Source organism: Lepeophtheirus salmonis, chromosome 7 (genome assembly GCF_016086655.4).
Source record: "Lepeophtheirus salmonis chromosome 7, UVic_Lsal_1.4, whole genome shotgun sequence".
In the NCBI taxonomy this organism is placed as follows: Eukaryota; Metazoa; Arthropoda; class Copepoda; order Siphonostomatoida; family Caligidae; genus Lepeophtheirus; species Lepeophtheirus salmonis.
The window spans coordinates 25,239,764-25,371,388 of NC_052137.2; the positions used below are offsets into that span (position 1 = coordinate 25,239,764).

At 30.5% G+C, this 131,625-nt stretch overlaps 1 protein-coding gene across 1 annotated transcript; it reads left to right on the plus strand.

Moving 5' to 3' along the window:
* The first annotated feature begins 8,667 nt into the window (after positions 1 to 8,667).
* Positions 8,668 to 121,685, plus strand: LOC121122100 (uncharacterized). The gene is made up of 6 exons (XM_040717110.2): positions 8,668 to 8,860; positions 51,434 to 51,479; positions 107,913 to 108,167; positions 111,927 to 112,070; positions 116,687 to 116,823; positions 120,186 to 121,685. Exons 5-6 carry the CDS (start codon positions 116,731 to 116,733, stop codon positions 121,479 to 121,481), a joined length of 1,389 nt encoding a protein of 462 aa, XP_040573044.1. The 5' UTR covers positions 8,668 to 8,860; positions 51,434 to 51,479; positions 107,913 to 108,167; positions 111,927 to 112,070; positions 116,687 to 116,730; the 3' UTR covers positions 121,482 to 121,685.
* The last annotated feature ends 9,940 nt before the right edge of the window (positions 121,686 to 131,625 follow it).

Sequence of the window (131,625 nt, forward strand, 5' to 3'; positions counted from 1 at the left end):
AGAAGTGTACAATTATTCATTTTTTTTTTTTAATTCTCGTCCAGATAGGATATATTTTGAGAAATCTAGACTAATCTTTTAAAATGTGTAAATGTCACTAATACAACACGTCTGAATATTAAGTATGCAAGCATTCACAAATAGATATTGTTTTTAATTATAAAAATATATACTTTTTTTTTTTTAAACAAAAAAATCTTAAAAAGAAAACGAAAAAAAAAGGAGGCGAGAAAAAAACAACCGCAACAACCTCACCTAAATGACCTATAAAAACATTATTGTATTATAATTTCTCCATTGAACCTAGAAATCTTATGGTGAAATCCATATACAAATAGTATATTTCTTTCTCTATGAATCACCGGGGCGCGAACGTACGTTTATTCTTCAATTTTAAAAACGTCATCTTGCTATAGAAAAATATCTAGCAGACGTAGAGTTCTCTTAAATTACTTTATTGTTAATAGTGGACCCCCAAAAAAAAAATGAGTTATGTTTTCTGTAACAAAGCAACTATCATTGCTGTGAAAGTGATCTCTTTATTCATAATAAATTTTGTTACAGAAAGGATGAATCATATTTGGGAAGGTAGTAAGTAGAAAAATTCTGATAAAAAAATTGTACTACAGATCTTTCAAAAAATTAAAATTGATTTGTACATTTTAACTTTTTTAATATATGAACAATAAGATTAGCATTAACTTATTAAACACTCCATTAGTAGAAATCCGTCGCTAGGAATCTGTTCACCAACTTCAATGAAAAATGATTGAGAAATCGTCATACAACCTGAACAATATTCACTAACAAATCAAAATAAAATGAAGCTGATAAACTCTGTTCTTTCTTTGAGAATCATATTGAATCCTTCTTTCATTTGTTCAACAAATGTAGCAGAATGGAGTTCTGTGAGAAAAATTGTGGCAACAAAAATGGAAGAGGGATAAGGCATAGAAATGAAGAAAAAATAATGAATTGTAGCTATGTACCCCCCCAACAAGGATAAACCTAATAGCAGACTCCATAGTAACGGATATCTTATGCAAAATATATTTTCATTGAACAACAGTTTTGAGAACGTCTGGCCTCCATTATTTTACAAATAGAAAATTTAAAATATTACGATAATTTTAAGATGTATCATATATTGTATATTTTTTTAGGATTCCGTATTATTTTTTAGATATTGATAATATGCAAGTTAGAATTATCTTCACTTCGAGCAATACCCTAGCTCCTTATTTTTTCTTTCATTATCACTCTTCCTGCTACTCTAACTGTAATTGGTGCTGGTCAGTGCCTTTGAAAAGTAGAGCCTAGTCATCATGAGCGCCATTTAAAAAGAAAAAATATGAACCAATAACGTAAAATCAACCTCATTATTGATTGAAATTCCGGAAAAAGTTTCAAAATATTGATTTATTTCGTGGTCCTTGGTATATTTGTTATGACAATTAATGTAATTGCTTATTTTGATGCTACATCCCTTGTTTGTGAATCCCATAGTTACGATATCTCTTATATTTGTATGCAGTTACCTAATACACATTGGTAAGCAGGTGTGTGGTATTCATGTATATATATAATTCATCTCCAATAAGCTCCTGTATATAATTATTCCTTTCCTATGTTTCTATTTATTGTAATAATATATTATTCCTTCTTCAAGGCTTGTCCTATCATAGTAATTATAGAAGTATGGACAAACACAAAAAAATTAATATAACGAAATCAAACATTATATAACTATGTACTTATATATTTTTTAAACTAGCAGTATTACCCGGCATTGCCCGGAGGTATTAGACGTCGTCTAACATTCAAACTTTGGCTAAAAAATATAACTACCCAAGAAATTTTTGATACAAGTTGTAACCAGTATAAGCAAATTGTACAGTTTGCAATTTCGGTCATTTATATTACCAACTATTATCAGATGATATCGTTTTATTTTGATCTGATGAAATTACTTATTAAATAAAAATATTAGTGATAGTTCTAAACATTATCGAAATTATGAGGCATTGTCAAATATACAAGATTTGCCTAAAAATATACAAGATAACTATCCTAAAAATCCTCAGAGTTACTCATTTAGATCTAGAATGATTATGTTTTGTTTAAAAATTCCTACAGACAAAATTTGCTTTTTTGATACAGATAACTGTGGGCATTTGAACTTTATTAAGTTGTACAAAAAACTGATTAAATAGTATTTTTTTTAATTAAAAAAGTCAAAAATAACATAATCAATATTTTGATTATTTATGGTATCGTTTAAGTGAAGGAGGGGGAGGCGTTAATTAAAATTCCATTTTAGTCCTAATTTTCAGATGCAAGAGCATATTTTAAGGACTAAAGAAAAAAAATAGTTAATTAAATATAACCTTTTCTACGATAGCAACATCCACAAATGTTTGATACCATAAAGTAGTACTTAAAATGAAATAATTTTATCTTGGTTTGAATATAATATATCTTTGAGATATCCTAGATATATCCAAGGTAGCCTTTTAGTTAATTAAAACAAAATGTTAAGAGTATTTACTCTTCCCAAACTAAGCAATGGATACAATCGATAAATAACATATGTCTTTGATCTGGAAGATTTGATGTAATCCGAAGATTGATTATATATACCAAAAAGAAGTTCAGACATTTTTTAAATGATTTCTTTAACAAAATAAATACAATACAATTTCAATGGTCCTTGAGGGTGATTGTTATATGTAGTTGAAACTATAATGAAACAGTAAGTTTTGTTTGATCTTTTTCCTGGAAGTTGAATATTAACCAAATGGATCCAAAAACTCATTCTGAATCATGGCCAATGTATTATATTTTATGAAATTGTTAAAATTGAGCAATTTAATTCTTATTATATATATAACCCTTCTTTCATCAGAAAAGTTTGGAAGCCAATTTTTTTTTAAAAATTACCAAGATATGGTAGTCTTTAGAAAAAGTGTAATACAAAAGAATTTGCTAATTTTCATCAATTAGCACCGACTTTAAGGTCATCTCATTTTTTGGTTACAACAGGTACAATTTATTTATACATTTTAAGAACTTTTATACAATCACAAATTGTACAGGACATATACATATATGTGGTCCGTCCACATAAAAGAAAGTTAGAATAATTTTTATCAAAATTGAGTTTGGATTACATTAATATTCTTTAACAAATTTTTGACAATTTATGTGATTAAATTATTATTATTGTTTCCCTTCGGGGTTTCTGCAAATTGATCTGAAATTAGCTACAATGCAACGTTTCATTAAAACTAACCATCTTTTTAATTTTCAAGAAGTTCGAATAGAAGCAAAAACCCTTAAATAATTATCCAGACGTTGAAATTTTAGAAAAAATATCTTATCACCTTGAAAAATTTCATCTGCATGAATGAAATGATTTGATACGTAATTCGGGATTTGGAAAACTAAATCTGGTCCTAGCTTTACACTTGAATAAAAAAATATTACTTAAGCCGAAGCTGATGCCTCATACATCTCAAAATAGAAATTAATTTTCTGGAATACGGTGTTTTTGATAGGGCTGAATATATGAAAACTTTTCAGAGATGAAGAGTTAATCAATAAAATGGCAAATCAGGAAAGGAATCCTTGGTTGTTTTTTTTAATTTTTTTATAGATGTTTGGATGCCTTACTGCGGAATTACATAGCAATTAACTACAAAGACTTAGTACATATAAAGATGGAGGACTACAAAGCAATGTAATATTAAATGAGTCTCAAACTTCATTTTCTTTATAGCATTTTTTCAAGCTTTCCTGATAATCTTGATGATGTAAAGGATGAAAAGGAAGAATGTAGTATCTTATTGTTTAAGTATTCATTGGTTATAATCTTAGAATTTAATTATATAAAAAATAACATACATAAACATTTGAGTAAATGGAGAAACAAATTTTAAGTTTAAAAGTATTTATATTTGCTTAAATCGATCTCAATTAATTAAAAACGGAAATATGTCTATGTTCTCTAAGAATTACGTCAAAGGAAGAGATTCGAGATACTCTATTTGCCAAAAAGAGATGCTATAATTATGATATCCAAATATTCTATGACAGAATCAAAATTATCCGAAGAAGAGACCAAAACCAAGCGGGCTTCATACGATATTAGAGTCAACTCCTTCCTCGTGTAGGAATCTATCCATCCATAAATGAAAAGGAATATATTCAAGGACTGAAACTATTAGGGATTGAACTTACATTCACATACAGATAATATGAGCAAACATAATTTTCTTACTAGGTAAACTGAAAATCTCCTTTTTTGAACGGAGACATTACTAGAAAACCTCTGCGATTCATTATGTACTCTTCAATGTAAGGAATGTCTTACTCAAGCTTTTTTAAACGAATTGTTCTTCTAATTCCTCTTCATAAAATGTTTGGGGATTGTCAATTTTTTAAGGTTTTAAGTATATAAAATTTAATTGAATTAAGGTAATAATTATACATGTGAAATAATTAAAGTAAAAACATAGTTTGATTATATTATCAAACCTTAAGGTATATTATTTGACAGTTATATAGTTAAATTATAGTTCAGCCTGCTTCTGAAATGCAATTGCATTTAGGAAAGGATAAGAAGCAAACATTCCCCACAAAATTTGGAATGTTTATAATTCAGTCCTAGAAAAAATTTCAAACACAAATAACAACAAGGAAGGATGACATACAGGGTTCAAGGAACAAATGGCATACTTTGATCCAAATATGTGGAAATTTTTAGAATGTATTAAAAGGGAACAAACATTGACTGAATAAAAATCCAACAATACATTGTTGGGCATGAACTTAATAAAAAAAGAAAAACTTACATAGTTTGTTTACAAAGGCTTGTTATAAATTATAATAATGATTATACTATAGATTATTTAAGAGGAATTCCTTATTCTTTATAATCGAAGTTATTCAATGACTAGTAAAAAAAAATGATCCCTTTTATCCATTTTTTGTTATAAAGTAATGAATTTATTTTTTTATTATTGAATCATAAAAATTATTTGTAATTTTTATGATGTATCTATAAAATTGATTAAATATGTAACTGATGTTATCCGTTTTACATCTGTATTATTTATTGCTTAAAAGCTAAAATATATTTAAAAAGTTCATGCCTAATCTTTTTTTTTCACTATGACAAAATCACAATGAAGTATAATCCTTAGCTAATTAATTCAATGCTATAGATAATTAAGTCTTTGAATTGATTTTAAAACTAACTTTGGCCATTTTTACTTTAGATTACTTTAAGTTAATATTTTCAAAGATGAATATCAAGGTTATTGCCTGTAAAATTGACAAAAACAATACAAAATATCACTCCAACAAAATAAGTTTATCATAATAATTGTTTTTATTAGCTCATTTTATATTATAGATGCTAAAAAAATGTTAAGCAAAATTTTCATTCTACCTGCCGCTGCTACATCGTTATATTAATAATAATTAAACTTTAGATTCCTCTTTATTGTACTTTTCATTGCATATTTTGTTATATGTATACATAATTGACGTAAGTATGTTTTAAAATATAATAATACATAGTCTAGTTAATAGTAAATTGAATGTTGTTAATCATTCCGTGCCTAAAAAGATCTGTGTAACAATAATTTATAAATCTTTGCAAAACATGAAACTCTACTTTCAATCGCCTGAATTATTTGAATGCAGCAAAAATAATTAAACTTGCAGCCAATATAATTAATCCAAAAGAAATTCAAAAAGGTATTGTTTAAAATATAAAGTAGATATCTAGATGATTTGAAACAATTATCACTTTAAATTACAAATATATCTATATTCAATTTAGGAAAAAAAAAAAATTAAGGTGTGTTGCAAATTTGGTGCGATAGGTGGTTAAATGTTAAATAAAGTTATCGTTAAACTTAAGAAATTTAAGTTTTGATTTCAATTAGGAATTATATTACTGTACTTTTTAATATTTGTATAACAAGAAGAATAAAGTATTACATCATAGAGGATTTTTTTTTAATAAGGTATATTCCAAATATTGTATTGTTGGAAGGAATTTTCCGCTGGATGTACTTTTCTTGGGATGAACGTTTCCCTCGGTGAACTTGTTTCGGGATGAACTTACTTTCCTCGTGATGACCTTGCTTTGAAATGAATTTGTCTAGGGATGAACTTGCCTTGGGGTGAAACTTTTTGTGGTGAAAAGTGATTTTTATATAACCGGTGAATTTTATATAACCATAATTATTCTTAATACTCTAATAGAAAATTCTACAGAAAGGAAACTAAAACTTATAAAACAGTTTTGTTCCTCAAAATAACAGGAATGACCTGTTGTTACCAAGGAGTAGTTACCATGGTACATACATCAATTGAATATATCTTCCTCTGAAATCGTTTTATCAATCTGTGATGTCTTTCAACAAAAAGAATACTGACTATACTTAGTTGTACTTTAGTCAAATACTTTTTTTTCACTAATATCGAAAGAGTACTACATAAATGTAAATCGTTTCCTTATTTGACACAATTCAACTCGTTCATGATGATCCATTCAAAGCCAAAAAAGAATCATTTCTAAAATCTTATCTTTGAAAGTAGATAAATGTGATATGAAAATTAAATACATTCTGCGTACGTTTACTCACAATATAACTTTCTCTAGAGGTTCTTCAACACCAGCAAGGAATAAAATTTATATTGTCTGATATCTCACAGCAATTATCCAGAAACTTGCACATCTCTCAAAATATATTACTATGATATAACCTTAAATCCAGTAAAATAATGAAAACAAATACTCAACTGCCGTTAGTTATCATAATACCTTCAACTAGAAATGAACTTCATTCATAAATTAAAGAAACTAATGTGGAAGTGATATACCTTCTAGTCTTTTAGCAGTGATCAGAGGTTCTTTTTAGCCGACAAATATGTTTACACTAAGTGTAGTAATATTTAAAATTTAGTTGAGAGTACTATAACAGTTTTTAGTAGGTAACAATCATTGAGTATTTACTTTGTATGTTATCCAATATCCTGTGAAATACTATCAAAACTTGCAAGCCTGGTCATTGTTTTTCTATTTATATTCCTAAAATAGTTAATACACTTTTAAACGTTGTGATTAAGAATTTGGCGTTTCACACTGTAGCTAAAATATTTTCCGTTATCAGAACAACAAAAAAACATTCCTACACTTCATTCGACCTAGCAGATGATTGTACTTCCAATATTATATTTGTATCATTATATATGTAAGGAATTAAAACTCATATAAATTCAGTTATAATTTGTCTAGGTATAAAATAAAATTTAAAGATTGTAATAAATTATTACGATTCGGACAAATTTATCAATCAATGATCATAAATCAGACTAGTCATTTCTCATTTTTGTAGTATCAAAAAAAGAGAGAGCCACCCTCCTAGTGTGAGTGGATATTTTTCTTTCCTTTCCAGTAGTTCTAGTATTCCTTGGTGTATACCACAAACACTTTTTGGATAGTATTGAATTTGGCTGGTTCAGTCGTGAATTATTTTGCCTCGTGTATGGAGGTCTCAAAAGAAGAAACTTACCATATATTACATTTTTAATATCTGAATGGGAAAAACGTGTCGAAAGTGACGAAAAAGAAATGTGATGTATACGGAGCCGATACTTTTTCAGTTTGTGTTACACAACAGTGTTTCAAACAATGTTTTCCCCACCTAATTATGCCATCTACTGTGAAAAGCTCAACAGTTGGAAGCCGACAATCGAAGAAAAGCGGCCAGTATTATTGAATAGGAGATATCAAGACAATGTCAGACCGCACATATCTTTGATGACGTGCCAGAAGCTCTAGGTACTCAGATGGGAAGTCATTATGCATCTACACTATACACTATAGTCCAGACCTAGCACCGATTTGGGAATATTTAAGTTGGATTGCCATTGGCAATAAGTTATCAAATCGAACGGGGCATACCTGGCTTAAATCGGATGAATTCAACACTTGTAATAAAACCTTAAAATAAAGATAGTAGATTATTTTTTCTCTAACCTATTAAATATTGCTTTATTTTTTAAAAGGCTGATATCAGGACCATTATAAGTGTCTTAAATCAAATAAAGTTTTTAACCTATAGTTAATACTCCATTGTGTCATAATTCATTTCACAAAGCTGAATAATAAACCTATTATTGACTCAAATACTTTTTTTTTTAATATTTACTAATTGTTAAAATTCATGAATGTTAAAATGTTGGATATTATTTGAAAGGTTCATATGGGGGCAAATATATGTGTAATTAAATCTAATAAAGATTATCAACCACTGCAAAATTCTTGTTTATCTTAAATCATATCACAAATCTGAATAGTTAGCCTATAATTGACTTTTTACGTCTACGAAATATTGGGCTGTAAGTATACAATAAGATAAAATTAAATTGGGATTTTCTTGTTGTCTTGATTTTTGCTCAAGATTATTTTTATACTGACACGCCAAATATTACGTATGTTCTATCTTCGAAGCGTTCTCCCCCATTTTTTTTTACAAGAGGAAAAAAAAACGGATATGAGGAGAGCACTTCTCTGTTCTTCACCATGCATGACTTTTTTTTTACTCTTATATATTTTTTTTCTTCAAGGTATTAAATAACTAACAACTCAGTGTTTTAATAGCTTTGTTATAATGAATATCCTGTCTTAATGAATATTTAAATACCAAATCCATCTTATAAAATTCCCTATATAAAGAATCATCATATGAGCAAAAAATATAATTCCATCGACATATAGATATAATTTGAAAAAGCTGAAGAAATATCAATTTTATTAGAATACATAAAGCTGAAATACAAGGTAAGATCATTAACAATTCTATGGACTTTATTTTCTAGCATATTTTTGTACGAATATGTATTTATTTGAATATTTATACTTATAATTGGGGGTATGAAATTTCATTGAACATTTGTTATGTATTTCATAAATTCACGTGAAAGCCATCATTTAAAAAAAATCAAAGAACTAGCATGACTTGGAAATAACAAATGATTCACGGGAATATCATTAACACATGCCCATAAAAAATTATCATCATAAGTGAATTAATTAATCTTTTCCAACGCCTACTTAAATATATATTATCACAACAGAACAATCAATAACATTTAATCTTGTATATAAGCACATATTGAACAAGGTGATGTATTGAAATGCTCCCTTTTTCCATTTTTTTAGAAAAAGTTAATGCAATTAAGGTATTTATAAAAATGTGGGGAAAAATTAATAAGTGAAGAGTAATCATAAAAAGTAAATTTTATAAAAACAAATGTGGAGAATACCCTTTTTGCTGTTTAATGGAAACTACCAATAATTTCATGCGGCATTGTTCTCTTGTAATTATTATAAATAGAGAGGTTCTTTCTGTTTTAGATAACCCCTTTTGGTTACAAGCTCCAGAGTGATGACTTTATAACCTTTTGTAGCCGGACAGATCCTGAAAAAGTTAATAATGCCCTTACAAAAGCTCAGCATATTTTATACGTCTTAAGGTCATGAAGAAAGAAAAATACTTAATGTGATATTGGAAATATGATGCTTCATTTTACTTGATTTATCTATGATTAGACACATTTTGTATGAACTGTATTTAAGATAACTAAATACATCACTTATGTTTTGAATATTATATTTTGTTATGAACAAATTTACTAACCTGTACTTTGCATTCGTTTATATAGTTACTTCACTTCAAAATATGACTTTGAATTGAAATTATGCTCTATAAACGTGGTTTTAATAGAAGGTTTTAAAATACAAAACTATGACGATAAAATGCATTTATGTTCATTTTTGTGTTCTATGCAATAACTAAAATAATAAGTATGGGTTTGAGCAAGCGAGTGAAAATGCTGTCCCACAGTTATATTTGCCAAGAGCGTTCTTTATTGTATCAAATTCAAAATATAACAATATGCACCTTTATCATAATTGTAAAACTTCAGCAATTAAATAATATCCTTTTCAATTCGTATAGTCATTTTTTTTTTCTATATTTCATCCAATGTATAACTACAATGTAAAATTTAACAAACAAATAAAAAAAAACAATTATATAAGTAGCATTGACATAAATTGAGGTGATAACACTTCCTCGATTAGGATGACTAAAAAATACAATTGGTTCCCTATCACCAATTCGTATTTTTATCGTAATTATAAATAGTTTTAAATTAAGAAAACACAAGGGAAAATTTTCAATGCGTCATCTTATATAAAGCTGTTCATGAATTGTTTTAATTATATAAAATTTTTATTGTGATATGGAATCCATTTTCATTTAGCCAAACAATTTAATCTAATTTAAAGTAACCTTTTTCGGGAAATAATTCAATATTCGCAATTAAATGCATTTAATGTTATTTCATTGTTTGAATCATTACAATAAAGTAATTTGTAAGTAATAGTTCATGCATGCATACATTTAAAGACTGTAATTGTCGGAAAAAAAACAACACTTTATTAATGTCTAATGTATTTGTTTGTTTCTGGAAGTGAATTGTAATTTAAGATTTAATATATATTTTTTGTTTTACAATTATTTTTTGTAAATACCAAATTTTGACAGATACAGAGTGAAACGATAAAATTGTCACCGAAAAGAAAACACCACTTCAATTTTATTTTTAGACTTTTATTCAAAAAAAAAAAAATAATAATTCAAGTAACTTAACTACGTACATTGTATTGTAACATTGTACCAGGGAATCTCCACAATCTTCAGCACCCCAAGGTACACTTTTGTGTTGACGCTTAAACCAATTTCGAAGAGGTGAGATTGTATGATGTGATCTTTGCTTGAAACCACAACAAAGACTATAAAAATCGGGGGAGTTTTTTTTTTCCATAATCTTGAGCTGTGCCCTCCAGTGTTAACCGTCCAGATGTACATTTAGAGGATGCTGGTAATGTTCCTATTATCATAAATCGGATCAGTAGAATGCATGAATTGTAAAGCTACGCATCTCTAATCTCGCTCGTTGAACATTCCATCTCTTTCAGACATGATAGAAGGTGCCCATTGCTCTTGGGAGTCTTACACAACTAGAAGATAGTCTGCTAAAAACATGGAAATTGGTTTTCCTAAAGCAGAAATGAAATTTCCACCTCATTTCACAAAAAGATTTTTATAAGAAGAGAAATAAACTTTTTTGAAGCATTTATAATAACTTTTTGGAAGATACTGAATTTGAACGAATAACCTTTTTTAACTAAACTTCAGCCCCCCCCCCCTCCCTGCAGACACATTTGGTATATTAATTTATTAATATTATGATTAATGTTGTTTGATTTATATATATTTACATACAATACATTTATCCTACTATAACTTTGATAATGAATGTAGCAGGCTACTTTTTGTATTGGTTAATTGCGTGTGAGTTTTTTACCAAAACCAAAAACAAATGACACTTCTTAGAGTTGTAAAAAGTAACAACCAAAAATAAATATTGGAAAAATCCTCATCCCTGACTGTAAATATTCATCTTTGTTTTTTTAACATTCGTATACTTTCAGAAGTAGTTTAAATGCATGCGATTTAAAAATATTAGACTGACCTGAACATATAATTAATTGAGGCAAGTTCTCTTATGACAACATAAATCCCTGATGATGGATCGTTCTGTTTCGAAGTAGGCTATCAGTCATCTATATACTTAAACATATTGGAACTCATGAAAACCAATACATCTATATACCAGCTGCGTAGTATGTATATTATCAATAGTCAAAAAATATTTGCCCTTAATAATATAAACAATTTGACAAAAATAATAGTGAAAAAAAAAAACACTCAGTAATATTGGGTTATTTTATATAATATGATTACACATGAATTAAATATCTGCAAATTATCCCTAGTTATCATATGTATGCCTTTAACAATAAAAAGAATAGCAATATAAGCCTTTAAAATTGTATGTGTTTGTGGTATATGAATACTTTCAATAAGTATAACTAACAAATATTTATATGTTTTCAAGCAACTAACCATTAATAATTTTTTTAAATATTAATTTTGTAAAGGGGCCATACATTTATGACGTCCAGTTGACTAGTAAACGTAGTTTTGTAACTTTACTAAGACAAAAAATTATTATTGGGTATTCCCAAGCGCTTAAGGACCCAAATAGAGCATCATTTTTAGGAATTTTACAACCTTTCTCAGATCCTATTAAACTTTTTATAAAAGAGGTAGGAAGATATACTTTACTATCTACTTAATTTACCCTATTACTATATCAGTAGTGGCTTGACTAGTTTGAAATTTATAGCTCTTGAGAATAAGGTTTTAGTTGTTGAAGAGTTTTTGAAATGAATTATTAGTGGGTATTTTAATTAGTATTTACCCTCTATTTTTAATAAGTATAAGGACAAATTGCATTTATTCTTACATTTGAGTGGTGTTAGGAGTTGCTCAAGTAATTTCTTCCAAAGTGGTATTCACAATTTTAGTGCTAATACTTAGAGCATTAAAGAAAAGATTCAGCATAGTAGGAAGAAGAAACATTCAAAGATTTTTGAGTGCAAGGAAAAAAGGGGTATTGGATATTATTTTAGCCCACTACATTAAGAACTGATCTCTGTTTCACTGACAAACAAAACCTTTTCAATATGAAGTATGTATATCAATGGTCTTCAAGATAACAAATATATTTTATTTACAATTGCATACTACCTACATCAATAGTGCATACTTTTTTAAGTGCATCATGACATCTATAAAAACCGAGGAATGAATTATTCAAAAGATATATTTTACGTTATAAGCTATTGTTCTCTTACTCCTCTCCTCTCAGCCAGATTCCATTTCGAAAAAGTATCAAAATGTGTAAATGCACACTATATAAAATTTAACAAAGTTAATAATAAAGCTTATACCCTTTTTTTAAGGATGAATAATTTTACAAAAAAGCTCAGAAGGAGTGGAACGAAGTAAAAATGACTCTCGAGAAGTACCAGAAAAATACTCAATCATTTGAGGGCAAAGTTGCATTAAGAAAATCAATTCAATTAAATTGATGGCTTATTAATTATAAAATACTACAACCAATTTAAGTAAAGGTAATATCAAACATTTACAAGGAGGGGCTAAAAAATTGGGATGTCCAATCTGAGGGAGTGTATCAAGTTTTGGACTAACACAGACACAGAGAGGTGAAAAATGCTACTTTTTTGGGACTTCATAAATGAATGAACCCCTAAGTTACTGTTGTTAATTATAAAATTCTATGTCTTCACTTTCGGGACACTAAAAATTTATCATAGTGATCATAAATGAAGAACTTATTAGACTTCTGAAGAAAGTTTCAATTTTTCGTTATTTTTCTTGCAATAACAAAGTATATTCTCCGATTCAGAAAGAGATACTCAAATATTTAAAATATTTTTTAAATCTGAAATCATGTCCCACAATCTATATTCGATGTTTTTTTCTTTTATTTCTATCAGTCAAGCCGAAAAATACCACTAAATCATATTAATGTTATAAAATATATTGTTACTTAAACACTCTGTCGGCCACAAAATAAAAAAAAGGTTATAAAGATCTTTTGTATAATTATCGAAAATAAGAACATTCAAAATACACCATCTCCTTACAAGGGCAAAAATAAAAAATGGAAATTTTGTCGACTAGTAATATTTATAAATTTTAGAAAAAATAAAAATTTATAGCCAATTAATTATTTATTTAAGTGGTCATTTTCTTATAAAATATTAAATACTTGGCATCTTTTTTTTAAATTTACGATTATTTCATTTATAAAAGTATATTTCTTACTTTTCATCAATATAAGAAGCTAAAGTACTCTCTGGTCTATAATGTTATAATACATTCCCCCCTCAAGCTGTTACTTTACATGGGTATACGGATACATATCTATATATTTATTCCATAAAATATACTAAAAAATACGAGAAAAATAATGTCAAATATAATTAAATTAATAGAAGAATTGAGTTATATATTCATAAAAATTATATAAATACTTACTCCCAATATGTTATATAATATTAATTATGTACATTTATAATGATCTATTATCGCAAATTGAAGATTCCTGGCATCAATAAATACGTATCAGTAAACAATTATAAGAAGGAGCATGTTTTAACAAATTTTGATGGGGAAAAACAACAGCATCTATTGTCTCAAACACGCTTATAATAATAATTAGTATTTATTAACTGTGGTCGTGAATCTCTGTAATGGTTGATTGGTCTTTTTTTCTTTTGTTTTTGCATTTTCAAAAACAATGGCTGTAGAATACACAAATTTTATTTATACTAATAAATCAAAGTGTGCCAAAGACTAATTTTTGAGAGTGCACATAATATTTTGGAGCTGCGTGAGCACTCGATCTAGGAAATAACAATGTAGCAACGAGTGTGTGTATGTAAAGCTCAACAAAACATATTATTAAAAAAATCATTGTTTATTTTCCGTTGGATAGTAAAGAGTTGATATCAAAGAGGTTTTATATTTCTTAATGCAAGACAGAGTGTTAAAATAATTCTTAAAGAATAAATCCTTGAGTATCTGTTTTTGCAACTTTTAATAATTTTGTAAAATACTATATGAATTATTTAATATATTTTCTTAAAAATGATTATAATTTGAAAACACATTGATAATGTCAGATTTATTGGCTTATGTAGGGCTCATTTTTGAGTAAAAACTTAATATCTTGGAACTGAACAACTACTAAAGCGAAGAAATAACAACGTAGTAATAAGTGTGTGTAGCTAATCCTTATGGTGTCATATTAAGAAGAAAAGAAGATGGAAGTACATATATTTGAAATTAATAAAGCAAAGGGTGTCTGTTTGTCTACACCTGTTATCTCCGAATAACGTTCGCTACTTCTGTTAAAACAAAAATATATGCTAGACCTATAATCTTTCTGTATCATCGGCGATGGAATGTATTTGCAAGTGAAGGGACAAAATATAGGGGAGGCTGTGACTAATATTTTTCCTTGGGGAGAACGGATTTGTTGACAATTTTGACAAAATATTTTTGTTATTTTTTTTGACATAATCTTCTTTGATTTAAATTTTTTTGAAAAAACTTGAACAAACAATCTTTTATTTAAAAGAAAAATTTGAAAAGAAATAATATTTTTAAAATTCCGACATTTTAATGGCAATACGATTTTTTTTTTCAGATAACAATAAAGTTCCGGAAAGGTAGTAGGGGGAATGTCCTATGGTCCCAGCGCCACTTATCTATATTCATATGTAAATATGGAATCTTGAATCTGAAGACCTGTATTTGTTTTCATTAAAAATTCCAAGCTATCCCTTATATCCAAGTATAAACATAAGATATTATGAGTAGTCATTCATTTCCCGATTTAATGTCTTACCTCAAAAATGACACGTCATCAAGATTCATGCATTTATCTAACCTATTTTGAGTTTATATACGCTATAACTCATATGATGAATCTTTTAACAAATGCATATATATATATATGCTTAAAAAAAACTATCATCATTCCTTCTTATTTCTCGAAGATGAACAATCTATATTAATAAAGGAAAGTATGGCTGTTTGTATGTGTGAAAATATTATTATTATTTGTATATAATGCTTACTGATGTGTATCATAAATATATTTTGATCTAATGTAATTGTATGCAGTCGTATTAATGAAATATTGCAGGCGTGTGGATGTAACATCGGAAATGCGGTACAGATTATATTTGTTTTTGTTATTCCTCTCTGATGTATATGCCCTTTCAGTATTTACTAAGATATGTTGTAGTATGTTCAAAAATTGATGCTCGTTTTTCAAAAAAAAACATGAAATAACCTAAAAAAGTGATTTTTTTTTGGCTATAAACTTTGTTTACTTCCCAATATGAGGACATTTAAGCGTAATACATTTTTTATGTGTTTTCGCATCCCTTCATACAGATTATTCAATGAATCTGAAGAATTTTTTTCCCAAACTTATCTCAGTCTTTTTTTAATTCATCCTCTGAAGTTGCTGGCGCATTTTCATTGAGCTCCCTCTCAACCAAGGCTCACAAATTTTCAATGGGAGACAAATCAGGACTGTTGGCAGGCTATGTGCTTTTGCCACAGAAAGAACCCAAGTGGTCTGAATACCCCTTTTGTGCCTTTTTGGAGTGGTGAGCAGGGGCACCATCCTGGTGGAAAGTGTCTCTTGGTGTGTATTACAGCATTTTCCTCTTCAAAGGAGGTCCAGTTTCTTCAGTACAAAACAAAGGTGACATCAAAGATTTGGGCTTAAAATAGCTCAAATGGACTTCCGCTCACGACAGAATTGAAGCCGAGCATTCCTTTGGTTTTCTGAAAGTTTGGGGTGCAGACGAGGTTTGTATGGCAAAGTATTCAAAGACTGCCTCAAGTAGTTGTGGATAGATGACTTGGATATTGGATAGCCCATTAAGTCAATCTTGCTGCAGTTTTCCTTGTGGATTGCCTCTTTTGGTTAAAGATTTTGAAATCACCAGTTTGGGAACTTTGGGAATTATAACATGATTTAAAAAAAGTTCAATTTTACAGTAGAGTGAATCATTAATAAATAATATATATTTTAAGAGTCTTTGTTTTATTATTACTAAAGAACTTAGTAGTATCTTATTCTAATAAAAATAACATTTACGCTAAATATATGTGCATAGAAAATGCGCCAAGTTCACAAATCATTTGTAAATAATTTTCTAATTATATAAATACATTTTTGGCATTTTTTGCTCCTTCCTTCCCCATTTTTGCACATTTGGTTCACATTTTCTTACATATTTTCTTTAAAAGTACGTACATTATTTGAGTAGAAAAAATATGATCTTAACGCGAGTCAAATTATTTTCAGTTGGTAATCTGAAGAGTGTTTTTATATTTTTCAAAGATTTCATAATTATTATTTAATTTCTTAGGAAAATGTATGTAGCATAAAGAAATAACAATTGTATGTGTTCATTGATCACAGAAAAAAAAAAGTGTTTACTTTACTTTTACTTGTTATTTACTTTCCGACCTATACCAATAATGAGAGCAATTTGTGTTTCTTTCTCTTGTCTCATAGCTATTCGCAGCTAATTTACTCTATAGTTATCTCAGCTAAGCTGCTTTCCTATCAAACATTCCTTAAATTGTCCGGATAGCTCCATTAATTTTCAGTTAGAGTTTTTATTTATACTTAGCGGTAGGTCATGAGTACATATATATACATATAATAGAGTTTGTGTGTGTGTGTCCTTTATGGGTGCCCCCACCCTCGGACCTAGCATGATGAAACTGTGTATGGGTACCTCTTTTGAACCTGTTCATGCTAAGATGGGGTGGATATTTAGTGGGGAGATGGTCATATAAGGGGACTAATTTTATACCCCAAAGACAAAAAATGTTTTTTGGAGATAGAAGAAGAGAAAAGGTGTTTAATTATAAATCAAAAAATTGACTTGCATCTCAGAAAACTACTATTCGAATAAAGAAGTTTTCTAAATATATTGAAAATCAAAAAAAATTATGGGCTGAAAAAGAAAATTGCTGTTAAGCTTTTTTCAAGTATAAAAAAATGGAATATTGGATTCGTAGATAAAATAAAGTTTGATGAAATTTGTCTACAGATTAATTTGCATTTAAATTCTCATGTTTGACTAATAAATCTGTGATTTTCGGAATAATTTTTCAATTTTCATTTCTTTTATCCTTTTTTTCATCAAACACTAATTTTCAATTTTAAGAAGAAAAACAACGAAATGATGTATTATGCACAAAAAAATTATTAACTTGAAAATACAATTTAGTATTTTCAAATTCTGGAACAATTTATTTCCTAACTTTTGCAATATTTACAAAAATTCACCAATTATTGAAGTTTTTTTTTCCACAACATTAAATCAGCATTATTTTTTGCTAGTTTTAAGTGATAAAAAATATGTTCTACAATGCTAATAAATTCTATTTACCACTCTTTTTTTTTTGCAAAATTAGTCCAAAACATTTTTGGTAATTTTCTTTGCAAGTTTTGGGTTTGAAAATTTTTTGACAAACAAAAAAAAGATCAACTTCTCATCTTGACAATTTTTAAGCATATATTAGGGCGTACCGAATTTACAAAATTTGGGAATTCGGTATCGCCGGTTATTTTTTTTTTACCATTTTATTCCTCTTAACAAGAAAATAACCATTAAACATCCAAAAAAAAAATCCTTCATGGACGCATTTTGATTTGAAAACCAGTAAAATGCCGAAAAAAAGGAAATTTTCATGTTATTTCTTTAAAATTATCAATTTGAATCCAGCACCAGGATTTTTATTTTATTAAGTAATATAGATGAATCATATATTTTGATAAAATATTCTAACAATATTTCTTTAACTTGCCTCATGGTATGAGTATTTTAGTTCCAAACATGCTGCTAATAAATAAATATTATATTTTGGTACCGCCTTTTACGTGCAAATTTATTTTGCTGTTTCTCTTCACTTTTATTACTAAAATCTCATTTTTTAATATAAAGTGTCAAATATACTTTGTTCTTTATAAATGGCAAATAAGACAACCTATTTTACCAATTTATAATTTTGGACTACAAAAACTGGAGCGAGAAAAAGAAGGGCTAGAGAGTGTTTCTTCAGTACTTGCCCGTATTCAGACATTTATTTACTTTCTTGATGATATTCGGAATTGTAACGTTGTTTTTTATCACAGCAAAAGTATTAAACTCTAGGCGAAACTTTCGTATATCCATAACAAAGTTGAGGACTTTTGGGGGATAATCATTTAATTCATTAAAGTCTTAAAAATCCCAACATATGTCCATAATTTAATTATTCCTTAACTTCTAAGGTTGATTTGTTTTTATTTAAGCATATTTTTATTTCTATATTCTATTAGTTTAATATTTTCATTTATTATGAATATTTAATTCCTTTTTTTTTTGATAAAACTATCGCTCGACTTTGAAGAATGACTACAGTCATAAAAGGCTCAGTAGCATTGTTCAAATCCTTCATATTAATAATTGTATTATCATCTCGATTGAGGTTATGTGAACAGTATGGCTGTACACTGATATCTCACAAATCACTTTCATTTCATATGTCTCTTATTTTTGATACCCTGAATTGTCTATATTCTTGCTTAGAGATTGATGCTAAAGATAGAAGAACATGCTCAGAGTGCAACTAATAGATAAATTTTTGGTAAATAGACTTACTTGAATAGTGTGTGAACTTATAACTGAGCTCGATGGTCCAAAAAAGTTTCATATGTCCTCGAATATATGAATAATATAAATCAAGTTTATTATAAGTTTATTTAATATAAATAGGGAAACTTGTGAAAACTAATTGTGGTGACGTTCACAATTTTGAACTTAATTATAAATTCAGAAAAATAATCACAAGTTCATCTTCGTGAAATTTCTGAAATTGTCTTTGATGATTTGTCTAATCAACAATTTTATGATTATCGCATTACAAAAATGATTATCTTAGGAATTGCAGATGAATAACTTCTTAAAATAAATATTGTAATTGTTTCACATTCAATACGGCTCATATTAGCAATTCGTTTTGTATCCCTCTACAACTCAAAGCTTTGGTTACCTTGAGATAAAACCAAAAAGTTGCGCCTCATAGTCGAGATCATTGTGAATGTTTCCTTCTATATGTCGTTCGAAATTAATGTAAACTTTAATATTTTAACCTGTCCATCACATAAGTTACATCGATCTTTATTTGTTTTAATTAAACGGCAATATTATCGAATCTTTACTGTTAAAAATTAACAATATTATCAGCGGGACTTTGAACCTTCTTTAAAGGTTTGTTCAATAATCTCTTTTGTTACAGAAAGTCATTGAATTCGTTTAGAATATGTAAAAATGTATTTTCTTATATAATCGCCTATTTTTTTCGTAAAACAATCAACATAAAAAATTGACAAATCTAAATATTATGTACATACAGTGAGTGTTGTTGGTATTTAAAAAAATCATATTTCCTATTTAATGTACTTTTTTTCGAATCGGAAAATCTCTTTTGATGGTCTTGGACAACTTATAATAAATATTGCATCTGCTCTTCATCAGTAGTTATTAAAGAGTTGAATTCCTTTGTGAGAGCAACTCCTCTTTCAGCCAAATCATTAACACCTATTAAGTGGTTAATGATTGAACACGCAGCCTGATAATCTTCTCTTGAATTCCCACTTTCAGGGTCAGTTTGAACGAAATTATTTGTTATATCCAAACATGTAAAAAAGTTTATGGTATTTTTTGAAATAAAATTTGATTAGGATAATTGCCCAATATTTTTCTTGTTTATCATTGCTCGCTTTGGTATATTTGATTGATTAATGGGCCTTTCCGATTTGTTAATTGCTTTGGTCATATAAATTTTTTCTTGAGATGACATTTTTGGGTCAAAAAATGTAAAGGCTATATTATGATCGTTAAATTACCACAGATGCCTTGAAATTTTTTTTGTTGTAGCTTCTGAAATTTCTGGATTTGTATTTTCAAAAAATTTCAAGCTTAAGAGAAATTTAAGATCATTTTGTGGAGCAGATATAACATTAGGAGCTGTGAACCAACCTCTGATATATATTCTCACCATAAAAATTTAAATATTGCGGATTCCTCTAATTTCCTTAGCCGTGAGCTTGAATTGATTTCGAAACATATACATCTTGAGAGTGTACAATCCCTTGCTCATCCAACGAGCATGATGCATAGCTCCTGGTGCAATAAAGTGTATACCTTGAGGAGGAATACCTCCAAAAAAAAATGATAGTAAGTTCTAACAACTCTTTATAGTCATTTCTTATTTGAAAACTATGGAGTTGTCTCTTAGCAAAGTCAATTATACTATTATTAATATCTGAAATGACTTTCAAATAACTAGTCATGACCGTCTTAAAGTATGTTTTGTCGATTTATTCCCACTCCTTCTGAAACCCTTTAAACAATTGAATATCATGCTCAGGTGAGGGACCCATACAAATGGAGAAAACCCTTGCTAAAACCAATTTAAATACATGATGTCAACAGGGTAAGTATTTTCAATTTTGATTCAAGTAATGCACATACACCATTGATTTTCCCAGTGTTGCTTGCTGTTGTATCAAAATATAGAGCTCTCACCAAATGTTTGACATTCCAATCCTCTAGCAACTGATAAATAGCTATTGCCTGGGCCTCACCAGTTCCAGAGGCCAACTTACGAACACCCAGAAGTTGACTAGTACCAAATCCAGATAAAATTACAGGTACACAATTGACCATTTTTCTCTTTGTTAGTTCCTTTAATAGTTTGCCATCCCAATGCAAAGTTAAAGGAGATTTAGGACAAAAATTGTCTTTCAAGTTACTGTAAATTTTATCTCTCTCATGTATCCTTGCCCTCCGTATCGATGATCTCCTAATGTTGAAATCCTGAATACTTTTGCCAATACTTTTGCCAATACTTTTCACTGTTGATGCAAGAAAAAAGGTTGCATTTCGAACAGATAGCTTTGCTCTGTCTATCGACCCAGCCAATTCAGCACTTACAATACTTTTGACTTTTTATGTGATCTGTGATGTACTTCATAATCCTTATCACTATTTACCAATGTACTTTCTTCGTCAATTTCATGGTGAGCAATAAATTCTTTTTTTGAGTGGATGTTATCGTTTTTTTAGCCTTTTGGAGAATATATCTCGCCTTTTTGCTATTTTCTTTACTTTTTTAGAATGGGCTTAATCTTCTAAGCCTATATATCTGCGACGCCCTTTCTCTCTCTGCGTCAAAAGAAATTGTTTATCTTCTTGATTCTTGATGAGAATAAGTGCATTTTTAGGTGCAATGTCAAAAAAATATTCTAGTTTACTCTCAAAGGTAATTATATACGATTGATGAGTTTGAGATGTACGATTTTTATCCTTTTTAAGCTTCTGCCACTCACAATGAAGCTTTTTGAGTTGTATCATAGCATGAGGCTTAGGATGAACAGGAATACCAGCCTTTTCCCAAAAAAATATAACATCCAATATCACTTTTGAAGCACTATAATGAATGATTTTTTTCAATGTTATATGGCGATACAAAAAACAAGCAAAACCTGCCTTCTTGACGGTAACCTTGCACCAGTTATTTGGGCCTCTTCGTGTCCAAGTAACCAGATATCTTTGATTTGACTTCTTGTCAATTCTGCCATTACTTTAGTATTCTTTGTTTAAATTGAACTGCTATTAATATTTTAATTCGTAATATGACACATAAGAAATGAAATAGTTGTGTGATTAACAAGATAATATTCAAAAGTACTCTTACAGCCAATGACATAGTTATTCATTAATAATCATATGCAAATTTTAATGAAGGTTCAAAGTCCCTCTGATAATATTGTTCATTTTTAACAGTTAAGATTCGACAATATTCCCGTTGAATAATAAAAAAAAGAGATCGATAATGCGCGCTTTGGGTAATAGGTTAAAAAAAGTCCTTCACTACTACTCTGTTTAAAATCCAAAAAACTAAATTAAGAACAAAATAGTATAAATGTTTTATAAAGGGTATTTCATTATGCAAAACAAATTATAAAAAAGATTTAATCATATCTGCTAATGGTTGAAAGACAATAAAAGAAGTAGACAACATTTTTCAAAAAAAGCCAATTTTCAAAACTTTAAATTCGTTGCACGACCTCTAAAACTTTTTTAAATTGTTCAAAATTTGTCCTTCATCTATTTCTACCCAAATGCAAATTTTATGACGTCTCAAAATTTCCAAAAAAAAAAGGTGCAAATTGCACTACACAGCTTATATTAATTTTTATTTCTAATATTCAATTTTTTACCAAAATTCTGATATTTTGATGATAACTATAAGATAACTAGTGGTCGTATTAGGTATTGTTTGGAGTGATTAGACGTCGACAATCAGACATACATTTTTACTAATACAAAAAATAACTCCACAACAAGTCTTCCGTGTTACCTTGGCTTTTTTCAAGGTTACACTCACATGCAGTTACTCAATACTGAGATGTCACATATTCTAATGTTGAAATAATAGTTATAACAGATTGAGAAATTTAAAAAAACAAACAAATATTCAGTTTCCAACATCAAAAGATTTTGAATTTTAAAAAATGCTTAGGATTTACAACCTATATATCTAAACAACACACCCTTGTTTTTAAAAATGAGTCCTTCCAGACAATTAAACTAAAAAAGTTTATGTATTATTATAGATGAGATCAATTATAAAATTATCAATACCTTTATTAAAAATATATTCAACATTTGTATGAATTCATTTTAAATATGCAACAATATACAAACAGCAACATTAAATCTGACCCAAAAACAAAAATTAAACTTAATGCATTTAGCTATCAACATAACATTATAAGAAAAGTAAGGGATTATGGCCCTTTATGGAGAAATATGCTTTAATAAGTACGCAATAAAAGACTTTTTTACGAAGTGAGGGCGTAATATATGTTTATATCAATCACACCCTTGTATTATCTATACCAAAGGTCATCATAGTACTTCCTTGAATAAAAGTATTATTTTTATGTTATAATCTGATTTAAATACTAACTTAAAATAATAATATTTATTTGTTTAATAAATAAAAAATTAGTATAATGAAAAAAAAAGATATTATTCAATCCTCTAATCAAACTTGCTCACAGCAAGTAAATAAATTAAATATTTTATTATCTACTTCTTTACTTAAAACATTAAATATATTACAAAATACTTGATTGAACCACAACATTCAACTATTGAATTATCTATAATGGATTATATTTTCATAAAATAAAAGAGGTTTAAGAGATTCAAATAATGCTTGAATTAGCGGAAAAAAAATTAATGATCACTAAAAAAAATTTACTCAAGCTTGTATATGAACAATAAATTGACAACATTCTTGCCACGACCACCCCAACGTAGAATTTTTTTCTGCACTCTTGACTGAATTGTAAGGTTTTTTTTTCTTTCTAATTGGTCAAATCTAAATGCACTAATTAAGTATTCGTAAACATTATATTCCTAATTACTCCATCTTACCAGGGAATTATCTTTCAAGTTTATATGCATCAAGTATATCTTCTTCTTTTTGAATGCTCAAAATGCAAACCTAAGCAAATTGAGTTCAAGAAAATAATTTCTCCCACACTTGTTTTCCCTTGAGTTCTGTTTTAACTTTTACATCTATTCCCTTGGTGGTTGTTTTTTTCCAACCTGATGCCTTTGTTTATTTGCAGTTGCAAACAGTATTTCCATTTCAATCATCCCCTGACCTTAAAAAAACATCTTTTGCAATCCTTTAAAACAGACAATATTAAAAAAAAAAAAAAAACGACACACACAAAAGATACAGATTCAAAGCAATTTTTAGCAAATACATACTTAAACCCAATTGTAGTACTGAAGCACACAAAAATAGAAAATTAAAGTTTGTCATCTTATCCACGTTTTAATTAGCCCGACTCTCCCCTTTCTTAAAAAAATATATTTAATTAAAAATGAGTCATATACTTTTCTTTTATATTAAAATATTTGAATTGTCCAAAATTATCAAATAATAAGAATCTTCAAAAAACAATGGTTATTCCTTTGAAGCTTATTGTCAGTTCTTTGGAATGCTGCCTAGTACAAAATTGTTAAACTCTTAGCACTAAGGCTTGAAGCTTCGAAGGGGGTTCAATTTTTTTAGTCCTCGCCCTGTATATGATATATACCAGGGATCACAATATATAATGCACACTGCATGAACGATCGATACTATATGCCCACAACCGCAATAGTGCATTAATATGACTAAATTGTATATCTCAGATCAAAATATGTTTATTATATGGATCAAGAAGCAATATTTACAGTGCACCCTGTCACTGATTTTAAAACAACCATACAGATAAAATTTGCTTGATTATTATCATTTGTAGCTAAAACAGTCATTTGGTTCCAAAAAATAATATATTAGTTTTATTAATTAATTGAGGATGCGCTACACACGCTCGTTGTGAGTCCTTCATAAACAAAAATAATACAAACCCTACTTGATTGTTAAAGATTAAATGAAACTTATATTATGAAATAATTGTATTGACGTAGCTATAAAACCCTGAGAAATCCTAGAACAACCTGCATACAAACATATAAATAAAACTCTTTTTGCAAATGATTACTTGTAGTTTTTAAATGAGCTCTATCAATCAATGCTATTTATGGATAGTAATCTAATCAATAAATGAAATAAATTGAATAGTACAAAGGTATTGCATTTTTTATGCTTATACTGTATGTATGAATACCTTCTAACAAATTACATAAATTTATGATTATACTTCAAAATATGTCATGCATAATCAAATCACCTAAGCAACGACAAATGTACCAATTTAGATTTCACAATGCGGACGAAAACAAATTGTATGGTAATATAAACATTATATTAATAAAATCGATATGTTGTCTGAGCATTAAAAAAGTATATATTTAACAACTGTGACTTGCTAAAACTAGCTAAAAGTGATATTTCTAACAACAAATGATTCTTTTTCACCCATGGTAGACGCTGTCAAATTGATCATCATAATAAAATAATAATAATAAATTAAATAATTTATTTCAAATTGGCCATCTTGGTCTCAATATAGGTTTTAGAAATCAAATCAAGATTTAAAACATAGCTAAAACTCTGAGGCATACTAACTTATACCACAAATTCCAATACAAAGCTTATAATTGTATCAAGTATGTGTATGAAATTTTCGACAGTAGGTTTACTTATATATATATAAGTAAAATGATAAAAAGATTTTCTCATTTTCTTGATATTTGTTCAAGATTGATTTTATGTTGATGCATTACATTTTATTCATAGTAAAAAAACGGTGTGTTTGTACTTAAAAATGTGACCATCTCCCCAAAAGCAAAGTATAAATATTTTTTGCTAAATTCAGTATGGAATTATAGTTAATTTATTTTAATTAATTACACTAATTAACTCTTTTGTCACGCTACATATTGTACGCCAAGTAGTTAAAATTGATCGTCATAGTGAAAAAATAAGAAATTGATGAATTTTATTTGATAGGGTCATATCATATATGTATATCTGAAATCAAATAAAGGATATAAATTACAACTATAATATATCGAGCGTTCTAGTCCCAATCTGCGCCGGATGAGACAATTTTTAGAATATAACATCTTTAACAAGAACAGCTCCTTTTTGTGGATAGTCAGAAAGGAACTGAAGAGTCTGGAGGTGACGATGAATCAACATAAAAGCGTGATGAAATAAAATTTGATCAGACCGGCAGATGGATCAAGATTCCATTGCAAATTTCCACTCCAAGCTAAGCGGACCTCAACCCCATCGACTTTCATCTTTTCATCGATTATGAGGGGAGCGCAGCTGAGGGATCCTCCAACAGATCCTACTGTAACACAAAATCCAAGCTGATATCCAGGATCTGGAGGAATTGCAGAATCTGCCAATGGATATTGTCATCAAGATCTTCTCCTATTTCGGAGATCAGGTAGAGGCGATTATATTGAATAATAACAATAATAATAAATGGTTCTGTTTTCATTTGGCATTGGTTTTTATAAATCAGAGGACTAGTTTACGAGCAAATTCAATTTTTTTTAAAAGTTACTGTTTGTTAAATAGAGGTTACAACCTGTACGTAACTCCAATTTTTCATAGACATAATTGTCTCAAGATAGTTTCTAAGTTGATGCACAACAAATATATCAGTAAACGGTTTTCACTATATTTAAAAGAAATTTATAAGATGGTTTTTTATTCTTAGTAGAGTAGTAGACAATGTGCGACCCATAAGCTTTTCTTTGGGAGATTAATATAAAATTTAATGTGTACTTTATACGAATAGATACCTTAAAGGTCATATATTACCTTGTAAAGTTCAACCCAGTCGCAAAATAATATAAATTACTTGACTATATTGATGAAAAATAAAGATTTTAATTCTAACTATATTGAAAAAAATGATAAATACAACAAATAAATAATCGAATAAGTAGTAAATATAAAATCAGCGACATATCCACATCTTGGAATCATTTATATATTGTCAATTATCTTTTTTGCGGTAAATAAAGCCAAAATTGTGGCACACAAACATATAATATTACAAGCTGTGGATGTGCAAACGGGCTTATAAACAAATCAAAGTCTTAATTTGAAGGATGTGAACTGAGCAAAGCCGGTATATTTTAAGTTTAATTTTGGACACAGCATCTTGAAAATCATCCGCCACGTAAAGTATCTATCTGTATTTATTTTTCGTATAAGTTAGTACGGGAAATTTTTTCTCACATAAATAAGTTGAGACAAAGGGTTAATATCAATATAGATCTGCTTTAGTCTGGAGTTCTCATTCATCATAGTACTCCAGAATTTGTCAATTATTTTAGAATGAAAATCTGCTTCAAGTCTTCAATAAAATGAAAGTTCGATAAGTTAATATTCCAGGTCTGACGACCAATGATTATCTGCGGTGATAAAAGGGCCCTTTTTCAGTTATATTTTTGTGGGCAATTTCTGGAAAATACTTTTTTAAATAATCCAGAAGAGTCATAGAAAAAATTTGTACATTCATAATTATTTAAGTTTTGATGCTACTCAAGGTAATGCCAATTTAAATTATATTCTTTTTTTTTTTTGGAAATCATCTCGTGACCCCTTATTGTGTCCTGCTACCCTCACTTTGGGAACCACTGCCTTAGAAAAACATAATTAATGTAATTAATATTCTTCTACAATAATTTATTTTTTTGTTGAAGGCAAATGATTGATCACATAATTATAATATGTAACATATCTCAAAAAAGAAAAAGGATTATTACTTCTTATGTTGGTCTAGGCTACCAAACATGATAATTACCTGTGTGTGTGAGAGAAAATGCATATTTTAATTAAAGAATGAAAGGGAGACAGATTTTTCCTTTACTTACCATAATTATAGGAGGAGGGGATTAATGGACACGAAACTTACTTTTTGGCATATTACTCTGCCTGTAGAATTAAACTTTATTGTGTAAAGTTCATAAACATATGTAACAATTATATAACAGAGTTAACGTGTATGAGAGAGAAAGGGAAAGATAGCTGGTCTACTTGACGCAATTTTCACTTTTCTTGCATATTTCTCAGCTTTTAGACGTGATAGAAGGATCTAACTTTTTTGTTACAAAATTCAAATAATAATCCCTTTGAAGTATCAATTCAGTATCAATGTCTAACAAAAATAAGTTAGAATGTCGTTATACTACATTGAAAATGTCAAGCACTCTACTTTTGAACTTGCTCTTACAAATATAACTAGAAATATTTATTTTGAAAGTACTTCATATCTACAAAAATATACATCACAGGCAATTAGTTACCCGTTGTTGTTGCTCCAGCCAAGAATGGAGTGGGAAATTACATTCAAAATGGTATTGGATATTTTTTTAATATTTAGACTCCTTTTTGTCTAAATGAGATGTTATAGTTTATTCAAAAAATTACCAAATTGAAATTACAAAAATCTTTATTACAATAATTTTACAAAAAAAAGCAAATAAAAAATCAATTACTGACACTGCAAATAGAAACAAATACCTACAAAAAAAAAGCCGTATTTGTATAATCAAAAAAGTTACGGAGGATAATATTGTAGAAAAAATAACCGGATATATCAAGTTTATTTTTGCAAATATTACAAAAATCATGTAATATAATGTTTTGAAAATTGTAAATTATACATTTTTCAAATAAAGTCTGTAATTTAAATTCTTAATGTGCACCATTTTGTGGCATTTCTTCATAAAAATTCAACCTTTGAAGTTTGAAAAAAAGAGAAAAAATGAAAAGTTAGTCAGAAAATGACAGTGAAACATCAATTTTTATGTCTCAAATCTATAAGCAAATGCATTTCCTAACAAATTTCCACAAACTTTATTTTATTTATGAATTTTCTATTGGAAATCCATTTTTTGCTTCTGAAAAAATAAAAAATAAATTGCAATTTCTTTTTCTTTTTTTTTGGATTTTGAATAAATTAAGAAAACCTTGATAATAGTATTGTTTGTTTTTTAAGACGCAAGGCACTTTTTGATTTAAAACTCAACCGTTCATCTATTCTCCTTGATGGAGAAAACTGGAAGAGTCTGAAAGTGATCAAGACTCTTCTACATTGCAAATTAAAAAAGGTCGAGCATGATGCCTTTCCCAAATATCATTCATTTGTGGAGGCGCCGTGTGGTCGAGGTTATCAGAAGAAAATAAACAAGGGATAGGCCAGAATTACTCCGAGATCGATCTTCAATTCCATTCCTAGTCACTCAAGGATTAACAGTTATAAACCAAGGACAAATGTTCATGGTTACTCTTCGTATTTTAAGAGCACACTTAAATTTTTAATCCGATTTTGTCTATATCAATGATAGCTTGTATGCTGTAGAAAATAAAGTTCACCCCCGCCCCTCCCCCATGAATGAAATATTAATAATAGAAGCGTAAGAAAAGTAAATTTTTTCTTCAGTTTGTCTTGCCCAAAAAAATGGACGAGATTGAAAAAAATGAAACGGATTAGCGTCACTGTACATTATATATTATAAGCTTAAAGTGAAGCTGTAACATTATTAGTTTTTATCGAAAACAAAAGACGACAAGGAAGTAGGTTTAATATTTTATTTCTTTTACAGTCAGGATTTATTATCTTCCTGTGTTCATGAAGATTTACAAATCTTTTTGTTTCCCATCTGCTGTAATGAAACCATAAATGTCTTATTTGGACATCAATATATGAAACATTACATTCACATAAAGTAGGATCTTTGCTGAGAAAAACGTCATCAATATTGAAACGGGAGAACAATCAGATGCTTTATACTGATATTTGTTACTAAATTTTGAATAATTATGGAGGAGTTATTAATTCAACAAAAACTAAAATCATCAGTAGAGACAATATAAGAAACCTTAATTCACTAAACAAATCAAGCTCTTCATTCCATGTGCCACATCCATTGTCATGCTTCGACATATATTTTTTTAGCTAAAAAAATACTATTTTTAATTTAGTTTCTTGATTGACGTTATCATTGAAAAATAAAAGAGCTGACGTTTCAGCACCTAAATACCATCACTAAATGAACTTCTTTAAGGAAACTTTTGATGTCGTCTAGTCAATTTTTTATAAGCTTTCCATTATTTTGACTAACACAAATCAATATAAATTGCCATTACAGCAAAAATACATTGAAACCAAGGCTAAGGCTTCAAATACCTCATTACAATAACTAAACAATCATCTTATATTACTTCATTAGCACCCTTATTTATTGTAAGTTGAGAATATATATTTAAAATATATTTTTTGTCGCGTAAATTGCTTTAGCCATTTAATAAGCTTGGTGCATGGCATCAGGAAGTCTATTTTAAATTTTTTTTGTTTGATAACTCCATGCAATAATATGTATATTTCATACATAACTGGACCTTTCTGATGAAGCTTTTAACTTTAGAGTCATCAAATATTTATTTAAAATGGGTCAATTTATAATTGACTCTGTACATTTGAGAAAAGGTGGAAAAGTCAATTTTTTCGATTCACTGTAATCATGATTATATCATTATAAAAATATTTATTTACAGCTGAGGAATTAGATGCTGAAGCGATTATCGTTGATCAATTTGCTTCATTTATACATTGTAGTCTTCATCTTTCTTTGTTTATTTTATATGACTAGCATTAAAAACAAATTAAAACATTAGTTTTGTTAAGCTCACTTAATTACTTTCATTGACTTATTATACTTGCCTATAATTGCTTTATCTTACAATATATCACGAACCAAAGTAATAACTTTTCATTTTTAAGACCTCAAAAGTGAGATTTGGACGGAGTAACAGATCCAATATTTAAGTTTTTTTGTAGGACTACAATCAATCATAGCACATACTAAATACGAGCTGAATTGGTTTCTCTGAGAAAAATTTTCGTGGAACATATTCGCTCTTGGTTATTTAAATTATTTACAAGTTTATATATATATATATCATAAAGCTTTTTTAACAATAGTTTTCTTGAACTTATACAATATCAGAGACCTACATCAATCTATACCTTTATATGAGTAATAGGTTTGAATTTGCAAAATAGGAAATAATTATTAATGGCACTGATAACTTATAGGTTATCAAGAAAAAGTTTTTTTTTTTTTTAATGTACTCTCGAAAAGATTTCTACAATTTCTATATATCTATAGATAAGTATTTATTGAACTAAAGCTACGTAATATTTATTTTTACTACATTTATTCAGTAAGGTTGGGACGATATGCTAAGCCTACAGTTCGGTACGGACTGCGGTCTATCTTTCACGGTACGCGGTTCGATGCAGTATATTTGTAAATGTTTAATAAAGCCATTCTTTTTAAAACAATCAAATCGTCAGCTATTTTATTCTAAGGCTTGAAGGAGATTTATGGTTGGGATTTTGTGTTATTATGTCTGTATAGTCAGAAATTATTTTTATTCCTCGCTCTTCCATAACCGATTATTATGTATGTATAATTATTTGCTTTCATGTACTCTTCATTTCCTGACCATGATGCACAACCCTCTTGAAGCCGATTTGACCCTATATTCAGTATGACTAAACAAAGATGCGATTCTGGACCAATATGATTATTTAATTTAGTTTGTTTCAATTATATTCTGAAATATAGGTTTGCTTCTTCTAAAGGTATCACCAACGACTTCTCGGTGGCTCCTAGGACCATCAGGGTGGCTATGAAGCACAATTTTGGATTACCTTATTTTACAAGGAACCTATGCTATCTTCTCACAGTGTGCATGATAGCCAGGAGGTTTGAAACCTGCAAGAAATTGCTCATATGGATCAAGTCAAATGGGTCAAACTTGAAAAAGAAATTGGTAAAAAGATTTTCACAGTTGATTAATTCCGCAACCGCTGGAACGACCGCTGGAGTGCAGAAACAAAAGAAAAGGTTGAATATATTTTTACACCTAATATCTGGCCCAAACAATGGTCCTCGTTGTTAAGGCGTCTGATGGAAAGAAGAGGCTTCCGTTCTTTTTCAAGGCTGGGCAGAAAATCGGACAGGCGGTCCACTATAAGGTGCTTAGGAACACCAAGGCTTAAGACCATCTACCCGTAGGATAACTGCGCGTGGACTCAGGACGGCACCCTAACTCACACGTCCGCCAAGTGTCATAAGTTCTGCAGAGATAAAATGGCTCAATTTTAGCCCAAAGAGATATGGCCCCTTCCTCAACAGATTTGTACCCACTGGACTTTTCTATAGTTGGAGCTTTGGTGAGGGAAACCAACAGGACCATTCAACCAAATGTGAACTCACTGAAGTGCTCCATAGTGGCTGAATGGGACAACTTGTAAGTGGAGTTTGTCATCACCCCTACATGGCCTTTAGGTGACGTGTAAAGACTGTGATTGATATTGAAGGTGGCATTATTGAGTGAAAATAGTTTTGTAAAAAACCATGTCTACATGTTATGTTATCATTATATTTTTGAATATTTTTGAAAACCTGAAATTATCGATGCATTATTTAATCAATCCCTCAGGTCCACGTTTTGCTCTCCTACACTGCATAACGCCAAAGGCTAAAATATAACTCGTATATAGATTATGAATATTGTATATGTAGTAAAACATGTATCAAGCGGTTAGGGAAGGGAAAGTGAAAAAGTGAAGGCTTAAACCAGGTTTGGTATTTCGTGAAAGTTAAAAATACCTACTGAATAAAAAAAGGCAATAAAATTATATGTATATACATATTATACCATAAAATTTAGCAGATTCAGTTTAGACTCTTCGTACAATTATATGAATAAACGTATATAAATAGTCTAAGAATTTACTGGATATCATGTCAATGAGTGATAAAAAAATTATCCAAAATGGTTTACTTTTTCAGAAATTATAGCCTTGGGTTGTCAAGTAAGGCATCACTATAAACAACACACCTCCTTAGGAATTTTTCACAAATCCCTAATTAGAGAGGATTTTAGTACATGTCATTTTGAATGGAGCTTCTTGCATACTCTGTACTCTAAAAAGGACCAGATTCCAAAAGCTACTAGATTCAAATCTGCACTGGATAGATGCTAAAGGTTGTTGCTGAAAAAGCTAGGTAAATGAGAGTCACACCACTTTTGTATCATATTGGATGTGTTAGAAGGACCACCATCTTGTTCATAGGTCTGAGTCAGTCTTTCTTAACCAGGGGGGAGGGAATGCTTCTTAGGGGGTACGAGGATACCCTGGGGAAAATGTACAATTATTACAATGTAGTAGGGTAACCGAAAAAAGCTGAAAAATTCTGGAAATCAGGAAGTAATTGTGTAGCATATTAGCTTCTGCAGTGTTCTGTGCGCGCGCATGTCACTGTAGATGTAACCGCCAGCGATAGACCAGATTACCATAACTGACATAGCTTCACATCAAAATCAAGAGCAGAAATCGGCTGGATCCTCAACACGATATGCGAGTGGCACTCAGCACCAAGACACCAAGATTTGATGCCATCATAAATAGAAAGCAACAAAGTGTCTGAGTTTGGCGCTCAGTCATAATAATTCACATCACACCATGTCAGTTATATAAAAAAATTAAAATAAAATATATAGAGGTTTTGTTATTTACATGTTATGATATAAATATTGATTTTCATTAGTGAATTAAATGGAGTGCGAACAAGTCAAACGGTTAAGAAGCACTGGTCTAAGTATATTTCCTTATATGGAAATTGGCCTACGGATAGATAACTTTAACCAGGATGGGGTCCAGGCACTCAATGCATTAAATTTTGATCCCTGAGGACACAATTAAAATGAGTGTCTTACTGGACCGGCTTTTGGAACCTTATACAATCACTGATTCCAATTTTTGCTCTGAATAAATCCTTTAGGGCATATTCGATCCTTTTTTAATCAAACCCCCATCGTTTTTTGGATTGAATATGTCCTCCAAAGAAAAAAAACTGACATAAGTAAAAACTATACGGGTAGGTATGCCACACATTAACAAACTAAGGGATTCATTGCCTTTGTTCATCGTTTTTTTTTTCGTAAATGAAGGTAAACAAAATTGTTTTAAGCAAACATTGTGGACCTTTGATCAATTAGTTGGAAAGAAATTCTTTACAATGATATATCTAAACCCTGTATGAGTTATCTAAGTTTAATTTAGTTTTTATTTTGTTACATTATTTAGGATATACCAGTATATTAATTAACAAGTTATTTTTAATTTAAATGTTGTTTGATGTGATACACAAAAACTTATGCTTCTGGCATTGTTATTATAGACAAATATAACACCATGACAGAACCATAGAAAAGTAAAATGTGATTTTATAAGCAAAAATAATAGAATTAAACTATTATAAAATATATCCCTAAATATAGAATATTTCTAATATTACCAAATCATTCTAGGGATGTCAATATTTAAAGTTAATAATCTTTGATCTTGCTTCCCCCTCGCTTGGATTTCAATATTACATATGTTTATCTATTTGAAGGCTTCATTTTTTAATACATTTTAAAAATTCGTTTAAAAAAATTGAATTCCCTCATGTTATATAAAATTATTGATCTATAATCAAATTGTGGTTTTTACCAACAAATGGGCAGCTTACTTACTGTAGATGATAATTTGAATTAAATTTTATTTTGTTGAAACAATTTTTTATACATAAGTGCAGTGCACATTAGATTTAAATGGTTTTGTATTTTTTTCCCCGACCATTTTAAGGCCTAAATTGTGCACTTATATTTGCAATGTCTGGGCATTACCCCATTCAACATAAATATAATTCCTTCAACTCAGGACATAAAGCAATGCAATCATCAAAATAAGTATTTGCATAGATATTACAAGGAACTGCCTTTTTTGCTTCATCTACACTTATTTACATATAGAGACGTAAATAAGAAATACACGTTGGTGAGTGTAAAATAATTATAATAATATCAGTTGCCAGCCTGTGAATGTTATTATGCATTTTTCTCAACCACTGTTCCTGTCAAACCATTGCAACAAGAAAACAAAGCTTCCAAAGACTGTGGAAAGCTCTTTAATAGTGATCGGCATTCATTCGTTGAATACCCTTTTGTGGTATTACTTCAAAAGTTCTTGTCATTGAACATGAAAATGACAAATCACAATCTTAGAATAATTAAACCATGATTTTGTTTTGTTTTTTCATTGAGAAAAACTTCACTAGAAAGTCGAGGAATATATTGATATTCCAGGAATTTATGGACCAAATTTGGATAATCCTGATTTTCATAGAATAATTTTTTTTATTAATTGTTGGCTCACAGGCCAACAATTATGAGAGGAGATTTTAATATAAATCTGGACACTAACAGGGACTCTACAAATCCTTACGGAAGGTTCGAATGACCACAGAAAGAATTTACTTTTCTCCATCATTAAATTATATGATCTCTATGACACAGTTGAAATTGTAAAAGATTATAGCCATACTTTCTTCTTTTCAGAAAAATCCTACAAGCCTGTGTCCTCAAGAATTGACCTTTTTCTTTTCACTGGTATTCAAAACAAATTTGTTAAGTCATATAAAGCAATCGATACCAAAATATCCGACCACAAGGGACTCTATATTAAAATTAATTTGATACATTTCCCAAATCATAGAGATAAAAAAGCTTGGAAACTCAAATCATCGCTATTAGATCTACCCAAAGTCAATGATGAGATCGTGCAAATAATTACGACCACGGGGTGTAATGTCGAAACAGGATGCAAGTCTTCTATGAAGTTCAAAAGACGATATCAAAGGTATATGCAGAGAAGCTGAAGACCGAGAAGCCGCCAATAGGAGTTGGAAAATTGATATCATTGAAAATATAAATAAAGAGGACATTTCGTATCGTGAAAAGAAATTCAAAATGGATCAAATCTTTCGAGTTTCTGACCTAGTATTTAGAACCAGAATAAAAATGAACTTCATCGAAGACTTATCTAAATCAAAGCAACAATGTGGTATGATGAGGGGGAAAAAAAAAAGTAAGGATTTTTAATCCTGCAAGCTAATGGAGTAATATCTGAAGATCCTACAGAAGTATGTATAGAAATACAAACCTTTTTCTATGAGCTGTATCAATGCTTCGACTGTACAGCACTGAAGAAATGCTCTTGAGTAAATAATATTAAACATATTGAAGCTGTTGAACTAGATTACCGGTCTCTTTTAATTATAAATATTAGTAATTTTATAATATAGTTATGCACATAAACCATTATTTAACAGATACATGTACTATTTTAAATATAATTGATCAATTACGAAATAAATCTACTTGATCTATGTCTTAACGTGAGATATTTGATTTATAGTGTGTGTACGTACTTACATATAATTAAAAAAATATATAGTAAATAAAAAAAAAAAGGTTCTAGGTGTATCCGTTGATCTGCATACTTTGGTGAATAACTGATATGTAATTCGGACTGTAGAGTTCACAAATTCCTCCGAATAATAATAATTTCATCGAGGAACATTTAACAATACAAGAAATCATGACGGTGAGAGAAAACAGTAAATCTAATGAAACTCATGGACCATCTGGTTTAGGCTTTTAATTTTTCTTTTAAAGATATAATTTAAAAATGCTGCTATTATTACAATTTTATGAAAAGATAATGAGAGTCGGATATTTTTCTGAATATATGTCTTATAAATAAATCATAATAAATCAAACTGTGAAGACTGTCTTTACAAGATTTTTACATACATTATTTTAAATCGTATAAACATCTTTGATAAAGTTTTACATAATCACAGTATGAATATTTAAAACAAAAGCTAATAAACTGGTTTTTTTTACCCGACAAACATACATATATAGAAAGTGACCTAGAGCTATCGTTAATGGATGTGGATTTCAAGGATAAAAATATCTTTAATTCACTACTCTTATGTAAATTTATGGACATGGGATAGAATAAGCGCTTGGAACACGTACATTGTACCCAAAATCACTCACATATTGCGAATATTTCCTTACTTTCTTAATATAGCGTCTGAGATTAATATATTTGAATTATCTTTCCATGAAATATTGAAGAAAAAAAAATATCAACTCAAAGAATACAAAATTTAATAAAATATGCTGGCCTAAACGTGATATCATTCGCTTATTTTTAGAAATGACTCGATTCCTTCTTGATCAGAAAATTGTGGGACGCAAAACAATTTCGAATCGCCAAAGCGAACCATTTTCTGGTTATAAAAGGATTAAAATATACTGACTGCACATATTCGGACCTATCCAAAGCCTTCAAAAAACTGGGTAGATTTTTGGGCTAGACTCAAAGCATTTTCTGATGGATCTTGGAAGTAATCAAAAACCTTGAAGTCTCCTTTGCATGGGAAATACCTCTGAAAAATCGTATTAGCTATAATTTGAATGGAGATTTTACATTAAAAGTAGCCGCAGATTTAAAAAAGTCAAATTCCCTCGTAAATCAGATGGATTTTTCCTTTTATAGGTCCGTCTTAGAACATTTTTTACCAGTAGAGCGGAATTACTTCTTTTTAAATCAAGATCAGTACTCTCTACGCCTGTTAGCTAAGAAGTTGTATAACACAACCTACACTAATTATTTTCATTGCTTGTTTAATCCGTTGTAAAATCCTAAGATCTCCACAGCAAAGAATCAACACCATTCAAAATAGGTATCTAACCGCTCCTGAGAAATGGTTTAAGTACAGAGTATTTTCGTGTACTCTTGTAACGACCGGAAAATACTACAAAGAAGGGCAGTTATATTGAGTTTTCTTTGGTTTAATAAGATAATGGAAATGCAGCAGATTAACGGAAATCTACAGTGGCGTACAAATCATCATTGAGGAGGGATTTGGCCTCCAACTTTCGAAGAATGATTTTTTATCAACAGCAAACGACGGAAAAATCGATGCAGTAATTACAAAGGGTCAGTATATAATATAAAAATTGCGCACTGCAAGAAACGATATCTTTGGTAGCGTTTTAGCTATAATAAGATTTAGTTTAGGACTTTAAATGGGATTATTTGTTGATTAAAATTTTACTGTTATGGAGCTATAGATGGTTTTTGGTGAGTGAAAGGTAAATCTGAATTTTAATACATGATTACTTTAATTGCTAAATTATTATATGAATGTAATCTGTATTAGAAAATTGTATAATAGAACAAAATGCCTTAATGGGCAACAAAAAATATGTATATCATATTCCCAGCATTACTTTTCTACATTCAGAAGGATCGTCATGCAATATGACATTTTTTTGAAGAGAGATATGCGTCAAAAGTTGAAAAGTGTTTTTTTAAGTATTTACTTTATTTATCTTTGTTATGCCGTAATTAGTAAATTATTATTGATACTTTTATGGTTGTTATGTCTTGGTTAAAATGTTAATTTATGTTTTTAGTAAGGCACTTTTAGTAAGTTTCATAACTATGACATTTATTCACTTCTTTATTTCTAAGCCTACCTACCTGTACTTTTAATGATTTTAACTTCTTGAGTGTGAGAGTAATCACTTTCCAATAATTTATTTTAATGTTTTATACGCTCCGGGATAAAGTTTTTATTTACTTTTCTTCAGTTATGTAATTCCCCATATATAATGTAAACTGATGTTCTTTTGACAATAGTTTATAATTTATTCTACAAATATATAAATTATGTGAATATATTCTTATATATATAGATTCCTTTTAATTCAAAATGATATAGAAAACCAAATCAAGAAAAGCAAGTCATTAAAAGACTGTCTACTTTACATTGCCGTCAATTCCTAGGGTAAATATATACAATAAATGTGTATTTAATCATATCAACAAGGTCCAATTAGGTTATTTTTTATCAGTGTCATATATCAAGGTGTTATATATTTACACCCCTGTCTTCTAGAAGACCTTCTGAAGTAACCTATCTTGAGTAGGATATTGGTTTAGACTAAATGAGATTGTAATTTGTAAGGGTTTATCTTGAAACCCATTCGACGATTAGAGCTCATATTCAAGTGTTTTTAATTATTTTTCTAAAAATCAGTATCTTCCTACCCAACGCCAAATAACAAGTCATACTTATTGCTAAATGTTTTTTGGTCGAATTCAAATCTATTTTGCTTAATAACTTTTTTTTCTAGATCTTCAAAAAGTTTATACGTAAAAATTTAGAACTAGATGCTTAGACAAGTTCATATCTCTCAATGAGTTTTATGCACAAATTTATTAATTTAAAATAAAAGCATGTACCTTTTTCCATTGACATAATTTGTATGAAGATTAAACCACTATTTCAATCGATAAAGATATTATATATGAATGCTAGTTTTGACCAAAAACAGTACTTACTATCTTAGAAAAAATATATATAAATATGTGTATAGTCATTCCATGATAAATTTTATTAACAAAACATAATTAACTCAAATTTACTACAATTCAACTTGAATATTTTTTTATTATTATCGAAACCTTACAAAAAAGTGTTCAAAGCTACACAACAAAATACGACGAGAATAATTCATTACTTTTTCTTTTAAATGAACAAAAAGACTTCAGAATCAAAATTTAATTTCTAAATATCCGGGTAGTGGCAGTCTAACCAACTCTAGTATAAATGATGTATATAAATCTTTATAAATAACACAATTAAGTTTTTATGTCATGTCTCATTTTAAAGATATATGAGTTTCGTATCTTAAAAAAATTAAAATTTAAAAGTAATGATGGACTTTAAAATATTTAGGTCAAAACTAAGGTCATGGACAACGCGCTCGACAGAAAGTATTCTCTAGAGACTCAATGTGCGTAGGTTTGATACTGGGTCGTTCTCAGAAAAGAAAATATACTGAATGTATATGGACTTAAAAGAAAGCTCTTACATCAGATGGAATAATTGTAACACTATAATGTTAACTTATACTAAAGCAATGTAACTCCGTCTGAAAATAAACGAACTCATGTTTTAATTAATTTTTTTATTAAAAAATTTAAAAACATTGTTTAGCGATTCAATATCTTAATAATGAAGTATTTTATAGGCCTAATGTTCCTTTGGTTAACAATGTACTATAATTAATTTAAAATTCATTAAAAAAATAATTTGGTTTTAATTCAGTTACAAATCCAATAAAGTATAAAAACTATAAATTATATTATTAATTAAAATTAAATTAAATCCGTTCCCTTGCAATTTTTTTTTGTGAAATTACCTATGTATGTACTTTTGGTATGCTAGTAAAAACTATTACCTTAATATTTGCAGAATTAAGAGTGCAAATTTTGTTTTTGTTTAGTCTCGCCCCATATAACATATTAAAAATAACGTTTTAAAACTATAAATGTACTTTGTATTACTCACAATGTAAAAATTTGGCAATGGGAATAATTCAAAAAGTATTTTGTATAAAAACATGTATTTACATATGAATACAAAACTACATAGAGATAGACAACATAGTTTACGGATTTGCAAATTAAATGTTTTATATTGTGGTTTTTTTTCATTTTTTCCTCAAATACATCTAAATGTGCAAATGGTTGTATTTTTTTATACATACTTTTAAAGGAAAAAGTAATTTCCCATTACAAAAAACAATTATTTGAATACTTAAACACAATTTTGTAATTGATATTAACAAAGTTACTTAGATCATATATCCCATGCGTCATCTTTAAGATTATACTGAAAATTGTTTTGAAACTTCTTTTAAAATTAGATTGAGAATACAGTGAAAACAAAATTAATTCTTTTTCACATAAATTATAACAGATATTGATATCTTTTATTCAATATAGCCTTCTTCAGCCTCAATGGTGGCCTCCACCCTCGTTTTGAAGGCACACAAAGCTTACGTATGTATTTTTCTAAAAGTTTAGCCCATTTAGCCTTAATGGCATGTTGTAGGCAGATCCCTTGGATCTTTTCCTAGATGAAATCTTCCAAAGGATGAAGATCGAGAACGCTCAAAGGCCACATTTTCTTGGACACATTCAAAATACGCATGGTTCTTCTCCTTTATGGTCATCGTTGTGAGATTTTTTCTACCTCCTTGCCATTTATTTTGCCATGTTGTTATCTTTAATGATCCTTCGAAGCGTAATCTCTCTTGCATTCATCTTCTTGCGCATGCTGCGAATTGTCCTCACTGGATATCCTACAAGGCCGTTTTTAACACGTATAATTATTGTCTTTGTTCTTACTATACGTGTCTAACCTTCCCCAAACTGTCTAACAACTGGTCCTTGGGTTTCAAATCGCTTTTTCACGGCATACATAGCCGTCCGGCTAATACTGAAGTCATTGGCAATCTGGGTTGGGATGTTATGGTGTATGAGTATTTGAAGTATAAGAACTCTCTTGGATTCGATTTCATCGTAGCCAATATTGCTAAAAACAAACTATTGTACATAGTTATTACAATATAATGCAACCTCACTTTAAAAAAAAATCCTATTAAAGCTCGAGCTATGAGCATTTCTTTAATTGTAAACTTAAATATGACCCATGGGTTATTTAGATAATTTATGTATATATAAATTAGAAATTATTTCTGTAATGAGTTTGTAAATTACACCAATAAAAAAATCAACTTTATTTGTCCATGGTTGAAATGATTTATTTCTGACTGCTTTTACATCGTGAAACATGAAAATGACCTTAATTTAAAGTATATACTTTTCTATTATATCTTATATATAAATTGAAAACAATTTATAAATATTGAAAATAAATGTATTATTATTAAGCATTTGGTTCATTTTCGATTAGGAAAATGCACTATATATAATTACATAAGTCTATGAAAAATTGAAAAAAAAGAAGAAGAAAGTGAGAAACATACACACATCATGCTAAAAGAGACAAAGTCAACGAGTGTCAAACTTGGAAATGAGTAGGTGAAACAAGTAGTACATGCTTATAAAGAGCACGTGCAATTTCTGGTCCACCTAAGTAAATGGAAAAATATATATGCAATGTGTAGTCTATCTCATAAGAAGATGTTCTGCTATTTCGTCTTCTAAAATTTATGAGATGTAAAAAAATGAAAAAAAAAAAAAAATGTTGATAATAATTTTATTGCATTACTATAAATCAGAATCTTCTGTAGTTGCATAAATACTCCAATGTTTTAGTCATGTTCTTGACCTTAGTATTTGAATAAGCTATATCACATATATTATTTCTGCGATGAATAACAATAAACTTTAACAATCTAACTACCCCTTAGATTTTTGATGACCTATGTACATTTGGTTCTCTACGACTGAGGTATAGTTTTTAGCTCTCTGCCTGGCTTTGGAACGGTTTTTACATACTATTTCAAATCATTTTTATTTGAAATCTATTATTTGAATGTTGGTTTTGAAAAAAAAAAAAAAAAAAAAAAAAAAAATTGTCGATATTTCTTACTAAGCCTCAAAACTTATTTTTTGACTTTTTTAGAGTAGTATGGCAAGTTGAAATGATGTTCGAATACTCCTATCTATGGAAAAACTTAGGAATTTTTATAATGGGAGAAAATATCTAAATAATCTAAAATATGTCTTGATTATGAAGTGGTTGAGTTATAAAACAATTTAATTGTTCTAAGATTTCTCAAGTAACTCGCAATATTTCTTAGATACCCTTCTCCAACTTCAATGTAGACCAAAGATTAATTTTATGTTTTACTATTGACTACTCCCCAATTTCCTATAAAAATCAAGTTAAGTGCAAATAGCTTTAAATATATTAAGTACATCAGAACGACCAGATGCTTAATTGACAACTAAACATTTTGAATCTAAAATTTTAACAAGTTTAATTTCTGATATAGGGGAGCTACATTATTTGAACTTTGGACATATGGTCACATAAGTTGTACCATTTATAATCTTCAATGTAGCTTCCATTGACTTGGTTAATGGCCTATATGCACGATGGAAGCGTTAACATGTGGTATTAATGTAATTGGAGCTCATGGAGTTCAAATCCTCATAATTGAAAGCCTTGAGAGCTTTGAGTTTCGTTGTCTTTGTTTGGCAGGCCCTGGCCTCGACATACAGCCAGAAGGGTAACTTAAACTGGTTGGCATCTGTTGGTTATTATGGATTCATTGTTTTCGGCCCGAGGGGAATGTTTGTGTCCAAAAATGACTGTACAACCATCGCTGTGTGTGTCATTCCACTATCTTTTTGACGCTCGTCTCGATGCCAATATCGTAAAAACTGACCTTCTTGACGTTATGAATAGTCTAACTAATAGGGAAATCAATCTCCGTTTAGACAATTTTAGGGAAGACTAGTCTCGATAAATCCGTATAAAGATTACCGACGTACCGGGGAATTCTCTAGACCAGAGAGATTCGAGACGACTCTTCTTTATTATTATTGAATTAAATAAATGAAATAAATTCCCGTATCGAGACGTCAAGAGAGTTGATCGATTGTATGTTATATCTTATAGTGAACAATATATTGAATGAAGGAAAAAAAGGGAGCAAGGAATCTAATGGAGTGGAAAGAAAAAACACGCCTTCAAAAAAGATGTTTACCAATGGTTCTTATGTTCACGCGCTGCATGTGCAATATTGTTTTTTAATCATTTTTAAAATGCTATGATCATATTTATAATTTATTCTTACTATATGCTCATATTTTCGTTTGAATTTTAAATAATGTAATATTTATGAACCTGGACTGAATAAATCGATATACACACTACACTCAAAAAAAAAAAAAAAAATCTCATAAGAAATTGCGATTTACAGGAGAGTAATATAACGTCAAAATGTATTCATATTTTTTAACATAGCCAATATTTTCCATTATTATTTTTTTCACAAAAAAATAAACACTTTCAATGAAACTGTTAAAATTTGTACTACAGGTGTGCGCGTCTAAAACTGAACACTCCTTTAGATTTTACGCCTAGGGAGTTTGACGAGGGGTTCTCTTGTAGACCTTAAGGCCGAGATCATTCTTAATTAGCCGGTCCATGGTCTTTCTGCTGACGTTGAAGTCCCTGGAGAGGCCGCTGATGGTGACCTTGCCTCTCGTGTCCTCGACAGATTTTTTCACGGCAGCAACCATTTCGTCCGATATTCGGGGCCTTGACTAAGATCTTGTGGTCGCCTCAGAAGTCCCTTTGGCTACCACGCAGTAGACGGTGGTGCAGCTGCAGTTCAGAACCTTAGCAATTTCAGTGGGAGTTTTTCCGCGCTCTGAATGTTCCAAAATTGCGAATCGACGTATCTTCATATTATCGGCTGTTTTTTCACTGTTGCTATTTAGATTTTGCTGGAGTTTTGTTTATAACTAGTCCAGACCCTTGTCCCGAAGTATAAACCAGTTTCAACTCAATAAAATCACGAATATATCCATGGCGTAAAATTTAAAGGGGTGTTCAGTTGTTGTTGTTTTTTTTTCAATGATATAAAAAGTTAATCAAAACCTTAAATATTTTAAAGAATGCGTTTCAAAATTTTCAGTAGTATTTAATTAAAATTTTATCAATGTTATTTTAAAGTTCAATATTTTATTATGCAACCAAACGACAGCTGACACAACAATAAACAAGTTTTGTTTTGTTCTATGTATCTATGTGTCAAAAATTCGGAGCAACCATAAAAATAAAAAAATCTTCTCCGTGGCATTTCCATGTCGAAAAGGCTGCAGAGACTGTTGGTACGCCTACCACATGAAAAATTCCTTTACTACTGCCCACTCCATGTGTGATTCCTCCAGCACTCCCTTCAACCCCCAGGAATTTGGAGTTTCGGGCGTCTTATTTTGCCGCACCTGTTCAAATTTTCATACTAATTTATATTCGCTACGAGCTGCCATCATGACGGTGTGGTACGCCGTTGGTACGGCCTTTGTCGTCAAAAGCTTTTATTCTGTCTGTGGCGTGTTGAGACTGTCATTATTTATGATGGGGGACATATTAATATTTAAAAAAATGGCTAAATATAGTATTTAAAATTATGACAGATTTGTTTTGAGTAGTCTTTACTTGATTTAATATGAGTCACGTCTTTTGTAATTTAGTCATGCCGCTACGAATTGAGTGTCTTCACACTGTAACCTTAGTGGTCTTTTATTTTTTGCAAATTTTAATCATTCAAATGTAGTGTACTTGAATGTTTTAAAAAAAGGTCTTTATTGGCAAAGACATTGAATTAAAAGTACTTGTGTGATTTAAAAAAATAATTGCTTCTTTTAAATAGTTTTTTTGTACATACATTAGTTATATTATTCAAATTTAAAGGGTATGCCCGCTAAAACATTATTTTCTTTATTACTATTTAAAATAACTTTTAAAACTAACAAAGTTATTTTTACCAACGTGGATAACGTTTACTATTTACTCATCTCTATTATTCAGAGTCATTTTCTACATCTTTTCTATGAGCAAAGTTGTAGAACACATAAATAGCAATCAATTGCTAAGAAAAAAACTTATCAATATTTATATAAAGTCATCTCTAAAATATAATATTAAGAGTTTGAGGATTTTTTTTAAATTTGTTTGGAAGACTGATGAGTAGTATTAATCTTAAGAGTGATTACTCATAGAAACGAAGAAAATTCATTAGAAATAACCAGCATTTATACATATTTAATTCAAATGTTAACATATACTAAAAATGCACATAAATTATGAATTAATGATATACATAAGAAAACAATAACAAAAAGAAACAATACTCTCTATGTACAGTACACGCCTACAATATTTCCGTTCAATGGCTGCATTATTATTTTTTATTTCAAAAATATTGATATGTTAAACTACATATTGGGCATCATCCTTTATACAAGTTGGATGATATATGCAAACGTCAGGCATACTTTGTTAATACTATACTGCTACATTGTTATTTTGTAGATCAAAATTTGTCTATGATTTACGTCATGGATGACTATGTGCGGTGTATCCGGTGATTCGTTTTCATGTATACATACATTCAGATATTTATACAAATAGACCATTCTTTATCAATATAGATTAAGAAACTAAAATAAAATTTTATCATGAAAAATTCTTACAAATCTACGTTTCTATTTTAACAAATCCTCTGCTCCACCATGTTATGGGAAAAAATAAGCAGAAGCTTTTGCTGCCGTAACAAATATGTAAAATATTAATTACATTCCGTTTGGTATTTTCAAAGTGAATAATATTTAAAGAATTCTTAGCGTTTCATAATTATCTTCCTATAATTAATCATCAAATTTAAAGATATTTTACAATATAATTGTTTTTACATCATCAATGAATGGTGGAGAGATGTGAAAGACAATTTGAGATTTATGCATTGGATTGCCTAGAAAAATGATTGTTGAGCACATTTGAGTATTTTTATAAACAATTTATAGAAGATCAAACTTTAGAAAAGTTTACAAAGCAAAGATTCAAGAAAAAGAAATTATAGCCTCCAAAAATTGAAGATCTTACTCCATAAGGATTTTAAATTAATACGGACTAATATGGAGTACCAAAAGTTTTACAAAGCTTGAACGACCCTCAAACTATTTTCAACAAAAGCAAGGCCACAAATGCGTACAAATCCATTTAGTTTGGCCCTTTGGATGTCAAGGAGGGTTACATTGACTAAAATGTATGCTTTATATTATCAAACTTGGTTTTATTTAAGATTAAAGTTATTTTTTTAACATAATTTAGTCTTATTTTAAAATTGGAAAGTATATATATATTTTTACATATTTATATTAATACCAATGAGTGTTGAATGAAAAAAATCACTAAATAACCATGCAACAACCCGTGAATATTTATTAATCAATATATTTAAAGAAACAAAAATGTCATAATATTCAATAATATTTTATGATTAGATAAAAACCTTTTTGAAAGGTTTTTTATCAAATTTATATTTCCAAAAAACATACTCTTTTATGTAATCCTAATATTTAGCTGGAAAAGCAAGGATTTTTTGTTTAACAGTCTCATTTTATTTTATTTTCATGAGAAAAGTTGTTTCCAGAATCTATTCTCAGTCCAAGTAAGTATTGTTCTGTAGTTGAAATGTAATTTATGATATGTATCTTAAATGATGTGTAAATTGCATTCATTCACTTTACTTACGGCCATTAAAACTACTTCAAAACGGTTCATAACATGGTCCAAATGCATTACTTTAAAGATCTACTTTACTTTTATTCATTGAACCTTAAAAAGGATATTATACATAGATAATATTAAATGCATTTATTAGCTATTACTAAATTGTTCTACAAGTAGTGTATCCTACAGTGGAAAAAATAAGTACATTAACCCTTGCCGATGTTGTAAGTTTTCCCACTAATAAAGAAAAGAACAAACCATAATTTTAATGGTTTGTTTATTTTAAATGTGAGAGAAATTTTATGAAAAAAGTGTGAAAATGAGAAAGATGCTAAGTACCAGATAGACCATTGAAATCTGAACACTTACTAATTCAATAAGGAATGAAGGTTGAGTACTTAAAATTAATTTATAATTCGATATATTAAAGCATAAATAATTAGTTATAAAACAAAACAAATCTGAGCTTTCTAGCTTATGTATAAGTCAAGAAAATGACACTTGAACGTGATTAGCAAATTTTCATTCGTGCACTCCAAGTAGTTGAGTGCCTTTAGGACCACCGGTTAGGCCTTCAGCAAGTTCAAGACGTTGGAAGGAAGAAGGAATACGTCAAAATGGTCAAACTGCGTCTAATCTGTTGCAATACTTTTTTGAATGAGACTTTAAAGTTCTTTTGAAAACTTTTTTGACATTTTATCCATTTACAGCGCTGATGCCATCTCCTTCGACATGCATCCGAAAGGAGGTCCTCTACAGTCCTGATACCGATCGCCTGGACTACAGTTTTTGGGTGCATGTTGAGGGGAAGGCTTGCATTGTCCATCATATAAACTCCAAGGCCCTAAAAACCACTTTAACCTGTCACTGGGTCACTATAACAGAGGGTTACATCTCTTACGGTGCCATGACTTCCTTGGCCACCTGGAAAGCATCATTTTCGCTAAGGGCAGCTACATTAATGATGATAAGAGCTCAGACGCACATTTATTTAAATTATCAATTTTGTTGAAAATATATTGTTAATTAATAAATTAAATCTTGTTGAAGTTTAAGATTCAAAATATTGAGATTCGAATTGACTAGACGGTATAACCCAAAGGAAAAACTACCAATTATCAAAAATGTTGGGGAAAACATTATTTTGTCAAAGAGAAAGGACAAACTCTCTGCATCGAAGTAGATTGGATGCCCTTTCCAACATCCGAGAAATCTTCTGTGATAACTTTCTTCCTACAGGGCAGGGGCTACTGAAAATGGGTCGTGTAATGACCAACACGACAATTAACATAAACATGCAGCCAAAGTATTAAATGAAAGGACCTGGAACTTAATCCCATCTAAAATCTTTATCAGTTGACATACTAACAAAGATTTAAAGAGATCAAATACTTATATAAAAAAAGAAGATTTCATTTGATTGAAAATTCAGTAATTTACCTTTTTTTTAAATTAGTCAAGAGGAGAGTCCAACGTCTGTGGTCCATTGCTAATGAAATGTTAAAAAGGACAAAAGAAAACTTTCCGATACCCCTATGGAAGTCAAAATGTGAAATGGTTCGGCTAGATGGAATATTTCAAAGAGAAGGGAAAAAAAAATTTCTCCTTCTGAGGCTTGGAGGAAGAACACTCTTTTAATTTTTTTTACGAATGTCCGAAAATAAGCCAAGTACCTGCTGTTCTCTTGAAAGCTTCCTTTCAAACATCGATCTCCAAGACTCATTGATTGGTGATGTCATCCCCATTTCTATAAAAACTTAAACAAAATCGAAGTAATCATAACAAAAATCCTATTTGTTTTCCACTCCGCACGTACAAATAAGGCCATAATTCTTACAAGTGGCGATAGGTTGATCGAAAAAAACTTCATCTTCTGGAAAAGCTTGATGGAAAGGGAAGCCTTATATTTTTTACGGATTGGCTCAATGATGAGGCTCGTACAAACTCCTTGGTTTGGCTTAGGGGTGAAGGCTTAGGCTAGTTTGTATATATAAGCTACATCAAATCATAGTTTCATTAAATAGTTTTTTTAAAGAAACAATGCTTCGTCGTCTATTTTTAAGTATTCTATTCACTATGTTCAAAATTAGTTCCTTTTATAGAAGTGTTGAATTATATTATCATTCATTAAAAAAAAACCTTATGTAAATAAACAGTGGATTTTAAGGTCTCTTGGATTGTGTAATTACCTTTTCCAATTGATCATAATACACTTTGTTATGATCTTAAGCATAAAGATGTGTATCAATCAAAGTTGAAGTTAATGAACGAGTAACTTTCTCTTGTATTAAAACTCTCTTCGAGAATAAAACTATATAAAAAAAATATTTTTAGTCTTTACTCTTATCCAACAAAAATACTATTGTGGGTCGTTTGGAGGGTAGTTTAATCAGCTTTTTCGATTTTTAAAAAGTTTTGTATTGGTATAAAGATACTTTGTGTAAAATACAACGTTTGAGAAGTTTTTAAATATATTATTAAACAATTTGAAATGCCTATAAATTCACCAGTAAAATTAATTTATTTTGTGAAGATGATAAATCCCATTAAATTGATCGTATAGACAGGATTACTTTACTTATTTTTATAGGGAGCCACTATATGTTAAGTATTGTTGATGATTAATTAATTACTATTAGTGTATAAATATTAAAATTGAAATTGCTCATGAGACATCAAAATGAAAATAACAGATTATTTTTACAAAAATAGAAAATTTGTTTGGTGGAACCTATTTTCACAAAATCGAAAAAAAGTTTTAATAATATTTCAATTGAATCATGGAATAGTTTTGTATGATAATACAAATTACCACATATCCGAATTTTATTTTGCCCCTATCTTTGATTTATCAAATTATGATTTTTAATCCACTCTAATATTATTATTAATATATTGTGTTTATCATCAAAGAGATTTAAAACTTATTACCGTATTCTCTATTAAAGCGTAATTATTTTTCATATAAAAGTTCCTTAATGGGTATGTTTGTGGATCTATGTTTAATAAAATAAGTCATTTGCTGGATGAGAATATCCCCATGATTGACATTATTATTTTTTTATACAAATTAAAACTATGGCATAATATGTTAGCAAGTTGAAAAATTTAATCGATGTATTACAATTTTATTTAATGTGACATTATGTACAGTTATTTTTGAGTGTATTGTAGCACTGCGTAGAAACGTGATCTAAAAAATAAAAAGACAATCGAGTGCGCACGTCACATTTATAAAAAACGGAAGTATATATGTATAGAGTGGTATAAAAACGGTATGTCAAAGTGAATTAAATCATAGAACGATTAAATCAACTCATATTTTACAACGAGTGTGTGGACCCAAAGCTCAGTTACCTGGCGTTCTAGAGACTAAAGTAATCCTTGGCTCATCACGTCATAATAATTCTTTTTTCAAGTTGTTATTATTATTGTTTTAATATTGAGCAGGCGACATCTAAGTATTAAGTAAATATGTGTGGGTATGCTCATGAAAAACAAAGTAGTTATCTTATATTCAATTAAACCAAAATTTGTCTGTTTGTCGACAACTTATAACTGCAGGCAACTGCAGTTTTACTCTTCATACTTGACTTTTTCCGTCAAACTTTGGGAAACAGATATTATTCTCATTCTCCAATGTAACTTAATATACAAACTACTTTGCTACGAAAGTTCGGCAATACCTCCCTCAAAAGTCAAAACTACAGTTATATTATGGTCGTTGTCCAAAACCTTACCAAATTTGAGATACTATGTCCTTTATTTAATTGTAGCCTTCCACAGTTTGATGCTATAACATTAAAAATTGTACCAATTGAAAGTTAGAAAAATTTAATAGACTATGGTGGTAATTCTTGTGATAATTTTAATTATATTTGTACCATTTTTGAAAAACAAGAACATTAAAACTATATAGCTAATTTTGTGTGTTAAACGTGGAACAGGGATATTTTATTCATCTTTTTTTTTAAATCAGAAATCATAATTTAGGGCAAAAGAACAAAAAAAAAAAAAAAAAAGATTGTATTTTTTTAAACTAAAATAATAATTTTTATGCAATATGAATTACTTTGATAATTTTATTCTAAGAATGAGATGACTTTGTTAAAAATTATGTATTTTTAAAACATTTAAATACTTTGTTCAACATATAAAAATTGAAAAATATGACTCAAAATTTATATTCCTTTATTTTATTTTTTTCAAAAGGTACATCTTTGGAGTATGTTCATCTAATATTTCAAAAAGAATTCAGGTAAGAACCAGTTTAATATATAGCATAATAGATGGGATAACTAGTGTTGGATTTCGCTTTGAAAATTATAGATCATTCGGTGACCATTTTAATTTTTAGTGGAGCAAAATAATTCGATACATTAAAGTAGCTCGCTCTGGAATTAAGCCATTTAAAAATCAGTCTAGAACTAATCTATAGATGAATGATTGATGACGTCATTTTTCTTTCAAAATTGTGAAATCTGCACAATAACGCAATTTTTTCAATTTTAAATCAATTTTTTACAACATATAAATTAGTATAGAGAAAAAAATCGGTTGTAGATGGACACTAAAAAAATTGGTTGAGGTAAAAAAATGATTAAATTTCGAAATAATGTCTGAAACCAATGTGTACCAGTTTGGGAATATATGAAAAAGACATTACTCTCAAATGCCTACATATTTCAAATTTTTCATGTCCATAGCTTATCTTAAAGTAGAGTAAAGAGATAAATTATTGAGTAATATTATATATATATATATATATATGGGACTATATTAAGAGGAACTTGCATCTTATGTTTATAATATACCTTAGTAGGTGAAAATGAAGAATGAAAATGAAACGAAGATAAAAGAAGTATAAATAGTATTATGTAGTTATATCGTAGCATTGAATGGATATATTAAGTCATTTATGAACATTTTTCGATACATTTGTTTTAATTAAGAGAACATAAATCATTATGTTAATATTACGTATATATGTTTTTAATAAATAAAGAAGTGAATTTATCCAAGAAACTTAATAATATTAAATGGAAAATCAAATAATAAGTATGAATGTGAAAATAAAAACATAATAAAATATGTAAGCACTGATCCATTAAAAGAGATGAAATCCAACGAGGTAAGCACTTTTTTAAGAGATCATGTCTTAAGAGTCGATATCCCTTATGTGAGCATTGTTAATCATTAATGTAGCTACCCTTACAGGCAATTATAACTTCCTGGCGGCGATAAAAAGTCCTAGAACCCGCTGCGGATGTAGTCCTCTGTCATAGTGTCCGAGTGATGGCTGCCAGTGGCTTTTGAGGGCCTTGTTGTTTGGACAAGAGACACTGGAAGCCTTATTCTCGACATGCACTCATATGTGTCATAGAGGGATTGGCATCATTGCTGTATTAGGTCCAAAAATGTAAAAAAAGAGTTCAAAAAAGTCTTGGAAAGGAGGAGATTTTTTTTTTTTTTTTTTTTTTCTGGTGCTAAAAGTGGTATCTCTACCCTACAAGGTTCATTCCACCAACTTATTTTATAACTCTCTAAACCGTACGATGTGAAACCTAAATATATTTTGCATGGGCACTCATGGACTTGTGGGGATTGGCATCGGCTGTTTGCTATAACTTCTATAGAAAATATAGAAAACAAATATTATATGTCTCATCGATGAGATATCTTTTTTACAGTTCAAGATTCTTGCAAATCTTGTACTAATTGAATTCTATTTAATTATATTTAGCACAGGGTGCCATAATAAGATTATATATTTGCATTTTTTATGACCTCTATACAACCTACCTATAAGATATTCATAACCTCCTTTTGATCCGTAAGCCTCATATTGAGAAAAATGTTTCTAACACAGAGTAAAAATCAGTTATGTTAATCAATTTGGGCATATTAAAAAAATAAATCAAAAATCAACATACGTAGACCGTAATATATATTTCTGGCCTGATATTGAAAATACTTATCGTCTAAAATGGTTTTATTGTTTTTCAAAGTATTTTCCAGCATGATTTATACACTATTTCATGCGCTCTAACTAATTGTCGACAACCTCCAAAACATGGTTTTGAAACACTTCAACAGTATCTTCTGGCGAAGTAAAGCTGTGACCATGCATTTTTTTCTGGATGTGAGGGAATAAAAAGAAGTCATTGGTTGCCCAGTCTGGGCTGTACGGCGGACACCCATCAATGTGTCGTTTTGGTCGGTCAAAAAGCCGCTGGTTTGAACCAATGTGTGAGAGCTCACATTACAATGATTCGTCTTCTGTTGTTCTTTTTCCAAATTTCTCCGAACACTTCAGGCCAACAAATTGGGATGTACCACCCAGAATTGACAGTCATACGATGATCAAGTAGAACAGTCGCCACATGACATGTTTTGCCGAAGAAATAGTGGACCATTGGCTTCGAAGTGCTTCTTTCACGAACAACTATCGTTGGATTTGGCTCGTTTTCGAAGATCCCAACGGTCGATTGTTATTTTGTTTTGGGCTCATACGCATAGATCCATGATTCGTCAACTTTGACAATCTTTTAAACGTCTTTTGAAGGAGAGCATGCCTATTTTTTAACATTTTTTTGCACCAATCGGCACGAGCCTGCTTTTGAGCGATTGTCAAATTCTACAGGATCGAACGAGAACCAACCTTTTTTTATGACCAGGTGTACCTGCAATATTGAATGTATTCGGGTGGAAAAAATGCCCAACAATGCATCTATCTCACGGTATGTCATATGACGACCTAGCGTTATCACTTCACGCACGGGATCAATGTTCTCTGGCACAATGTTTGTTTTTGGACGACCTTCACGGAATTCGTCTTTGAGCGAGTGTCGGCCACGATTGAATTTATTAAACCAGTTTTTCACGGTGCTATAGGATGGTGCTTAATCGCCATACAAAGATTTAAGTTCATCTATGCAATCTTGTTCTGATAATCCACGTCGAAAGTTGTGAAAAATGATCGCACGAATGTTCACGGCATAATTCAATTTTTTCGCCAAATTAATTTTTTCAAGTCCCTGTAAATAACAAAAATGATGGTCGTACGTCAAACCATTCAGAGTACAATTATGGTACAAACATTTCAAACTTACCAAAGGAAATGCCAAATTACACCTAGTAACACTTAGTGTAGCCTAGGCCAGAAATATATATACCAAACTTCGTAGTAATCCCCTGAAAAAATGAATAATGTTTTGGAAGAGATTAGCTTAAATGGCTTGATGTTTTATTATTTCATCTAGAATCAGCTGTAACGAGAGAGGATGGGGAGAATGAAATGAACAAGGACATTGGCAAGAATTATTCTGCTTTCGATCCTCAATTCAAAAAAAATTGTTGTACAATTTTGCTAATTTTAAATTATAAGTTTATTTAATAAATAAGCTATTAGTTGGGTTTTTGTATGAAATGATATGTATAGTGTTAACTCCAAAGGAAAAAAAATCGTGCAATAAGGAGTTTTTTTATAGATCAATGAGTGCATTAAGATTAGCTACTTTTAAAGTGGAGCTGGGACTACATCCAGGAGGATCTGGCCAGTTATTCTTAAATTGTTATTCCTTTTATCCTTTTTATCGTCTCTGGGAATTATTTCAACAACTTTCGAAAGTATTATGTGAGATTTAATTAGATTAATAAGTGACTATAAATTAAAAACGAGAATAATATGGAGTAATAGTTCTTTCTATGTGCACCATGGATAATAACAAAGAAGTTCCAGATTGAGAAGTTGAGAAGAATAAATAGATTAACATGCTTACTGTTTTTTAGTGTGATGAGATCCACACCAACTATAGCTATGGAAATCTTGCTCAATGTAGAACCCATACATCTAAGCATAAAACGACAAGAAATAGCAATCTGTAGGAGAATAGAAGAATACTCTAATATAATTTGAATCCCTATAAATAAAACCAAGGGAAGGGCTTGGCTAATGCATGAATAGTTTAAATCAATTTTAGATATCTTTGAAGCACCAATAGAGATTACTGAGGAAAAAAACTTGTCATAATATTTCACTTGAAATATAAAAGCAAGGAAGAACGATTCGTTCAAAAGATCTCAAAGTTGATACAGTTGGTTCAAAAATCGATGACAGAGTTGAATATGGCTGGTGTATAACATATGGAAATACTTGTATCATGGAAGGCTGTGGCAACTTAAAATTGTGCAACACTGTTTTTCTAGCAGAACTAGAGGGTATTTTAAAGGCATTAAAGGTACTCTCAATAATATGGAAAAGTTTGTTCAAATGCATATCAAACTTTTTCCTATTAGTTGAGGTGCTATTAGTTCTATAGCTAAAAATGAAGGATTTTTCATGGGTTAACAAGCTAGGCTGATAGAAGAGATAAAGAGTTTGAAAAGGAATGTGACAAAAATTTGGATATAAGGTCATTGGCATTATACAGGAAAGGAATATGCAGATGCGCTTGCCAAGAACGGCGGAACTATGCTTGAAAAATCTGCAGTGGAAATTCCCAAAAGTGCAGTTTTGTCCAAGATAAATAAGTACAGAAGGAAAACATGGAAACAGGAATGGATAGAAGACAAGATGTGCCGACAAGCAAAATTATTTTTGTAGGCTCCAATTTCGGAATGGAAACTTATTAAAAACAGGAGATAATTTATACAAAATTATAATTGGCTTCATTACAGGGCATGTTCCCTGAAGGAAGCATCTAAAGATAATGGGAATGGTGGAAGATGTAATATGCAGATTGTGTGGAGATACAACTGAGACTCCAATTCATTTTAGGGGAGAGTGTGATACCATGGAGAGTATAAGGAAGACTCGGCATAATAAAAAATTTGTTTTACTCCACATTGAAGCCATTAAGAAGACGGGCTATTTTAATGGCATTTTTTAAATCGGTGTTGTTATTTTTATAGACTGTTTTAGTTTTATGAACTTATGTTATAAAAAAATGTGATTTTAGTTGAAAAATATATATCAGTCTAGGGTTATATGTTACACGGGATACTGCATTTAATTCAGGGTTCCGTGGCTTTAGGGGAGGTGTCTACGTACCGTTAAGGCGTGTAATAGTATAAAAAAGTTATAACATTTTCTCTTCCCTAAAATACCTTTTATAAATATAGTCATGTGGAAAAATAGTGTAAATACTGTCAATTAAAAAGGTATTAATTTACTAAAAATTAACAATGAATAAGGTAAAGGATCTTGCAATGTAGTAATTCTTAACAAATTATTTTTCTTTCTACTAGAAATAAATGAAACACTATTTCGGTCATTAAACATGTGGCTTGTCAACATAAAAAAAGGCTAGAATAAGTTTACTCAAAATTGTTTTTGTATTCTTCGACAAATCATCATCAATTTCTATCAACAAAAGTATTTTGATTAACTCTTTGGGTATGCTGCAAATCGTACTCAAAGGAGCCAAAATTGATAGTCACATTAAAAAAATGATAAATTGTTAGGGTCTTATATGTAAGGCCATATCGGGGGCTATATAGATATCTTAAGTCATTTGTAGATCTGAAACTAAAGGTAAAATTCTTGGGCATATTTAATTATCCCAAATTTAAAATACAAAAGCTATAATTGACTCAAATATGTTTCAGAAATATGTGGGCGTATGTATATATTGTTGTTTCAGACTGTTTTTATTTTGACACAGAATATATGTATCTTATGATTGTGCACGTTTAAGAAAAATATTCAATAAATGGATAAATATATATATATATATATAATCGTTACATTAATATCCAATAAAAATGGGAGCTTTTACTAATGGGTATGGAATGGGAAACCCCATTTCATTTTTTTAATGTTTATCTAGCGTCCTAGTGTTGTTTAGTAAGCTGGTGCTTGAGTGGCATTGGAGTACTCGCCCATTTATTACGGTACTACACTAAACTAATGATTCTTGGAGGATTTGCCTTGGAGTTATTTACCTTGAACGTTTTCGCCTTGTGTAATAATTAATTGGAATTAACGTCAAAAGTCAAAATGCAAAAATTGGAATGATTATAATATAGAATAGACAAAACGTCGAATGGGCATAACGTTGAATGTGCGTAAAACATGTTTCTTAAAATTAAACGTGAAAGCTTCTTTGGGTGTATTCCATAACAAGTTCAAGGCCCACTTCTTATAAGGTGATCCTCATCTCAATCAAAGAGTTGTCCGTATCATTTTTTGTATCCGCCATGTTTGTTTTTTGCGTGCATTCTTCTTGTCAACTTAGGCATTTCTGTCTTGCTTATCTGATGGATAGAGACTTGTTCCTATGGGATTCAAGTATTATGGTCTTTATTTCTTTTAATTTCTTTGTGTTATCAAATTGTAGAATTTTTCAAAAGCGTAAAAATATAATTGTTTTGAATTTCTTTGTTTTTGCATTTCCTTTGTTCATTAAATTTCCTCTGTTTCAAAATATCATCATAAAAATGGTTTATTCTACCTTTTGTCTGTTGTACATTTTGTACCCACGGCATTTTGTTCATTATTTGTTTGTACATTCAACTATTTGTTCTTCGACGTTTTTTTGTTCTAGTTTTACTTATAATAGATTAATTTTTTCCTTTTTATAATATCTCAATTTAAGGAGTACTTAATTCAAGAAAATAGGTAATTGTTTTTCGTTTTTTTTTAAATAGGAATTTAGCCCCATAATTTATATAGAATAAGGCAGGTATTTATTATTATACCTTTTCGATATATTTGTCACGAAAAGGGGCACAAGAATGAGTCTATTATATGCAGTAATCACAACAGTATTATCCAAGGCAAATCCTCCTGAGACGTAAATGTATATAAATTACGTCATAAAAATTGTCCATTGCTTTATTTAATATAGCAACAATGGAAACTGTCATCAAATTTCTGGGTTAACCCTCTCCTACTACCCCAAGCCAAACCAAAATATTGGAGACACCTTTGTATGTACTTGTCAATTTCCCTGAATGGTTTATATATTTCGTCTAAAAAGTCAATAAATACTGATATTAGTTTTACTACAGGAACCGGAAAAATATTATTGGTATTAGATGTATTCCTACATTTAGCATTCAACGAATCGAGGTTTAGTTAATTAAATTAATTGTTTTGCTCAAAAGTCGTTCTTTAAGGCTTTCTTTTGATTTCTTGGATTTTAATTTTTTCATCATGAGATCGAGGCATACAACGGTAGTTTCAAAATTTTGATATTGTACCAATTATTAATGTAAATGAATTTTACTAAAAAAATAACAAATTCCATTCTTGTTGAAACCCAAAATTTATGTCATTAATATTAGGTTGATTTTTGGTGGAGCAATGGGCTAAGCAGAGCCATGCCATATTGCCCATTGGACTTTTCCTACTGTCAATATTGTTGTTCATGGATTTCGTGGAGTATGATTTTCTAGTTCTACGTTTCCTTTTTTCCCAATAATCCGTCAAAAATCGATCTAAAGATTCAACGACAAACTATGCTGATAATAGAGAAGAGTCCATTGGGAAATGAGGCATGGTTCTACTTTGTATGTTGCTGCACAAAAAAAAAACCTGTTATTTTAAAATAAGAACATTTATTTTTAGATGTCTTATAATCATAAAGTATTTTTAGCAATTTAATTTATAATTATTTATGCAAAATGTATAAAATAATTTTAGAGAAAATGATATAAAATTTAAATAACGTAATTTTTAAAATTGTTCCACTGTTTATCATGTAAATAAATACATTTTTTTTCCAGTTCACTAATAGCGTTATTGTAAAAATGTTAACTAATGGAGGGTTAGATGGAGATAACTAAGAGGGGGAAAACGACAATTATAGAGTTAGAACACGCAAGCACATAAATACACATATATATTTTCTGATGTTCTGTAAGTGTATGTTCAAAATAAGTTAATAATATGCTATATACAGGGTATATAGCTCTCTTATCTATCGTAAATATAAGCCACCGTATTAGGATTGCTTAAATGGGAACTATAAATCTTTATTTAAGTATATACGCTTACGAGCTTCCCGAAAAATGTTATTATTTGTATAAATCGTTCCCAAATATTTTGAAGGATGTTTAATATTCCTTAATGTCCATTTTGTATTGCGTTAAAAAAATCTTTGAGAGAATAAAAATAGTGCTAGATACTTTTTCCTTAAACCAAGCATTAGCAGAAATTTCATTACATAAAAGTGTTGGATTCAGCGTGTTCCAGTAATCCCCGGCCAGCAGTCACACAAATTATTACGCAGCTTCAACATTGGTTCATAGATGAACTTGTTTTATACATTCACTTTTTAAACTGTCATAGACTGTAGTGTTGAGTACAAAACAAAGAAGGAGTTACCAGCTATATACTTAGTTATAGACACTCATGTTTGAAAATAAGAAATGAAAATGTATATAAATGAATGTTTCTCCACATTCATGTATTTCCTTCCCTTTTTCTCTGAGAATTAATGTTATCACATTATTCCACAGGCGTAAAAAGTATCTTTCATTATATTCTTTTATCCACTATTATTAAATGATCCAAAATACATATCCTGGTTTAATGGGTCATCTGCACAAAGCTGTCACTTTAAGATTACCGTGCCGCTTTACAGAGGTAGTTGGAAGTATAAACACAAAATTTTAAGCCTCCATAATTTTTATTCTTCATAATATGCTAGAAAATTTTAAACAATAACAACTTGCATTGACCACATGTAAACACTTTTTACTTTATATGACCCTCATTACATTTAATTTAGCAGTCCAGGCGATGATTGAAGATGGAGAACGTACAGTTTATTATTTTTCAGTACGTTTTTTGGCCTTGTGGAGATCGCACGGAGCATTGATACCCATGCCAGCTTGAAGTTGTTTACAATATTGATCAAAATATTTCTGTTGTATATTACGACGCGGATGATATCTTTCATTGCTTTTCTCCTTATTACAAATCGAGGATCCCTGTGCATCGCTATTCCTGGACCTTCATTTCGAAGACAGAAACAAAACTATTTAATTGAATGTAGTTTGTATTTGCTTTGGCTGACAAGAAATCACAAGAGTCAGTGTTGAAAGACTGCGTAGATAATTTACATGTAAAACAATGCTCATTTAAATGCTTCTGCCTAAAAGCATTTTCTTATTTTTTTCAGGTTGCTTATGATGCATGAAATGTTTTCCCAAATAACAATTATAATGTAATATAAAGATTATCCGATTATCATGAAGAAGTGTCCTGCTGCTATAAAAACAAAAAAGTGATAAATATTCATATTAGTTCGTAATTATTTCCAATAATGAAATAAAACAAAACTATTGAAACACATGCTTCCACATTCCCAATATTTTTTTGTTTGGATGTCGTGATATTCTTGTAAGAAGCACAAAACATTTGCATATAATTTGTTTGTTGTCATTTCTTAAAACATAATTGCAAAAAAATTCTTCATTCTTGATAGAGTTTCAATTGTTATTTACGCTGATAACATGGACAATACAGTACAATTTGTCAAAGTAATATTTTATTGTAATAAGACTTGTCTTGAATAAAAAATTAAATGTTCTTGAAAAACAAATATCTTAGAATTTTGTAGTGAATATTTACTACTCAACAATAAAATTTATTTGACACATTATCTTATTTTCATCCTCATAATTACTATTTTTATCCGAAGACTATTTCCTAAAGAAATAAATAATATTTTAAAAGCTTACCTATATGTTTTAGTGTCCATAAATTTGTTGCCATTAAACCAATCTTTTTTTTAAATATTAATTTATCGGAAAAATTTTTGAAAAATTAAATATTTTGAATTTTTGTTGAAAATAATTCAAATTTTAAATTTTTTTTTAAATTTAAAAAATTCAAGGCTATTCACAAAATATTTCAAATATTTACGGCTATTCATAAAAAAATTTCAAATATTTCTTTTTTTGGAAAATCTAATTTTTTGGGGGAGGGATACAGCCGATCCTGCCTACCCCCTGCGGACACTCCTGTAATTTACCCTTGTTCCCCTACCACTGTTCTATGTGATCATGAAGTATACTATGTGCTTATCATATGATAACAAGAATGATCGCTACTATACACTTTACTAAAAATATATAATTAGTAAAAAAAAAAATAACCTATTTACCCTTGAAAAATACTATTTTAAAAGTGCCCGCTATAGTTATACGTTTGAGCAATAATTTGGATTTCTACCAATTCTAGGAAATTTAATCTGTTGGTGTGATAAATTATATTGTTGAAGGAAATAATTCATTGAGCTGAACCCTTCGTAGGTTTTTTTTATCTGTTCTCCTTTTCTAAAAGAGAATTTTTTTAGACCAATATTATCTTAGTAACTATGTTTAGTCGTGAATCGCCACGAAACCTAATTGTGCAAAAATTGATTATGCGGGAGATTTGAATGACTTATTATTATTTTCCCTAAGAAACATTTGAATAAATGAATCGGCTAATTATTTTCTAATTACTATTATATCTAGGCCATTTGTGTTTTTACGTTATCAATAAACAAACAGATTTTTGGTGTAACGTATGGTAGTTTGATAAATAATCTAGTATCAATTTTAATTGATCATCAAAAACAGAGCAGTATTAGTCCCATACCTTCCTTAGTAAAAACATAAGGAAATTAAATTAACGTGATGACCCTTCTCCTACCCACTTCGTTTGTCCTTTTTATTGTTTGATTAGTTATACATTATTTATTTTACACACATGTGCTCACTTTGTTATATAAAACCCGTTACTATTTTATATCAGATTCTTTTAATTTTAAAATTTTGGAATGATGTTTTAAATTATTATTGCTTGGTCGACTTAAATTTAAAAAAATGGTGTACAGAAAAAAAAATGAGCAACTCATATTATTGTAAGTTATTACTCATCAAATACCTCAGTGATTTTTAAAAGAATGCAAACCATTATTATGACATCAAAATAAAAGATATATTCTAAAGAGTCCTACTCTATCATATTTGTCTTTGGGCGTTAATCTTTATCTTAAGCACATATATTATAATAAAAGATGAATTTTATCTACATAACATTATATATCTGGTCTGAACATTTTTGATATACAGTTGGTGTACTTTACTTTGACTGTACATTTGATTTATTAAAATAAGCATCTTAAGCCATGCGGAGGCTCCTTGCCAAATACAATTTTGCTGAACAAATACTTTTTCTAAATAGAAATATTTATTTGATGATGATTTTTGTGTTCGGGAGATACCGCTGTGAGGGAGAAATAATTAATAAAAGCATTTGTATATTATTTATCTTATCAACATACTCTTTTTATAAATTGAGTTTATCACCAATTTAGCGAATATCCAAACAAATATTTATCATTACTAGAAGCCCTCCTTTTTGTAATTGCATAAGTTTTGTTTCTTCAGGGCGAGACTATAATATATTCTTACTGTTGTAAGCAGTCCGAATAGAGATGGCAGCGGTATGTTCAGTTTTCTCGTTACTGACACTGGTGCAGAAGAGATTGGACACAGGTTGCCTTTTTATTATTACTCTGACATTTTTACACTTAGAGATATTTGATAAAAACAAAACTTGTTTATTTTTGTTTCAGCTGTCACTTGATTGAGTTATAAAAGCTTGTAAATAAAACAATAGAAGGGATAAAATCATAATGAAATGCTGTAGCAAGTTTTAGGTCTCCATTTTGTAGTTATACCAATAAATTGTCAATTATCATTGTTATCATAATACATCGGTTGTTTTAAGGTCCTGTTTTTTTTTAATGTTTCCTGACCCAAACAAAATAATTCGTATAGAGTTGTCTGGTGACATGTTCCTGGTAAATTTTATTTCACTCTGGATGAGAAAGTATGATCCTTTTTATCCATAATATCAGAGAAGAAAGTATAGTTAATTAAGCCCTTCGGTACAGACATAGAATAAAAAGGTAAATAATGCATTTGATTGATGATTTTCTTTTTTTTTGAGGAAAAAAAATATTTGTTGAGGAAAAAATTTTTGATGCCAAAATTATAAGAATCCTTCCCAGGGTATAAAAAAGAAAGTTACTCTTTTCTTCATACATATATCCATCAAATAAAGAAATCAAGTTTTACTTGACATATATTTAGTTACACAAAAAACTAACCCCAGTGTCAATTTCTAGTTTATCAATTAAAACATAGATTAAAAACAAGTCTAAAATGAAATAAACAGTGGAAATGAAAGGTTTACCTAAAGTTTCTGAGAAAAAAAATGAATAATTATCTTATTTGTTTAATGTACAGTGTGCAAGGGAAAATGCTTGACTAGACTTAATAAATCTGGATTACTTTAGGGTTGAATATTTTGAAATACTAGGTTGTCTTATGAACAGTAGAGAATATTATAGTTAATAAACAATAAAAAAATCAGGCAGCATGTCAAGGCTCCCAATGATAGTGATTGGACTGTGAGGAACAATGTGAAGGGATTGAGGAAGGCCTCTTATGTATGATTACATCGGCAACTGGTTTCAACTGCTACCAAGGCCAACCGTATCAAGAGAAGCCAGAATTTTTTCACATGCGTCTGTTTGGAGACGATCCTCCACAGACTGTTCCCCCTTGACTATTCTGTTTTGGATATGGTCGAAAAAAGAGATTTATCTTTCCATCATCAAAATTTGGATGCCCGTCGAACAGGAGTGGGGGGACATGTCTGATATCTTTATCAAGAAGTGTTGTAGCGCCTTTAGACCCTTCTTGGAGGCCATGGTCGTAGGCAAAGGAAATCATTTAGAAAAAAAGAAAGATATAGTAATAAGGAAGTCTGTCATAAAGTCTTAATATTGTATTCTTTTTCATCATTGAAAAAGAGTACAATATTTGTTTGTAATCAAAAAGTCCAGGATTTGATCTTGCACACTGTATGGTCATTTTTTTAATTTTTCCATTAAATGAAGAGTCATAGCTAAATATTAATTTGATTTCCTTAGTTATCTTTGTTGTTTTAATGAATATTATTAGTAAGGATTTGAATATTGACTAAAGGATGGTGAGCGTAAATTTAAAAAAAAAAACACACCTATTTTTTTCATTCCTTTCTATTTTGAAAATTAGAACGTATCACCGAGCAAAGATCACCAGAGATTTAAATAATATGAAAGGCCGCTATGTTAAAAGAAAATGAAAATTAACCTGGTCAGCATGACAATTTGAAGAATGTTTAGGAGTAGAAGAGCGTATGAATGAAGATGAAGGAAATATACACTAACCCAACACGTATCTACGAACAATAAAAGTAGGGGTTACACCAGTGTCGATCCTGAATTTTAATCCTAGTGAGAGTTAATATTCATCTTTCACACACTTGTGACTTTTTTAATATTTTTTATTATCCCTTCAGGAATAATAAAAAAACTGTATTAAATAAAGTATTATTAAAGGAAGTAATTACAAAAAGAGCGCGGTTTTCAAATTAATTTTCTTTCTTCAACCCTTCAGGATCACTTTAATATGTTGAGATCTCTGTCAGCTGATATTATGTCGTCTCATCGGGGGTTGGTACACTCACATCAAATTAAAACAATATTTGCATCCCTAAAAGTGAGGTAAAACTTGGGGGACTCTCAGTTCTCTTCGGTACAGAAAGGATAAAGATACTATATACTAAAAGTAACAAAAAAATAGCACAACTTTTTCTGTTCATTTATAGAAAATATCGCATTTTTTATATTTCATTTAATATTAACTTGTATTTTCTTAAAAATACCACTTGATTATTAAACAAAAATAATATTGAGGATCAACATCGAAGTCATTCACCCTATATCATTATTATATATTTAGTGGGATTGTGTTTATATCCTTCATTTCCTGGATGCTTGCAGTTACTTTGTTTAAACGAAGCTTTTCTCTTCCCAAACATTTTTCAAATTGTCAGCGTAACCGCGTTAATTGTAGGGTTCTTTTTATAGCAAACCTGTGTATCATATAATTTTAATCTATGAATATTAATACGAGTGCCCGAACATACAATCCGGATTCTGAAAAAAGAATTTGCATTGCCATGCCATGTTTCTTTTTTTAAATACAACCTGTCAAAGAGTTGGATACGAGACGCAAGGGCACTTTAAGTGCGACTTTTTTATTTATTTCTTATAGTAGTGATGAAAATTAAGTGGACTTTTTAGCTGACCCGTTTTTTGGAATTGGTTTTTTGGAGAATGAATTTTATATTCCTCGGGGTTGTCATTATTATTCGACTCCCGAGTAGTGATGTCCTTTTTTACTACATTCAATTATATTCAAAACCTGATTGAATGTTTTGTGTGGTCTCATACAAGACGAATAGTAACTTTAAAGATCTGCTGCGTGTCCATGATGGACAAAGAGTAGAATTGAGGATCATCATGGGATTAATTCATTCATATGTACTTGGTTATTCACTTCTCCCTCTCCTTTCTCGTCAAACCTGATTGTAGCAGATCAAATGAAACGGCGGGACATCTAAGCTACTCTGCTCTCAAATATTTTTCAAATTATCAGGGAGACCATATATATTTGTGTTTTCTTTTTTTTAACCTGCCCAAAATAGATGTGATATTCATCACTAATGGGATAAATTGATTTGACTAACGATTTCCTTCCAGGAAACACTCGTATTTGTCAAGGTATTACTGTACAATAATACTCAATTTATGCTGGTATTGTTTATTACCTTAAAAAACATACACTTTAATTTTATTTATAAGTGGGCATTAACATTTGTATATGATCTGTATAGGATAGATTGTTATAGAAAGATAAGACTTAATAGCAAAAAAACTTATAAGACAGTTTTTGTATTTATTTGACTCATTATTGTTTGAGTGCAAGTCAAAGATCGACACCCACAAAGAGAAAAGAGTCTTGATATTGTAATTGTCATTCACATTTTTGGTTTTGGCGATTATTTTCCAGTAATGTTGATGTCAAGGATTAACCAGGTTCCAGAAGGCCAATTGTCGAACATGTGAATGAAAAAAATGGAAATCTTCGAATTATGTTGTAAAAGGGGGCAGTGTTTTGATAGCTGAGAAGATAAACATTAATAAGAAATAAAACAAATCAATTAAAAATAATAAATTTTTATTTTACTACACCTAATACTAAATGTTTAAAACTAAGTACAAAAATGACATATTTAGTGTAATTTTTTGTAAATGTTAAATAAAATTTAAAAAAAACACAACCAATATAGAATAAAAAATTAAAAAATGATGAACATTTCTCCATTTATATTTTTATAGGTAATTTTTTCCTCTTTAAACGTACTTGCAAGGTACTTACATTTTCATTTTACTATAAAACTTTGAAGTTGTATGAAGTAGAAAAATTCCACTTGAATACACTAATAGAGCCAAGTGTATGGACCTATAAATGATGATAAAAAATGTGGTTGAATAAAAGATATATATGAGAATATAATGGAAAATAATTTGTTAAAATATTTAATAATTCATTCTTTACACATTTTGTACATATTTTGAAACCACAATAGGCAATTATTTCAATAAAAAAATTATAGAGTCAATTCAAGTTATTTTGCTTTTTAGGTTCACTCGTATCTTTAGCAGCAAATGATAAATATTTTTATATCTAACACCTTAAAACTACATTTTGTACAATTTTCTCATTACATCTGCAACTAGTCAATTGAATTTTATCATAAGAATGAATTTATAATTCGTTATAGATATTCAATAGAAATTGTTGTGATTTTCAGTCGTGAAATTGAAAATATTTCCGAATATAAAAGTTATAAGAAATAAGCTGTTTATCATATGAAGTAAATTTTGATTTCTGTATATTTCTATGCAACCGGCTGATATAAAAGAGAGGATGGAGATTGAGTTGGAATTCATAAACCTACTGTTTGTCGGAAAGGGAGTGTACTGTGACGTAGATTTTTGTCCACAAAAACATGGAGATTTCAAATTTGGGAGGTTTCATATATGACTGCCTTCTCAATCCGGACAGTAAAAGTATTTGTAATGCTCTCCTAGAAACTAATAATCCCTGATCCGTCATCAGGCACAAAAAAAGTCGACCTGAAAAGTAATGAAAATCAAAACCATCCAAAACATTTAGACCATGATGGGTGATTACCTATCCAAAAGCTTCAATTCCGTTGCTAAGATGTTGGGGACCAGCAAAGTGACAGTGAGAGCCTGCGTGAGACTTATCACCTTGTTAAGGCTCCGATAATTCGCTGATGTGTTTGAGTGAGCACAGCTATGACTTCATGGGAAAGAAAATATGGCCCTACCAGTCTAGATTTCAATTTGAAGGATTACTTTTTCTTTGGCTACGTTGAATCTAAAACAAATCGAACATATCATGCCCTCAAGGACTCTTTGATTAACACTATAAAGGGGACAATAACCAACAAGCTAAGGAACTACCATGTCAACGCCTGTTCCTCCTTCCGAACCCGGATCCAGGCTCTGATTAATGCTAAAGATGAATACATTAAATGAGCATACTTTCAACATGTATATCTAAAATTCAAGCCGATTGTCAAGAAAATCCACCGAAAAATGTGGCCCAATTCGATTGTAATACCCTGTAAGTTATGCAACTGTATATAATTAGAATTACCACAACAATTGATTTATAAATGTACTGCAGCACACACTACAGTACAGAGTATTGAAAGTATGTTATATTGTAACAAAAGTAAAAACTTCTTTTTTTCATTTTTAAAGTATAGAACATGAAGTGAGACAAATCCCTTTGTTAAGGAAAATATCATTATTTTGAAATTGAATTTGATTAAAATATCTTTCTCTTTCACCGCCGGATAGATTTTTTAAAAAGATTTATGAAATCATCTATTTTAAAATGAATGAAAGAACTCTGTGACTTATAAATCAAGCGTTGAACTGAGTGGAATATAAGGAGTATGCATATACTTCTTATGTATAAAGGAACAAGAATAGTTTTTTTCTCGATACAAAAACTTTAATTCACAATTTTGGTACTTTTTCGATTAAAAATATTAAACAAAATTTTTGTTAAGAGTAATTCACATCCATTTACAATGGGATTTTACTCAGAAATTTTATGAATTTTTACAAAGAACAATTTTCAATTTTACAATCTCAGTCATGAGGACTTCCTGCAGGGCATTACCAAGATTTTAATTGCTGTCTGATGTAGGGCGTCAGACACCTTTTTAAAGCTTACGGCTACTTTAAGATTCCCAGTAGGCTTTCAACAGCTTACAGCTAAAAAAAATAAATAGGTATACACGAATAAATAAATAAAAACCATACAATATTATTAAAACAGGCCCAGCGGGAGACTAACAAGAAGCCAACAGGATACCGGATACCCACAGGAATAGGACTGGTGACCGCTGGTCTAAAGACTGTATACAATAGAAATGCGACCATACACACTTTGGGCTGTTTTTTTAGTCAAATTGTAGTTCGTAGAAAAAACAGAAAGAGAAATGCTTACTTAAGTGCCCATTTGAAGACTAGAATAAAGTCTGACCTAACCATCTCAATGTGCTATCCAGCTAAATAATGAAGGTCAGAGATGTGTTCATCAGAAAGCCTGTGAAGAACACATTGGGATCAAAAAAGAAGCTCTGTAGAGTCGTATGATATTTTACAACGGTGGTAACTTTATCAGGTAAGGAAAAGGGAATATTTTTGCCAGAAAATCTTGATGTTTGAGACGGTGGCCTCCTTCCATCTCTTAATACCAACGTGCTTAATTATTTCTGGTGGTGTGTCGTCGAGAAGAGTCCAACTATACTCTTTATCCAAAATTCGATTATGTCAAAGAATAAATGACTCATTCTTTAAACAAGGTTCTTGAAGAAAATAATAAGAAGTCTTTAAATAGTTTTCCCCTTTGTGTCGAGGCAGTTATCTTTGTTGTGGAAAAAGTAATTTAAAGTAAAACAGTTGTACAATTATATAGATTTGAAGATTTAGAGTGGTAAAGTCTATATCGGAATTAGGAGTAATGGTGGGATTGATGAAAATCATAATTTCATTAATGTATATAGTATTTTTGTATATTTATTTTAAAAGCTTTAAAATTATTTTTTCCATTTTTTTAACAATTGAAGTTATTTCATTTCTAGAGTATCTAACTCAGCTGCAGAACTTGTCAAAAACTTTTTCATTCATTAAATCAGTTACAGATTAGAGATTTTAAATTTTAATCTTAAATATTCATACGCATATTGTAATCATTCTCAATTTGGTACGTGTATGAATTGCAAGAATTAAATAATGGCAGAAAGTATTTGAAATATTTAACACATTCATTAAAAAAAGACCAGTTGAAAAAATGATTAATGAATGTATTACATGAGTATTTCATTACTATTATAAAGACACGCCTTTTACATATAATGCTTCTTGTGACACATTGTACAACTATTCCTTGTAAAAAAAAATATTTTGAAATACCTGGACTTCAATACAAAAACAAGCAAGTATTATTTTTCTAAATATCGAGTATGGATAGTATTAGTATTCTTCAACGAATTATTTTCATTTGCTAGAAAATAAATTAATCATATTAACCTTTTGTAAATGTCGCAAATTTCACTGATAGTAGCCTAAATTGATTGTCACCACCAAAGAATTGGGATAAAAAGACATCCTTTAAATCAAATAAAGATGTCAAATTATTGTAATAATTACTGGGTATCTTAACTCATCCAACAAATTTGAATACAATACCAATAATTAGCTCTAATATATCTTTGAAATATTGTTATGAATGTAAAAAATGTATTGGGATTTCCTCAATTAATTGAATTTTTTAAGATTGTTTTTATGTTGATATACCACGTATATAAAAAACACGTCACCAAAACATTTCTTTTTTAAATACATATAATTTTTTATGTTCAGTTCTAGTAGTACTTTACGTACTGAATTCAATTCTTTAATGATTTTTTTCATCAAATCTGATTCTCGAGATTATTTTTTTCTTGTGAATTTTTTCAGGTTGCTTGTTGATGCTAGTGTATATTATCCATTATTATCTTCAAATCTTAAGAATTGTTCATTCCAATATGAAGAAGTTTTATGATTTAAAACTATTCTTATGTCGGAGTGAAAATATTAATCTAATTTTTGTGATCAAGAAAATTACTAACTTGACATTGATTCTCCCCTAAAAAAGAAACATTTAAATGCAAATACCTTTCTTTATTTTGACAAATACAGTTTTTAAGGTTGAAAAATTATAATATGCAATGCCTTTGAAAAATACATTTTGTGTACATTCGTGAAAGATGCGGTATTCCACATTTAGGGTCATTTATGCTAATTTACTACTAATAGAACTGTTATTAGATAATTGAATTAAAATAATGATGTCGTGATTGTCATAAAATTTAAAAAAACTCTATTTATTAATTATTTAGCAAATTACAATGAATACTTTTTGACAATAAAAAATACAATCATATCAATAATGTTAATGGGCATACCAGCACCAAATGATTTTCCTTTTATAATCTTAAATATATTTCTTATCAACCTTTTGTCCATGCTTACAAATAAATTAAGCTTTTATACTCGTATATTTAGCTTATTCAAAATAGTGGTAATTGGAGATTTTTGATATTTTATCAAATGTTTTCTATATAAAGTTTAAGAGCTCTATTTTACTTATACGAAAATGAAAATTTACCCCTGTCTGTATACAAAATATTTAGTTTACGGTTCATAATCAAAGTATCTATACATGAGAGATTTCTAGTATCCAAAGTGAGACATAATGTGTATGATATTTTAATGTTTATGATAAAATACATTTTCAAAGTCAGTTAACTCAAAGGGATGGAATTTTTAAAGTAGTACATTTTAAAGATTTAAAAAATAATAATGGGTGTTTATTCTTTTGTATTTTTGTTCAGTTCATTCTTTATATTGATATAATCAATACTTTTTTTCACACAATGAAATTCGTGAAGTGCATATGAATGTAGTATACAAAAATATATTTTCTCCCCTAAAATCATATAACAAGCAGCTGATATTAACAAGGGGCTTAATTAAGAAATTAAATAAGTCTTGTTCCCCGAGGGATCTACAAAAATCCCATCCCTGCTTGATCATCCATGATATATATAAAGTCTGTGACTGAAATGGAGAAAAACAAGAATGATTAATTTATTAAGTTATATGATATAACGTACTGTTTCCTTATTTGGCAATTTTCATAAATAGATTTTGCACGTATTTACGATCAATAATATACTTTCAGAGATACTCGAACTTGTGCACATTTTTTAGGTAATAAATTAATTAAACTTATGGCCCATTTTGAACATCAAAAACTCCTCATCAAATAATGACAGTACTAAAAGTTGGTTAAAATTTTCTAAGATTATTTTTCATATCAATGAATTTATGTCATCCATTTATAAAATAAATATTCATGTAAGGGCTTCCCTGGAGTTATTCAAATCTATAAAGGGGATATGTTAAATATATAACTATTATTCATTTATAGTTTAATAAAAAATTTGGTTCATGCGTAAAGAATTATAGATTTGAAAAAATAAATTTTTAATCCTACTTTGAGGGTTTACTACAAAAAAAAAGAAAATTTTATTTCATTATGTTACCAAAAGTGCCGCTATGTAGTCACATGCTAAATTTTAGACTAGTCTGTTTGTTTTTTTTACGAGTAAGCCCTAAAAAACGAAACTGTGATCATACCTACAAGGTTTTTATTAATACGTAATGATTAGTCATTTTTTTCAAGTTCATTGAAATTTTAGGAATCCCCAATATTGCATCCATCTTTTAATAGTGAAGAAGCAAAAATAAGTGATTTTCGGACGAGTCTAAAAAGGAAAAAAAATTATCATATTGTATTTATATGATTTGTTTGTAGATAAAAAAAGTCATTATATATTCTTTATTAAGACATACAGTAGTATTTTCATTAGTCTCAGTATATTAAAATAATTTTAGTTATCGCAAGAAACTTCATCATATAATTGTTAAAATATATGATAACCTATAATAATAGTCATTGAAATTTTTAACCATGGATTGAGATGGAGTGTATTTGATAAGAAATCATTGATTATATAATTATCAAATACATTTCAGGGTTGTTGTTTCTTTGTCCTACTCAAAAATTTCCCAAATTATTTATTCTTTTCGATCCGTTAAAATAATTTTGAAAGGAAAAACAACAACTATATAAGTATATTTGAATCAAAGACTTAAAAAATGAGTGGTACACTATATAAGTTTGCCTGCAACCCATACTTTCTCTTTCTATTTTGAAATGGGACACCTCGTAACCGGAAAGTTGAAATTCAATTATCGCAACCTTTTAAAATTAAAAAGACCTCTGAAGAAACTTCATTTCTTCTTCTCAGCATTGCCAAAAAGTTAATCCGATTTTGAAAATCATTGATAACCTTATATCAGAAAAGTATGGAAGAGACTCTCGCCTACAGATTGGCTCGTCACGTCCTCTGTCGGAAGAAAAATCCAATACAAAGTCCAGTTATCAGTTTATAAAATTATTTGGATAATTTACACCTACAGATCTAAAGAAATCAACATTCTAGGTGGTCTCTATGATATGATTGTTCGTTTAATGAACTCTATAGACTAATTAATTTTATTAATTTATATTTATACCATTTTAATGGTGTCTCTTAACAAGAACTGTAACTAAAATTGTCTAAAACTTTATAATTTAAAAAAATGAAACAACGATAAAAATATATATTGGAGTTGGAGATCTGTGTACTGAAAGATGAGGCTGGAGGTGATTAAATTTCATTACATAAGGCAGGACGACTTTTTTACGATGTGGTCTACTCTGGAATCATCCCTCAGTCTAGGGATCGACTCCGATTTCCTCTTCTCCCCCTGTAAAACTCTATAAGTGAAGAAATCATATTTTCCTTCGCTTATGAGACATTCCATCTACTTTTGATCCTCCAAAGAGCTAATTGTCCAAAAATCTCAAAAAATTTGAGGTCTCCTACTCTAATAGGAATGATATATTTTTGCTATTATTTCTTTAGTATTAAAAGGCTGCAATAATTGAATTTCATTTTTCTGTAGTCTCCAATTTTGAGAAAGAAGAAGAAAGTATGAAATGCGGGCAAAGTTATACAGTCAACCGAAAATGAGCCTAATTACAAATGATAGTTTAAGTATATTATGTTACAAAATTATAAAATAATAAAAAAATTTATTAAAAGTTTTTTTTTAAATTCTTGTTCAACCTTCTTTTATTTGTACAAATATACAAAGCAATTACGTAAATAAATATGCATAAATAAACATTATAGTTTAAAGTTATTGTTTAATATCAGAACGTTTAAAAATGTCTATCAGAGAGGCCACATGAAAAATTAAAACAAAAAATAGCCTATTTTATGAAAGGAGTGTATTCCAATGGGGGAAGTTAAGTTTTATTGATTTAAAATTTAAAAAATGAAGCTTATCAACAATAATAGTAATAACATTATTAATAAAACACATCTATAATTGTTACTATATAAAAATAATTGAAACCAAAATAATACTAGCAATAAGGAGTCTGAGTGTGTCATCAGTATTTGGAATTTTCTAGATAAGGGTGGGATACAATAAAAATACCTCTAAGTTCGTAATTAGCTGATAGGGTGTAAGCTTTCCAGCAATTAATGCCTTAAAGTTTAATAAATACTTTCATTTAATTTAGACTTCTGTGGAGACTATTTATTCCTTTGAGATAATCTAAACAGATTTGATTAAATTCAAAGGTCCATTTTCCAGACACTTGATGTTGATGGACGAATCGTTGCAGAATTTTGACGGCCCTACAATTCACAAATGCATGTATTATATTGTTAAAAGATTTACCACAATAATTGCCTGGTTTATCAAATTTGATACAATTGACAGAGATCTGGAATTGAGCAGTTAATTTCTTACAATCCGAAATAGAAATAGAGGAAGATAAAATTATTTTTCTCCAATTTTGTGAAGTTCTAAAAAAATTTAAATAGTAATCACAAATAGATTGAGCTTCTTTTGTTGGTTTAATAAATGTAATTTTAAGATGCCAGGGTCTAGGAACAATAATATCTTTTTTCACTCTTTTTAAGGGGAAGTAAAAACGATCATCGGATAAGGGGGATTTTTTGTCATGGCTTCTACTTTTAATTTCTTTGGAGTGATAAGATTAATAAAGAAGACAAGCTTTTTAGCATTGCCTTGGATTATACTCAAAATAGAATTCCCATTGAATAAAGGAACACCTGACCAAAAAATGAGTTGAGATGCAGACCATATCAGGGAATGAACAGCAATTTTCTTGTTGGTGAGGTCAGTACCAATCATGAGTCTATGGTAAAACTCGCTTGATGAAACCTATCTCCTCCTATCAAAGTCTGGTTTCCTGGACATATTGATATATATTTTTGGAATTATATTCACTAGAAGAGCAAATTCCGCCTCCAATGAGTGATATTTCATCACCCTCATAGCAAATTCAGGCAAAGCAGTGGCTTTGTAAATAACTAAGGGAACTACTTGTGTGTTATATTGATCAACTATTCTATAAAGATCCAAATTTCTCCACTTAGAGAGTAAACAGCACAATTTATAGAATTCCACTTTAATTTTTTTTATAAACTTATGTAAAAGATAAACACTACAAAACATTATATCATGCATACATAAATTATTTATTCAATGAATAACTAGAATAAAAAATATATACTTAATAAAAATTACACTAGTCAACAAATTATTGTGCTTAGAAATACATATTTGATGGTATTCATCATTGCCTTTTCAAAATCTGTGGTGATAGGGACTGAAGATGGATCAAAATTCTAAATTGCTTCCAAAAAATTTAGATAAGCAACTTCAGCTTTAAGCAAGTGGCAGATATATATTTTGTTTTAACCCATGAATAGTATATAGTTGATAAAAAAGAGTGGGGCTTGTTTTAAAAGTTCCATCCCCGTTCCAGTGCTCACTTCTACAGAGTAGTTTTAAATTTCTTTGAGTACAAAAGATTAATACACGCAGATTTTCATTTCCTGAGTCAAAAAATAAAAGCTCTTCACCACTAGACAATTTTGTGATATCGTTGAGAAATAAGATGTACCGTCGTTGTTGTGGGAGTACTGGACAAGGACTACTTCTTTGCCTTATGTTGCAAATCGTCCTCTTGATATTTTTATGGCAGGTAATTTAGCTGTAGCAGCTTGGCTGTATCTTTCAAACGCAGTTGAAAGTATTATTCTGCGAGATTGTACAATTTCAACAGCTTTTGATCCGATGTTTTGGTAGATAGTTTCAACCTCTACCTTCGCTGCATCTCGTAGATGATTATGTTCTCCAACTACTTTGACGATTTCCTCTTTAGCTAAGTGAATCTGGGCTCGACATTTTGTTTTTTCGTACATTTCACATTTCCATATGACTAATTCGCATATTTCCTTATCTTTAAAGTATAATTGCCCCTTGAAACACAGTTTGTTTTGACCTTTTTCACTCTTTATATAAGTATATTCCATGGTTACTCCTTAGTCTTCACAAGCTCAAACATATTTACAAATAAAAGCTTTCTATTAGCATCATCATTTAAGTAATGTCCGTCATAGCAAGTACATCCGACATATTGGTAAAATGGCATATTGTAATTGGCTGAACGTAATCCTTGCATTGATAATTTTCCCAAGATGAGTAGGGATATGAAAATTATCTAAATCCTTGAGTCAAATTCAAAAAGAAAAATATACATATGTTGGCAAGTTTGATAGACGACATATCTGCTGCATCACTATTTAACTATAGTACTTCTTGCTCGCTAATACGTTTGAATATTCTAAATAGGAACAAATAATTAGTAAGAGCACTAATATGTTACTTAAACTTTTTTTTAAATGTATACTGACTAGGATTTCGACCATTTTCATATCTCTAACGGTGGAAAACTGGAAAAAAAATGACAAATTCCACAAATGGGGCTTGTAAACATAAAAACAATCTTGAACAAAAGTCAAAAAAATGAGAAAACCCCAATTAATTTTATTAGAATATAAAATATACATACAAACCAATATTTCATAGAGTTATTTGAGTCAATTATAGGCTCTGTATTCAAATTAATGAGATGAGTTGAGATATGAAAGAATTTTAGCAATATTGTATAGAAACTTTATTTGATTTAAGGACTTATGTTTTCCTTAATCAAATTAGTCAATCATTCATTCTTTTATTGTGACGATGAACTTTTGGCTACTTAGACAGTAATTTACGACGTACTTAAAAAGTTAATTAAGTACATTTTTTAGATATTAATTCAAGATGACTCGTCGAAGAATACAAAAGTAATCTATACTCAATTATGAAAAAAAAAAATCATTCTAGCTAGCTTTTGTGTTGACGGGCCACAAATAATATAACTACTTGAGGGGAGAAAAGGAGCACATTCGGCATATTAAAGTTACCTCATCCTTTGAACTTGTACTTGCAAATTGTATAAGAACTATTTAACGTCCGGCACGTCTAATTAATAGCCAATAATAATTTATTAAATTATTAAAAAACAATTGGAAGGATAATTCGTAGACAAAATCTTGATAAACACATAACTTACATTGAAGAATAAATATTGAATGACAGAGGTTTTCTAGTAATGCCTCTATTAAAAAAAAAAGAAGGTCGTCAGTTTACATCACAAGAAAATGATGTTGGCTAATAAATAGCTTCTCTAAATCTGGAAAAGGCTATTTTAAGACTAAATTTTTTTGAAATATTAAAATATCTAGATCGATAAAGTTAAGAAAAATATTTTAAGTGTTATACGTGTAGTAAATTACAGAGGGGAACAATTAAAGGATCAAAACTTCGACTAATGTAATGAAGCCAAAAATTTAATTTATCTTTGTACGAAGAATCTAAAAATTGATCTCAGTTTTTATCTGGCACGTCAAGTTTAAGATATATCTGAGATTTTAGTCATTCGGGACAGTTATCGTTCAGAGTTATTCTTCACACAATTATATATCAAACACACTAATATCAATAATTATGAAAAGAGTACCGATATTCTAATATGTATATATATTTTTATTTAATAGTTTATGTTAAAAATTGTCTTTAATTATATTTTTTTTCTATGTTCAACTTCAATACAATCCCTTTTTATGCTCCAACAATAATCTGTCATCATATGCACATCCCATCCCCTTACACTACGTTTTTCGATTACTATTAAATCTTGATTAAATCTTTCTTCCTATTCATCATTTACATTACCAAGGTTATCAGGAGAGCTTGCAAGATGGCTATGAAGAAAATGAAGTTTGATACTCATTTAACATTCAATTGCTCTGTTGTCCTCTATCTGTATATGCACTAACTCTTTATTGTAGTCAGTTACTTTATAATTCCTCAGTAAGTTATCCAAATATTTCGAAGAAAAAAAACAAGCATTCCTTTCCAAATTTGTCATTTTATTGATCAACTCTTCATCTCTGATAAGTTTTTTTTATTTTTACCTCATCAAAAATACCATATTCCAGGAAATCGATCCATATTTTTCAAATGTATGAGACATTAACTTCGGTTAAAGCAATCTTTTCTGATTCAAGTGTGAAGCTACGAGCAGATGTTTTTTTTCTTAATTTCAAATCACGTATCAAATCATTTAATTCTAGGAGATCAAATTCTCTAAGGTGACAAGATACATCTTCTAAAACTTCAAAGTCTAGATCATTATCTCAGGGTTTTTGCTTATATTCGAACTTCTTGAAAATTAAAAAGATGGTTAGCTGTAATCAAACCGTGGATCCACTGCTAATTCTGATACTTCAAACCCAGCCCCTATAACGTGTTCATTTTACATACTCTAATAATTATATATTTAATATTATCTAAATAGCGTGTTAGTTCCTCGAGATAATTTTGTCTTGGGAGGAATTTTCCTCGAAATGAACTTGTCTTGGGATGAACTTTCTTCGCGATAAACTTGTTTCGGGATGCAATTTCCTTGTGATGAACTTGCTTGGGATGAACTTTCATCAGGGTTGAAAAGAGGAGGTGGACTTTGTGGGGGTGAACTTTCCTGTAACCCAACTTTCTGTAGACATATCTTTTGAACATTTACTTCAATTTTTTACCAAATAAAGTATTACTCAAAAGTAAAAATATTTGAATTTTGTTTTATTGCGAACTTGTTTTAATAATTTGCTGGTTGTATGTTCTTATATGACCTCGAATTTGACTTTGTGTATTAAAAATTATTTTATTCAAGTTATTATACAATATATGTAATATTGAATATGATATTTTTTGATGAACCATTGCGATTTGAATTAAGAATAATTGACTCAGGTCAAAGTTGGAACATATTTATTGAGACAAAAATAAAAGTTGGCACCCATTCAAGAGTGGCTCGTGGACCTGTAAATATTTCCAGGGTCATCAAAGATTATCCAACGAGGTTTAATGAGAAGTACATGAAGATCTTTTAAGAGCAAAAACTTTGCTCTAAGACAAGGAACTTAAATTGAACTCATATGCCTGATGACAAAAACACTTATCAAGAACGGATCACACGACAAAGGACAATAGTTATTTATTTTAAGATATGAACAATAATATATTTACAACTAAATGGGTTAATAACAGATTCTGAGATGATGATTCTATTGTTTAAAGGGCAAAACCTTCGACTTAAAATTATTGGTTCACTGGGCCTTTACTTCGGACAGAAATACAATGCTTCCTATTGGACCATTATGCTATCATCAAATCTACTAGTTGTTGTCTTTGTAACGTTAGCCTTGACATCTTTAACAAATGGGGTGAAAAATATGGAACTTAAAAAAAGGATACACTTTTTTTCTTCAATTTTTTTTTATAAATTATAATTAAATTTTTAATTTAGTAATCAATTGGAGTTCTCATAACACTTTTCAAACCATTTCTTAGCTTAAATGATATTGTTTTCTATCAAGAAAAAATTAAAACAAGAAATTGTTCTTGATCCATGGTATTTGAAATAACTAAAGCTACGTCACCATTAGCACAATAACGTGCACACTAAGGAACAAATTCTCTTAAAACTTTGACAGCTATCTTTTAAAGGTTAGTACTAACTGCAAATGAGATAAAAAATATGTGCGAAGCTGGGACTGTTTATCCCATTTTTTGTATTCCCACTCACGTTAATCCAATTGTTAATTCCCATTAAAATTTCATTAATTAATGATAACTGACTTTTTTTAAGTATGAGGATGATTCAAGAATTGTCTCGAATAGCTATAAGAACCATTGTAACAAAAATCATGACCAACGCCCAACAAATAAATAAATTAGAAAGATAATATTTATCTAAGGAAGTGTGGGAGTCTCAAATGAATCAACAATATAAATTAATAAACCATTAACTTCTGCAAATCCTGGATAATAATTAATGAATCATTTTATTTGTAAAATTGGATTAACATGCATGCTAATCATAATTACATACAGTGTTGATTTTATCTGGTGGTCGACTTTATTTTTCAAGAGTAAAATTTAAACGAGAAGGTTAGTAAGGACATTTATTTTACAAAATCATTTCAAAATAGTGCTCAGCACAACTTTTATTATATAATATGTGAGCCCTCATATGTAATAATTACCTCAATATGATGCCTAGATCGTTTGCAGATTTTGACTATGTAGTCAGACTTGAGCTTCATCCAATTCTTCTTGATGAAAGCCTCTAGAGACCCTAGACTCCTGTGAGGAGTAGCACAAAGCCTATCTTCCAGATGTACTTAAATAGTGTAGTTCAAAGGGCTCACGTCTGGAAAGGAGGGTAGGTAAATGTTGAGGTACCAAAAGTCCGATGAGTTGTCTCTCAGAAATGCCTAAGTCTTAGCAATGTTCTACGTGGGGCTCCGTCTTGAGTGAAAAAAAACTTTTCCCGCACTTTTCTCTCACCCAAGGTAGCACTTTATTATTCTGAATTGCGATGTAAGCATTTACATTAAGCTGTCCTTTTCTCTCCACAAGTTTCGGAGGTTAGACTTTGCCTGTGCTTGCCACTGTATTTTTTTCTTATTAAGACATGTCTCATTGAAGCTTATAAATTGTCTGGATGTTCAGCTGTGATGTAGTGGCAGTTCTGCTGATTCACAGTAGCATCAATGGTGAAAATTTTTCATCAGAAAGGACCAAAACTTTGACCAAAGTTTTTTTTTTTTGTCCTGTCGAAAAATTAAAAATCTTCTTTGCTCTCTTCAACTGTCTCAGTCTGCTCTGTTCAGGGATAAGATGTTTTGTTGTCCTCGTCCGTGATTTGTATCAATATCATTTCGATTTGAAAATAATATAATGCGTCACACTTAGCACAATAATAACTCAAAAGCTAAAGAACATACAGGGAGCGGGGATCAAATTGCCGCCTACTTTAAACCTTGATAACTTGAAGACGACATCATCAAATAAAAAACCGGTTATCAACTAGGAAAGCTATTCTGGTCAGCTGACGATACGTAGTTCAGTTAGCATCATGCCGTCATCATATAAGGAGATAAAGAGCTATAAGTGGAACGAGGAGCTTTCGAGGTCCGCCGTAGTCATGGCATTGGTTAATAATGGAGGTGAAATCTCCAATTTAACGATTGCTTCAACCTTAGGAGTGAATTTACGGACCGTTCAACGTATCCGTAAGAAGCTAGAGGGCACCTGGGATGTTGATGCCACCATAAAGAGGGCACCCAAGGAGGAGGGCCCCGACAAGAAGGTCAGGCACACCGACTTTGTCGACAAGGTGAAGAAAATGGTTAAGGATGACCCTACCAGGTTTATGAAGGCCGGAGACAGGCCTTGGGTGTGGCAACAGGACTCAGCACCCTGCCATGTGTCCAAAATCTTCATGCAGTGGTTAACCGAGAACTGTTATGACGTCTTAACCAAGGATTTGTGGCCTCCTAACTCTCCCGACCTTAATCCTTTGGACTATTTTGTCTGGGACTATGTCGAGAAACATACCAACAGACATCCCCATAGCACCAAGGCCAGCCTGATGGACTCCATCAAGGAGGTATTCGGCAACATGGACAGTGAGATGGTCAGAAGAGCCTGCGGCCGGTTCAGAGGCCGTATTGAGGCCGTTATTGATGCCAACGGTTATTATACCGAATGAATGGCTACTCTATACCTATATGCTCGTCATAGTTTTAATTTTCAATAAAAAAGTTAAAAAATGTATATTTTGTGTTGTTTTTTGTAGAAAAATATTTTGGCGACAATTTGATCCCCGCTCTCTGTATTGTCATGAAGTTTTGACAGCTGTCTTTTAAAGTTAGGACCTGAGTTGAATTTAAAAAAAAACTTTTCACCCCAGGCTTATTTCAACCAGAGGATATAGTTATCCTTTATAAGCAGGTAGCTTAAGACATCCAACGCTACCAACAGCTTATATATATTTTCATCAATATACGTTTAGTTTAAACTTAAAAAAACACAACCATATTGTATGTGCCACAGAGATACATAAATGGTGACAACACAAAAATTAGAGTCCTCAGTTCGAATATTCTGACAAAAAACTATATAATTTTATATTTGTTTTACTTTGAGCAATCCAAAATGTCTGAGCAAAACGAAAGTGGTTGTGTGATTATATCTCCGATAACAAGATTTTCATAGTGGACGCTCTTTTGAAGAGGAGAAATGACGCTTCTTGGCTGAATCAAGGGTTCAACCCCAGTTAATCTTGAGGACCAAACATCCAGCTTAAGTCATGGAGATCGGCGTCGTGGCGTCTCACGGCAGCAATATTCCTCCATACTTCTTCAATGCCAACGAGAAAGTCAACACGGACGTCTACTACAAGGTCCTCAGGTACATTGTCTTGACATGGTTGAAGAGCATGTTCCCCAGGGGCAACTATATGTTTACCCAAGACGGCGCCCTTACACACACGTCCAAGAAAGTGTAGCATTTCTGCAGGGAGAACATGGCTGCATTCTGGTAGGCAGACTTCTTGCCTTCCTCTTCGCCCGACGTGAACCCCCTAGACATCGCTGTTTGTTGTGTCTTGAAGAGCAAGACAAATAAGACTTCTCACCCAATTGTAGATGCCCTGAAGACCGTGATCACGGAGTAATAGAACAACTTTTTCTCGGACTTCATCAATGCCAGTTGTGATTATGTTCGTCCTCGTATCGAAGCCATCATTCAGAATGGAGGGAGATATTTGTAAGGAGAGTGTAGAAAAATGATAAATTACGAATGGTTCAAATTTTTGAGTCCTCGCCCTGTATATATTTATATGTATATTTCCTAAATTAATTAAATATGTCGCAAATTAATTATAATTTTATGAAGCTTCTAATAATAAATTACTTTTATTGTTTTCAGTACATATCATATGCATATGAAAAAGATTAGTACTATTTTAATAATATATTTAATAAATTTTAAATAAAATTTCCTAAGACTTTTTTCTATTGTCATTTAAAACAATATATTAAGCACTAAGGAATGAGTTGAGCAAGGGAAGTTCATTTCATTCTTTAGAATATATTAATACATACAACATTCATTTTTAATTTTCTTAAAGGATTTTCAACCTTTATAAATATGTATTACATATTTTTAGAGGATAGAATCCAACGTATTTCTGCTTTATAAATATATGTATAAAGGTTTATATAAAATAATTGAAATCTTCAGTTTCAAAAAAACTTCATTTACCTCGTGAAACTCATAAAAAATCTTTTATATCAACATATTATTGATTTATTAAAATTAAGATATCTAAAATTTATTTCCTTAAAAGTTTAAATAGGATATTTTAATCGATGACAAAAGAAAAACTAATCATTATCACTTTACTCGTAGCAGTAGACTACTAGTAAATTAATTTACAATATTGTATATTTGTGGTAGTAAGTAAAATAAGTATGGGTAGATTAAAAAGTTAGAGGTAAGAAAACACTTTACTTTAATAAAAAATATCAATTAGAAATTTTAATGGAAGTTATATACAGAAACCCCAACAAATTAAAAATGACAAATGATATGATGAATAAATTATTAATTTTAAATAAAGCAAATAAGATCCGGAAAATTATGAGTGACAAATGTAAATTATACTTCGTGTGGGATTGTTTAAAAATGATCCTTGAGCGTCTACGTAGGTAGAACATTAATTGCTGTTTTGATGGCTAGCTAGAAATGTTTCACGTCTATTTTTAAAAAAATCACATTGATCAACGAAGAATTTATTTCACAATCGTGAAAAAGGCATTGTGCCCTTTTTGTGACCACAGCGGACGAGACAATGTTAGGATTACAAAACTTCTTCATCGTAAACAAATCCATTGTTTGGAGAGTTAGGGAGGAACTGAAAGAGACTGGAGGTGTTAATGACTCTGTTCCATGCCACACTATGAAGAAAACATTTACCTGATCGGTTTTTTTATGTTGTTGGTCCAAGTATTTGGCCTCTAACCTCATTGGACCTCAAGCCCCTTATTTATTTATTTTTTGTTGGTGCACATGAGCGACACACCAACAGACAAAAAATGAACGATATTCTGGATCCGAAAGAATTCCGGAAGCTGGCAAAAGAGAATCTCATTTACCTGTTTCCGTTTGGACGCCAAAGGAAATTATATTGAATAATAATAAAATAATTTGATTCAGCTTTAATTTGGCATTGTTTTTTATTTAAATCTGAAGATTAATTTGAGAAAAAATCCATTTGAAAAAAAAGTTTTTTCATATTTTAACTTTTTTTCTACATTTTCAAAGAATTATAGTTGACGAGATCTTTCGTAATACTAGTGCCCTCATACTATTTGTAATAATATATGAACTCAGTCTTCAGATTTAAAATTAGAAGAATCCAAGAAATCAAAAGGAAAAACGAAGGACCGAATTATTTAAAAAAAAAAAACAGATAATTAAATTCAATTAACATTGATTAAAATATACAGAATATTTGAAAAAAACCTTAACAAAGCATTTTAGTGATAAATAAAAAATTTCATATAATGTGATTTCATATTTCAAAAGCATGATGGATATATTGTAGATACAATTATATAAAATTCATTTTTTAATTTTGGTGTATATAAAATCCCAATGTACAAACGCAGGGTCATAAATAATGAAATACTAACTCTCATGACTCAGATATTTTTATAAAAAAAAAAAAAAAAAAATTACAAACCAAATAGCTTTTTATCTTCAAAAAACTACAAAAACAATGACATATATTTTTTAAACAAGTTTTACTCTCTTTGATATAAACTCATATAGGTACTTTTTAGATAAATCATATCTAAGATCTAAATCCTATATGAAAAAATATTTTCATATAATTCCATACATATATTAAATATGTATAAACATCAGTTAGAAAACACATTTTCTCTGATTCTTTGATGTTCCAAATTTTTTGTATATTTTCCATGATTTTTCTATGTAAGTCATAATATATTATTTTCTTTGAAGACTTGGTAGCAACTATGGAATTGACTTAAAATAAAATAATTATTTCAATGAGAGTCGAAATATTTATTAATTATAATTTAGTTACATAATTGACTTAATTATATTTAATTTCAAAAAAAATCACACAACCTTACATTGCATATTCATATGATATCAATCAGATTATTAAAAGTTAAACTGAAAAAATAAATCAAAGTTAAGCTTATTTTGCAGAGGACAATATTTTTCAACTACAATATAAGCTTTAATTTTTAGTTTTATCTATAATATAAAGTAAAAAAGGTGTAAAATATTAGGTGGAACTGTATTCAAGATAACTTAATAAATATTTTTTCGTTCGTTTTTTATTTAACTGTCATCCATACAGTGATTTCCTTTCCTATTTCCTAATAGAGCCTTGAATCGAAATTATACTCTTAAAAAAAGCTTTAAAGGCTAAACCTTCTACAATTGAAGTTTTAAATGATCATTTTTGTGTGCTATTGTTTAAAAAATAATAATAATTGTGGATTTTATCCCACGGCGTTCCAATGCCAGAATTAATATTGCTATATATGTTTACAAGTTTCGATTTTGTAATAGCTGTAATTTGTAGATGCAAATTGTTCAATTAGCAGCCCAAAAATGAAATGAAGGATTTACAAGACCTGGGATAAAGATAATGCAATTATCCAATATTCCATGGATATATTCAAAGTTTCATTGGTTTCATTTTCAATACAAATACTCTATGGTACATTATAAAGTTTCAATACCCACATTTATATTACACATAAATACAAAATCAAAATGAAATGGTAGTATCATTCTATATTTTTAATTAGAATGGCCAATGCTGTAATTAAATAATTCATTTTAACACGAAAAAATTGCAATATGTATGTAAACTCAATCTAAATATATACATTTTAATTATTGAGTACCTCTTTATATTCTAATAAAGATCACCTTTTGGTTAATTAGATGTTACTTTTTTCTATTAATTATTTAACATATATGGTTGTATACTTAAACAAAGTACAATTTAATTAAAAAATTTAAAATTAATTAATTAAAAATATATTTTTAATTCCAAAAAAAAAGTTAACGACAAGATACAAACACCATAAAAAAAATCAATTTGATTAAAAGTTATTTCAGTTTCTCATCTGTAAATATTCGTCATATTTATTTTAACTAATGAAATAAGCATTCATAAAACTTTTTGAAAAATTATTTTAAATAAATCCATTGTTTCTTAAGAACCCCTTATTTAGATGTTCTCCTAAATACCTGCATATATTTATAAAATGTTATTCAAGTATATATTTAATAATTATTCAATAACGGTAATTTTTCATATATTTGCCAAATTACATTGACATTTGTAATAAAATAATAGGAAGATTGGCTTGATGATATAACGTTTTATCAGTTGAAATAATAGAATAATTTATGTATGTTTATGGCCCATTAACACACAAGTAGGTTAGAAGGATATTTTTCATCGTTGAGCGTGGAGAACATAAGTATTCTTCGACGAATTATCGTCAATTTATACCAAAAAATTATTGTTAATAGCCCTTTAGGTATACCGTTTGTTGTCGTAAAAGCAGCTAAAATTGATTGTTATAATAAAAATATGAGAAATTGATAGATTTTATGCATTAAAGGGTCCACATTTGGCCAATTTGTAAGTTTAATAAATCAAATAAAGGTTCCAAATTAGAGTTAAAGTTTTTGTGTATATTAATTCATCCTAAAAAAATGAAAACAATGCCTAAAGTTGTCTCATATATGTATGTAAGGTATTATTGGGCTGTGTATATATATATATAAATTCTTTGGGATTTTCTCAATTTTAATTCAAGCTTGTTTTATATTGACGAACTACATATAACATATAAGTTATATTCAAGATGTTGCATTAAAGATAACTAAAACCCATGAGTACCAGTCTACATGAGTTAGATTTTTAAAATAAAACATTAGTACAGTGTATTTTTTATGAATTGACTCTTATAAGATTAAAAGCAGCTGAATTTACTTACCTGATGGTCCATTGAAATCAGAAAAATTACTTATTCAATTATTAATAAAGGGGTTTAGTGATTGAAATTCATTCATATTGCAAAATATTGAAGAATATATAATTAATTTCAAAACGAAACAAACATGAGCTTTTTAGCTTGCGTATAAGTCGAGAAAATGACACTTGAACGTGATTGCTCACTTCAAGCAATTGGACGTCTCCAACACCACCGTCTACACCGTCAGCAGGACTGAAACGTTAGAGAAGAAGAAAGTATCGGTCAAAAAGACCAAATTGGACTTGAAGGAGTCAAAGAAAACAGCTTAGGCCAACTCCTCAAGTCCATGAGCCTTGTGATGGTGAAAAAGACAATTTTGACACCAGCAATAAATAAAAAAACAATCTCCTCCATTGCAAGACTCTTTTGAATGAGTCTTTTGTACTAATTTTTTAAACTTCCCCGCTCCCCGCCAGCCCTGATTCCGACTCCTTCCATTACACCTTTAAGATGCAGGTCGAGGGGAAGGCCTGTAATGTCCGATATCCACACAATAGATGAATAAATATTTAATTTGCTATTGTAATATCTAAATAATAAATACTTTCTTAATAATTGGCAATTAGAAAAATACAAAAAGCTAGATATTTTATTTTTTTATTGGCCAAAATACATATCTATATTTAATTAAATAATAAAACCAATCCATAAATCCAATGCACAATACGAATAAAACGTTTAAAAATAGTCACATAAAAGCAAGCCACATGTAAATGGGAGTCTAGGAGTGGGGGGAGTTAGAGGGGGGGTCCTTAAAATACATGATGCGATATAAATAAAACAGCCCCTCTAAATAATAATAAATACTCTAAAAAAATAAAATAAAAACACATGAAAACTCTATTAAAGGATTACATTTAGTTGTCTTCTTAAAAACGCTATTGTGAAGCTCAAATGGTTTATGGATAAACTATCTGAAATGCTAAACAAACTAGGTATATTATATTTTTTAAATTATTTTAACCAGCTTTTCAGTCGAGGTTTGAGAGAATCAAAAAGTTCAACATGAAATAGTTGTAAGGTTTTTGTGCTATAAACTAAGTGACGAAAGGAGACCACGTGATCAATATTTGTACATAGTACACTTTTTGTCCTCTAGGAACGTAGAGTATAGTTGAATATTACTCTTTAACTAACTACACATCCTCCATGAATTCACCCTTTTAACTGAACTGACAAGGTGAATTCTGAGAAGGGAAGAAAAAGTGACAAAATGACATTATCTTACACAAGGGGAGAGGGGATATATCATTACAATTTGGATTCTACTCAAGCAAAGCTTCACGCTTGACCACAATGTTTTAAAATATTTGTATAACTTATTTTTAAAACAAAGAAATAATGAGTGGTTTTTAAAAATTATAAGGATAAGAAGATATATATATTTCATTATTTTTAGCCAACAGAACTGATTTACAAAAGAACCAAATATTTGTCAAATAAAGTTTTGATAAATTGACCATCAATCTTAATGAGATATAATTCCATTTTATTACAGAAAATATCGTAACATATAAAAAACATATAAATAAATTAATTGTATGAACATATATCCTTTTGTTAATTTGAGATTCATTCTGATAAAAATAATGTCTACCACTAAATGATTTAGTAAAGTATTAATTTATCTTGGTATTAGGTATTAAGTAATTTAATGAAAACGTTTGATAAAGAAAAAAATATTTTCTAACTTAATAAGGAATTATGATTATGATTTTATACGAGTTACACTATTATCTTATATTATGGTAATTCTCATAAAATTTTATGAGAATAGGTATATAATTTTTTTTATGCTAAGTGTGAAAAAGTATTATAAAACGATAAGTAGAAATAACATTTTTTATAATATAGAGCCTCTTGTAAAATCATACAAACAAAAAAACCTAAAAGTTTTTTAAATTGAAACTGATCATTTCCACAACAAATACTAAAAATATAACACTGTACGACTATCGAATATTTAACAATCTCGACATAATTCTGGTATGGAATATTTTGGTTATTCCCCGGGTAATGCATCTCAGAGCACGTAACATATAAACTCCAGTCTACTCACCTTCAATGTATATGGTGTAATAAAAATAGTTATTTATCGAAGGATCATCTGGTTCCACCTTCATCGGATTGGAGAGTTGGCTGGAGGAATAATGAAGTGGCCTGGAAGACACTGGACTTGAGTTGACAAGATATAACTAACTGTTAAAGCCAAACATTATTTTCTTTCAGAAGATATATATTCGAGATTTTGTGAGAGGAGTACATTTCAATCATAAGTTGTCCATTTACTTTCATTTCATACTTGTTTTCGAGACCAAAAAAAAAATGAAAAAACAAAATTAAAGTTAAGTGATTATCACGTAACCTTATTAACAACATAATCTGCTTACAATTATTAAACTATTTTGCAAAATATATGGAAATACCTTCAAATATAAATTTACGTCCCTTATACTTAAAAAGATAAATTAATATATATTTTTTTCTTTTTGTTCAAGCATTGAGGTAAAAAGCAAACATTAATTAATTATAGTTGATATTTCTACACAACTTAGCTCCCTACAAGAACATAATTTATGGCCACCATAAAAGTCCTTCTTTATATATTTGTTTTGCAATTATAAGGTGAACACAGTTTTATTATATGGACATTAGGTTGGTGTTTTCCAACTTTTTTTTGAAGACTTAAACTGTTTACTTTGTAAATATAGGAACTAAGAAGGCATTTTGAGTTATTTTGCAAAAAATGTTTTTTTTATAGACACTTTCTTAACCTTTACAAAATATTTTACAAGCTTTTATTCTACAATTCTAGAGAATAGAAGTTAAGAAAATTTGATGATCTCCGTATAGTACACATCATTTTTTTAAATTTTCAGAACGGAAATATTTTTAATCTTTTTTTTTTTGTTTTTGCATAGGGTATCTGTATACAAAAAGTTTAAAAATATATTGTCTAGGTTTGAATAATTTCTATAATAATAAATAAATGCTTAATAATAATTATGCGCTATTTTAATATTTATTGAGTAAATATAAAACTTTGTCCCCATTCAAACTTTAAACGAGATGTGCTACCTAAAGATGACATTATAGGGCAAACAAATACTGCAAATCATAAACTTTCCGATGTAGCTGTAATAGAAACTCGAAATTTGAATAAAATTGAAAAACAAATCATCCAAATCTATATTTCTGGTAATTTCCTAATTAAAATAACTATACTCATTGATAAAATGATTCAACGACATATGCAAAAGAAAGTCTAAATATCTTGTTGTTCCGAAATTATTGAGACTGCCCTTGTAGGACAAGATATTACCTTCAAAAGTTTAAAAAAAGTACTCAATCATGTCACAGAGTCTCTTGTGGCTCGAATCATGTCGTGGCAAAGGTTCCCCAACTACCTCTAGAGCTCATCTTCGTTCACTAATGGCATCACCCGATCAACACCGCATGTGAGGTCTTCATGGCTATCAAAAGCGCAATCCCGGAGCAAGTGCTTCAGCTTATGGAAGATAAATCGATCACAGAAAGTGAGATTTGGGCTGTCGGTACTCTTTTTGATTGTTATCACCTTTCGCCGCATTAAGAACTGACTAAATGAAAAGAAAAAAAATATTAGGGTACCCACACATTAAGGGAATTTTTGAAGAGAAGGTCATCAGTCAGGATTCTAAAAATCGCTGTGGATGATGGGGAAAGTTCCATTGAGATCTCTCGAACGCTCAATAGAGATTTGTTCTTCTCTACCACCTCCTTGACTTGGGCTTTAAGGTTGGGTGTCCTTGTTTCTGGGGACATACTGACGTGCCACCTTTTTCGAGCTTAAAAGTGTCATCCCTAATCTCAACAGCCCACCAAAATATGTTTGCACGATTAGGGCAGGCATCAGGGTAAACGATAATGAGGTCGACTGTTTGACCATTTTGTAGTGTATCAAAAAATATAAGTGAAAATTATGAGTCTCCATGATCTGTGACAAATGGAGAAAAGTATACAAATGTGGTATGTAGGCATTAGATATTTTGTCTCTGAAAAGTAATGGAATTTTTCTACCGTGCAAATTCATGATAAAATCGATGCTAGTAGAATTTTCTACATAAATCTTCTCCTTTACTTTCAAAAGAACTTGTGACAGTCATTTCGGGACAGGCTAATATTTATACCCAATGGTGAAACGTTTTAAGAGCTTTTAAAACTAATGTGATATATATTTTATTTTTCTACTCTAAATTTAGTCCTATAAAATTTGAGATTTTTGGGATAAATGTAAATTGTATATAATATAAAAGTAAATATAGACATTTTTTTGTAAAAATGTATTATGTTCAATATCTAAATACTTAATATTTGAACATTTTATCCTATATTTTTTTTAAAAGCTATTTTTAGTATTAAACATATTTTAAATTTTTATTAAATACTTTGCCAATAACAGATATGAAATTCAATTACGAATGTTGAAAGCCAAAATGAAAAATTTTAGGGCTTAGGTTATGAATTAACCCATGTGCTAAAAAGACCCAGACTTCACACATAGATGATGTTTTTTTTTTAATTCACCTCATTTTCAATTAGTAACAACCTTCAAAAGACAGAATTTGCAAATTGAATCCCTAATCAAAGGTTTTAACTTGAATCAGTTCCAACTGGAAAGCTTCTGTTACGCCAACAATTTAACACTGGTCTATTCCGGAACGGCTTTTCAAACTCTGAAACCGATAAAGAAGACATTGGATGTGTTAAGTTTATTTTCCAGAAAACTGGATTAGCAATAAATTCTGAAAAAAAACAGAGTTGATAAGTCCCTATCACGGTTTAATTGAAAAGCAGTGGTCATACTTCAAAATGGCTCAGGAAGTCAGAATTTTGGGCTATAGGATTGGAGCCAGCAGCGTAAAAATGAATCTGCAGGATATTTATACAAGAATGAAGAAAATAAATAACTCCTGCTCTTCTCCAAGTTTGAACATGTAGAATAACATCAGGGCCTGGAATATATATATACAGGCAGCGGGGATCAAATTGTCGCCAAAATATTTTTCTACAAAAAACAACACAAAATATACATTTTTTAACTTTTTTAATCGAAAATCAAAACTATGACGAGAATATAGGTATAGAGTAGCCATTCATTCGATAAAATCACCGTTGGCATCAATAACGGCCTCAATACGGCCTCTGAACCAGCTGCAGGCTGGTCTGACCATCTCATTGTCCATGTTGCCGAATACCTCCTTGATGGAGTCCATCAGGCTGGTCTTGGTGCTATAGGGATGTCTGTTGGTATGTCTCTCGACATAGCCCCAGACAAAATAGTTCAAAGGATTAAGGTCGGGAGAGTTAGGAGGCACAAATCCTTGGTTACGACGTCATAACAGTTCTCGGTTAACCACTGCATGGAGATTTTGGACACATGGCAGGGTGCTGAGTCCTGTTGCCACACCCAGAGCCTGCCTCTGGCCACCCCTTGGATCCAGGGCAGAACCACCTTCCCCAGAACATCCCAGTAGACCTCTGTATTGACCTTTAGACCCGTTTCAAACATGTGGGGAGGCAAAACATTACCTTCACTGCTGACCACCCGGAACACCATGACCATTCCAGTGAACTTGGTCTTCATTACCTTTCTCACATGGCTGGTGCAGGTGGCTATCCACCTGTTCTTCTGCTTGTTGACCTTCTGATCTTGACAGAAATTATTTTCATCAGAGAAAAACCACAGCATCCCGGGCTGCTTTGGGTGCTTGAGCTTGTTGAACAATTTTGTTGACTTCATCAGCCTGTTGTCCTTTGCCTTCTGAGTCAAGATCTGACCCAGCTGCATCTTGTAGCTCCTGCACCTTAAATCCTCAGACACACAGTCCCTTATTGTTTTCTCATGGCAGCCCAGATCCCTCGCCATGGTCTTCATGGACCTGGTAGGGTCATCCTCAACCATCTTCTTTACCTTGTCGACAAAGTCGGTGTTCCTGACATTCCTGTAGGCGCCCTCCTCCTTGAGTGCCCTTTTTATGGTGGCATCAACATCCCAGGTGTCCTTTAGTTTCTTACGGATACGCTGAACAGTCCGTAAATTCACTCCTAAGGCTGAAACAATCGTTGAATTGGATATTTCACCTCCATTATTACCAATGCCATGACGACGGCGGACCTCGAAAGCTCCTCGTTCCACTTATAGCTCTTTATCTCCTCATATGATGACGACATGATGCTAACTAAACTACTTATCGTCAGCTGACGAGAATAGCTTTCCTATTTGGTAACCGGTTTTTTATTTGATAATGTCGTCTTCAAGTTATCAAGGTTTAAAGTAGGCGACAATTTGATCCCCACTCCCTGTAATAACAAGTGAACTGTATCTACTTCCCATCAGTTCTGATGAAATAATTAACAATTTTGAAAATATCAAATATAGAAAGCTCATTTTCGAATTTACAAGAAAAAAAATATTTCATCAAGTATAATCCATAACCATCTAGATTATGGAGCCCTAGATATTTTCAGTTTGTTTGATTTTTGGAAGTATCTCAATAGGATCTGAATTTGTAAGCTATGGGACAGAGAAAATTTCTGGCATCTTAATCATATATTGATAAAGGAAAGTAGTAGTTTTAAGATAACTCACACAATGGTCTCTCAAAAATATTGTTAAGATTTTCAGCTCGAATCCATCATAAGTTTTCGTAATGGATGTAGAAGCATTTTGGAGAAATATGAAATTTCAAAGAAATAGGAGATGTCGATGACGGAAAGTTTAAATAAAATGATCATAACAACCATATGCTCCGATATTGCAGAGGATGTCATATTGTCTAACTCATTGATCAATCAAATTGTCTCTAAACGTTTATCTTCGATCTTCGGCTCTGTTTGTACCTTTTAGGTTAATAATTTCATCAATTTCAACGGCCTTCCTAAGGAACTGTTCCAAAACTACTTCTCTTCTGCCTCTCAAAACAATTTAAAAAGACTTAACATATCCCAACAAAGACTAGCAGATTGTATAAATGCTATATAAATTAAATTTCTAGGTTGTCCGGAAAAATGGTTTAAATATCGTTAACTTAGAGGCACACTTGAAGTCGCTGACAAGTTTTTCAAAGACGAGAGGAAATTATCTCTTTTCTGCTAATAAATGCCTGAAACGATAGATCACATCAAGTGTAACAACATTTGACCTACATGGGTATTATGCAACTCATTGTAAAGCGACATGCTAAAAAATTTGGATGGATCGTTTTTCTGACAATCAGTCAAACGCTAAAATTGACGCCATGATCAACAAAGAACAGTATATTTTACAGAAGCTAAGGACTATAACAAACAGTGATTTAAATGGGTTGATTCATATTTTAACTTTGTACTCGAGTACTTTAAATCGCATTTATTTTGAAATTTTAATTGAATATCGCTTTTAACTTTGAGATGTTTTATTATAATATATTTTATGTGATTTTGTCGTTCTTGTTTTCTATATTGTAAAATAATTTTTGATTGCATAAAGAATTTATTTTAATGAAAGCCAAGGAAAAAAAACACCTTCAAAAGACCGATGTCAAAATTTTATGACAATTTGTTCTTTAGTTTAGGAGTTACTGTATTAAATATGACGCTACTTTTATTATTTACAAAATATTACATTAAAAATAAAATCGTGTTTTAGTCTTACACAGAATGAATTATAAAATTTCTAAAAAACCAAAACAATTTTGAACAAAAAAAGCAGTGTTTTCTAAGATAAGGCTGGGAACTTTTTGGTAAATATGTTATAAAGGGGTTTCCTATAGGAGGTGTTATTTTGATATTCAAAGAAAAATAGCATTTTTTGAGATAAATGATAAGATGTTGATTTCAATACAAAGAGAAAGGTATGCCATTAATAATGGAAAACAATATCACCTAAATGGCCGCCACAGCTACGCTTACAGGACCATATCCTTTTTATAAAACTTTCCTTCATCAAATGGCAAAGTGGCTGTTGTATGCCCTCAATACCTTCTCAAATTCCATCTTTGAAGTCTTGAATCGACGATGGGATGTTGGTGTAGACCTTATCCTTAACGTATTCCCAAATGAAGAAGTTGCAAGGTGTTAAATCACAAGATCTCAGTGGCCAATTGCAATAATCTCTTCGAGAGATTCACGGTCCTGAAACTTTTTCTGTAAATGAACGATGATTATTTCATTGCTTGTGTGGCACGAAGCAACATCTTGTTGAAAGATAACGATGTCAAGATCAATACCATCAAATTCCATACATAAAAAATAATTAATCATCTCTCAGCAGTTCAATGCATTCACTGTAACTGTTTCTCCAGCCTCAGTTTTGAAAAAGTAAGATCTAATGAGACCGACGGAAGATAAACCGCACCAAACAGTTACAAGTTGAGGATGAAGAGGCTTTTCAAAATAAATCTTGGGTTTTTCGAGTCCCAGATGCGACAGTATGGCTTGTTGACGATGCCATCGAGGTAGAAATGGGCCTCATCAGTTAAGATGATGTTTCCATGAAACTTTATAAGCCTTTAGATCTAAGTCTTTATGCAAATACGGGGTAATGGTATTTGTGGAAAGCTTCATTCCCAAGAACGACAAGGAATGGGCAACCCTGTTTTTTTCAACATTTTAGGCTACAGCAGCAATATCCTCAGTTGTTCTTGAGCAACATTTACGGGTTTTATTCTTCACATCAAACTTGCCCCAACAGCTCGAATTTTTCCACCAACTTCTATATTGCGGTCCGACATGTTGCTTCACGACCACTTAAAAGAATTATAGTCTAACAAACCGTCTTTGATAGGTTTTCCCCATTTTATAGTGAATTTTAATACGTTGTTGAAGCGTGTATTGTTCCATTTTTATTAATGGCGTAGTTTGTAGCTGTCAAATGTAAACAAATCAGAGATTCAAAAGGCAAATCTACCGGAATAGCAGGGTATTCAAAATAACACCTCTTATTGAAAAACCTTTTAGATACAACATCTACAAAGGAGTAATAGCCAGTTTTCAAATTTATAATTCTTAGAAAATAGAAAACCTGGTTTAAGGTATCCCCCGTACCAAACATCCACGTTTTTTTTTCCCCTTACCTGACCTCTAAATACAGATTTGATATGTACAAAAACAAGTTAATTGCCTTATACAGGGTAGACAACAGAACATGGACTCGTGAGGTGGTTTAAGAAATACAACAATATATATTTTTTTCTCAATAATAGATAAAAAGATAATGTTAACAAAACATGTAAATAAAATATTTGCAAAACTTTTTCATTTAATATGGCCACTTTTATTATGAGTTATAGCACTTACACGTCGTATGAAGGAGATGAAGGAGTTGATGACCAATTTCTGTGACAAGTTGTCCCATACAGTAACTATGGAGGACTTGAGTGTGTCCAAATTTGAGTTTCCATCTGTGGAATAGGGCCGGATCCCTTTGGACCAGAATCGAACCATGTTATCTGTGCACAACTTTTGGCACTTCCTGAGTCCACACGTAATTACCCTCCGGTTAGTTGGTCTTCAGCCAAGGCAAGATGGTATACCTAAGCACATTATAGTAGACCTCCTGGTTGATATTCTTTCCAGCCTTATTTTCTTTCCATAAGAGGTCACAACGCTGAGCACCATGCTTTTGACCAGATATTTGGTGTGGTAAAATCCTTGGAACTTTCTTTTTTATTTTCACAAGCTAACAGTTGTTCCGGTGGTTGTGAAATGATCAACTTGGAGTCAAGGTTGTCCTTCACCCCCCCCCCTATTATTCGTCGCTGCACTAAAAGATCTTGGAGATTCGAATATAAAATAATTCAAAGGGTTTGGAGTTGATTTTCGGACCTCGAGACATATAATTGTTATGTATGCCGAGAACGTCACATTGATGTTAGAAGCTAAGTCTGATAACGTATTGAACTGATTTTAAATTAGTTCAAGAAGTATGAAATGAGGTCCATTTTGAAAATCAACAATAAAAGACAGTTGTTCTTCCTATTGATAAATGGAACCCAAGTAAAGATATTCAAAGTGTCAGCTCTTCAATTAAGGACACAGTGGAAATATTGATAATTATATGGGATACATAAGGTTACTCTTATTCAAACTGAACATTACTAAAAAAGTAATTGTGTTCTTCAATTTACCAATGGGGAAGTTTCAGTCTTCAAAAGAGAGCTGACCTCTATTATTTCCTAATTATTCCTAATGTACTATGTAATGCAATATCTATTCACTGGGTCGCTGAGAGGGCAATTGAAAAAGAAGAGTCATGGCTTAATAAGTTATTTCATAGGATCTATTTACCCTCAATAAAAGATCTCTTGTGGGAGGGCATTTGAGAATGTACTTTACATTAAATTATAAGGAGGAAGCTGACTGAGCTCTTAAAAATATTTGACTTGCCCATATCGTGGAAGAAGAGAATCAAAGGTCCAATCTCTAAAGTAAAAGATGGAAAGCGATTTACTTCGTAATTTCAAATATCTTTTAGGATGTATATACTTCAATGCTCTTTGCAGGGACTGTGGAAAATTGTTTAGCACAGTTATTCTTGCCTCTGCAGAATGCCTTTCACTACATATACTGAAAAAATTTATATTGCTTAACATAGCAGGAATAAGTGATAAATTTGTGACTTCTATTCTATTATTCGGACTCACGTCAAATATTTCGAGTGCTCCAACAAAAACTCGCACTATAGAGTTAGCTCTCTTGAGCTGCAGAAGTAGGATGGCAGAGATTTTGGCAGATGGCGAAGATATACGAAGTGAAGAATTTAGAGCTATTCTTATATCGACAGCTGCGAGATACTCTGTTCTTGCTATAAAAATTCAGCATTCTTTTAATATAATGTAGAAGTAGACTGGGGATTTGAACTACTCATATGGTTCGAAAGGTAAAATGACCTTTCTTCGCCGTCTAATACGCATCCACAGACAGTTTAAATTTTTTTGTGTATCCCATGCTTAAATGTTGTGATTTTTGTTACCATCTTACCTTTTTTTAGTCGTAATATTTTGGTAATTTTTATTTATTTGTTTTCTACCTAATCATTTTATTAAATTTTTTTATTTTATTATAATTTATTTAAATGTGATACACTACAACAGAGGACCTTTATTATCTTTTGATTCAGCGTGCTAATAATTTGTTGTATTGACTTTTGTTTACGGATTTAATTATAAACTAAATGATTATTTATTTATGTAACTTCTCCAAACCAATAAAGTCTTTATGTGAAAAAAAAAAAAAAAATCTTGTTCTAGAAACCTTTTCACGCCTTCATCCATATGAAGATTTTTTTTTGCACCTCTCGAGCCTCCTGGCTTTCATACCCACTGTCAGAAGGTGAGGTACAGTCCTTGTAACATAAACTAATCCCAAGTTTTGCTTTATAGACCTCCTAAGGGTCCATAAGCCACAGAGAAGTCATTGGTGAAGCGATTCATCGACTTAGTGGGATCCTCTTTTATATTCTTCTCCAAACTTAACAAGAATTTGGTATCCCACTTTAAATTATGCCCTTTACTTTCTGAGCTCCTGGAGAGGTATTTTTCATTGTTTTTATCTTGGCCAACTTAAAAAACAGGCTCCTAGAACACTTAACAATGATTCATAACATTAACTCAAGCATCTAGGAGATCTGAGATGCATTGCCTTTTTACTTGTTGCTCACTCATGATGATAAAATAACATGACTGATTAGTATAGTTTGTTTATGTTAAAAGGACGGTGTAAACAGAATATCAAAAAATAATCACTAAAACTTTTCATAGTAATGAGAAAATAAACATTACTTAACAGTCCACGTTTAGCTGCCTACCCTATATATATATTTTCTAAAGCTGTTATCATATTTTCATAATACGTCATTCAGTAGAAAATACATTTTATAAAACATATATAATTGGCCATTAGACAAATGTCAAAAGTTGATTTTATTATTCATGACTCCATATCGGAATTTAATCTTTTTCACATCTCTATCTTCATATTACAATATACATATATATTCATATAAATTGTCTTATTTAGCCATAGTTCTATTCCATATGGAATTCACTTTTTTGTGATTCCAATTATTTTATCTTCAGCTGTATCAGTAGAGAAAATATTAACGTTGTCTTACTGCGAATGAGACAATTATCCATTTAGCATCTAGTTCTACTCAAAGTGCTTGTAAATATTTCAGTAATAGTTAGTACCAATCTTCAAAAGATAGTTGTTAACATTTAACATATTTTTTTTAATTTTAAACCATTATAATAATAATATTTCAGATAAAAAAGTATATTTCAATAATCTAAATTAAATAATGGATTACTCCAATTTAATTATCTTATCAATTTTTTCTTAAAAATTGGATATTAATCCGAAATTTTAAATTATATATGAAACTAGTTCATAAAACTGTCACTCTTAAAAAGTGGTATTTCGGATTTGATAGAAAAAATAGGAAAATTAGAAGTATGAAAGAATACTATCATTTTATTTTTTTTTCTTTGCTTTTTAAAATAACGTAATACATGAAATATCAATACAGTTCATTAAAAAAGTCATAAAGGTCAAAAAACCTTCACTAATTAAATATTAAGTTGAGAAAAAATTAATTCCGTATTTCCTACACTTTTTTTAACTTAGTATATCTTGTTTATTATTGGTCACATCGAATTATACGATACGGTGCTGTAATGGTGTGAGTGTATACTACAAATAATTTTTGGACAGTATTGCATTTGGGCTGTTCAATCGTGAATTATCGTTGAAGTCTCAAAGGAAGAAATTCGGCATTTTTTTGCAATTTTACTACCTGAAAGGAAAAAGGTGTCCAAAGTGACCAAAAAAATTTGCAATGTATAAGGGGCCAATACCCTTTTTGCTCGTGTTACAAAGCCGTGGTTCGAGTGATTTTTTTTTTTTTTGCAGCTCAATTCTGCCATCTACTGTGAATAACTCAACTGTTTGAAGATGGCAATCGAACAAAAGCGACTAGTATTGCTGAATCGGAGATAACACCATGCTGCACACATCCTTGGCGACGCGCCAGAAACTCCGGGAGCTCGGATGGGAAGTTTTTACGCATCCACCATACATTCCAAACCTGGCACTAAGTGACTACGACCTGTTTTTGTGAATGAGCCATGCAGTTAGGGTTACAAATTTGGCTTCAATAGAGGTCTGTGAAATTAGTTGTTCGAGTTTTTTTCGACAATAGGTACAAAGGCTTTTTCGGGAAAGATATTATCAAGGTCGATCCTCGTTGGGAACAAGCTATCAAACAAAATGGGGTATATTTGGCTTAATTCGGATGATTGTAACACATCTTAAAAAGCATTGAAATAAAGAAAAAATACAAAATTACTTTTTATATAACCTATTACCTAAAACTTTTATTATTTTTGGGGAAATGAAAGGAACTATGCTATATTTTCAGAAAAAAGTCATTTAATAAATGAGATAGAAAACTAGTTTAAAAACCCCACTTTGCCGGAAGAATTGCTTAAAACATTTCCTTCAAAAATACCTATAAATATATTGCAGAGTAAATTTTTCCATTTCTTCATTCCATATATAAAAACATTATTACATTAAATACTTTTCTAATTAAAAATAAGAACAATATTGTATGGTGCTACTAAATCTATTTATATTGAATAGGAAACAATGTAACATTTTCCAGGCATTTCTGGACTGTTTGGAATCTGAGACAATGTTTCATAGACAAATACTTTTAGATGGTTCATTATTTGATAATCTTCACAAGGTCTCAATTTACAAACATATATCATATTGTAAACATTGATAATTCCTACCAAGTTGAATGTGGTATTTATTTATTCTTAAATTAAATTTATATATATATATATTTATTTACTTAAAATAAACATTATAAATTAAATACAGTACTTATTACATAATCATTCAACAATAATGTCATATATTGTTAAATAATAATTAACATTTCCACGAATATACATGTTTATGGGATCACTATTTAAAAAATAATAACAAAATAAAGAAAAAGGTTTTTTTTACAATTTTCAACACTTTACTATTGCATTATTCTGTATTGTTTCCCCCTTTTATTCGGTAGACGGGTTGCCCTTCTAGTTTTTATAGTTATTTAATAAGTATCTCATTATCATCAAAATTTCCATCATTGATATTGATTTCTAGAACATCTACTCCATCCCTGGAGGTATTGCCCTTTTATAAGTCCTTGTCGTGTACATGACTGACTATATTTTTCCTATCTAGGCTTCTATTTTGAACTTTTCTGGGGGACGTCACGCCGTTGACCCTCGGAATTCTGCAATTCCATTGTTTCTGTACTATGTCATCCACTCTATTAATTAATAGCCACACAGGTAGGCATACGAAGAAGAGGTGCTTTGAATTTCCAATCGCCAAGGCGCAGAAAGTACACTGTTCATTTCTTACTACTGATTTGAAATGTAGATTGAGGATGCAGCCATTCGATACTGGAACCATTTTTGTCCATGACAAGTGAAAAAGTTTCCCATTACTGTTTTTGGATCCTGGTTAAAACCTAATATCCCTATTCTACTGCAATGCCTTAAAACAATTGTTGTACTACTGTCCAACCTTTGAGCTTTTGCCATCTTCAATGCATCCTTGTTATTGTTGAAGTCATTTTTCCTATTAACAAAAGAACTGAGTCGGTGTGTAGATAAATGCCTTGCTATACTTTAAATTAAATATAATATTTGAATATTTTGAAGAATATATCGCAGAGGACTGACGTATGATTAACTTTATACTTTTATCAAAAAGTTGGATTTACAGACAATATCAACAGGTGAACGACTTTATGGGATTTGAAATAATATTCTCCTAAACATACATAAAAGTGAACAACATATAGTAAGCTAAAGTTTGTAAAAATTTGAAGGTTAATTAATATTGACTTGCTAGTGTTAAAAACGATCAGCAAACATTCACCAATTATATGCTAACAATTGAATGCCGAATATAAAGGTTTGATCTTATCTAGTGATATATATTTTATTATTTTAATCTGGAATTACATCGGTGCAAGGGTCGCGGAGGAGGATCACAAGAAATCTTATCTCTGATCAGGGAAGGAGAGATAGTTGGAACAATAAATAGACAACAAATAGAAAGACAATTTTCCAATACTCATGGGACCTGAACATGTGGTAACCTTCCTCTCTGGATGCAAACACATTGTACAACTACTTAATATCAAACCTCTATAAGGTGTGGAACCAAAGCTTATAACTTAGTTAAAACTGTGTATCTCCCTTAATTTTTATCTTAGGAGGTTGCCTGAAAAACATTTTAATTTTGATACTCAGTTTATTATCAATAGAAAATAGTTTACGTTTTATTCATGGTCATTGGCCATGAATAACACGTAAACTAGAAAATGACTGAACAAGAACAGAAAAGAGCACGTGTAACAGATTTTATCCTTACACAAGTGGCCCTAAAATAGCTACTGCCATTGTAAGCGTGTTCTTGGGCATAGTCTACGACATCCGGAAGGTCCTGATTGAAGGTAAATGTGTGAGAAGACAGTCAAGAAGCGGTGGATCAAACAAAACTTGAGGATGATCCTGTTGCTAGCATCCAGCAAAAATCGAGGAGGACCATGGAATCTCCATGAGAAAGTTTGCTTTGCAATTTGAGGTTGACTGAAACACCATCAGTAACCTGGTCAAATTAGATTTGTTTATGAAATCAGAATTGTCAGACACGGGATAAATATTATATAATCATAATTCATTATTGATGATATTATGTATAACTTTTGACTTTACCATTGTCCGTATAATGTCTATTAATGATCGAAAAATGCAATCATCTTATATGCATTACAGAAATTCATATATTAAACTGAACTAGAAGTATGTGAGGACAAAAATAGAACAAACAAGAATATTTACATGTTATAGAATACTTATAAAGAAAGAAATCTTTTTTTATATTTTATTAAATTTGATTTATATTTTAAAAAAAATAATATGTAATTTAAATTGCAAATAAAAAAAACAAAAATGAATGAATAGTTAAATTTTATAATTAGTTTTTAAAACTTTCATTTGAAAATACTTTTACTTTAAATTAAGCAATTTTAGATATTCTAATTGTTATAATGGTATACAAAATATTTTTATAGGCAAACAAACTATCACAAATTATTGAAAAAAAAAGTTTATATTTGTTATCTATAAATAGAAATTTTATCTAAAAATTGTTTTATATACATTCGACTGCATGTGTTTGTTAAATCAATAAGGATTCTATATGTAGTAAAATACTTACATGATGAATCTACTATCTTAGTTATTGCTATATTTTTTTTTTCATTAACCCTACTTTAGGTGAATTGGGATATTATAAAGGGGTAGGCACAAAACTTGTAATTGTAAGGTTGCATTAGAAATGCTTTAATAATGTTTTATTTCTATTTATACTCGTGGTAACTGTTATAGGGTCATTCTATGCCAAATCTATCAAAAAAGGGACATTTTTTACGGCACCATGTTCTTTTTTTTATTTTGAAATTTTACATAAAGCCTAATATTGAATAGATACTCAACAGTCTAAATTTTAGTCTTCTTTGACCTTCATATCAGTTGTTAGAAGCCCATAAAGTTCCAGCATCGAGGCCAATACCCATGTTTTTAAACAGCTCTATCTCTTGTGATTTTAATGATATCGATCTAAATTAAACGTGATTGAATAGTTTTAATAGAAACATTAATTATTCTATATTTTATATTTTCACCCAATAAAATTTCCCTTTGACCTTGAGGTCACGAGGTCAAATCTTTGGTCTTAAAAATTTCAAACATACTATACTTCAAATTTTCATGAAATGCCTGCCAACATATATTGATTAATTTCAAAAAAAGTTTGGGGCCTGCTTTCAAATTTGGGTCAACGCTATTAGCAAAATACTAAAAATGGGATGTACAAAACTTGGGTACCATATTAGAAGAGATAATTAACTTAGAATTGTGGCGAGACAAATTTACAGTCATTTATATATTTTTATTAAATCTAAATGATATTGATTTGGTATACTACAATTGCCTTCTGTGTTCGTAAATAATTAAGGTATTATAAACCTAAACTACTATAAATTTTACTACCTAGTTCAAAATATAAAGCATATTAACTCATGTCAATCCAACCAAATTTCAATAAAATATAGTCTTATGAAAAGATCACGAGATAAATTTCTAACTTTATTTCTGTTATTAAGAATTAACAAATAATTTATAATGCCATACAATAATATTTATTTTTTTTTACAGCCGCTGTATTTTATATAAATATTTTCTGAATCAATCCTTAACTTTTTTTGGTGTAGTGATAACCCTTTTAACTATCAATACCTCAGAAGCAGTTTAATGTTTCACCTGTAAGGAAAATTTTGACACAGGGATAAATGAGAGAAACTTCTGAGTTCCGGGTATAGGGGTGGCCCTTTTTTGCCTATCGCTTAAGAGTACCAATTCTTGATTATATCACTACATTTGGAATATGCAAAGTTTATATTCTTAATATTTTCTTCTCAAAATTTATAAAATTCCATAGGAGTTAAAATTGATTCTGAGTTTTTTCGTTTTGAACAACACTGTAGACTTGCTTTACTCACTAACCGTTTAATTGTACCTCCTAAACCATCACCTGGTCCTTTTCCATGACTTTTGCCAAAAAGTTCAATTCTGCCCAGATTCCAAAATCTTCTTTGTGGTAGCAAAGGTGTAAGAAGTTCTTACCATTCTTATATTGTTTTGCACATCTTTCCTAAAAGATATTAATGTATGGCAAGGTTTCTTTAACAAATTGGATAAATGTTTTGATATATAAATGGACGCTCACAGTACCGTGAGTGTTACACTCAGATATCATTTCAAAGTTAACATGTTTATAGCTGGTGTTTTGCTTGAAATATCCAACGAAAGGGTGAAGTGTAACCATCAAATTGTTTCAATGAAAACTTTGCACCTCGTCCTGAATTACGAAAGAAAAATTCTCAGAAAAGTCACAACCCACTACCATTTCTCCATCTCTTAACTCTTTCTTCACTCTTTTAAAGCTGGAGGATTGAATTTTGGTTATAAAAGCATGCTGTTGATATTTTTGAAGACTTTCGTAAAATCTTCAACGAAATCTGGACTATATTTCACTAATGTTTCCAGTTGTGACCTATCTGTATGTGTCCATCTTCTACAAGTTATTTCATCAATCATATTTTCCTCCAAAATCTGAGACAATATGTTTTTTAATTTAATTACGTCAACACTCACTCTACATTGACGGAGACAGCATTCTATAGAGGGAGGATGCCATTGGAGAATAATGAGGAAATCATGGAGTGATTGAAGTTTAACATTATTATATTCTAAATTTTCCATCCAACACAATTTATTAAAATTAGCTCCATGGAGCATGAACTTCTTATTTTCGAAATAACGCAAACGCTTACAGAATCTGTCCAAGAACTTCCGGCTAACACACATTCCTTAGGTCTAAACTCTGCAAACTTCAAAAAACCAATTTTATATTGTGGATATGTTTGTTTGAAAAGATGATGAGCTTCTTGTAAGTTACATAATATGAGGTGATTTTGCTCTTGGCTCCATTCTTACAAAAAAACACGGTATCTTTTTGTCCTGACAACATCCTGATCACATCTTCGGATTTATAAAAGTTGATGACATCTTGAGCAAAATGTTCATCAATTCTGGAGCTACTTTTTGGATTTGGATCCTCCAAAATTCCTTTATCCATGGTCAATTTCCTGGTAAATTGGGAAAAATGATATGTTGTTTTGAAAGTATTTTTGATTTTTCTTATATGCCAAATATTTGAAACCATAATCAAGACTTTTATTTTTTCTCCATTTTTTTGTATAGTTATTAAATTTATCCTGTAATTCGTTGATGAGTTAGTCAAACTCTTGAGTTTTTAATGCGTTTGTAGTTTCTTCGTTGACATTTATATCCGAAACTAAATCCATCCCTCCATAAATATTTATTAATTTGTTTTAAATGGCTTTCGATGTTTTTGTGCCTTTTCCTGGACATATTTTGGAATCATATGACTAACCCTTTTTGTAGGACTTTCTTCTAATGCAGATAAACATTTATTGAAGTCCAAAACTGCAAGTTTGGGATTGCTAGGGTCGTCCGAATCACATTCGTTAGAAGAATTTAAGACCATTGTGTTGTTTTCAATGTAGAACCTTTTTCGGGAGGTTTTTCGTTTTTTAGCTTCTAATTCCTAATCATTAGTTTTAAAGAGTACTTGGTCATTTTTATTTTCCTAACTTATTCATCTCCACCAGCTACACTCCCCCCCCCCTCTTTGTATTAATCTCATACCGTATATTTGAATGTAAAAATTATTTGAACCTATACACATATAACCAATGCATTAGTGAGGATTCATTGATTTTTAGTTATGATAAATTAAATAAATCGTTTCATTTGTTTAAACATAAATGTATATTGTTTTCTGGTCCTCAAAAAAAGAATCGATTGTATAAAAAAAATAACTATTACAAAACTTGTAAACAAGGCCATTGCAAACTTGGTCACCAAATATGGACAACTTCGACAGCAATTACAGAATTTTATCGTCCGGATGCATGGCAGGAGTTGGTGAAAAACTCACCATTGAAGTTGTCACACACAGCAAATATGGTGGTCGTCAGTGAATCCATATTTGGGTGTGGAGTTTGTTGTTTTTCCTCTCCAATTTATTTCACACAGCAAAGTCAAGCAGGTTCAACTAGACAGGACGTCCAGATCCCTCTTTCAATAGTGCCCTCCACTTCTTGCTTTCCTGGAAAGGTCTTTTTTATCATTCTTCATCCTAACTGTCTTGTAAACTAGGCTCCTGGAGTATTTCACAATATCCATGACCCACTCCACCTCAACTTCAGCATCTAGGAGATCTGAGGTATGCTGTTTTTTGGCTTTTTGGTCACTCAGGATGATGAAATGACGAAATGATTCATATAGTTTGTTTATGCACAAAAGAAAGTTGAAACAGAATGTCCAAAAAAACAACACCATTAAACGTCCATACATTAATGAGAAAATTAAATAAGATTAAAATCAAGGAGTTCATCCCTAACCATCCGGGAGAAAGGTCTTGTTCCCTGGGCCCCCAACATCACTTCCAGAATGAGCCATTGAACTTCCAAAAGGATGATGCTTCCACCCACACATCCAAGAAAATGCAGACGTCATGTGAGAAGAATTAGTGTGGTTTCAAATACAATAGTGTCTAGCCCCCTCCAGCTCCGACCTAAAAGTCAAGGATAAATCCATGATTCATGATGAAAATAGCATATGTAATCCCCACTAAAAATTTACACGACCTGAAGGCCAAACTGGTGGCTGCCTGGGACTCCATTCTAGCGGACTTTGGGCTGTGGTCAAAGCTAAGGGTGACCATTTCAAATTGAAGTTATGTCACATGTGTTTGAAAATTGTGTTGACCTATGTCTATAATTATATGCAAATTATATAATTAATTATATCATTAGTATTTTATTAAACCTTAAATATTATAGTTGTTCTTTTTAACAGTTAATACTGAGTGTACACTGTACATAAAAGTTTATATGTAACTCCTGATAGCAATTTTAATTAACTATTTCAAATATTCATAAAAAATTGTCAAAATTTATTTGTCCCTTTTAAAATTCCTTATCTTTACTTTTGAACCAAAATGAAATAATTGGTACCCTAGTTTTAATATGATGTAAAAATAATTTGGTTATTTCTTCTTTTCTCTGTTTAATTAAATCAAGAATGTGTTTTTATTTACTTACAAAATATGTAGTTTGCTTCATAGTGAATTCAGTTTATAAAAATAAATGAATATAAGCATTTCATTTGTTTAAACATTACATTCATTTTAAAACAAATAAATGTAATTGATTTGAAAATAGTATATCTTTTAAATAAAGGGGAAAAAATTAATTCCATTTTATTAATAATTTTGTTGTATGCTATTTATTAGTGCTTTCTCTTTTAATATTTGTTAAATAAATGGATGACGACTAATATTAAATCATTCAATCATTTAAATATATGAAATTTTGATGTTCATTAATGTACTGTATTATTACAGAATAAAATTATGGGTAATGTGCAATGCAAAGGAATATTCAAAAAAGGTCGTCTTAAAGACGGCAAAAAAATATCTGACGGAGATATGAATCCTATACAAAATGTCCATGATATATTATGTCTACACAAGAAAATGGAAGGAGGTGGCTTGGTCGGCAGTCAACCCACCGAAAGCAATGCCAAAGGAGAGTCAGTCCAACCAATCGTCCCATCCAGCCCAGATGCATTAACTACTCATGAAATTAATCATATTAAGGTAATTAAGTTGCAAAGTGTATATTTTCTACAAACAGTCAAACATGGTTTAACAGCCGCCTGTTTTAAAAGTGTTGCTCTACTAAGTGGTCATATCCAACTTACAAATTTAGAATTGTAATGAAATTTAAAACCTGGATTAAGAGGTCACCTGCACTAAGCAGCCATTTTTTTCAATTCCCCTTGCCTAACTGCTTAATACGGGTTTGACTGTATTATCAAATTTAGAGGTATAGTCATACCTGGTCTAACAGCCACCTATTTAAAGCCTATTTTTTCCATAATTGGTCATATCCAGTTTCCAAATATAAAATTGTTTCAAAATAAAAAATTTATTTAAAGAAGTTACTTACAATAAGCCGTTGTTTTTCAGTTTTCCATAGCATGCCGTTTAATACAAGTTTGACTTCTCAGTTATTAGTTATAAGCATATCTATATATAAAGGTTATCCGACCATTTGTTTGTTTGATTATCTCAGGATGACTTATTTTATAGCAAGAGCCTGCATGGCTATTTATCTCAGCGCCTCTTTTTAAAAGATATAAAAAAGATTATAAATCTATTTAGAGTTGTAAATCGCAAGGTTTTTTTTTGCGTGCAAGAATTTTTGGTTGTTAGCCTTTTGAATAATGTTTTTCAATTTTATAAAGCTTTCACCATTATTTTTTCATACTTGAGAAGTGAGCATTTAAATAATGAGTAACTACGTGTGAGTGTGCGCTTGATAACAGAGAGTAATAATGAGGATTTGCTTGGAAGTTATTTTAAAAATGATAAAAAAATAGTTTTTCCGTTGGTTGACAACTAATAACCTGACCAATGCCGGCTACTACCATTAGTATCTTATAAATGTATAGGTATTTATTTTATTTAAATAATAAACTGGAACTGGATGTATCTTGTTAACTTTGCTTTATCACATATATATTGCATTTATTTTGATTTCACATTATTAAAACCATGCGAGGACAGCACACTCCTTTACTTGAAGCAATCCTCACTTCATCGTGAGGAGAGTTCACAGTGAAGATAGCAATATCCAACAAAACGTCATTTCTTGGAACGCCCTCTGGCTCAAACCCAGAGTTATTAATGATATTTAACCCACGGAACACGAAAATGATATAACATGAAATAACCAAATAGATGAAAATTAAAAGTAATTATACTTTATAGAAACATTCCAACATTGGAAAGATAAAATATTTTTAAAGTTATCTTGAGTACAGTTCTTATAAAATGGGCCTAATCATACAAAAATCAAGTAAATGAAGGGTTTATTTTGAAGCTACCATTATTTGACTAATTGTAAGATATGCTTAATATTTTAGAGGCAGGGGAAATTTCGAAATTAAATTTAAGTAAGTCGACTTTCATCTTATCAATAAATAATAATAAAATTTATTGGATATGAAACATATTTAAACTTAGGTTAATCTGCTGTCGTTATTTGTTATTACCTAAGATTTTCATCTATATTGTTAAATCATTTCAAAATAGGGCTCTGAATCAAAGTTATTCCTAAATAAAACACGTGACTTATAAAAATAGGCTTTAAAAGCCAAACCTATTGCGATGGAAAATTATATTGGTCATTTCTGTGTTTGATGGGTTAAATAACAATAACAAATGTGGGTTTTAGTTGGAAGGTGAAAATGTTGTTGCACAGTGTAATTAATATTTATTATGAATGATTGAACATTTTAATTTATTTTCATATTAGCACATACTTTATTAACAATAACTTTTTTTAAATTAAAACAATAAGTTTGAATTGAATTCTTGTGAACAAACTAATCCATCAATGACATTCTCTTTCCTATAATTATAATTAAATTTATCTGTAAGTAAATTTTTTCTTGTATATGATAATAAGCATTGAGAAATATTCATTTGTACTATCAAAAAAATTTAAAAAATATATTTTATAAGGTATTTTTTATAATTTAGACACTTGTATTCAAGTAACTAGACTCTAGTAAAATCACTCGAACCGAGCGTTCAACTTCTTTCTATAATGAGGGTTGCAAGGTTTGTTTAGGTTACTGAACACGCCCGTAATTGCTATCTGGTTGCTATATTTAGAGTTTAAATTGTAAGCTATTTTTATTTAAAAAAAGAAACTGAAAATTAACAGGGTTATCCTTAAGATTTGGATTTTTTTTGGAGATCAGCTTAGCTGTCATGACATTTTATCAGATTAGCTGCAAGTAGCTATGGGAGAAAGGAAATGAACACAAGTTCCACTCTCTATCAAGTAGAGATACGGGCAGAAAGTACTCGTTTGTCGATCCTCAATTCTACTCTGAGTCCAAGAAGGACTTACTCTTATACCTCTTCAAATGATGCTCAGTGATACTCTCTGTCATTCATGAGCACACGCTTACATAGTTACATAGGGATGTTACAAAATGCCGACGTAGGGTGTTGTAAAGTCTTGCAGGAAGCATTTGCAGAAGTCTACAAGTGTTTGGAGGATCCCCCATAGAAATGCTGAATTTTCATTATTTAAACAGAGGAAATCTATTTGACGTCACAGCTGATTGACGTAGATAGACTCTAAATCTTTTGCCCAGTCCAAAAAAAATCAATACGTCGCTTCCATTAATTGCACCATTCAGGGGAAAATAAGTCACCTCAAAATAGCCTTCAAAATCACGATAAGGTGTTATGGATTAAAAAATGACATCATGGACGTTATTTTGTTCATTAATCTAGTATCTTGTGAAGTTTGATATCAATTTGTCGATCCAAAATACTTAAATATTACCCGATATTGTAACCTTCAATCTTTATTACTGGTCAGTATGAAAGTACTTTGTTCTAATTGTTTTTATTACAGGTCTTTCGCACAATACTGTATTCTGTCATTTCTGAAAATTTCAATCAATACTCTTGATGCTTAAGAAAGTTGTGTTGTTTTATTGAAATACCATTTTTGATCACTGATTTTGATTAAGGCTATTACTTAAACAATACGGAGAAAAGGATGATATTCCAAAAAAAATTGCTCATAACTTCTATGATATTGAAGCTAGAGACATGATTTTGGAATCACAAGGTGTCCTTTACAATTATCTATAAGATAAAACATATTTAAAAGGAAAATATTGAGATTGAAATTGTTTGTATATATCTACTATATATTTGAATGATATTTTCTCAAGAAAGAAAGAATAATTATAAAAGCCTTAGAAAATAAAGCACTGTTCCAGTTGCCCGCAATAACAAACGCTCATACTAAAAAATGCTTGGAGTTTACAACTCTCCATAGACCTTATCAAAGAACGTACTTTTATTGTTCCCCTTAAAAATCAATTTTATCTCAGCTTGCAACTCCAATTATAATCCAGGGATCAAATTTGAAGTGGCTCAAGTTCTCTTGAGTCATTAAGTTCCCCACAAAAAAATCTTAAAATAAGTTACTCTCATGTCATGATTCCGAATCTAGAACTTAAACACTGTGACTTGAGTGCACATCTTTGTATTGTAAAATTGATAAAAAGTAATTGGAATGTAATACATTTGAGAGTAATTTTTATTACTCTATAAGAATCAAGGCAATTCATTCATACAATAATATACGCATTGCAATTATACTAAAATAAGAAGTGTTTGTTTTCTTTACTTAAAGATAATTTACAGAATTTCATTTAAAAATTAAAAGGACTTTCTCGTACTTGACTTACTTTTTAAATGAACAATTTCTTTTTTTCCAAAAAAAAATTCCAATTAATTGTTTCTCTTTTATTCATATAGGCAACATGGATACATATAAAAAAAGACCTAAATAAAATACTAATGGAAGCATTCATCATATTATTTACTGAAAATGCGGATATTAAAGAAAAATTCTTCGACTTCAAAAATTATACGATTGAAGATTTAAGAAAAACATTAAAGGTGATTATGAAAGTTAAATGAATTTTAGTGAAAAGTCTACAATTTTAGCAAATAAAACTATATACAGAGAGCGGGGATCAAATTGTCTCCTACTTTAAACCTTGATAACTTGAAGACGACATTATCAAATAAAAAACCGGTTACCAAATAGGAAAGCTATTCTCGTCAGCTGACGATACGTAGTTTAGTTAGCATCATGTCGTCATCATATGAGGAGATAAAAAGCTATAAGTGGAACGAGGAGCTTTCGAGGTCCGCCGTAGTCATGGCATTGGTTAATAATGGAGGTGAAATCTCCAATTCAACGATTGCTTCAACCTTAGGAGTGAATTTACGGACTGTTCAGGGTATCCGTAAGAAGCTAGAGGACACCTGAGATGTTGATGCCACCATAAAGAGGGCATCCAAGGAGGAGGGCGCCAACCGGAAGGTCAGGGACACCGACTTTGTCGACAAGGTGAAGAAGATGGTTGAGGATGACCCTACCAGGTCCATGAAGGCCATGGCGAGGGATCTGGGCTGCCATGAGAAAACAATAAGGGACTGTGTATCTGAGGATTTAAGTTGCAGGATTTACAAGATGCAGGTGGGCCAGATCTTGACCCAGAAGGCAAAGGACAAGGGGCTGATGAAGTCAACAAAATTGTTCAACAAGATCCAGCACCCAAAGCAGCCCGGGATGCTGTGGTTTTTCTTTGATGAAAATAATTTATGTCAAGATCAGAAGGTCAACAAGCAGAACAACAAGTGGATAGCCACCTACACCAGCCATGTGAGGAAGGTAATGAAGACCAAGTTCCCTGCAATGGTCATGGTGTTCGGGGTGGTCAGCAGTGAAGGTCATGTTATGCATCCCCACATGTTTGAAACGGGTCTAAAGGTCAATACAGAGGTCTACCTGGATGTTATGGAGAAGGTGGTTCTGCCCTGGATCCAAGGGGTGGCCGGAGACAGGCCCTTGGTGTGGCAACAGGATTCAGCACCCTGCCATGTGTCCAAAATCTCCATGCAGTAGTTAACCGAGAACTGTTATGACGTCGTAACCAAGGATTTGTCGCCTCCTAACTCTCCCGACCTTAATCCTTTGGACTATTTTGTCGGGGGCTATGTCGAGAGATATATCAACAGACATCCCCATAGCACCAAGGCCAGCCTGATGGGTTCCATCAAGGAGGTATTCGGCAACATGGACAATGAGATGGTCAGAAAAGAGTGCGGCCGGTTCAGAGGCCGTATTGAGGCCATTATTGATTCCAACGGTGATTATATCGAATGAATGGCTACTCTATACCTATATGCTCGTCATAGTTTTGATTTTCAATAAAAACCGTTAAAAAATGTATATTTTGTGTTGTTTTTTGTAGAAAAATATTTTGGCGGCAATTTGATCCCAGCTCCCTGTATTTATGTACAATGTACATACACAGAGTGGGAACCTCAAACCTGGAGTAGCATGAATAAAATACAAAAAAACGTGATGTTTATGGAATCAAGAGAAGACAACTCAAAGCCAATTGAATATATGGTTAAATATAATATTTAGCTATATTTTTTATTCAATATGTTCTCTTTCACAATCAATACCAGCTTCAACACGCCGGTGAACAAATTAACAGCAATGAAGGGCGTTGGCATGGCGTAATAACGCCAGCTCGGAGTGAATTTAAATTTGGATGAGAGGTGCAGCATACATTCTTCTACCAGACACTCCAAGTCCAGTGGCTTAGAGTCAGGGGTGGAGGAGGACTACCTGGACGTAGGGCAAAAGTCATCGATATGGTTACTACCGAAGTTCTTGGTAATTTTCGATGTTGCAGGGAGTCCATATGAAGATGACAACGATCTCTGCAGTCTTCTCCGGACTGACACCCGTCGAGAAGGAGATTACCTTTTTTATTTGTTCCAACATTTTTACATTTAGATAAATAGAATACAAAGAAAACTTGTTACAATTATCTTGTGGTTACATAATGAAATCTTGAAAATTAAAAAAAAAATGGTGGTAAAACTTAAATTATTTGCTACTGCAAGTTTTGAGTGCCCCCTCTGTAAACGCTATACACAATTATAGTTCAGGGACAATCACAAACCACGTTGTCAGTTAGAAAGTGGAGTGGTAAGACATTAAACCCCTTTAATCTTCGTGCAGATGGAGGGGTAAACTTAAAACCAAATAGTCTTGAATAATATGGTAAGATGGCTTAAATATCATGATAGGGAACAGGTGACAAAAGTTTGAAAAACAAAAAAGGATCAAAGAGTGATCGTTTTTAAAAATCAAATAGCCAGGCATGATAGTTCTTGATTATTTAATTATTAAAATGGCTGGCTGAGGAAGACGTCGCATAATTTCTCTAATATACTTCATATAATAACCTAATTTCCTCATGTGACGAATGAGCTAACCATATTGAGTGGCATTTTTTACTATCATCTCACAACATATATCATGTTTATTAGTTTGAATCCTTGAAATTCCTAAAAATGGCTAATAACTCTCTGATAAAAATCAATAAAATCTAATTTAGCACCATAAATACCGAGGGTTTTTTTTAAATATTACCACTTTGACTTTTAAACTTCAACAGGAAATAATTTATTTATCAATAATAGAATTTCAAGAAAAATTATACCATATATAGATATGCGTATGAGCTCTCTTAATCATTAATGTAGCCGTACTTATCGCAATGTAAGCTTCCATTTGGCGATGGAAAGCCTTGGGGCCACTTAAGATGAAGTCCCTTTTCATGGCATCCCAGTGCTGACTGACAGTGGCATTGATAGACTCGCTGTTTGCAAGTACTCCCCTTGACATGCACCCCATAGGTATAGTCAAGGGATCGAGGTGGTTACCTTCACGGCTGTAGAGGAGCCAAAAGTGTCAAAAAAGAGTTCAAAAGAACTAAAAAGAGTCCTGCAATAGAGAAGATGGGGTTCTTTTCATTGTTAGTGTCAAAAGTGTCCTCTCGACATCCCCACAAAGTTCTTTCCACCCACTTTTTTAATATCTCAGGATCTCTTACTGGGGGCCTCATGGACTTGAGGGAATTGGCCTGATCTGTTTTCTTTAACTAATTCGGGGCAAATTTGCCCTTTACACAAGAGCCTTTCTTCATTTCCATCGTTTCGAACTTGATGAGGGTATAGACGGTGGTCCTGGGCACACCCAACTGGTTGTAGGGCGTGGCTTGAAATTCGCCGAGTGTCCTTTTCTTGACTTGTACGCTAGCAAGAGAGCTGAGGTTTGTTTTATTATCTAAAAAATGATGCTTGAAATATGCTTTAATTTATCGAGATATGAATTAATTGCAATCATTCAACCTTCTTTATTATTGAATTAGTAAGTGTTCAGATTTCAATTGATCATCTGGTAGGTTAAACTGTGATTAGGAAATTCCTTAAGAACGTTGCCGCCAAACTCAAAAAAATAAGAATATGAAATATACTCATTATTTTAGTCGAGTGTAATTGAGTCGAGGATTGTTCGATTGGACACAGCAATTAAATACAGTATTAAATCCAACTCAAAGATAGAGGTAATTGCGTTCAATAAATGTGTAGAAAAAGTTTTATGGTACCTCCACACATATGTACATATAATAAGTATATACTTTTTTTATTAAGTATAGCTGATGATGAAAAAAGGTCATATTTTCAATGATTGTTTTTGTGACATACTGAGAAGTCTTAATACATGCATGGATACATGATAGTATATGTACGTACACAATCAATTTAACATATCGTAAACATTGCCTGATTAATGAATCCATATTGGTAAATAGTTATTTTTTAGCTTTTAGTAATATTAATCACATAGAAATATAACCATTACGAACTAACCAATAAACTTTCGCCTAGGTAGTATCAATTCAATTGTTACTAGCCTGTTTTTTTTCTATATACTACATACAGTTATGTATTTTGTGTAAAAGTTTTAACTTGTACATGTTGCAACTACAAAGTGAGATAAATAATACTAAATAAGGGATTTAAAGTACTTGACACGAGGATAATACAATGATTGAATACAAGTATTTAATGGAGGGCGTTTCATACAAAATGCACAATTTTAATAGATTAAAATTAAATGATATTATCAAGTAATAGCTGTTAATTAGAATGACCAATGCTGTGTTTAAATTATACATTTAAAGTCGAAGATATTTTAACTTGTACTACTTACTTAACCAAGTTGCAACCTGTACACATCATATACAAAAGTGTGTCCTCATAATAGGCAAAGAGTAAAGTAACCCTCTTTAATCCTGAGGATTTGTTACAGAGTTATAATTGAAAGTCCTTGTGGGACTCAGGGTAGAATTTTAGCTGATATAATGTAACGTCATGCCAGTTAAAATAATCTTCTCAAAAGTATTCTTCAAATAGTCATAGTTGATTTTCGGTTTCTTTTTTTTTCTTCAACATTCTCAAAATGGTAGTAATTTTGATCAGAGAAAGGAGGGGGGAGGGTCAGGATATGAGGTTATATACGCGACGACGGTAACTAGAGGAATCCTTTTATTTTATTATATTAATCAAACCTTACTTTCATAATTATATTAATCAATCTATGTAATTACATGAGTGTTTTTTTTAAATCATAATTATAGGTGGTAGCTCACTTCAAAGACATATCCCAAGAGTTGCTCGAGTGATGAATAAAGTGATGAAGCATATAACCAACTTGGATGAATTAACAGATTACTTTCATATCCTTGGTAAACTTCATCATCAAAATGGAATTACGGTAATTACTAAAAAAAATAGTTTTGATATTTTGTTTTAATGAAAATTTGGAACTTTAATTTTGCTTAAAAGCTATTATGAGTTTTTTAAAGAGAATATATATATAATGAAAGGAAATCTTTTAAAACTCCTGCGTTGATATCAATCCCAAGACATTAAAAGTAATGTGGCACATTTATAATAAGACTAATGAAGCTGCCTTTTATTTAACCTACATATTTATATAATAGTCCTTATATGTGCGGGAATCAATAAAGACTTTCATCTTTCTTGGTGACGTTAATATAATAGGTATTATGGAATAATTTAATATATTTTTCATGTAAAAAATTATTATTTGGCTTCATCATTGCAAAAATGATATAGAAAAATAATAATATACAATTGGACAAAAAATGAAGAGTAATAGTATGGATTATTAAAAAAATATAACATTATTCTAAGGTTACAATAAAATAAAGGTACAGTGTATAAGTTTGCCTGCACAGTCTACTTTCTCTTTCTACATCGAAATGTGAGACCTCGTTAGTGAAAAGTTAAATTCAACTATTGCAAACTTTTAATAATAAGAAAATAATTTTCTTTAATAATATATTATTGGAATTGAAGGAAAGGAATCTCGACTTTTTCGAGATATTCGGAGAGGATCATGAAACTAGATGGAAGCTCTCATACAAAGGAGGTTGTGAGTTTGTTTCTTATGGATTATTCGGGTGTATTCATAGACTGAGGGATGAGGCCGTAGGAGATTACACTTTATTAATTAAGCACTATAATTTTTCTTGTATCTAGCATGAATCATTACAGTATAATTACAAAGTTACATAAATATAAATATAATGTACAAACTTCAATGATTGTCTAATACTACATGGAAGCTTATGCGTCTAAGTTGATCGATTAAGTCGAGATACCTTTTTAAGTACTCCAATAATTTATTTTTTACTTCGCAAAGATATTTCATCAGTATGAGAAGGGTTCAATAATTGAATTTCAACTATCCCCTGTCGCTGTCTCTAATTTCGAGACAGAAATAGAAAGTATGACGTGTGGGAAAACTTTAAAATTTGCTTGAAAATAATAGTTTGAAAAACAAACAAATGCTTATAATATGTATGGTTCGAAAACAATGAAGTAACTTAAATTTTTCGATAGAAAAACTATGACGTTCTTTTTTCAACTTCATATATATTGTAAAGTATGATTTTTCGGGATATCGCATAGATGGTTATTGTCAGCTTCATGAAATTTTGTCAAATAATAATTGAAACATTTCTGTATGTCGCAAATTTCAAAGAACAAATTACTTTTAAAAATGATTTTATATACTTTTATATATATACTTTTTTTCTAAACTATTATTTATTAACAAACCAAAACAGGCGAACCTAACTATTATCAATAATAAGTAAACAAGTGCATGTAAATAACAAAATACTCATGGAAATTAAATAATAATAAAAGGGATTTTTACAAATTCTTTCATATTTTCACTAGGAAGCTTCTAAGCATGGATAAAAATTAAGATAATTTAAGTTATTAAAATGGTAGTTTCATTTTTTTTTTTTTTTTTTTTGGGTTCTCCTCCCACCAAACAAACATATCAATCAAATAGTACTCCCTGGATCAATTATATACTTAATATTATATCAATTCTGAAATTTATATTACACATTTCCCCCTCCTTCAACAGGGAGAAATATTAGAAGCGCCATTTATGCTATTAACATACCTAAAAACATTGGAAAAACCACTGGATACAATTGCTTATATCGATGTCGCTCTAAGTACCAATCAAGATAAATAGAGATGCTACGTTCAATACAGATAAATCTTTTTTTAACAAGGATTAAGTATCAAGCAATATTTTAATCTTTATAAGCTCTACAAAATCCGTTAAATTTTTCTGAGGATTTGTAAAAGCTCAAGAACCCGAAGCTTGTTCGATCCTAGATCTTGTAGAATACAAATTGGCCAATACTGTATTCGAGTACTTCGGATCTGGATCCAAGATTTATTCTAACTTTATCAAGCCATACAATCCCTTCAAGATAAAAAAAAAAAAAAATTCAAGAATATTTTTGAAGATCCGTAAAAGTTCAAATACCATAAGCCTGTTTGGGTTTTGGATCCTTTCATTTAATACAACTTTACTCCTATGGTACCCAGATACTTTGGATTCGGGTCCAACGAGTGTACTATCTCTTATCTAAATTAGTGTCTTCTCGATATCAATATTTTCTTACAGGTTCAAGTTTAGGAGTCATTATAGTTATTTTGAGAATTTTTGAAAATAAATTATAAATGCAAAAATGCAATTAAAGACCGAAAATTTCCGCGTAGAGAGCCGGCCGTCATATTTCTATTAGGAATGGGGGTGGGACGGGGAATTTGAAAGGCCTAACAATATATTGACTTTTTTTATATTATAATTCATTCTTTTTTGTTGTTCTTATTTGTAAGAACAATCATTCGGATTAAATTACTGATGAAACGAAAAGGAAACTATTTCCAAATATATATTTGTGGTTCCTAAAATTGCAGAAACCGTCAGATTGACCTAAGGACTGTTTGGAACAGCCAAGAATAGATTAAAAAGGAAAAGTTAAGTTAAATAGAATCAACAAAAAATCATCTTAAATATTTATCTTACATATACATGGATATGTTAAAGGATTCTTAAAAATCTGGCAATAAGAAAAGTTATTTGGTACATTTTTTTTAACAATAATATCAGCGATGCCAATATTTTTTATATTTATTCAACAGCCACTTTGTAATCTGAACTTTTCTGCAAAAAATTATTAATTCATTTTCTCAGATTCTTTCATTCAATAACGTGACTTGCGACATACAATATCACAAAGACGGTTTTGTGAATATCATGAAATTTTATCAAACAATAGTACAAAGATTAAAGTATATGACAAAGTTGAAAAAAATTAAATTAAAACAATTATTCATAATAACCCCTTGGCTGTGCTGTAAATTCCAATTAAAGTAGACAAATTTGATCATGAGAATAAAAGAATGAAGAATTGATGGACTTTATTTGAAAAACCATATCAGTGCCATTATAAGTTTTTTCAATCAAACAAATAATCTTAAATATAGATAGAGATTTTATTATAAAATAAATTTAATTTATCAATAAACTTTTGAATAATAAGCATATTAATGAATCAAATATGTATGTAACATATTGGCAAGTAAGTATATATGATTTTTTTTTAATGGGATTTTCTCCTTTTCTCCATTTTTATTGAAATATATTTTTATTTTGATGCATCACTTACATAGATTTTTGAGAATAAAATATAATATTTTTATTATTTTGTTTAAAGTATTGTATTTATATTTCAGATTCCTGAGTTGTTGCCTTTTGGACCTGTATTTCTCACCTGCTCCGTCCATTACTTCCCTCTTTCTCAGCGATCAAATATTGACGTAACAAATAGTTGGATTCGTTTATTTTTATATATGAACGAGATGATGCGAGGAGGCTATCCAAATATTGAGTACGAATTAAACAAGGAAGAGAAAGCAATTATATCCCAGGGATTCGGTGTTTTGAAAAGGACTCTAGCTCCCTCTCCAAACAACTCTCAAAATGTTTGTCTTGAGTCCGAGTTTAAAAGCTTTGCACTATCTAAAATATACTTACCGATTTTTCGTATTGTCGTTGTTAAAACAGAACCGATCTCAGAGGAGTTGATCGTGAAGCATTGGGAAATGATCAACGGAGTAGTAGAAAAATTTATTTCGACAATGAATGATCCACCAAAAATGGAAACAACCTTTGTTGAACTTGGGAGTATACACAACAAAATAGGCATTCGAAAAAACTTTATCGAAGTGATGGGAGTACTATATATCAAAACAATTAGACTAGTATTGCATGAAAAGTCTGAATGGAATTCTGAAATCTGCTCTGCCTGGTATCATTTATTTCGAGTCATTATTTTTCAAATGAAGTTAGGATACTCTAAGGAATGGAAACACGATGACAATGAAGAATCTCGTTCAACAGTGGAATGTTCAAGAAGTCATAGCTCGGTTGCAACATCTATTTTAGGATCGCCAGTAAATAACAACCATGGACACATCCGTTCCAGATCAGTGACTCCTTCTTCAAGCTCGCAACTAACTATACATCATGCAAGAAGAATATCAATGGAAGAAATTATATCATCGTCATTTGTGGATAGTTATCGGAAACATCCCAATACGAGTTTGTTCGGCCTAAATAATAATACTTTAAATGTGGTATCACGAAGTGCTCATGATATAAGTGGCTCAGAAAATATTCCATCAATAAAATTGCTCCCATCCAATTCTGTAGATAAAAGTAGTAAAAATGCAGAGGAAGATAGTCCCAGTACGTCCTTGATAGCCAAAAACAGAAGACAAAGTTATGTGAGTCTTCCAAAATCAAACCTATGCAGTATTTTTCCAGGACAGCCTTCTCATTTCTATCAATCTTGTTCATCCTTGGGAACAATGGAACGGAGAAGGCAGTCCCATCAAGATCATGTTAGTTCATCATCGCTTTTGACAATCCCTTCTCCAGGGTCTCAACGACCACGCAGTAAAAGTGATGCTGCTCGAACTCTCAACTATATTTTGAACGGGTTTGTTTCTTCTAAGTCAACTGAATGATAATGGTACAGATTGTTTTGGTCTTTTTTATAATGTATGAAAATATAAATATGCATTCTCTATTGCATTTAATTTTTGTGGTATCATTTCTTTGATACTAAATACTGTATTTGTACACATAAGTTGAATTTCTATATTTTTTAAATGAATCATTGTATTTTAATTTCTAAAACTATTAATATTAAATATATATATTTAATCATTTACATTTCTTTAAGTTTATTTTGATGACATTTTGGTTGGGTTGATGTTTATGTTGATTAATAAGATTATATAATATCAGATCCAGCATATTTCTTATAGATACAAATGTAATTCTGAATTTTTTTAAATATTATGGAATCAAAATTTTGTATTTAATTTCAGTCAATATTTATGCAAGACTCAACTTCTCAGGAAAATGAGATTTTATTGCCCTGAATTATCAAATTATACATCCCTGTCTTACGTAAAGAATATTGACAAAAATGTTGTAGGGAGTACATAATATTTTCTAGAAGAGTTCTCTGAATTAATCAACCAGCTAATTGGAAAATATATTTTTTTTAGAACCGTCCTCACTCCTTTTAATATTTCTAAATACCTACGTTTTTTTCCTATTATTTTAAGAATAAAATTAAAATAGGTAATTAGGATTTTCCTATTTATAATGTTCCAAACGGTTTTCTAGCTAATTTTCAGTTCCCAGGAAATGCAATAAGTGCTCACATGCCGGTCCAACTCGACAATTTCCATTGTTTTATCGACATTTTCGACCACCATATTACCAAAACAGAATTGTTAGAACCACTGTTTTCCTATTGCATTCGATACTGTATTTTGTCCATACACAGCATAATTTTTTTTTCTTCAGCTGATCTGCCATTTTGCCTTGGTCTTAGTGATACTGAAGAATGTCTCGATTTTTTTTTCTTGTTCAATTTTTGAATGCTGTAACCCACATGAAACTTTCCTCCTTTTGATGGAATATATTAATCGTCAGATATGGTTAGCTAAAGACATCTATCGAAAAACCTTCATAATTTTTTACTTAACCAAATATCTGTGTCTGTATATACATGTGTGGTTACTAAAGGACTTCTTGATTAGGTCAGTAGTGAGGAAAAAACTTGGATATGGCTAAAAGTTAGGCTCTGAATGCTATATCTATAGTTGACATGTTTGTAAGAGGAAAAAAGAGTGCAAGGATTAGCTGGAAGCGATACGTATGGTACTATTGAATTAAAATTCATATCAAGATCAGCTTCCTGTTACATGATTTTGTGGAAATAAAGTTAATTACTATTATAAAGAGGATAACTCTCTACATTTAAAATAGAATTAGTGCAAGAAAAATATTGTAATTATGTTAAAATTGATATATAATTTTTTTAATTATGCATTTAGAAATTAATTTACACCAAAGTGAGAAGTTAATGTCACAACATGTATTAAAACATCTCTAAATAGACGAAGGATCACACGCACTTGCCATGTTTCATACTATAATTTTTAAACATAGTTGTTTCCTTACAAACATATCAACTCTAGTTATACTTAACAGCTATAGACAATATGTGAAATATATAGGAAAGGGATTACTGAGGAGGGCAAGGAGAAAGGCAGTAGCGATAATTAACAGGTCATTAAAAAGTCTTGGAATATATTTAACGTATAACAATTAATTACACCTTGCAACTTTAAATAATATAGATTTTTTTAAATTGGAACTTGTTTATTACTCATTAGAGAACATTATTTATTAATTTCAGAACCTTTGGCCTAAATCACACGCTCCACGCGATCACAGAAGGCTTTGCACACTTTGACAACGTAGTGCTTTGACATTCATTGCAAAACTTTCTCAACCGATGTCTTTAGAGACTCCATACTGCAGTGACGTTGTTTACAGGCATTGCTTTCAATTTGCCACCAGATTTTGTTATCAAACGGACTTTGGTCGAGGTTCTAATGTGGCCAGAAGTCCTTTGGCTAGAACGTCATTTTTTGGCCATAAAATCCTGCACATGGAACTAAATTGACTTCCTTTTGTGACTATCAGATGAAACAATGTCGTGCATCTTTGTCGTAAACTGATTATAATATTTATTTAATAATAAGAATTATAATGTTGACTTATAAAGAATTTTAATTGCAGTAAATGTGTTTCAATAAAGCAGAATCCAATGATGATTTAATAATGCAACTCTGTCAAGTTACAACAAACTTAGCTTAACTGTTCGTTCAGACAGTGTATACACTTTATTAACCTGTCCATAAAAACCTTTAGCCTGTCCAGGACGGTTGGACAAGTGTTAATGCAATGTTCTGGTATAGTTACACCCGAAACTAATATATCCTTGTTGTGACTATTTCGGCAGTTGTTCTTGCCTTTATTTAGTTTCCTGAAAAACATTTATAGGAAATTGTGAGCCATTGCTAAAGTAGTACAAAATCAATGTTTAATAAGAATAAAAAGATGCAAGCCCTAATGAGTATAACCAAGTCTTTACGTGAAGAAACTGCTGTTAGACAAACTACTTACAGAGTTGGGAGCAAAACGTGAAAATTCTTTTAAATGCGTCTTGTTCATTAGACTTGATTCCATCCGGTAACTACCTTTTTGAATCAATGGACCACGTACATACACAGTAGCATCCTACGAAGGTGACAGAAAATGGATAGATTACTAGTTTAGCTCAAAAGAGCAACTCTTTTTTTTTTTTGTGGAATCTACAAATTGTCAAATAGATAGGGAAGTATATCACTAACGATGGGCAATACTTTCAAAAAATATGGTGTATCATTTTCATGTAATAAACGCGTATTTTCTATAATATAATTTGAGTTCAATATTGACACACCTATCATATACAAGTATGTATTATCTATTTAATTTTTACTAGATTTGAAAAAAATGCAAATCTAGAAACTTTATACTTTATGAAATTAAAAATTAATAATGATCATTATTCCAATGTAATAAATTACTAAGAAATGACCAACTTATAGTATTTCGAAACATATTTGTAGTTCCAAATTTAAAAAGAAAGGATTAAATTAAAAAAAAATAATAATTTTCAAAATATAATTCAAATTGAAGTTAATCATCTTTATACCGTAGATGTTTTGACGACATAAAGAGTTTTTGAAATATCACCTGGATTGGGCCAATTCCTAGCTCGGTAAGGTACTTCGCCCCAGCAAAATCAGGTACAGATCTGCCACTTTTACTTGCTCAAGGAAGTTGAAGCGACTGTAATAGTGCTTGTCTTGTTTAATTTGGCATGGTATTCATTGGCTGTCCTTATCTAGCTCGTTCCATTTACCTTTCACATTATTGAACATTCTGTTATTAGGATTATTAACTTTGCTAAACCCAGTCCCTCATGTGTGATGGTGACAAGTAAGGTAGAATATATTTTTAGTCTATAGTTTCACTTCAATCAGCTTGTTGATGCCACTGTTACTTGTTGTGGTATAAAATGCTATCACTACAATTTGTCTGTGAGACTCCATGTTTCTATTAGCTCTAACGTAGTATTCCACTGTTGAATTTCAGTAGAGCTTTCTATTAAGGGAATACCTAGCAATTTCCTTTCTTCATACGTTGAAATTTCAACTGGGTATGTTTCACCAAGAACATTCTTATTATATTTTTCATCGCAGTGTAGTCTGCAGTAATTTATTGGCTTTCATATAATTTTTGTACAAGTTATGGAGAGTATCTATTATATTTCTTCCGTAGTAGAGGAGGTCATTACGTGAGATCAAATGATTTTTTTTTTCCACTTTGATTCAAAAGTGAAACTAAACCAGTACAAATCCTTAGATCAACACTTGTCAGACCGTGTAGATCAGAGAAATTGTTCTGTTGTATAGATTAATACATTGTATGTGCTGTTTGAACGGATAGATGGTCCAATTCATGGAAACAAATTTTGTTTTGACATATGACACAGTTTTATTAACGTATAATCATTGGAGTCTGCTTTATTCTAACAAGTTTATATTGACAGCCATTATTTCCTGCATATGACACTCAATCATGCGTTATGTAAAACTTTTCAAACTTTATGGCAGGTCTTTTTTTAGGACAGCCAAAATATTAATGTAAGCCCTTACAATCGTGATAAAATGTTATATATTTACATTAAGATCAATATTTTTCGAATATAGTTTTGTTTCATATTTTGCACAATTATTTCCAAATATTAAGAAAATTCATCTTGTGACATTTTTACTTAGATAGTAATGAAGTGCCTTATTTATTTATAATATATACATTCCTAGCCCCAGTTCCAATCCACTTATTTTATAATTATATTCTTCAAGTTAATAAATACGGGCAATTCTTATTTTAAAAAATAGGGATTTAGCACCAGTATTTTGAATAAAGCTGCATGGGACTTGCGGTAGACATATCCATATCTAAATAATTATTATATTTAGTTAATATATATATCTTGAGAAATGGAAGTAATGTCAGTTTGTATTTATTTGGTGAAAAATTTCAAACTTGAAGAGGTTTACTATAGATTCTAGTCTTTTTTTAAATTATCTATATTGTCTGAGATATATATTGAAATTGCTCCATTGTTTATAATTTATATGATATTTTTATTATATATTACCCAGGTAAACAAAAGCATCATTAACATCGGGGGAATATGTGCTATTAATAAAATAAAAGTTGCTCATATTTATATTTATCATTATGGATTACAGATATATATTAAAATAAAGCCAGACCTCAGTAACAGTACAGTCTATATATTTTGAAGTAAGTATTCAAAACAATAATCTATGACATAGTATATTAGTTTTAATATAGTTTCTCGAAACTTTAATTAACTAGGTACCTACTGAAGTTTTGTAATAGAAATAATACTATGCTTAAAACTGATAAGTCTATAGTATCAAATTAAATAACTTTTTTAAAGCTATATAGACCTTTTTTTAGTTTGAATTTAACAAAACGTTTAAACACTTTAACCTAGTTTTTTTAAAACTTGAAAATTATGTTTGAGATTTTTTTTTTTTGTAATTATGAGTTTTAAGTTGCTATTTAATTAAAAAAGTTATTAATTATGTACATATCATAAGAGTGAATATAGATTCAACTTAAAATCAATAAAACAAATATAAGTCCATACTATTTTCAATAGATGACTTTAGAAATGTTTATATCATGTTCTATAAGTGCAATCAATTTAAGCTAGATGATTTGAGAAAGATAATATTTCGTCCTAACAGCATTTTTTTGACAATTTGTGATTGTTTGACTCAGATTTGTTTGAGCGCGCGTCAAGGAAGGAGAGCGGAAAAAAGAAAAAACCGCTATAATTTATATTTTTTCTTCCAACAAGAGAAAAAGGCGATCTAAGTGCTTACAGTTGAATAGTTTTAGTGGTCTTGATATTGTGACAGCCAACCCGCCAAATTTTAGATATGTCGATTCCATTTCAGTCATTTTGATGTCAAAGATGCGCCACACTTTGGGTGACCAATTGTCGTAAATGTGGATAAAATAATGGAAATCGTCGAGTTCAATAGTTATGTAAGATTTGTCTTGAGGGTTTTTGAGATAACAATTTGTTTAAAAAAAAATTAAAAACCAGTAAAATATTGGCTTTCTTTTTACTTCACTATATATTTGTACATTTCTACCTCATAATTTCACATAAAATAAATCTTCTTTTTTCTTTAAATATCGATATTAATAAGAAAATAATAGTTCTTAATTTATCAAGACAGTTATTTTTAATCTTTTTTCCATTATACGTTATGAAAACCTTTGACTAAGTAAATAGTTTTTATTCATCAGGTCTATTATTTGTTCAAAAAATATACGAACACACATATTTAATCATACTAATTACCAGAATGGTTATAGATACAATTGTAAAGCCTAAGCTTTTTTGGTATATAAAAAAAATCAACATGATAACCCTTACAATTTGAAAAATGTTTGGAAAGAGAGTAGCTTAGCTTTCAAAAGTTTTAAATAAGCTGCAAGAAAACTTTGAGGGGAAGGAAATAAACATAAGTTATACTCTGTATCAATCAAGAACATAAATAAGAATGACTTTGATGTCGATCCGTAATTACGTCTACCAACGAAGATGAACAAGGTTATGTTTTTGCCCATCTTTGATTGTTACTTTATTTGTTTGTTAGTCACCAAGATGAGAGGAAAAGTTACTGATTGATTTTTATCAAACTTGGACAAAGATTATATATGTGTATGATCACATTAAAGGGTCATTAAATTTTCGAAATGTCAAGGTCAAAGGTACACAAAACGTAAAAAGGTGTAATGGACCATGACTTCGGAATAAATTGAGAGACGTTCATAACTCAGTTTGATTTTAGGCGGAGTGTTTACACTTTACTTGATTTCATCATTACCTCACACATGTAAATCCCCAACAAATCCTCAATGTTACTCTTTGCCATTCATAAGCACACATATTTGGGGTTACACATTATATTTAGATGTTCTCTCCTTAAGAATAGTTTTTAATGTTTTGAAAAATTATTAAAAAATTATCAAGGAAATCTCGAGGAATATTCATAGTTAGGACGATCAAAAATTATGAATCATTATTTGTTTTTTTGTTTTTTTGTTTTGGTTATTTCAATTATAATAGTAGAAATTAAATTTGATTTTTAAGTTATAGATAAAGGTATACGTATAAATAAGGAACAATTTTCAGGATCTTCAAATTTTATAAAGATAACGTGTCCTTGAATGTTGTACTTTCGACATTCTGGACAGAGTGCATTAATAAAACTTCAGCTTAATCAATTGACAAAAATAATTGTTCTGTTTGAACACTTTTAATATATATAAGTATGTCTTGTGTTTTAACTGCTGGGATTTCCCTGCTCTTTTTATTTTTTTTCATTGTGATTGTGTGTTATTTTATATATAGTCAGTCGAATTTATAGCCTGCTCCAGGGACAATAAAGATGCTTTCCTACACTGCGTAGTACATTGTCTATTTAATTATGGCAAAGAACCTCTAGTATAATTGCTTATTCTATAATGTCTTTTATCAGGTCATACTTATACACTACATCTGGAGACGAGGATGAAAAAGTTACTTCCGCGTTTAACGATTGCCGAACTAAGGTCAGAGTTTGTCTTGACTTTGTACAAAGAGCAACATCGTGGTAAGAAGAAGGTGGACCTCATCTCCCTTCTAAAGAGACATATGTAGTACTATGGATGGAAGTTCTGGTCCATGGACCAACGACGGCTGTTAGTCCCACCACTACTGGCACTAGTCAATTTGTGGTCTTTTGATCTGACTGGGCCGCATAGGGGTCATCGATGGGCAACATGGATCGATAAATTCAAAAATAATTCTCTCTGTTTGATGATTTATCCACAGACCACACAACAGCTCTGTTTCTACACTGTGCAGGGCCTGAAGTCCAACAGAGGAGAAAGACCCTGAAGGTGACGGCAATGGAAGACAAGGATTCATACAAATCCCTTGTGCTTTCTATAAATTATGTTTACTGTAAATCCAGTACATCCTTTTCGAAAGATTCCGGCTCAACAAAATGAAGCAGTCCCTGGGGAAACGTTTGAATGATTACATGTCGCGTCTGCAAGCACAAACCCGCTTCTGTAAGCTTAGTTGCTCCACCAGCACTGCCTTGGTCGAAGATCACTTTATTGTGGGAACATTCCTGAGGAACACATCATCTTCAAAGCTACGCCAAATCGTGTTTGAGCAGAAACTTTGAGAACGAGATAAAGTCGTCCAAGGAGACGACCCAAGAAAAAATTATCATGTCCAAGTACAATGGTCATAAAGATACACACCACTCGTTCAAGACAAGCCATATGAAAATTCATCTAAATCTCTGATGAAAAATGCAAAATGCAAGTTATGTGTCACTTCCCAAGTCCTTCCAAGTTTCTCTCTCTGCCCTGATGTTGGGAAAACATGACACAAATGTAGTGGAATTGATCACTACATTTCATGCTACAAGCCTAGTTCCAGCTACTCTCCTTTCACCAAGTTGCAGAGCTCTCTCTCTCTCAAGAAACATTGCGTGCACTTTTGTGGTTAATCTATATCTTTCTTGTTGGATTTGGAAACTAATGTTAATATTCATGTAAGTTCCCTTGTTTCAACTGGAAAAGAAGATACAAAAACTTCATAAACTGTTCGTAAACGAGCACAAGGGCATTATCAAGAGTGCCAGGCTTGAAATAGTCGAATCTTCTTATTGGGCATCTCCTAGTGTCACTGTTCTCAAACCTAACAGCCAGGTTCGAATCTGTGGTGACTACAAACGAACTGTCTCACCTGTCATCAATAAGCAGGTGTACCCTATATTGCACCTGTATGAATTGTTTTCTTTTCCTAAGTTTTTTATTTTTATTTACTTTCGTCAATGTTACAAACAATATCCCATGGATAATAGTTTGAAAAAGGTTTTAACTATTAATACTCCAACAGATCTTTTTCGTTATAATTTTCTCCCTTATGGTTTGTCCTCTACTCCTTCTATCGTTCGAGGAGCTCAAGAGAGAATGTTGGATGGTTGTTCACTTAATGTGAAGGTCTATATACCTGGTTGGGACGAGTAGCTGGTGCATGGCGTAGGCACGTCATTTTGTTTTTATTAATTGTCGCAGAAAGCTCAAATTTTGCATTAAGCCTAAATTAATGTTGCTGAGGGAATAAGTTTTTTTTATTTCGCCACATTATTGAGATATTGGACTATGGAGCGGTTGTACGAAAAAAACATGGAAAAGTGGCGGGACGAATTTAAAGAGGACCGGGACGAAAGAGGACCGAAGTAAGGGCCTTCCACACCCTGGACTGTTTCACACAGTAAGGCACCTCCAAAAATGGCTGGAGTGAAAGCCTCAATCAAAGCCAACCCTTCTACAAGTTCACACAAGCATGCTCGAGATCATGGAATGTCAACTAAGACAATGAGGAACCTTTTTTACCGAGGTTTTGAGACTCAAGTCCATTTCGAAGACAAGAGTTCAATTATTAACTGAGCAGCGTAAATAGAGGCTATAAAGGTTTTTGAAGATGTAGAACAACTTCAAGATGAAATCTTAGGTTTGTGTTCTTGTCTTTCCAAACGAAAAAACGTTTTTTGTTAACAAATACCATAATTGAAAGGAATGCCAGGTATATAGCATCTTCAGTTAGCTCTGCCAATCCTTCTTTTAGATTTGTGATCAAATCAAATCCTCCTGCTGTCAAAAAGAAGCTCAGTTTTGTTGGGAGTGATGGGAATCCTGTTTCTCCCATAGGATTCAACGGAAGTGTCAATGCTAGGAACTAAAAGCAAGTACTTCAGAGTTAAGTTATTCCACGCCTGGAGGGAACCTATTGTCGTAAGGACTTCATATGGATGCAAGATTGAGGCCCTGACAATATATCAAATGCCATTTAGTAGTATCTTTGCAAGAAGCTGTGCTGAGAGGGGTTTTGATTGAAAAAGTTTTGGCCTGTATCTGAGTCAAACTTGAACTTACTTGTTTTTGTAATTTGAGGCTAAATTGAGAAGGTCGCTTGTGCTAAATCTCAACAAAATTTAAAGTCTCTAAAGACCGTAGTTAATACAGTCTGTGTCAATATGTCTACCAGCTATATGAAGAATGCATGTGCTGCTTTCAGAAAAAAAAATTATATGTCCATTAAAAGTAAAGACTCAGTATTCGAGCAGTTAATCATCCTGAAGGTGCCTTTAATTTTAATGTTAAGTGTCTGGCGTACACCAGCTACTCGGCCCTACACAGTAGATTATCTTGTTATCTTCTCTAAGTTCAAATCTGAGCATTTAGCTACTTCCAAGTCTGTTTATGAACGTATGCGAGATGCTGGAGCTCGTTTGAAGTAAAGCAAGTGTATATTCGAAAGCAACGAACTTGTATACAAATATATCTGAAAAAGGCCAAACAATGGATCACGAGTTGACTCACCCTGTCTTAGAATTCCTAATGGCTTCTTCTACTTCAGAAATGAAGTCGTTCCTTGGTCTTGTCCATTTTTACCGTCACTTCCTCAAAGATCTCTCTGTCGTCGTGGTTCCTCTCCGTGAACACACAGGTATGGTTGTCAAATTTTACATATCTAAGGAGACTTAGATAAATTTACTAACATATAGCAAAATGTCA

Coding starts and splice junctions, on each gene's coding strand:
- LOC121122100 (XM_040717110.2), top strand. CDS start 116,731: ATGAATAAAGTGATGAAGCATATAACCAACTTGGATGAATTAACAGAT. Junction 116,824..120,185: donor ATCATCAAAATGGAATTACG/GTAATTACTAAA, acceptor TTTATATTTCAG/ATTCCTGAGTTGTTGCCTTT.